This window comes from Miniopterus schreibersii (genome assembly GCF_964146895.1).
Source record: "Miniopterus schreibersii genome assembly, chromosome: 9".
NCBI classification, from domain to species: domain Eukaryota; kingdom Metazoa; phylum Chordata; class Mammalia; order Chiroptera; family Miniopteridae; genus Miniopterus; species Miniopterus schreibersii.
Genome location: NC_138118.1, coordinates 48982654 through 49126832, shown reverse-complemented (window position 1 = coordinate 49126832; position 144179 = coordinate 48982654). Strand labels below are relative to the sequence as shown.

At 36.4% G+C, this 144179-nt stretch overlaps 1 protein-coding gene across 1 annotated transcript; it reads right to left on the bottom strand.

Moving 5' to 3' along the window:
* Window positions 1–27756: 27756 nt before the first annotated feature.
* Window positions 27757–105684, bottom strand: GNAI1 (G protein subunit alpha i1). The gene is made up of 9 exons (XM_081146432.1): window positions 105478–105684; window positions 105230–105394; window positions 57129–57171; window positions 56890–57031; window positions 47169–47326; window positions 43281–43409; window positions 37407–37536; window positions 36152–36305; window positions 27757–29805 (listed from the first exon to the last, which is right to left on the bottom strand). Exons 2-9 carry the CDS (start codon window positions 105345–105347, stop codon window positions 29615–29617), a joined length of 1065 nt encoding a protein of 354 aa, XP_081002558.1. The 5' UTR covers window positions 105348–105394; window positions 105478–105684; the 3' UTR covers window positions 27757–29614.
* Between the last annotated feature and the right edge of the window lie 38495 nt (window positions 105685–144179).

The following is a 144179-nucleotide window of genomic DNA, read 5'->3' as shown; positions in this document are numbered from 1 at the left end:
CATGGAGGCTAAATAGTATGTTATTAAACAATGAATGGGTTACCAAGAAGATCAAGAAAGAAATCAAAAACTTTCTGGAAACAAATGAAAATGAACACATAACAACCAAAAATCTATGGGACACAGGAAAAGCAGTCCTAAGAGGGAAGTTCATAGTACTATAGGCCTTCCTCAAAAAGCAAGAAAAATTTTTAGTAAACTATCTAACCCTAAAACTTGAAGAATTAAGAAGCTCCCCTGTGAAGCAGTATGAACCAGGACTTTTGTTTGCTGGGAGTTTTTTTGTTACTGCTTCAATTTTATCAACTGTTATTAACCTATTCGGGTTTTCTGATCCTTCTTGATTCAGTTTTACATTATCTCACTCATATGTGGAATCTAATAAACAAAATAGACTAAGGAACAAAATAGACCCAGAGACATAGAAGCATGAAACAGACTGATGAATCTCAATGGGAAGGGGCAGGGAGGGAGTGAAGGAGTGGGTGGGAGAGATTAATCAAAGAACATATATGCTATATGCATAACCCATGGACACAGATAATAGTGTGGTGAAGGCCTGGGAGGGGGGAGAGAGGGTGGAGGGGATCAACAATAAAGATAAATTTTTAAAAATCTGCTAGAACTGATAATTCAGTAAAGTATCAGGATACAAAATTAATTTCCAGAAATTGGTTGCATTTTTATATACCAGTAATGAAATATCAGAAAGGGGAACTAAGAAAACAATCCAACTTACAATTGCACCAAAAAGAAAATACCTAGGATTAAATTTAACCAAGGAGGTAAAAGAACTGTACTCAGAAAGCTGTGAGACACTGAAGAAATAAATCAAACAAGTTACAAGCAAATGGAAGTATATACCATGTTCATAGGTAGAAAGAATTAATATCATTAAAATGACCATACTACCCAAAGCAATATATAGATTCAACTTAATCCTGTCAAAATACCAACACTGGGGGGAGAAACAAGATGGCAGTGTAGGTAACAGCTGCACCCACCGCTTCCCACAATCACATTAAAATTACAACTAAAATACAGAACAGCCATTATTCAGAACCTCCTGAAAATCGGCTGAACAGAAGCCCTACAACCAGGGTACTGAAGAAGCACTGAGGCCAGTAGGAGAGGCAGAGACGTGGATGGATCAGGGCTGAATTGTGGAGACTCAGGTGCAGGCCCATACCCAGTGCCGCAGTTTAAACCTAGGAGGGATATCTTGGCGGTGGAGGTTTCCCGGAAGAGTGAGGGGTCCCAGCCCCAAATCAGCCCCCAAACCCAGGGCTCCAGGGCTGGAAAGAGAAGTCCCCAAAACTTTGGGCTGTGAAAACCAGTAGGGACTGTCTCTGAGGGACGCGGAGAGTGCGGGAGTCCCAGGCAGCTCCTCTTAAAGGGTCCATGCATGAACTCAGATGCGCTCCCTCTGAGCCTCAGCACTGGGCAGCAGCTTGAAAGGAACCTGAGATACTTGGGGAGGAACTAACCTGCCTGAAATTGGGGCAAGAGGTGGAGGGGCAGCTTTCTCCCAGACAGAAGGGCTGGCAGAGGCCATTGCTCCTTTGGCGAGGCCTCCTTGCACAGAGCCAGCAGGCAGGCACCATATTTGAATCTCTAGCACCTAAATCACACCTTTGGCCCCATCCTGGTGATTTCCTGAGACTCCTCCCTTCCCTACTTGCAAACTCATCCAAGCCATTTCCAGTGGCTTTTCTATGTAAGTGGCCACTCGAGCCTTATGTTTAGGACTTTCCTAAAATCCCTCAGACAAGCAGTAGTTTTCCTCACATGGCTTGATAATTGGCCCCAGGCCTGGCACTAGTGGCAGCCTGCATTGGTTCATAGCTTGGCCTCTCCTGGGCAACACCAAGCCCAGCACAAGTAGCAGCCAACTATGGTTTGGCGCTGGTACAGGCTGACTTTGCACCTCCCGAGAGGCCCCAGAGACAGTGCACCTGGTGGTGAAATTCAACCACGCTGGTTTACAACCCTATCACATCCATGAGTGAAACACTTAAGTGGTGGACTTGGTGAACACCAAAGCTCCACTGAAGTAAATCCTGTTCCATAGGGATGTCTCCAGCATAGCAGCTCTTTGGCTATAGTTGCAGCTGGTCCTCACAGCCGATTGGCCTGGGGGTCAATTCCTCCCAGTGATCCCAACAGCAACCAAGGCTCAACTACAACAGGACAGAGCACACAGCCCACACAGGGGAGCACCTAGAAGGCCCAGCTCAGGTGACTGGGGAGGCTGAGCCACTGGACCCTACAGGACACCTACTACACAAAGCCACTCTACAAACTCCAGGAAACATAGCAGCTCTACCTAATACATAGAAACAAACACCTGGAAGCAGCTAAAATGTGGAGACAAAGAAACATGCCACAAAGGAAAGAACATTAGAAATCTCCAGAAAAGGAGCTAAATGAAATAGAACCAAGCAAGCTACCAGATACAGAGTTCAGAATTATGGTTATAAGGATGCTCAAGGATATTATTAAGACTATTAAGAAAACAAGTGAGACCAGTGATGACATAATAAAGTACCAATCAGAAATGAAGGCTACATAAACTGAAATGAAGAATAATTTACAGGGAATCAACAGTAGAGTAGAGGATGCTAAGATTCAAATCAGCAATTTGGAATATGAGGAAACAAAAAACACCCAATGAGAAGAGCGAAAAGAAAAAAGAATCCAGAAATATGAAGATAGTATAAGGAGCCTCTGGGACAACTTCCTGAGTCCCAACTTTCGTATTATCAGGGTGTCAAAAAAGGAAGAAAGAGAGCAAGAAATTGAAAACTTATTTGAAAAAATAATTACAGAAAACTTCCTATCTGGGGAAAGAAATAAACTTACAAGTCCAGGAAGCACAGAGAGTGCCAAACAAGAGGTACCCAAAGAGGCCCAAAGCAAGACTCATCAAAATTAAAATGCCAAAGGTTAAAGACAAAGAGAGAATCTTAAAAGCAGCAGGAGAAAAGCAGTTAGTTACCTACAAGGGAGCCCCCATATGACTGTCAGCTGATTTCTCAACAGAAAATTTGCAGGGCAGGAGTGACAAGAAATATTCAAAGTTATGAAAAACAAGAATCTACACCAAGATTGCTCTTCCCAGCAAAGCTATCATTTAGAACTGAAGGTCAGACAGATAAAGAGCTTCTCAGACAAGGAAAAGCTAAAGGAGTTCATCACCGCCAGACCGGTAGTACATGAAACGTTGAAGGGTCTTCTCTTAGAACAAACTAATGAACAAAAGAATCTGATGAACCAAATAGATCCAAAGACATTGACACATGCAACAGACGATCATATTTCAGAGAAAAGAGGGAAGGGGGCGGAGGGTGGAAAAAGATTAACCAAAGAAGTTATAGGCATATATGCATAACCCATGGACACAGTCAATAAAGGGGTGAATGCCTGGGGAGGGGTGGGAGCGAGGTGGAGGGGGTCAATTGGGGGGGAAAAAATGGGATGCCTATAATACTTTCAACAATAAAGATAAATTAAAAATAAAAAAATATATTTTCCTTCTTCAAATAGCACAATATATAAAAGAACTTAAGTACCTGAAGAGCCATTCAAAACTGCATCATCTTCTGAAATGAATTCTATTCCTAGCTTTTCTCAGTTTTCAATATAAGCTTTCCATAGGAGGACCTTGTAATAATCATGTGCTCCACCTTTAATTTCTACCTAATAAAAAATTAAAAAACAAAAAAACAAACAAACAAAAATTCCAATGCTGTATTTTACAGAACTAGAACAAATACTCCAAAAATTTATATGAAACTACAAGAAAACCTGAATAGCTGCAGCAATATTGAGAAAGAAGAGGAAAGTTGGGGGTATCACACTATCCGATATCAAACTGTCCTACAAGGCCATAGTAATCAAATAAGCATGATTACTTGTATATAAACAGACATATATATCAATGAAAAAGAATAGAGAACTCAGAAATAAACCCATATCTATATGGTCAATTGATACTTGACAAAATAGGCAAGAATATACAATGTGATAAAGACAGTCTAGCCAATAAATGGAGCTGGGAAAATTGGACAGACAAATTCCAACAAAAAAAAAAAAAAGAAAGAAAAGAAATTTGACCACCTCCTTACACCTTATACAAGAATAAACCCAAAATGAATTAAAGACTTAAATGTAAAACTTGAAACCATAAAAATCCCAGGAAAAACATAAGTAGTAAAATTTCAGACTTTTTTCATAACAATATTTTTTTTAAATATATTTCCTTGGGCAAGGGAAACAAAAGAAAAAATAAACAAATAGGATTACATCAAACTAAAAAGTTTTAGCTCAGCAAAGGAAACCATCAACAAAATGAAAAGACAACCCACTGAATGGGAGAACATATTTGCCAATGATAGATCTGATAAGGGGTTAATAACCAGAATTTATAAAGAACTTTTGAGCTCAACATAAAAAAATGAACAATCCAATTTAAAAAATGGTCAGAGGACCTGAATGGACACATCTCCAAACAGGACATACAGAAGGCCAAAAGACATATGAAAAGTGTTCAATATCATTAATTGTCAGAGAAATGCAAATTAAAACCACAATAAAATATCACCTCACACCTGTCAAAATGGCTGTCATCAATAAATCCACAAATGACAAATGTTGGCAAGGATGCAGAGGCAAGGGAACACTTGTACACTGTTGGTGGGAATGCAGATTGGTGCAGCCACTATGGAAAACAGTGTGGAGTTTCCTCAAAAGGTTTAAAATGGACCCTCCTTATGTTCCAGTAATTTCACTTCTGGGATTTATCCAAAGAAACCCCAAACACTAATTTGAGAGAATATATGCACCCCCTACGTTCATTGCAGTGTTATTTACAATAGCCAAGCTATGGAAGCAACCAAAGTGTCTATCTATAGATGAGTGGATAAAAAAGTGATGGTACATATATACAATGGAATATTATTTAGCCATAAAAAAAAAAAAACTTACCATTTGCAACAGCAGCGAAATAAGTAATTCAGAGAAAGAAAAATACCATAAGATTTTCCTTATATGTGGAATCTAAAGAACAAAATAAGTAAACAAAATTCAAACAAACTCAGAGAGAGCTGGTGGTTGCCAGAGGGGAGAGGGGGTTTGGGGTGCTGGTTGAAAGAAGTGAAGGGATTGAGAAGGACAAATTGGTAGTTACAAAATAGTCACCAGGAAATAAGTAAAGCATGGAAAATACAGTCAAAATATTGTGATAACTGTTTATGGTTCCTGTTGGGATACTGGAAATATTGTGCAGAACACTATGTAAAGTATATGATTGTGTAACCACCAAACTGTACACCAGAAACCAATACATAATAAAAAATAAAGGAACCAAATTGACCAACAGTGGGAAGAAAGATGACTTGTTCTTGAAGACAGGCATGTAAGGTCAAAATATGAATTTTAGATAGACAGGAACAGTTTTACCAGGTGGAAAAGAAACAATTTGGTAATATGTAACGCACTTGCAATGTCAGAAAAAAATGAGTATTATACTTCAACTTAAAAAAAAAAATGAATCATCAAGAGAAGCACTTGAGACAGTTGGTAAGCTGTCAAATATATTTTTAGCAATAACTCTTTAAAATCATTCCATAAATCCAAATATGGAGGCAGTCATACTCTATAATTTTTTTTACAAAACATACTATACTAAAAAATTCAACTTGCTTTACTCTTTGTTCAACAAATTAGAACACGTTGAAGTATAATCTAAAGTATGTTAAACATAATATATTTATATATAAAATTTTAAATTTCATCTGTCAAGAGCACATCTAGTCAACCTTGTTTATCATTATTTATTATGTATTTTTCTCTCTATTTTAAAAAGATTTACTTTAAAACCTTTTTCCATTTTCAGTTATTTTTAGATAATGAAGATTTTGTAAACTGGTATTTTCCTAGTTTAAACATACATTGAAGTTTAGCTCTATTTTCTCAGTAAATGAGTTCTTAATTCTGGTTTTAGCTGATTTAGCCATGTGCCTCAGATTGTTAAAATATTGAATCTTTAATAGGATGGTATTGACTCCAAGTACTATGCTCTTGGCGCATAAACAATTAAAAACAATGAGTCTCTGTGATGGGCTGAATAATGGCTCCCCCAAAATTTCTATGTTCTAGTCCCTGGAACCAGTGGATACCATTACATGGTAAAGGAAAATTTGCAGATATGATTATGCTAAGAGTCTTAGAATGGGGGAGAATACCCTGGTTAATCATAAGACTCCTTTATAAAAGGGAGGTAGGAAGATCAGAACATTTATAGAAAATGTAATGGTGAAAGCTGAGGTCAGAGAGAAGAGGTTAGGCTGCAGGTTTTGAAAATGCAGGAAGGGGCCACGAGGCAAGAAATTTAAGCAGCCTCCAGAAGCTGGAAAAGGCAAGGAAATACATTCTACCCTAGAGCCTCCAGATGGCATGCAGTCCTGTGGACCCATTTTAGTCTTCTGACCTCCAGAATTGTAGGAGAATATACTTGTATTGCTGTAAGTCACTCTAATTCTGTGGTAATGTGTTACAACAAGAGGAAACCAATAGTCTTATTTGGATTTTTCTATTTTCTGTTCTGCTGAAAACTCAAGGAAAACTTGGCTTTCCCCCAATCCAGTTTCCTTTTAAGAGGATCATGGCGAGCAACAGAAACATACCTTTCTTACCATTCCTTTTATGGGTCAGTTCAAAAGTCTTCTTTTGCAAGACCTTAAGTCCATCCCTGGCCTCTCATATGAAGTTGCTCTTATTAAAGGGACCATAGGTCAATTCTAAAAGTGCAATGGGATGACATTAATAATTAAGCTAGGAAGACTGAGGTAAAATGGATCTATGCTAGGATAGATGGTCACATTACTTATATTCCCTCTGCAGTATTCATTTTGTTTTTCTTTTGAATTACAATTCAATACTTGTCAGTCTCCCATAAATCCTTCCTTCTCCTGCCAGAAGTAAAAGAAATTTTCCTCTTTGTCTCTATTCTCCATCATCATTACCCTCATCGTCATCATCATCATGATTGCCATCACTCTCATGACCATTATAATAGCTAAAACTTCCATTTTACTGTGTGTTGGGTACATTGTATACACATTATGTGTAACAACTGATTTAATCCTTACAACAACTATAGTAAAATAGCACTAAAGTTATCATTTTATAGAGAAATTATTGAGGTGTGGAGGCTAAATAACCTGCTCTGGTTCACACAATGGGAGTTGGCAGGACTAGAATCCAGTTTCAGTCAGTTCTGCTTCTTTGTCACTATTGCACCCCCAAATAGAACTTTTCACAGAGAAGGCATAAGTGGTCATTTGAAAAATTAAGGACACCTAGGTTCACACACTTACACCCCTAATTCTAAGTATTAATGGAAAAAGGCTTTTAAGAAGTAAACAATAATCTCAATATAATAATTTGTGTTCTACTTAGACCTATGGCAAATTAAAAACAAACAAAAACAGCTATCCACAAAATATGTTGTCTCTGGTCTTTTAAGACCTAAATTAAAATTATTAGATTTGAATTGGGGAAATAAGAGTTATTAGAAGGAAATAAGCATTTTTACTTATTTTATTTTTAGTTTTATTGAGGTATGTATATAATTGACATACAGCACTGTATAAGTTTCAGGTGTAGAGCATAATGATTTAGTTTACACACACTGTGAAATTATTATTACAATAAGTTTAGATAACAACCATCATCTTATATTGAAATAAAAAAACAAAAAAGGGAAAAAAATATTTCCTGTGATGAGAACTCTTAGGATCTATGCACTTAACAACTCTCAAATATACCACACAGCAGTGTTAACTATAGTTACGTTGCACATTATGACACTAGTATTTATTTATCTTGTAACTGGAAGTTTATACTTTTTGACCACCTTCATCTAATTCCCCCTCCCCACAAACCAACCTCTGGTAACAATAAATGTAATCTTTTTTCTATAAGATTAGTTGGTTCTCTTTGTTTGTTTTTGTGTTTAGATTTTACATGTAAGTGCAATCATACAGTATTTGTCTTAATCTTTCTAACTTTTTCACTTATCATAATAGACCTTAAGCTCCATCTATATTGTTGCAATTTGCAAATGGCAGGGTTTCCTTCTTTTTTATGACTAGATAATATTTAATATTCAGCATATATATATATATATATACACACACACACATGTATACACATATATTTTCACACATACATTTTCTTTATTCATCCAGCAATGGGCACTTAAGTTGCTTTCATGTCTTGGATATTATAAATATTGCTGCTATGAACATGGGAGTGAAAATATCTCTTCCACCTAGTAACTTCATTTCATTCAGATATATTCTAGAACTAGAATTGCTAGATCATATGGTAGTTCAGTTTTAAGTTTTTGAGGAATCTCCATACTGTTTTCCATAGTAGCTGTATCAACTAATATTCCAACCAACAATGTACAAGGTTTCTCTTTTCTCCACATCCTTGCCAGCATTTGTCTTTTGTCTTTTGATAAAAAACATTCCAACTGGAATTAGGCAATATCTTACTGTGGATTTTTTGGTGTTGTTTTGTTTTGTTTTTGTCTTTTCTTTATGTTTAGTGGTGTTAAGCATCTTTTTATGCACATGTTGGTCATTCTGTATCTTATTTGAAAAAATATCTACTCAGGTCCTTTGCCCATTTTTTTAATTGAATAGTTTAGTTTTTTGCTATTGAGTTGCATGAGTTCTTTATATAATTTCGATATTAAACTTTTATCAGATGTATGGTTTGCAAATAGTTCTTTTTTCTGTTCCGTAGGTTGTCTTTTCATTTTGTCGATTGTTTCTCTTGCTGTGCAGAAACTTTTTAGTTTCATGTAGTTCCACTTATTTTATATTTTGTTGTTTATCCATTTATGTAAAGACTTACTATTGCCTATTTCTTGATTGTTTTCTAATTGTTTTGTAGATTGCTTCTTATTTCTTATCCTGCTGTCTTTTTTTATTTTGGTATCAGTATGCTTTGACTACTTTATCATGCTCTTTTTTTTTTTTTTAATATATCTTTATTGATTTCAGAGAGAGGAAAGGAGGAGAGAGATAGAAACATCAATGATGAGAGAGTCATCGATCAGCCGCCCCCTGCACGCTCCCAACTGGGGATCGAGCCCACAACCCAGGCATGTACCCCAACTGGGAATTGAACCCCAATCGCCTGGATCCTAGGTAGACACTCAACTTCTGAGCCACACCCAGCCGGGCTTTATCATGTCCTTTTCTGTAATTACTACACGTTTTTCCCTTGAGTCTTAAATAAAATATCTTAAAAATATAATACCCTATTGTAAACTAACAATTTAACTTCTATAGTGTTCCTAAACTTTATACTTTTTTCTTCCCCCCTTAAATTTTAGATTATTGCTGTTACAATTTATATATATTATTATACTTTATCCAGTAACAGATTATTGTAGCTATGGTTATTTTTACTATTTTTGTTTTTTAACTTTTATACTAGAGTTTTAAGTGAATCATATACCACCATTACCATATTGGAGGACCTAGCTTTGACTCCATATTTATTATTACCTGTGAGTTTACAGTACCTTCTTATGTTTTAATGATGTTAATTAGAGTCCTTTTATTTCCATTCAAAAACCCTTCCTTTAGCATTTCTTGTTAGGCAGCTTCAGTGATGATGAACTCCCTCAGATTTTGCTTGTTAAGGAAAGTCTTTATCCCTTCTTCATTTTTGAAAAATGGATTTGCTGGATATAGAATTCTTAGTTGCAGTTTGTTTCTTGCAATATTTTGAACATGTCATTCCATTCTCTACTAGGCTAAAAAGTTTCTGCCTAGAAATCCACCTGTAGTCTTATGGGGATTCTCTTATGAATAACTTCTCTCTTTTCTGCACTCTAAATTCTTTCTTTTTCTTGACTTTTAACAACTTAGTTATACTATGTCTTGGTGTAACCCTATTCAGGTTCAATCTATTTGGGGTTCTTTGGGCCTCATAGATCTAGATACCCTTTTCTTTCCCCAGGTTTGGGATACTATCAGCCATTATTGCTTCAAATATACTTTTGCCTCTTTCTCTTTCTTATTTTGGAATTCCCATAATGTAGATATGATTTTGGTTTTGGTTTTGTTATGTCCCACAAATCCTATAGCGTTTTTTCATGCTTTTCCATTCTTGTTTTTTTTTTTTCTTTTTGCTCTTCTAACTGGGTAATTTCCAACATCCTGCCTTTGAGGTCACAGACTTTCTTCTAATCAAGTCTGCTTTCGAAGCTCTCTTCAGCCCAGTCAATGTATTTTTATTTTTCAACTCTAGGATTTCTGTGTTTGTTTGTTGATGGTTTCTATTTCTTTGTTAAACTTCTCATCTCATCATGAATGTTTTCTTAATTTTGTTTAGTTGTGTCTTTTTGTAGTTTACTAAACTTCTTTAAGAACATTATTCTGAATTCTCTGACGGTTCATAAATCTCTCTCTCTTTAGTGACAGCTATTGGAGCTTTATTAATTTTGGGGGGGTTGTGTTATGTTTATCTGATTTTTTGGTGATCTTTGATTCCTTACATTAGTATCTGTACATATGAGTTAGTGACCTTCCCACCAGAGGAACTGTAGACTCATGGGAGGCCTCTCAGCATGGCAGTGCAGTTGGTGTATAGCGGCTCCTACTACCTTTCTAACAGTTTGTCTTGGTCTCTGTGGTTCAGGGGGATGCTTCAGCATCATCTTCATGTTCTAGGATTTTCTCAGTGGTGTCTTTTCCATAAGTAGTTGTTAATTGTTCTTCTTGTGCAAAAGAGCATAGTCAGGTATGACCTATGTCACCATCTTGGTCACATCACTCTTGCATTTTTAATTTTTTAAATTAGGGATTAACCATGGTGTTTATAATGGGCTGGTAGCTCTATTTTCCTTAATAGGTCAAATGCTTGCCAAATGTCTTTTACAATAACTAAACATAAAGGGCATTTTTGTCAAAGGCTTAGGGAAAAGAGGGAAAACATTTAGTTAGAGAATATGGAACATTTATATGGCTTATAAGATAAACTCTTTTGCCAAATTTGAGACAAGTCATGTTGAGAAGGACCCCTGGGCTGGGGCTGCCAGCTAAGTGTGTGAAGTCTTCTGCTGCTTAATAAACAGAATAACTATTGATTTTGATTATGGGCACATTTATGCCAAGAAAAACACAGGCCTAAAAGATAAATTTTGAGTTTAAGAAATTAGGTAGCACAATTAGTGCTGCTTCTTCTTTATGAAAAAGTACTGCTCCAATGTGAACCATGATGTATTTAAGTAAAGGTAAGTGCATTCTACTGAGCTAGTGATATGAGGGTTACAAACAGGTAAAATCACCAGAATGAAGATAGGACTTGTATTAGTATAAGCATGAGGATTTCATTAAAAAAAAAATAAAAATTGATTCCTTCAAACACTAGATGATTTGATATAAAAATATAGATATAAATTTATGTGAATCTTAATGCCTTTATGGGACACATAGTCATTTAAACAAATGATAACTAAGTTGATATAAAACCTAGTCTTTTCTTCTTCTTAACTGTCAGGGTAACTAATAATTTAGGCTCTTCCAAACATAAGAAATAAATTAGATATATTTCTAAAATGTGTCTTGATGCCTGGCCGGGCATGGCTCAGAGGGTGAGCATCGACCTAGGATCCAGGCGATCAGGGTTCAATTCCCGGTCAGTGCACATGCTCGGGTTGCGGGCTCCATCCCCACTCAGAGGCGTGCAGGAAGAAGTCGATCAATGACTCTCTCATCAATGATGTTTCTATCTCTCTCTCTCTCCCTCTCCTTTCCTCTCTCTGAAATCAATAAAAATATATTTAAAAAAATAATAATAAAATAAAATAAAATGTGTCTTGATAATTGCAACTAATTACAAATGAAGTTATAAACATATTTCAATACAGTCAACCTTTATTTGGCACACATTGTGCCAAGCAGAAGACTGTCATATTTCTCATGAAAAAAAAAAAATGTATACTCTCATGAGAAGTATAGCTAAAATATGCACATTAAAAATAACTTTTTCAGATTATAATATTAAATAAATGAACTCAAATCCTGAGGGAAGTTTGAGAATCTAGAAAGCTTAAATTTTACAGATAAACAGATGTGATTTTATTGAAACATAAAAACAGATGTGTCTTCTTTCTTTATGAAAAACCAGAATATAAATCTAAGGCTTTGGAATATTTGATATCCTGTCCTGACTTCAGTCCTGCAGAATGTAAAATTCCTGTCCTCCTCCACAGTGCCAGGGAGCTACTCTTTCTGAAAAAGTTTGGAAGCTTTTTAATGCATGGCTGTGCTCAGCCAGTCCTGTGGGAGGTATGGAGGAAGAAAGGAATTTGGCTGGGGGAACAGAAACATATTAAAAAACAAAACAACACAGTGACAACATAAAACAAAAAAAAAAACAACTAATCTTGTGATTTGGCTAAACAACTCTAAAGAGTTGGGTTAGTAATTTTCTAGTACCCTTATGGATCTACTCTTACTCTATGCATTGGAACTAAAAATAAAGATAGAGCTAATTAAAAACCTAAGTTTTAGAGTATGTATTTTAAAAAGTATATTGCTCTCTTTAATTACAGCTGACATATTTGAAGTGTGAATGAAATAGCCCTTTACCCTCCACAGTAAAGACCATATTACATCAAACCAAAGTATAGCTTTTTAGAATTGGAATAGTCTTCAAATATTTATTTTTCAAAAAATTTTTTTCTTTTTCTAAGTTTTTTGATTAATCTCTCCCCACCCATTCCCTATCCCCACCTTTCCTCTAAGATTCCTCAGTCTGTTCCATGCTTCTATGTTTCTGGATCCATTTTGTTCATCAGTTTATTTTTTTATTATATTCTACATATAAGTGAGATCATGTGGTACTTACCTTCCTCTGACTGGCTTATTTCATTTAGCATAATACTCTCCAGTTCCCTCCATGCTATCCCAAAAGATAGGAGATCCTTCTTTTTTACAGTTGCACAGTATTCAATGGTGTAAATGTAACACAGCCTTTTTATCCACTCATCTACTGATGGGCACTTGGGCTGTTTCCAGATCTTAGCTATTGTAAATTGTGCTGCTATGAACACAGAGGTGCATAAGTACTTTTTGATTGGTGTTTCAGGTTTCTTGGGCTATATTCCTAGAAGTGGGATCACTGGGTCAAATGGCAGTTCAATTTTTAATCTTTTGATGAAAGTCTATACTGCTTTTCATAGTGGCTGCACCAGTCTGCATTCCCACCAGCAGTGCACTAGGGTGCCCTTTTCTCCACACCCTCACCAGCATTCATTGTTCATTGATTTGTTGATGGTAGCCATTCTGACAGGTGTGAGGTGATACCTCATTGTGGTTTTAATTTGCATCTCTCTGATGCTTAGTGACTTTGAGCATTTTTTCATATGTCTCTTGGCCATCTCCATGTCAGATTTGGAGAAGCGTCTATTTAGGCCCATTGCCCATTTTTTAATTGGATTATCTTCCTTTGTTAAGTTGTATGAATTCCTTATATATTTTGGATATTAACCCTTTATCAGATGTGTCGTTGGCAAATATGTTCTCCCATACAGTGGGCTCCCTTTTCATTTTGCTGATGGTTTCTTTTGCTATGCGGAAGCTTTTTATTTTGATGCAGTCCCATTTGTTTATTTTCTCCTTAGTTTCTCTTGCCCTAGGAGATGTGTCGGCAAACATATTGCTGCAAGAGATGTCTGAAGTTTTGCTGCCTATGTTTTCTTCTAAGATTTTTATGGTTTCATGTCTTATATTAAGTTTTTTATCCATTTTGAGTTTATTTTTGTGTATGGTGTAAGTTGTGGGTCTAGTTCCATTTTTTTACATGTACCTGTACACTTTTCCCAACACCGTTTATTGAAGAGACTTTCTTTACTCCATTATATGTCCTTGCCTCCTTTGTCAAATATTCATTGATCATAATGGCAAGGGTCAATTTTTGGGTTTCTGTTTTGTTCTGTTCCACTGATCTATATGTCTGTTCTTGTGCCAGTACCAGGCTGTTTTGATTACAGTGACTTTGTAGTATAACTTGATATCTGGTATTGTGGTGTCTCCAACTTTGTTCTTCTTTCTCATGATTGCTGTGGCTATTCGGGGTCCTTTTTGTTTCTCTATAAATTTTTGAAGTGTTTTTTCTAGATCTGTGAAATATGCTGTTGGTATTTTAATAGAGATTACATTGAATTTATAGATCGCTTTAGGTAGTATAAACATTTTAATGATACTAATCTTCCAATCCATGAACATGGTATATTTTCCCATTTGTTTATATCTATTTCTTTTTTCAGTGTGCTATAGTTTTCTGAGTATAGGTCTTTTACATCTCTGGTTAAGTTTATTCCTAGGTATCTTATTTTTTTAGTTCCAGTGGTAAATGGGATTGTTTTTATAGTTTCTGTTTCTGAGAGTTCATTATTGGTGTATAAAAATGCCATCATTTTCTGGGTGTTAATTTTGTATCCTGTTACTTGCCAAATTCATTTATTAAATCTAGTAGTTTTTTGGTGGAGTCTTTAGGATTTTCAATGTACAATATCATGTCATCTGCAAATAATGACTGTTTTGTTTCCTCCTTTCCAATTTGGATGACTTTTATGTTTCTTCTTGTTTGATAACTATGACTAGAACTTCCAGTACTATGTTGAATAAGAGTGGAGAAAGTGGACACTCCTATATTGTTCTTGTTCTTAGGGGAAATGCTTTTAGTTTTACCCATTGAGTATGATGTTGGCTGTAAGTTTGTCATATATGGCCTTTATTATGTTGAAGTATGATCCCTCTATTCCCACTTTGCTGAGAGTTTTTATCAAAAATGGGTGTTGGATTTTATCAAATACTCTTTCTGCTTCTATTGATATAATCATGTGATTTTTTGTCTTTCAATTTGTTCATGTAATGTATCACTTTTCTTGATTTGTGAATTTTGTACCAGCTTTGCATCTCTGGAATAAATTCCATTTGGTCATGGTGTATGATATTTTTAATATATTGCTGGATCTGATTTCCTAATATTTTGTTGAAGATTTCAGCATCTATGTTCATCAGGAATATTGGCCTGTAATTCTCTTTCTCTGTTGTGTCTTTATCTCGTATTGAAATTGGGCTAATGCTGGCCTTGTAAAAAGAGCTTGGACGTGTTCCTTCCTCTTGAATTTTTTGGAATAGTTTGAAGAAGGTAAGCTTTAGTTCTTCTTTGAATGTTTAGTAAAGATTCCCTGTGAAGGGATCCGAGCCATGGCGTTTGTGTGCTGGGGGCCCTTTGATTGCTGCTTCAACTTCATTGGCAGTTATCAGCTTATTCAGGTTTTCTAACTCTTCCTGATTGAGTTTTGGAAGGTTGTATTTTTCTAGGAACTTGTCCATTTCATCCAGGTTGTCCAGCTTGGTGGTGTATAGTTGTTCATAGTATTTTCTTACTATCCTTTGTATTTCTGTTGTGTCAGTTGTTATTTCACCTATTTCGTTTCTGATTTTGAGTCCTCTCTCTTTGTTTCTTGATGAGTCTGGCTAAAGGTTCATTAGTCTTGTTTATCTTTTCAAAGAACCTGCTCTTGGTTTCACTGATCTTTTGTATTTTTTTAGTCTCTATGTGATTTATTTCTGCTCTGATCTTTATTATTTCCTTCCTTCTGCTTACTCTGGGCTTTTCTTGTTCTCTTTCTAAGTTTTTAAGTTGTAGGGTTAGAGAGTCCATTAGAAGTTTTTCTTGTTTTTTGAGGTAGGCTTGTAGTGCTATGAACTTTCTTCTCAGGACTGCTTTCATTGTGTCCCATAGATTTGGAGTTGTTATGTGATCATTTTCATTTGTTTCCAGGAATTTTTTTTATTTCTTTCTAAATCTCTTTGGTAACCCATTCATTGTTTAAAAACATGCTATTTAGCCTCCATGTGTTTGAATGTTTTTTAGTGTTTTTATTGTGGTTGATATCTAATTCAATGCTATTGTGCTCTAAGAAGATGCTTGATATGATTTCAATCTTCTTGAACTTGTAAAGACTTGTTTTGTGTCCTAACATGTGGTCTATCTTTGAGCTTTTACATATGCACTTGAGAAGAAAGTATATTCTGCAGCTTTGGGGTGGAATGTTTTGTGTCAATTAAATTAAATCCATCTGAATTAGTGTGTCATTTAGGGTCACTGTTTCCTTGCTGATTTTTTGTCTGGAAGACCTATCCAGTGAAGTCAGTTGGGTGTTAAAGTACCCTAGTATGACTACTAGGGTTGTCAATCTCTCCCTTAAAGTACTCTAGAAGTTTTTATAAATTTAAGTGCTCCTATATTAGGTGCATATATGTTTATCAGGGTTACATCCTCTTGTTGGATCCATCCATTTAGTATTATGTAATGATCTTTCTTGTCTCTCTTTATAGTCTTCATTTTGAAGTCTATTTTGTCCAATATGAGTATTGCTACCCCAACTTTTTTTCATTTCCGTTTGCATGGAAATTTTTTTTCCATCCCTTCACTTTCATCCTGCGTGAGTCTTTTGTTCTGAGGTGGGTCTCTTGTAGATAACATATATTTGGGTCATGTTTTCTTATCCATTCAGCTACCTTGTGTCATTTTATTGGGGGCATTTAATCCATTTACATTTAAGGCTATTATTCATAGACACTTATCTATTGCCATTTTAATTCTTTATACTTATCTTTTTCTCTCTATATTATAGCAGTTCCTTTAACATTTTCTGTAATGCTGGTTTGGTGGTGATAAACTCCTTTAACCTTTTTTTGTCAGGGAAGCTCTTTATATCACCATCTATCTTGAATGATAATCTTGCTGGATAGAGTAGTCATGGTTTCAAATCCTTGTTTTGTATTACCTTGAATACTGCGTGCCATTCCTTTCTGGCCTGTAGAGTTTCTGATGAGAAGTCAGATGACAGCTCCTTTGTAAGTAACAGATTGCATTTTTCTAGCTTCCTTTAATATTCTCTCTTTGTCTTGAATTCTTGGCATTTTAATTATTATGTGTCTGGTCCTGGGCCTCTTTAGAGTCTTCTTGCTTGGGGGTCTCTGTGCCCCCTGAACTTGTGTGACTTTTTCCTTGACCAAGTTAGTTAAGTTTCCTGCCATTATTTCTTCAAACAGATTCTCTAATCCTTGCTTATTTTTTACCTCCTCTGGCACTCATATAATGGAAATATTATACATTTCATATTGTCCCACAGCTGCCTTAGACTGTCCTCCTGTTTTTTAATTGTTTTTTTCTTTTTGGGTCTCTGATTGAGTGATTTTTTTCTACCCTGTCTTCTAATTTTTGATCTGATCTTTGGCTTCCTCTAATCTGCTCTTTATTCCTTCCAATGTATTCTTTATTTCTGCTATGTCATTTTTAATTTCCTTCTTAGTTTCCATATCTTTTCATGCTGTTGATCATGCTTACAGTCAGTATTCTGAACTCTATATCTGATAGATTGCTTATCTCCATTTCATTTAGCTCTTTTTCTGGAGACTTCTCATGTTCTCTCATTGGGGCTTGTTTTTTGGTCTCCCCATTTTGGCTGCCTATTTGGATTTGTTTCTATGTATTAGGTAGATCTGCTAGGACTCCCAGTCTCTTTGGAGGGTCTCTCATGAAAGCCAATGTCAGACACTGTTTGTGACTTGCCTTGAGTACCCTGTTGGGAGCTATCAGCAACCCTAGACTTTAGGTTTTCTCTGCTTGGGCTGGGTGCATTTGGACAGGACCAAAATGCACACCAAAGTCTGCTTTTCCAAGGCCTGGGTCCAGAATCAGATCAGGCAAAGGCTCAAAGTACTCTGAGGCCTGCCTCTGCCTATAGGCTGATTCTCTTAATGAGCCTCAGGCTGTAGAAACTCCTCTGGGTAGGGCAAAGGTTTTTCAGCAGGGTGATGCAATTGTTTCCCCCCCGCTGGCAAAACCCACAATTGTCCCCATAAGAAAGATGTCCTCCACAGTCTGGGGGAACATCTTGGCACAGGAATCCAGATGGCTGCCTTCCAATCTCACTCTGCAGAGCCCAGAACCCTAGGTTCTCCCCACATAGCTCCAGTCCACTCTGCCCTCCCTCTGCCAGAGCCCAAGGTGAGTGGCTGCACATGAAACTTTGTGCATTGGCTCTTTAAGAAGGTGCCTGTAGTCTCTCCCTATCAGACAGAAACCCAGCTGCTTTTCACAGCCAGATGTTATGTGGGTACCTTTCTCAGTTCTGGTGCTCTTAGCTGGGAAGCCCAGCCTGGGGTTTAGACCCCAGAGTCCTCAGTGGGAACCCCCCACAGCTGAGCTATCCCTCTGGACCTTCAGCTGCTGCTGTGGGAGCCCAGCCAGCCCTCTCGTGTTCTCTCTTCCTACCTGTCTCTATGTGATCTCCACTTTTCCTCCTTGGTTATGAAGGTGCTCTCCAATTCATCATCCTTTGGTTATTCAGGATGGTTTTTCTAAATTTTAGTTGTAATTCCAGTTTGGTCCAGGGAGAGTGTCAGTGTAGCTTCCACTCAGTACACAGCCATCTTGGATCTCCTCAAATATTTATTTTATTATTTTATTTTTTTATCTTCACCTGAGGATATTTTTACTGATTTTAGAGAGAGGAAGGGAGAGAGAGAGAGAGAGAAAGAGAGAGGTAGAGAAAGAGACATCAATGTGAGAGAAATATCCAACGAACACCCCCTTTGCATCCTGACCAGAGGGGTATGTTCTCTGACTGGAAATCATCTGACAACCTTTCGGTGTATGGGATGATGCTCCAGCCAAGCAGCCTGGTCAGGGAGACACAGGTGGAGTTTTAAAGATATATTTAATTTAACATAGTAAATCCAAAATATTAGTTTAACATATAGTGCAATTTTTTTCATATAAATTTTTGAATTCCTGTGTGCATTTTGCACTAGCAGCTCATCTCTATCTGGACTAGCTACATTTCAAGTGCTCCATAGTCACATAGAGGTGGCTGCTGTGTTAGCTCAGCTCTAGTGTTTGTAAGACAGTGGGTTAACACACACAGGCTTCTTTACTGCACGATTTTTCATAGGTGTTGACATGCTAATATACACCAGGCACACTTATTAACATCAGCTTAGGCAGCATCATTTGCAATCTGCTGAGCTACACCATGTGGCACTCATAGGTAAGACTTCTTTAAGCCACTGGATTTTGAAGACATGGCTAACAAATTATTTATAGCCACGAGCTAAGCAGTAAACATTATACCAGATACTTAACGTTACTGAATTTGTTTCTTCCTCTGAAAAAAACAAAAAAAAACTTTTACTGATATCTAGATAAAAGCATTAGTAAAGCACCATGAGAAGGGCCTAGGACACAGTAGGTGCTTAGTAAATGTATTACGTATGCATTTTCTCTACATGTTTATGATATTAGAAGGGACATATTATCTGTAATATATTTGAAAGTACATGTGAGTTTATGGTTTTGAATGGTAAATTTTAGTAAAATTTTTCAAGGGACTGAATTTAGAACTATGTTGTCTTATTTATTATTTTTAAAAAAATGTTTTTATTGACTTTAGAGAGAGAGAAAGGAAAAGGGAGAGAGAAACATCAGTGTTGAGAGAATTGAGCCCCCAACTCGGGTATGTGCCCTTAATGGGAATCGAACTGGAGACCTTTTGATGCATAGGACAACACTCAACCGAGCCACACCAGCGAGGGCAGAACTACATTGTTTTCAACCTGCACATATAAGCCTTAGGTGGAGGAGATATGAGGTAGGGGTCTCAGAAAGAGGAAAGGAAGAATGGGCACTTTATACTGTCTTTAAGCTTTCCTGCCCATCTATAGCCAGAAAAACTCTTCAATTATTAAACTGTAGATGAACTTCCCTTTCGGGGGGGGGGGGGGGAGCACAGTTAAAATTAATTGGTAACCTACTATAATAGGGAATTCAAGAATGGAATGAAATGTATGCCTAAGCCTGTAAAACTTTCTATTTATTAGAGGTTGATTGCCTTGTGATTCAGGTTGCTCTGAGAAATGGTCCCTTATTTTGACAGGTACTTACGTTTGTTAAAGAAAGGAAAACTATATCATACTCCAGTGAGAACTGCAAAAAGAGTCTTGCATAAATAAGGTAAATGAGATAAGATAAAAGAATTTTTCCTGGGACGAGCCACATTCTGCAAGTTGCAATTTAGAACTATTTATTTTTTTGTTTAAATGAGAACATTTTTATTCATAGAAAAATAGAATTTTAAAGCTGAAACTCAGACATACTTCTTCCATTTATATTTTTATTAAGATAAAATTGACATATTAGTTTTACCTATACAACATAAAAATTTGGCATTTGTATATATTTTTAAAATGATCAGCAGACTAAGTCTATTTAAAATCCATCACCATACAGTTACAAAAATTTTTATTCCTATGATGAGGGCTTTTACAATTTACTCTCTTAACAACTTTCAAATATGTTATGCAGTCTTATTAACTATAGTCACCATGCTATACATTGCATTCCCAGGACTTATTTTATAAATGGAAGTTTGTACTTTTTGACTACCTTCACCCATTTTGCCCAATCCCCACCCCCCACCTCTGGAAACCACATTTGTTCTCTTTATGAGCTTGTCATTTTTATTTTTTTTTAAGATTCCATGTATAAGTGAGATCATATGGTATTTGTCTTTCTCTGTCTGACTTACTTAGCATAATGCCCTCAAGGTCCATCTGTGTTGTTGCAAAGGGAAGGATTTCCTTCTTTCATATGGCTGAATAATATTCACATGTACATATACATATACATATATCACGTTTTCTTTATCCATTTATTCACCAGTAGACACTTAGGTTGCTTCCATGTTTTGGCCTTGATAATGCTAAATAATGCTGCAATGAACATGAGGGTGTAGATGCTTTTTCCACATAGTGTTTTTGTTTCCTGCAGATATATTCACAAGTGGAATTACTGGATCATATGTAGTTCAATTTAAAATTTTTTGAGGAACTACCATATTGTTTTTTGTGGTAGCTACACCAATTTACATTCCCACCAACAGTGCACAAGAGATTCCTTTTCTCTACATCTTCGCCAACACTTGTTACTTGTCTTTTTTATAATTGCCATTTTCATAGATGTGAAGTGATAGCTTACTGTGGTTTTAATTTGCATTTCCCTGATGATTAGTGATGTTGAGCACCTTTTCATCACCCTGTTGGCCATCTGTATGTCTTTAGAAAAATTCAGATCTTCTGCCCATTTTGAAATCACATTGTGTGACTTTTTGTTGTTTGTTGCTGTTTTGTTATGGAGTTGTGTGAGTTCTTAATATATTTTGGATATTTACCCCTTAGCAGATATACAGTTTACAAATATTTTCTCCTATTATTACAAATATTTTCTCCTAATATTACAAATATTTTCTCCTTTTTCATTTTGTTGATGATTTCTTTTGCTGTGCAGAAACCTTTTAGTTTGATGTAATCCTACTTGTTATTTTTGCTTTTGTTGCTTCTGGTGTCAAATACAAAAAATCATCATGAAGGCTGCTGTCAAGGAGCTTACTGCCTATGTTTTCTTCTAGGAGTTTTATGGTCTCATGTTAAAATCTTTAATTCAATTTAAATTAATTTTTGTGTATCATGTGTATCAGCTTGTGTATCAGTTTCATTCTTTTGCATGTGGCTATTCAGTTTTTTCAACAGCACTTATTAAAGATTAATTGTATATTCTTGGCTCATTTGTCATAAATTAATTGACCATATATGCACTGGTTTATTTCTGGGCTCTTTGCTCTTTTCCATTGATATATGTGTCTGTTTTTATGCCATTACTACACTGTTTTGAATGCTGTAGCTTTGTAATATAGTTTAAAATCCAGGAGCATGATGCCTACAGTTTTGTTCTTATTTCTCAAGATTGCTTTGGTTATTCAGGGTGTTTTGTGGTTTCATATAAATTTTAAGATAGTTTGTTCCATGTCTGTGAAAAATTCCATTCATATTTTTTTTAATCCTCACTCGAGGATATTTTTTCCATTGATTTTTTTTCTTTAGAGTTGAAGGGAAGGAGGAGGAAAGGAGGGAGGGAGGGAGAGAGAAAGAGAGAAACATTGATGTGAGAGAGACACATCCATTGGCTGCCTCCCACTCGAGCCCCAACCTGGGTACATGACCCTGACTGGGAACTGAACCTGTGACCACCCGTCAGTCCGTGGGCTGAGTAAAACTGGCCAGGGCTCCATTGGAATTTTGATAGGGAAGGTATTGAGTCTGCAGATTGCTTTTGTTACTATGGAAATTTTAACAATATTAATTTTTCTAATACATGAGCACAAAATATGTAGTTGTAAATGGTGTCATGGGAGGAGGTGAGGTCAGGATATTCCTATGTTGCCATCTTGAACTGGAACCTAGTACTATTTAATTTCATAAAAATTAAAGCCAATGTTGTCTGGATATAACTTTGACTTCACTCCTTTTTGATTTTCAAAAGTAAGAAAAGGGTCAAAACTCTAATTTTATGACAGAACAGGAAAAGTTCATTTCCCTGACACTAGTAGAGCCAAACACTAAACACAGAGAATGCAGTGGAGAAATATTGGCTATTTTATTGTGAACGGTAACACTCAGGAGAACAGGAAGCTAATGCTCAAAAGCCTGAACTCTCCAATGGCATGTAGATTACAGATTATATGGGGCAAAAGCACAAGATACTGTGGGTTAGGGGGTTAGGGAGTTAGGGGTCATGCCAGGAGCTGATTGGCCAGAGGTGAGGTAAGGGTAATAAATCATTTCTTCAGGTCTTGAGGACAGTTCAGATGTTGGTTCCAGATCCCTGTCTGGTTTCATGGGAAAGTAGCCAGGGGGTCATTTCACTTTTGGGCTCAGGAGCTTAAATATAATTTAGGTGAAGATGTTATCTTTAGCCTACCCGGAGGTCCAGACCTTGTGATCATTAGTTGGGTCTGTGCTACGGTCTTCTGTTGCCTGGGGGTTGCTAATCGATTATCTGGGAGAAAGGCTAGGTCTCTCTGAGAAAGAGAGAAGTAATTTCTAGAGCTAGGATTTAAAGCTAAATTTAATTGAAGTCATAAGGACCTTAGGTTTCATTAGTGTAAAGTTTTCACAGAAAATAATTAAAATTCAAGAATGTGTTAGAAAATTCCAGGTAATAGCCAATCTTCACAATGGCTTATATTTCAAGACTAGCTTTACACTGAAATTGTACAAACATCTGTCAATTTGGTAAAAATAAACTGCAAAAATAAACTGTAGATCTAATTTTTAAAGTCCTGGTAAGATAGAGAATACATATATAGTGTGTTTGTGCAGGAATAAAAATAATTTTAAAAATCCTTTCATGAATACTGCAATGGAAAAGGGATTTTTTTTTGGTCTTGATTCTTAGGTTCTCAAGAGTCCTACTTCAAGTACTTCCTTTGGATGAAGCACTGTGCAACTGAGGAGGAAATAGCACCTTCTTTTACTAAAAGTGACACTCTCACCTGCTAAAATAGCAGTTAAAATCTGCTTAGATCTTCTGTGCATGCTCTGCTTGTCATATTTTTAATCAATTACAGTGCACTCTTTGTTTAAAGAACTACTTGCAATGGCAGTGTTCCGTTCACTTTGCTGGTATGGAGACCCAGGAAGATGGCCAGTAAACAAAGAAGCTGGAAATATTTGAACTTATTTCTAGTATTTGAGAAGATTTATCATATGGTAGGACTGCCCCAGTCCAGACTTCCTCAGTCCTGGTCTGCATGATTGCAGCAAATTCATACTTGTGCATATTTGGGTGTTTCTGGACTTGTTGAAATGTGTTTCATAACTTTTAGAGTAACTAAAAAATTGAAGTAATAAAAGTCACAACAGACACCAAAGTAATGAGTTATGGATTACGAGAAAAATGCCCAGGAAAAAGGCCAATGGAGTTGTGAAATATAAAACTCTTGATATAAAGGCATTTTAAATAGAAAGTTAGGCTTTTGAAAAGAAACTGCAAGAGAAAATTTCCAAAACTAACTTTAAAATGACATAAATCTCCCATATTTTTAGTTACATTAAAATAACTTAGAAGTGTCCTGAAGTTGATTAAAGAGATGCATTTTTCCCCTCCATCATATTTTCCTGTATCAGTATCAATGTGAGACACGCAGAAGCTTCAACTACAAATTATAACAGATATTTTGTTTCATCTAAAACTCAAAACAACTACTGTTTAAGCCTGATTATGACTAAAGGCACCCCCAAAATTAAGTAGTCTTTATAATAAAATAATAGTAAAAGTTATTACCATACCGCATGCCAGGCTCACTTCTAATTGCTTAACATGCATTGAAAACTTATTAAATACTAACAAAAGCCATTAAGATTAATGGTCTGATTATCTATTCCCTAGTTTTTCAGATGATAAAAAGGAGGCAGAGCAAGATTAAACAATTTGCCAGGGGTTACCCAATTAATAAGAGATTAGAGCCAGAATTTGAATCCAGATTAGACACCAGGGCCAAGGCCACCACTGCTATTTTCTACTTCTTTCTGAAATAACACACTAATGACAACACAAATATCTGTAATATTGATTACATTAGTCATTAAGTACATTTACACAAGTCATGTGTAAATGTACATTGTGGTTCTACAGACAATAAATAATGTGAAAGTGTTCATAATAGTTTGTCCCTTAAGTAGCTTCAAATCTAAAGGATGTTAAGATAACATCAATAGCTTTGAAATAGGCTATTAGAGGTATATGCATTTTTTAAGTTTTTATTTTTCTACTTGAGATATAATTTATGTATACCATTATTAGTTTCAGGTGAACATGATGATTCAATATTTGTATATATTGCAAAATGATCATCACAGTTAACATATATCACCTAGTTAACATATATCAGCATACATGGTTATGGAATTTTTTTTCACGTGATAAGGACTTTTAAAATTTACTCTCCTAGAAATGTTCAAATATACAATACAGTATTATCTGTGGTCAACATGCTGTACATTACATCCCTGTGACTTGTTTTATAACTGGATATTTGTACCTTTTGACTACATTTATCTACTTTGCCCTTACCCACTCATTATCCATCAGTGGGCACTTCGGTTGTTTATATGTCTTGGTTACAAATAATGCTGCAACGAACATGGGGATGCTGGTATTTCTTCCACAGAGTTTTGTTTTTTTCTGTATATATTTCCAGAAGTGGAATTACTGGATCATACGGTCATTCAATTTAAAAATTTTAAAGGAGTCTTTATACTGTTTTCCATAATGGCTGCACCAATTTTCATTTCCACCAACAGTGCACAAGGATTCCCTTTCTCCACATTTTCCTCAACACTTACTTTTGATAACAGCCATTCTAAAAAATATGAGGTGATAGTTCATTGTGGTTTTCATTTACATTCCCTTGATGATTAGTGATGTTGATCCAGATGATTAGTGATCTTCTCACGAACCTGTTGGCGTATATAGATCTTTGAAAAAATGTCTATTCAGATCCTCTGCCCACTTTAAAATCTCATTTTTTGTTGTTGAGTTTTATGAATTCTTTATATATATTTGGATATTAACCCCTTAGCAGATGTCTGGTTTGCAAATAGTTTCTCCCATTCTGCATGTTGCCTGTTCATTTTTTTGATGGTTTCCTTTTCTGTGGTCTTTTAGTTTGATGTAGCCTGGTTATTTCTGCTTTTGGTGCCTTTGCTTTTGATGTTATTCCAAAATCTCATCACCAAGACTGATGTCAAGGACCTTACCACCAACGTTTTCTTCTAGGAGTTTTATCGTTTCAGGTCTTATGTCTTATGTTGAAGTTTTTAATCTAATTTTTAATCCTGAGTTAATTTTTGTGTATGATGTACCATAGTGGTCCAGTTTTCTAACAACATTTATTGAAGAGGAATTCCTTTCCCCGTTTTATATTGTTGGCTCCTTTGTCACAAACTAATTGAACAATATGTGTAGGTTTATTTCTGGGCTCTCTATTCTGTTCCATTGATGTGTCTGATTTTATGTCACTATCATACTGTTTTGATTATTAAGGCCTTGCAGTATAGTTTGAAATCAGGGAGTTTGATACCTCTAGTTTGTTCTATCTTATTTTTACAGTTGACACTGACATAATGTGGGGGTTTGGGATACTGATTCCCCCCACACCCTGTGCAAATATCTACATAAAAATTTTTACTACTCAAAAACTTAATGACTGAATTCCTACTGATGACCAGAAGCCTTACTGGTAACATAAACCGTCAATTAACCCACATTTTGGAGGTTATTTATGCATTATACTACATTCTTACAAGAAAGAAAATGATATTAAGGAAATTATAAGAGAAAATACTTGCAGTATTTATTGAAAAAAATCCATATATTAATGGACATGTGTTCAAGGTTAACTGTAATCTAAAATAAAGTATGGTTCAGATAAACTGAGAAGGTAGGAGTGGGGATAAATGACTACACATTTGGGATTAAGGTAGCCTTCTTTGGAGTTCTCTGACAGACATGAATTCACAAGTCATAGGTTTGAAACCTTGATCTGATCCTGCTCCAGTTAATTATCCCCTCTGAGCCTTTTTTGATCTCACAGTTGTTTTCCAGTGAGAACATACACATTTTAGTCAGGACTTTTCAGTAAGAAATTGGACCTAAATAATGACATCAAGCATAAAAGTTTTTTAGACTGGTACTGAAATTATGGCAATTTTAGAAGCCAGAATAGCTTTAGGAACCTTAGGAATGGGAATGTGGACTGATATTGGTTCTGTTTGGGTCACTTACCCAGTGACAAAGGCATAGAACTGGTCAGGCCTGAGCCTATGGCCAGGAAGATGAGAACTGTGATTGGCAGCCTTACCATTCAGTTGCTCAAAGGACAGAGGCCAGCTGCATCTAAAAAAAGTATCACAAACAAAAGTGCTAATAAATACAAACAATAACATTAATAGCTATGAATGCGCACTTTCTCCTATGCTCTAGGCATTGTTTCAAGCATCTCTCAGGTAGTTCCATGTAGTATGTTTGGAGAAAAGTCCCGGCTATGCACAAAGCACTACTAGGATGTAGTGTGGGAGAGGACTGGGGATGTAGGCTCAGATGATGAAGAGCCTTGAATGGAGGCTAATGCAGGTTAATGCACAGAAGATACACAGCCAGTTCCACATTAGGGTAACTAACCTGGATTGGAGAAGGGAGACATGGGAGGTAAGGAATTTCATTAAGAAGCCATTTCAAGTGAAAGTTAAGCAAGGACCTGAACTCAGTAGGTGGCCATGGGGATGGAAAGGAAAAATGAAACAAACATCCCCTCCCCCAACACACATGTGAGGCAGTGGAAAAGTAGAACTGGAAGAAATGGTTGCTGAACAGAGAGGAAGTTGAGGGCTAATTAGAGTTCCCAGCAGCTAAAGAAAGTTCACAGTGAGGGGTTAAATGAATGATGGTACTGAGTAGTTACAATGGCAGAGTCAGTGGGTGAGAACTAGTTTAAAGGGAGAATTTGATTTTGGGCGTACCGCATTGGAGCAGGCAGTGAATCCTCAGAAGGAGGGAGCAGGCAGGCAATTCCAAATGTGACGCCATGTCTCATTAGAAGTCCTGGGGCCGAGAAAGTCGACCTTCTAGAACAGATGAAGTTGCAAGAAGACAGCAACGATAAAGAAGAAATGAACACAGTACACACTGACACTTCAATCCTACTGCACAAATATCTGTTCAGCCAACAGATTTATAAAATTTTAAAAATTTAAATTTATTAAGATTTATTAGTACAATTACACAGAGTAAAGTTCAGGAATTCATCAATTATGATCACCAATATGTGCTTCTTTGTGGCTTTTTATACTGTATTTCTCATGATTCAAATTTATTCAGTATAGTTGAATTTCATACATAGCTTCACAATATGGATATTACAGGTCTACCATCAGTAAAATTAATGAAAACATATCTTTCATGAAAGGCACATAAAGAATCTAAACCAACACATTTAAGGAATTTTGATAATTTTGAATTTCTTTACATTACAAAGAAAAACAAATCCCCAAGATGAAACAGATATAAATGCAGTTTGTGTTTAACCCCCCACACACGTACACATATTTCAACAAATACACTTCAAAAAAATTCAACAAAATGACAGTACATGACTAAACTCAGAAACTACTTACCCACGAAGCTTACTGAAAGGCTAACTCTTTCAAAATGAGTGACAAAGGCAAACAGGGTGGGGAATGAGGTTCATTTTGATGAAACAAGGTCACAAGATACATCATGAATAATCAAAAGAAAAATTACTCTATTGAAGTTCAACATCTAGCTGATATGTAACACTTATTTGAGCGTACGTACAATCACTGACTTTATTAAATACTATTACTCATTTTCTAAGTGTAATTGCCTGTTTCATTCTCAGAAATAATAGTACAGTTTAAAAAAAAATAATATAAACTCAAGCAAGTGGAGGAAATTTGAATATTCTAAGGGAAAAAGTAATTTTAATAAAGTATGATAATTAAATTAAACTAGTTACACATATGAATTAAAAGCCTGACTGATGCCACCAGCAGAATGTTTAAAGATCTTTCCTGTTACCTTCCAAACAAGGAGCTCTCATATATGCTGGGTACAAGGGGTTTCCCACGGGAAATACACAAATGAATGTCTCAAAATTCATTATGCTGACATATTTTTTATCCTAAAATGCTCTCATCATCTACCTAAACTTAGTTATAAATAAAAAGGTAATTATTTAAAGTGTATAAAAATTAATCTGGCATCATTTTTAAGGCAATGCCTGAATATCATCCAAATATTAAAATTCAAAGTGAAAACAAATGAACTAAAAATTAAGTATTTATAAGTCTAAGATAGTAAAATATGAAATTTTAGTTTTTCCAACCAAATCTAATGTAGAATAAGATCAGCATGCAATTTAAAAGAAAAAATAAAACGCATACGATGTTTAAATAATTGATCCAAAGGTAGATATATTCATCCTCTTTAAGAACATTTCAACAAAGCGTTAAATTTAAAGAACAAACCATGTTATTAAAATAGTCTGTGCAATGTTTGTACAAATAAGATTTTTATGATTACAAGATAAGGGTTGCAATTTTTCCTAATATTAATTACTGTACTTAAAAAATTAGAGAGCATGAACATAAATAAAGCGGTTTAAAACTGGCAAACATGGTAATAGTCTGATATTGAGTAGAAAGTACTTAATATTTCTGTTATTTCCAAAGCGATCACACTAGAATTGTAAGTTGCGACTCTTAAAACCTAAAAGTAATGTGGAAAACCAAAGTTATAAATACATGTATACATACATTTGCATATTTACACTTACACAGAAATCATTAATACACTAGAGCCGAGCTTTAACACTGCCCTTAGTTTCACACTGCAGGGTCACCTTTCACATTTAAGAAAGGTCCTTTTTTTACTTTCAGTTAAAAAAACAAAACAGAACAACTTTGGTCAAGTCCAGACGTGTTTGCTGTATACTACATTCTGTGTTGCTGCAAGGCTCTAGTCTAGAGAGATCCACATATAAGTACTCATTTGGTTTGAAAATGCATTTAACCATTCACTGCAAAACTTAGAAGAGACCACAATCTTTTAGATTATTTTTTATGATGACATCTGTTACGGCATCAAAAACAAACTGCACATTCTTAGTATCTGTGGCACATGTGAAGTGGGTGTATATTTCCTTTGTGTCCTTTCTTTTATTGAGGTCTTCAAACTGACACTGAATATATGCAGCTGCCTCTTCGTATGTGTTTGAGCCTGAGACGGGAAGGAAAAGAAAAGAAGGTGAAAAGTTAAAATGAGTAGATAGCTAAGAAAAACGACCTTAAATTTTGAAATCATTTTCATACATTTAAACTATTTGGGCTCCATAACTTCACTTTTCCTTATAGAATAACAGAAACTATTTCTTCTAAATGAACAATACCCAATGTTAACTAACTTTTCATAACTGTGTAAGTTACCCTTAAGAAAAACAAAACCCCAAACCAAATATATGGTTTTACACATTCCATATGGCTTTTGTTCCTGTTTCAATCTCCAAACGCCAGATCCTTCATTTTTCTTATTCCTTGAACTCTATAACCCAACACGGAACCACACAGTTCCCTGATGGTGGCATGCCAGGTCAGTAACAGCCTAGTGGCTGGTCAAGGAATGCTGGCTGAATGCTGATCAGTATTTTTATTCCCTTTCTTATATACATAGTAATGAGCATTTCTCACTGATTTTTCTTTATTAAAAAATTGTACAAGGGTCTACAATGCGGTTTATGGCTATGAGATTATAAAAGAGTGAATGACATGCTGCTGCTTTCAGGTAACCAACTGAAGACTTCAAGTCCAAACACTCCAGAAATTGTTTGGCAGTATCTAAAGATAGTCACGCACAGACTCTGTGACCCAGTAATTCAGTTTCTAGATGTGCCCTTGACATCAATATATATATATATGTTCACCGGAAAACATATAAAGACTCTTAACAGCAGAACTTCTAGTTTAGGAAACAACCCAGCTAATAAGTTCTGGTATACTCATAAAACAAGCTGCCTTACAGTAATGAGAAATGAGAATGAAAGTACTACTGCTACACACAATAACATGGATGAGATCCAGAAACAGTTAATCAAGTAAAGCCAGATACAAAAATATTATATGCTGTGATTCAACTGATGTTTAGACAACCATCAAAATTAATCAGTGAGGATGTTATAATAATGGTTAGAGAGAGCATGTGTGTGTGTGTGGGGGGGGTCATGATGGGGCTTCTGGGGACCTGGAAATGTACCCCTTGACCTGAATGATAAAAACATCAGTATTTACACTTTTAAAAATTGAGTGAGTTTCACGTTAAGTGTTGAGTGTGTATTTTTATATGTACTTATATAATACTTGAATCAAATGCTCATTTGAAAATCATTCTTAAATCTCTCTCTTGCAGTAACACCACATTATTTGCCTGGCTTTCAAGGTCCTTTAATATCCAGCCTGCTCAGAGGCTCTCCATTCTGAGATCCTCTCCTCCACATTTCAGGCTCACCTCATGGCATGAGAACCCAAAATGCAAACTGACACCTGTGTTACTGCAGTGGCCTCTCCTCTAATTAGTTCAGCAGTGTTGCCATTCCTTGGTTACTGTAAATATGCTGTAATGAATATGGTCAAGCATTTGTCTTTCTGAGCTGGTATTTTGTTTTCTTCAGATGAATACACAGAGGTGGAACTGCTGAATCATGTGATACTTATGTTTTTAATTTTGGGGGAACATCTATACTGCTTTCCATAGTGGAGGCACTAATTTCCATTCCCACCAACAGTGCACAATGATTCCCTTTTCTCCATATCCTTGCCAACACTTGTTATTTCTTGGCTTTTTGATAACTGCCATTCTAACAGGTATGAAACAATAGCTCATGGTTGTTTTGATTTGCATTTCCCTGATGGTTAGTGATGCTGAGCACCTTTTCATGGACCTGTTGGCCACCTGTATGTCTTCTTTGGAAAAATGTCTATTCAGGTCCTCTGCCCATTTTTTAATTGTTGGGTTATTTTTGTTTGTTTTGTTTTTGCTACTGAGTTCTATGAATTCTTTATATACTTTGGATATTAACCCCTTATCAGATAAATGGTTTGCAAATAGTCTCTCCCATCCTGTATGTTGCTTTTTCATTTTGTTGATTGTTTCCTTTGCTGTGCAGAAGCCTTTTAGTGTGATATAGTCCTGCTTGTTATTTTTGCTTTTGTTGCCTTTGCTTTTGATGTCATCTCAAAAAATCATCACTAAGACTGATGTCAAGGAGCTTACCACCTGTTTCCTTCTAGGAGTTTTGTGTTTTCAGGACTTATGTTCATGTCTTTCATCTATTTTGACTGAGTTTTTGTGTATGGTGTAAGATAGTGCTCTAGTTTTCTTTTGCATGTGGCTGTCCAGTTTTCCAATGCCATTTATTGAAGAAACTGTCCTTTCCTTGTTGTATATTCTTGGCTCCTCTGTTGCAAATTAATTGACTATGTATGTGTGGGTTTATTTGTGGGCTCTGTATTCTGTTCCCTTGATCCACGTATCTGTTTTAGGCCAATACCATACTGTTTTGATTATTGTAACTTAGTAATATGGTTTGAAATAAGGGAGCATTATGCCTCCAGCTGTGTTCTTCTTTCTCAAGACAAATTTAACTATTCTAAGACTCTTGTGGTTCCTTACAAGTTTTAGGGTTGTTTATTCTCTTTCTCTGAAAAATTCCATTGGAATTTTGATAGAATTGCATTGAATCTCTAGACTACTTTGGGTAGGACGAACATTTTAACAATATTCCATTTATTTGTGTCTACTTCCATTTATTTGTGTCTACTTCAGTTTCTTTCATCAGCATCTTACAGTTTGCAGTGTATAACTCTTTTACCAACTTGGTTAAATTTTTTCTCAAGTAGTTTGTTCTTTTTGATGCAACCGTAAATAGGGCTGTTTTCTTGATTTCTTTGATAGTTCATTACTAGTATAGAAATGCAACAGATTTTTATATATTAATTTTATACCCTGAAATTTTAATGAATTGCTTATTAGTTCTAATAGTTTTATAGTGGAGTCTTTATGGTTTTCTGTATAACATAGCATGTCATCTGCAAATAATGAGTTTTTCTTCTTTTCCAATTTGAATGCCTTTTACTTCTTTTTCTTGCCTAATTCCTCTGCCTTGGACTTCCAATATTATGTTGAATAAAAGTAGCGAGAGTTGGATTCCTTGTCTTGTTCCTGATCTTAGAGAAAAAGCTGTTAGCTCTTTGGCACTGAATATGATGTTAGCTATGGACCTGTCATATATGGCCTATGTTATGATAAAGTGCATTCCCTCCATACTCACTTTGTTGAAGAGTTTTTATATAACTGATGAATTCTGTCATGTTTTTCTGCATTTGATTTTTGTCTTTCCTCTGGTGAAGGTGGCACACCACACTGATTGGTGTGCAGATGTTAAACCACCTTTGCACCTCTGGAATAAATCCTATTTGATCATGGTCTATGACCCTTTCATTGAATTTGATTTGCTGATATTCTGTTAAGAACTTCTGCATGTGAATTCATCAGAGGTATCGACCCATAATTTTCCTTTCTGTGGTGTTCTTGTCTGGTTTCGGTGTGAAGGTGCTGCCTCCTGAGTGAGGAAAGGCCCCGTCCTCATCTATTGTGGAAAAGCTGGAGAAGAACTTGTGTCAATTATTCTTCAAGTGTTTGGGAGAAGTCACCGGTGAGGCCATCTGGTCATGGGGTTTTGTGTGTTGGGACGTTTTTAATTCCTGATACAATCTTACTGGTAATTCATCTGTCCAGATGTTCTATTTCTTCATGATTCAGTCTTGTTAGGCAGTATGTTTGTAGGAATTTATCCATTTTTTCTAGATTGTCAAAATACATTTTAACTCTTTTAAGTTGCTAGTTGACAACCATATACTTCTACAAATAATTTTTTTTTAATTAAATTATAATAAGGTTGGTGTTCTGAATTTCTAAAGTAATAACAGTGTCTTCCCCTAGAAGGTAATTCAACCACTATATTAAAAATACGGGGTGGGACAAAAGTAGGTTTACAGTTGTTCATATGGAAAATAATACAATAATTAATAAATAATAATACAAGAATAAACTGTGTTTCACATACTCACAACTGTAAACCTACTTTTGCCACACCCTGTATATTTTGGGAAAATAGCTTGCACTGAGTGCCTAGCTCAATTTTCTGTATATATTCCAGGTAGGAAGTTATACTACCTAATCCAAAGAGCAACATAATATATGAATGAATGTGTAGGGACATTCCTCAATCTGATTTTAAGTCTTATGAAAAGAATGGTAAGAATGGGGGTCTGAGTGAGAATGTAACAGATATTTTCTAACATGTGACAGAACTGTTCTAAACAAAGCCAAGTGTAGATGATAACCTGTTTTAAGAATGAAAAATCAGGAGGTCAATGATATAATTCAAAGGGAGATAGAGATCTGAGAAAAACAAAATACACTGAGTTTAGTTTGAGTTTCAGGTGCTAAAAAACAAGTACATGTTCAACAAGTAGTTGGAAATGCAAGCCTGAGGCTCCAGAGAGAAATTACAGTTAACAACAGAATTTAACATGATGAGAATAAATATGACTATGAAAGGATAGAGTGCTACAAGATTATAGGACTGCAGCTGGAATGTGGTGAACTGCCAACATACAGATAAAAAGAAGAGGGTAAGATAGACACAGATAGAGGTAGGAAATAAACTGAGAGTCTAAAAGCTACATAGGGTTCTTCTTTAAAAAGCAATAGTCATAGGAATTAAGAGTTGAGGTTGAAGCCAGAGGCAACTGAGTCAATAATTAGGGTATGCAGTGAAGATTAAATTATTCTATTAACACTAGGAATGTGAAGGAATTATGTGATACTCTCTTTATTCAAAAATTCTGAGATTAGGGATTCTTATTAACTTGACAACATAAGGGAAATTCTTGTACACACTGTATACTTGGCAAAGAAAGAGCTAACAAGTATCTTCCTTGCTGCTCTGAAATCCCTGCAAGTATGTGATATCTATGGATTCATTTGGGTACTGTAGTAATAACAATACAAAATGGCTACTTCATAATAGAAAATGACCAAAAAAAAAAGAAAGACAGACAGATGAAAGTAAGGGCAAAAGTAAGCCACGTTGATTCTGGATAGCTTCCATCCTGGAATTAGTACTACAAATAATGTTATTCCTAATAAGCACTAAGTGTTTTTGAATAAGGTAACTTAGGGTACTATGACTTTCAAAACGAAAACAAAAGTTTTAAGCAACTGTGAAATTACTTTGAATTGAAATACAACTTTGCAGTATACAAAAAAGGGCTGTAATGATTAGTGTGCTTATATTTATTGAAGACTCCTCCAACCTCTGATTCCAATGAGGATTTAATTAAAGTTACTCTGGTGGTTAATGATGCGATAGACTTAGGTCTGGATTTGGACTCTGTTACTTCATTAAGCCCTGGGAAGTAAGAGTACTGATACCACAGGGTTGTTTTAACATTACCTGTAAAAAGGCAGTAAACGCTTACCGTACAATTTACTCAATACAAGACTGACTAAATTTTTGTTTATAACCAAGTAACTTCTTGAGAATTATTTTAAAACAGGAAGAAGAGAGTGAGGGTAATTTGTATAAATTAGCTAAATTAACCAAACTTCAGAAAATTTCAATTCAGAGATCCCATAAACCAGTGGTAGCCAAACTGTTTTTAAGACACAGAGTTCTCCTTATTAAAATAAAATCTTATTCAGATGAAAGCTAAGTCACTCTGCTTTAATGAGCAAGAACTTGTTTGGGGGTGGGGGATCTATATTTCCCTTCTTGCATCCACTTTCAACAGCAGCAGTCCAGGAGGTGTTATAAAAATTAAAATGAAATCATAACCAATGTTTCAGCCCACTTCTGATTTTAAAGAAGGGATACTGAGACCCAGGTAAATGAACTGCTTGGTTCAAGATCAAAGAGCTAATTATAGAAAAGCTAGGGCTATACTTCAGGTCTCCTTTTCTCACTGCAGACCATTTTCCATAGTAGTAAAAAAAGTACCATTAATAGTCTCATTACCAAAGTGTGGATTTCCTGTAAAACATCCCCTGACTCCTGAGTTGTTAACTAACTTACAAATTCCTTCTTCACTTTTCCCCTTACATTTATTGTTCATGTTACTTCATAGTAGCATGCTGCACTACTGTTTGTCAGAGTACATGTGTCTTTGAAATTAAAAAAGGAGCAAGATATATCTTATTTATTGAGCATCATGCAATACCTGACACAAGATCTGTTAACTAGATGAAGAAATAAATACAGAAAATGTATGAAGATGTGAAGTCATCACAGAAAATTATTTAACACCTTTTCTACAAAATGAATGTTATTTCCAATAATCTAATCGACACCTCAAGTAATTACTTGTGCTTGAATGTAGCTCAATAAATAATTTCTCTTAAAGGTAAAAATTACTACGCAGAGGGATTCAAATCAACTGAAATCTCGCCTTAGGGAAACTTTCAGTTGGAAATATATGACCTGACAAGTTATTGATAGAAAGTAAAATACCTGCATATTCTGGATAGCATATAGTGAGAGGGCTCTTTTTGATTTTTTCTTCGAAGAGATCCTTCTTGTTTAGAAAAAGTATAATAGATGTTTCTGTAAACCATTTGTTGTTACATATGCTGTCGAATAACTTCATGCTTTCATGCATTCGATTCTATGGTAGAAAAGATACAATCAGTTTGCTCTAATGGCATGGATTTTGAGACATATTACTTTTAAAAAATAACAAATTATAACAAAATAGAGCTTAGCTGAAAAGCAGACAACATACTACAAAAATACATTTCTGGCATTTAAGAACAAGCACCCTTTGATTTCTGGCGAGATGAGTGTCTGTGTCACTCACTGCTTTTGGCATTCACCCAGTACTGAGTACCCACTATGTGTCACTGTGCCTGGGAGCGTCCCGCCACAGGACCTTGCAATCTAGGGATGCCAAATGTAAACATTTGAAAAGATCTCATTATCACAGAAGTAAATGAAGTTTCCATTAAGAGATAAGCAGAGCTTTTTAAAGATTAGTAAATTAAACTGAATAGCTGAAACACAACTAGCCCAACACCCTAAATGTAAAGGTATGCTTGTGAAGGGAACCTCTATTCCTGTTTGCTGCCTCCCAGTACCTGTGGTCTCAAAAAGGGCATTGATGTACTTTACTGCGCTGAAATAAGGGAAACGAGTAATGAGGTGCGATGCACCCACTGCACTGTAACTGCGAACACCTGACTTAAAAAACAGAAAAGTGACATTTCTATCTTTTTTTCCAGTTTGTACTAACTTAATTTTAAATGAAAGAGTTTTAAATTTCTACTTAAAAACATTTCCCCCAGATTAATGGTATATTGAAATACATCTGAAAATTACACAGCAGTGCAAAGTATAACATGAAACAAAGATTACTGAGCTGGAGCTGGCAGAAGTAATAAGCTAAGAAAAACAAAACTTGGACTATTATGAAATGAACTTTATTTTCATTCACTATGTAGACACTATCAGATATAGGAAAATGCATAGTTCAGCACACAGGACTGAGGTGAGATTAACTCTGTCTTTTTCTTTTTTCAGGATCCATCTGTGCCTCTTTAATATAGTTCCCATTTAGTATGGACACAGAAAAGTTAGAGAAAAGAGCCCAAACTTTCAAATAATTTAGACATTAGCAAGACTTCCTCAAAAAATTTTCTTAGAAAAATTCCTGGCAACATCTTCAGCTTTTCATACTTCATGCTCAATCTTTAAAAGTGGTTGTACTTGCCATTTCTTCATCTTCAGCTAGAACCAGGTCATAGTCACTCAGTGCCACACAGAAAATGATGGCAGTGACTCCTTCAAAGCAATGGATCCATTTCTTCCGCTCAGACCTCTGTCCTCCCACATCAAACATCCTGAGAGAGAAAAATAATGAGTATCACATAAATGTCTAACAGCTCCGAGTTCTACAATATCAACAAAAATTGCAGAGATAATGTGGGATGGGAAGAAAGGAAAAAGACTTTATGGGATGAAAATAATGTTAGAAATTGTTTTTCACAAGTGGAAAAAAGTATGATTTTTAAAAATTTTTGAAAGAGAGGGTATCTTGAAACAAAACCAAAAAACCCCAAAATACCTTCAAAAATAACATATTAACATATAAGAACACTTAGAACAGAACATTAAAACAAATACATATGAATGGACTGCACATACGAAGATACTAAACATTTACATGAAGTCACTAGGAAATGCAGAGAGAACAGAGTAAATTCAATATGCCAATGTCACGAAACACTAGACCAAAGGACATGGTCCTCTATTCCCACTACAAAATGTTTTCTCTCAGAGGCAATAAGCAGGACTTTGACGTGAAGGAGAAACCATTCCTGGTCAGAAAAAGCTGAGAAAGCAAGGCATATTTAGAGTGGGGTCAACAGGTTGCCTTAATAAAGAAAAACCAGGGTATAAAAGAAAATGTGAGATACACTATGAGATAAATGGGTAGCCCTAACGAATAGTCTTAAAATTTAGAGTGAAAAAAACAAATTTTACACAACAATAGACCACTGTAGGTAAGTGTTCAGGGTAGCAATACAATTAAGCAGTATAAAGACAATGATTCTTTCCTCTTTTTCTTGTAAGAATTTATTAAGCAAAAGCTGGAATGCACATAGGATATGTTATGCAACCTAGCAATAACCGCTTATATAATGGAAACACTATGCAAAATGGTACATTTTTAAAGGTTCCATTTATCTAGATGGTGAACTAATTAAAAGAGTCCCTATTTAAATTCTCAGGCAGCAAAAAGAATTTTCCCTGCAGAGCAGTATTGGCCTATAAACCAAATCTGAGTACATCAACTAGTATTGTTACTTTTATCATCATTTAAATGGCCTTCATTCTATTGGTTTAGCTAGTAAATCGTTAAGTTTAAGAATGCTATATAAAAATGACTCTATGATAAATGAAAATAGGTAAGACACAGAAAGGACAGCTGGTAATAAAACTCAAATGAGAACAAAATAAAATATTAAAATGGTCATACATTTGTTAAATTTCCAAGGAACACAATCTGAAAATAACTTTACCAAAAAGATAATATATTTTAGATAACTTCTTTGATCAAATGTCACACATTTCCTGACCACTCAATATATAATAACAACCATCCCACATTTTCCCTCTGTGATGGTTGATTTTGTGTCAATTTGGCTAGACTATCATAGTAGTTATTTAATCAAACATGAATCTAGGTGCTGCTGTGTAGGTATTTGATAGTTGTGTTAATATCTGTAATCAGTTGACTTGTAGAAAAGAAGATTATCCTTGATAATGTGGGCAGACTTCATCCAATCAGTTGAAAGACCTTAAGAGCAAAAACCGAGTTTTCCCAGAGGGAAAAGAAATTCTGCCTCAAGGCTGCAACATCAGTTTCTGTCAGAGCCTGATGTATTCATAGCCTACAAATGTTGGACTTGTCAGCCCCACAGTCATGCAAACCAATTCCTTGAAATAAACAGAATCTACTGGTTCTGTTTCTCTGAAGAACCCTGACTGATACAAATTTTAGTGCCCAGAGTGGGGTGCTGTTATATCCAACCTAAAAATGTGAAAGTGGCTTTGGAACTTGGTAATATAGGTAGAGGCTGGAAGGATCCTGAGTTACTTGACAAAGCAAATCCTGATTGCCTTGAAAAGATGGCTGGCTGGAAACATGGACATTAAAGGTGATTTTTTAGTAAGACAGATGGAAGTGAAGAGGATGGTAGAAAAACTTCTATCTTAGAGAATTTATATATCATCATGAACACAAGGTTGAGAGCTATATAAATGTTAAATATACTTTTGATGAGTCTCAGAAGGAAATGAGAAACATGCTATTGGACAATGTAGAAAAGGCAATTATTTTTTTTAAGTAGCAAAAATTTTGCTTAACTGTGTTCTAGTGCTGGGTGTAAGGTAGAACTTGTAAGAGATGAACTAGACATTTAACTGAGGCAATTTCCAAGCAAAATGTGCAAGGTATGGCCTTGTTTCTCCTTGCTGCTATAGTAACTTGCAAGAGGAAAGAGATAAACTGAAAAATGAATGGTTAAGCAAAGAGGAACCAGACACACACAGGGAAGAAGGCCATGTGACAAAGGCCAAAAATTGGAATGATGTGGCTACAAGCCAAAGAATACCAAGAATTACCACCAATAACCAGAAGCTAGAAAGAGGCAAGAGAGGTTTCTTTCCTAGAGTCTCCAGAAGGAGAAAAGCCCTGCTGGTATGCTTTCAAAGGTCTAGCCCTCCAGAACTCTGAAAGAATAAATTTCTGGTGTTTAGGCCACCTAGTTTGTGGTAATTTGTTACAGCAGCCCTGGGAAACTAATACACTAATAACCTGCTTTATTTTTCACTATGGCAATTATGATTCCCTGACTATTAAATATTTATATCACTCCCTAACAATGTAATTTTGTTTGTTTTGGTAACTTTGTATCTCCTACACTGGACACAGACAAGTACTTCACAAATTATTTGTTGAATAAATAAGTGAACTGTGTCTATAGACTATTTTAAAACAGTTTCAAATAATAATAGACTAGCTTTACCATGTTAAAGATCCAGATCTTCCAGTTATACTGTAGGAATGTTAAATATAAAAGAGCTATAACTTGATAAGAAGGCAATCTTATAACAGAAGAAATCTCTTAAATTTATTTAAATGAGAAATGAATGAGGGTCACTCATGTACTGGTCACAAACAAAGATCCTTTAATCTAAGCCAGTGCCTCTCAAACTTTAGTGCACAGAAGAATCACCAGGTGGATGAAATCAATGCTGCTGATCCAAGGATCATGCTTTCAAAGTCACTGGTCTAATTCTTAAGCCAAGGAGAAAATGACTAAGAACTGATACTACAAATGATAGGATTGCGCATAGAGCATTAGACATTGTTTCATACATACATTAGAATTACCTTCAAATTCTAAACTGCTATTTAAAAAAAATAATCAAAAACAGAACAAAGTTATAGTATGTTCTTCATATGAAAAGATGAGACTTCTGACTAGTGTTGAATAGGGACTGAATCTGAGGGTTTTTTTAGGTGTGGGGAAGTGAAGGGGATCCTGGAGATCCTGAGATGTGCTTGCCGACTTCTCAGAACGTGACCAAGACTGACTGGTGCAGAGCTAGTGGACCATATATGGATATCAACCCTCTAAATATGTCATTGCATTCCAAAAACTATTACACATTCATATTACTATAAAAAATAAATAGAAATCTGTCTTACAATGGTCATTTTATAATAGAAGGGATGCTTTAATTCTGTATTTGACAAAAATATCATACTAACATAAACCCGTTGACTCTTTAAAGCAAAATAATCCATGTATGCCTAGTCACAGAGGTGATAAGATGAATTCTTAAAGAATAATGTCTTAGTGCTTCATTTTGAATTTAATTCCAATCATACCACAAAATAAGTGAAATTTAAATTTTACACCTGTTAAAATCAGACAATGAATTACAACACAAAACACAGAAAATGATAAGCACACTCAAGAGTTCCCAGTAGAATTATTGTAAGTACAGTTCAGCCCTCATTCTTCCGAGGCTCATTTAACATATGGGAAGCAAATCTGGAACCATATGTTAGCAATGATAGCTATTTAAAAGAATTTTAAGATCCAAAGTAAGACAAAGTTTATCTGAAATTCTTGACAACCCTATGTTTAAGTCAGCAAGTGAAAACAGTAACTAAATACACCCTGTGACATTCTGCCTCACCTGAGGAGACTAAATAGAGCAACATACATGGACTTCCAGGGAGGATCATGATAAGAAACAAATGAATCCCAGGACTTGCCTGACACAGAAATGACAAGTGCGAAACTCAGGCAGGCAGAGGAAAGTGTGGTCTGGAAGTGAGTGTTTCAGGTGACTCTAACTGGACTGGAAGTGAATTCTAGAGTTAGACTGCCTCAAGTACCACTGCCATTTCCCACTATTTATAGGGCTCTCACTCTACATCTCCTTGTTTCGTTTTCAAGCCTCTGACAACAGGCAAGACGGTCGCACTCTCTGTGAGAATCTTAACCAAGTTTGCCCATTTCCCTAATGGAGGCCTACGTCTAGAATCCTTATTTGCTAACACAAAACCCACTCATTTTCTCCTTGAGCTACATGGTTCGAATAAAACCACTACCTGAACATAATTTAAGTTTGCTACAGAATATGGTCTTTAAATTGAGATAAAAAGCAAAAGAATAAAAACCTAAAGTGTACTAGGTTTTAAAAACAAACTTTAAAGCCTCATTCTAACAGTGAGCTTCCTTATAATTTAAATTATTTCATAATATTAAGATAAATATGACAACAGTTCTCAGATAAGACCTATCAAATTATTTAAAATAACATTTTAAAATTCCTGAGTTTGGTAATTTAATGTTCTAGAAGTAGTAAGCAGACCAAAAGAAGGTAAACGGTTTTAATAAAAGATAATGACAACAAAAAATGTCCCCTGACAGCTTAAAAATAGGAGAACAGAAAAAAAAAATTAAAGCAGATGCAAAACCGTATGATGTGTTAAAGCACAGTTACAAGGTCAGACAAACTAATCATGATCTGTATCTCTAAGAAGCAGGGCAATGTTTGTTTTTTTGGAGGGAAGCTACTATGGAAAGTTGAAATTAAATTTTTGTTTTCTAGAAAACTCAATTATATGAACCACTGAATGTGGGATAAATTAGTGACAAATGATAACAAATGTATTTAAAATACTGAAGGAGGGAATCAAAGGTATAGTTGCATATATTTAACTGTGCTTTCCCACAACTGCTGTCAGCTTCTTTAGGAGGCGAGCTGATGATTATTTGTTTTGTTTATCTTGACTTGGAACCTCTTTATAAGATGCTTTCAAAAATTCTGCTTTATCATCATTACTGTTTCAGATCAGTAGAGTCAACTGAGGCTAAGTCCAGCAGTTTTTGACATATTTTGAAAATCATTATTGGTAAAAGAAAAACATAGTTCTGTAAATTTGAATGCAATGTTTACCTGAACTTCCCTGAGCCTGGTTCATTATATAATGAGCAAACTAGAAAAAAGGAATTCCAAGATACCTCCATTTCTAAAGGCCACTACAATTCAGTGCTTCCCTGCTCAGACCTCAGTATGTTAATAATCAGTACACTCTAAATTAAATAAAAATTTTCATCACATCAGTTTGCATGAATAAAAATTTTCATGAAAAAATTTTAAAAGGTACTCTTCTTTTGTAATATTTCCATAAACATACATCCTACCAACAAAACTCTTTCTTCCTAAAAATGGATGACAGAACTTCCTCAAAATACACAGTATTAGAGCAGTATTTCCTATTTAGAAATAAAAGCCAAAAACCATTTTTATTTAAATCACTGTGAAAAATAGAGGCAAGAGGAATTTGCATAGCTATTTGTTCTCAACTAAACATATAAATAGTCCTAAGAATGTTTCTTGCCCTCTTTCATCCAAAATATCTTTCGTCCAATCATCTGAGAAATTTTAAAAATAATTTCTGAATGAATTTTTTTAAACTCTTATAATTATACCTTTTTTCCTAAACAATGTGCTTTAATATACTAATTTATAAACCATACGCTTTGAAGCTACTCACTTAAAGTGAAGATCTTTAAAAGTAAAGTGGGTTTCAACAATTCCTGTGGTTTTCACTCGTGTTCTGAGAACATCTTGTTGAGTTGGGATGTAATTTGGCTGTGCTATTCTGTCCAAGTCATTCAAATAGCTGAAAACATAAACAAGAAAACAACATGCTAATAGTTAATATAGCCAATAAAGATCATCTAAATCAAAGAGCAAGAAATTTTGATACATGCAATATTCCAAATTACTGGGAGTTTTTACATTTCTGTGTAATGATGTAATACAACCAATTTAAGTTTATATCTTACACAACTTCCACTGAAATCAGTCTTTATACTTCTCTAGCCAGAAAACTCTTCTAACATTTTTTAAATGTTATGTACTTAATTTCTGAAGGACAGTAATTAGTAATTCTCCTTGCTCGGAAAGAAAAAGAGACTAATAATTACTTTTTAAAAACACCCAAAATAACTGTGCACCATATGTTTGTTTCTTAAAATTTTTTATTTCACTTTTTTTGATGCAGCACTAGTGTTTATGTTCCAGGTATTATTCTTTTGTTGAGGATTTAGAAAGTTACTTTTTGAGAAGACAGTGAGGAATACCTCCAGCCAAAGACTGAATTTGATGTTGTTTCTTTTCAACCTGCCTTTAGTTACACATAGGAAAACACTACACATGACGCTTTACTCTGAATTTTACTGGCCTTCTAAATCAATATATATATATATTTTAAAATATATCTTTATTGATTTCAGAGAGAGGAAAGAAGAGGGAGAGAAAGAGATAGAAACATCAATGATGAGAGAGTCATTGATCAAGCCGGCAACCTGGGCATGTGCCCTGACAGGGAATCGAACCCTGATCGCCTGGATCCCAGGTCGACGCTCAACCGCTGAGCCACACCCGGCCGGGCTAAATCAATATTCTAATTTCACTTCTTACTAATTTTAATCACTCATTCAACACTCTGTCAATAATGACAAATCTGTTGCGATATCAAAACGTGTTTGTGTCATACAATGCAATTACTTTGTGTAATTTGTGTTGAATTATATAGTCCATATTATTATTGCAAGTCCATGTAAGCAGAGATCAATGTGAACCCGAGTAAAGAAGGATAGTGAGGGGTATGACTAGAAACCTGAAGGATGGGACAGAAACAAGGAATGACATTCACATCAGGACAAGCAGTAAAACAGTATGGAGGCAGGAATAGTCACATCTTGTTTCCTAGACAGCAAGGTCACTAATAGGCTACGCACAACGTAAAATGAGAATCTGGAATTAGTCTTCAGCTGAATGTGGAGAGTATCCCTGTAGTGCTCTGCAATTACAAGGGCAGAATGTGAAAGACAATTTAGAAGATAAATTTAGGTAGAGAGGCACCGACTTTTGCAACTTTAATTGATGTTTTCCTCTAAAACGCTTCCTTAGTCATTTAGAATGGGGTCTTGCAAACAAAAGAGCTCAATAAATATTTGATTCATTGGGGATGGAGCTGGAAAACCATCCAAACACTGAATTAGTGACCAAAAAGTGTTTTAGACAGTTAGGTACTTGTATCTGATGTTGATATACACAGAGATATAACAGCTTAAGTTATCTGTATTGTACTTAATTTAAAAGATCTTATCTTTTATGGCATTAATGATAATCCCCCAGTACTTTATCTGTACTACATGTTATACACAATATTATACATACAAATGTTATACCTTCTTGTAAAAAAATATGTTTTAATAAACTAAACAGGACATGGCAAGATTTTATTAACTGTCCCTATAAAATACGGAGCTATTCTTATTTAAAATGTGCTCTGATTACTCAAATACATTTATTTGCTTAAAGCTGCTAGAATTCTAATACTCTAAAAATACTGCACATTTATATTTCAATAGGACAAAAAATATAGGCATTGTGAAAAATTCCAATTGTTTTAAACACTCAGAAATTTAAAGTATAAATTGGCGGTTAGTCTTAATGGGCAACTTGGCAGCATCCCCCCCATCTCCAGTCAAGAACTCAGAAAAATGCCCTGTAATCACTATGAAGAAAATGATTTCTATGACCTCCTTCGTTTTTGAAAAATGGCTTCATTATTGCCATTTCAGGGTCAGAACTACCAGTAATGAAATAATGGGAGCCAAAGCAATGTATTTTTCTCCATGCATGTCTAAGCACTGTACACAAGAGTGTGTCCTGGTGAAAAGACTGAAAGGTCCAAGAAGTCCCCCCCACATGGGTAAACATATTTCAATCTATTGTCCCCCTTAATTACTGAAATAGCTCCTCCTGCTGGGCTCAGCTCGAGCAGTCTTTTCACCTTAACAGTGTGATTCCCAGTTAGATTTTTCTGAAAGTACTGGTGGTGCTAAAGCAAATTATTATGGCCTAAGAGTTGTGTTCTTGCTCTAAGTAATTTTCTTTTTATTTCTCTGCTATCCTCTGTAAGTTAGGTTTATTCATTCATTCATTACGAAACAAAGGCATATTGAGTGGTGACTGTATCAGGCTATGGAGATAGAATGTTGGGCAAAAACAGACTTCATTGAATTGACAGTGTAGTGGCAGAGATAGAAAATAACCAAATAGTCTTCATACAAGTATAAATCAAATGAATTCAAAATAAATGTGAATCTGTGAGTGCAAAAAAAGAAAATATATCGTATCATGAGTACATTAAACAGGGAGGCAAGGACCTACTCAGTGAGTTAAAGAATATTTATTTCCTAGTAGAAGTGACACCAGTTTGAGAGATGGGCTACATATTCCATAAGATATGTTACATATGCAAATATAAACTGCATATGTAATAATATATGTGGTTTATATACTTATAAAATATTAAAAATACAGATTAAGAAATACAGTGTTATAAAAATGCTAAGGGTTATACAGTAAGTAGCATGTGTTATTTATTCATTCACACTAAATAATTCATGTAACACACAACTGAGTACTCTGATGTGCAATAAATGACATGCTATACAATAAGCAAAGCCATGTTTTTCATTGTGGCAAAGTGTGTGCATTTATCCAGATCTTCTAATACCAGTCATTTTCAATCTAACCTCACTTGTGTCCCTAAGAGCCTGTAGCTGTCAAGAAAATGGAACCAACTTGGAAAGTCAGTGCACGGCACATTTTAAGACCAACTAATACTACTCATATCATATCTGGCATTTTTGAGTATGTATGCCAATTATGTAAATAAATACTTGATTTTTTATTCTATGTAGATCACCAAGCAGAATGCTCCCCGCTTAGGCTTTATCACAACTTGCTTTACAAACTTTCTGGGCCACCATCTGGAAAACCAGGGCAGACTTTTCTTCCAAAAACCTACTTCAGTATCTGTAAGCAATGTCTAATGCAACAGGGCACAACGTACAATTGACAATCTTCAAGTGTAGAGTTATTTTACTCAGTGAGAAAATATCTTGGAATCACCTTGAAAAGGATGCATGTCATTCAGGTGCCTGTCACTGGGCAAGTAACTCTTCTTGGGCACCATTAGTATAATGAAAAGAACCCAAATCAATTACCTTCCCCTTTGGCTAGTCCCAGGCAAAGTAGAGATACACCCATATTCAGAATGTACTTCGGGAAGTTCCAATTACTTTCTTGGAAATAATACTGGAAACAGTCCCATTCTACATGTTTCAATTAGAGTTACATAAGCATGAGTCTCCTGAGACCCTTTGAACACAAAAGAACTGACAACACTGCTATCTACAAACACACAAAAAGGACAGGAAGTTTTTAAACATTGTCATTCTGAATATTCAGAGTTGTACAAGAATGTGTCAGCCAATTCTGCAATAAAACTGACTTGGAGGTGTATTTGATTTGCAAGCAATTATTCATGGTAGTTTAGTTCTGAAGTTAAGCTACTTACTATGCTGCAGAATCATTAAGCTGGTACTCTCGGGATCTGTTGAAACAGGCTTGTACACCACTATCTTTCCACAATCTCTTTATAACGCCAGCAAGTTCTGCAGTCATGAAACCTTCTTCAGCAGCTCCAGCAAGCACAAAGAGTTGACGGGCATCATCCTGAACATTCAAAAAAAAAAGTAAAATGGACATTTTACAGATAAAAAGTACAAAGGGGGCATTATAGATGACAAAAGTGCAACGGCGAATTTCCTTTCTGTTTTTATTGGTATCACAACTTTTATTTCTCTAAAGCATCACTTTAAAAAGTTGGCTCACACAAAAGAGCATAGTCTTGACTCATGAGTCTATGTCTTGTGGTTTTTGTGATACTATCAAAGCACCAGGGAGCTGGAAGAATGGCTACACTTATAGCTTATGCGGGGACATTAACCAACTATCTACAGATGGAAGAAATTTACTAGAAGAAGAATGTATGTCTTGCCACTCCCTCCCAAAAATGTGTCTAAGAAATACATGAACATTATTTCTTAGAGATTATTTTAAGATAGGCTCTAATTAAATGTTATCTTTCTGATATTCTTTAAAGAAGCAAAATACGTTCAGAGAAGAGAGACATCAATGTGGAATAAGCAAGAATAATTCCACAGAAAGATCTGAGATTTTCAGAAGACTTTACATCACATGATGCCACTTATATGCGGAATCTAAAGATCTTAATAAGCTGATGAACAGAATAGATTCAGTGACATCGAAGCATGAATCAAACTGACATATCTCAGAGGGAAGGTGGGGGTGGGTGGCTGGGGAGAGATTAACCAAAAAATTTATATGTATATATACATAACCCATGGACAAAGACAATTGTGTGGTGAGGGACTAGGGAGGAGGGTGGGTAGGAAATAAAGGGGTCAATGGGGAGAAAAGGGGATATCTGTAATATTTTGAATAAAAAAAAAGGTGTGTATAGTACTCTTTCTTATCTAGTTTTACCTCTGCAGTTTCAGTTACCCATGGTCAACTAAGGCCCGAAAATATTAAATTTCTCCATCCATTGACATCATGGCTCCACAATCCAGGATCACCTGAAGTAGATGATCCTCCTTCTGAAATATCATCAGAAGGTCAGTAGTAGCCTAACGCTACATCACTGTGCCTACGTGATTCATCTCACTTCATCTCAGCACACAGGCATTTTATCATCTCACATCATCACAAGAAAGGTGAGTACAGTACAGTAAGATTTTGAGAGGTAGGAGAGACAGGCCACATTCACATAACTTTAATTACAGTATATTGTTATAATTATTCTATTTTGTTATTATTGTTGTCAATCTCTTCCTGTGCCTAATTTATAAATTTATAAACTTTATGTCACATATGTATGTATAGAAAAAATATAGTATATATATATATATATATATATATATATATATATATATATATATATATATATAGGGTTTGATGCTATTCGTGATTTCAAGTATCCACTGGGGGTCTTGGAACATACCCCGCAAATACTGTACAATTAAATAAATGGGCCAGGAGGTAGGAGCAGATGTTTGCTAATGCAGGTATAGGAAACAAAATAAGCACAGCTTTGGAATAGAAATAATCATGATGTATAGAGAAGACAACATGCAAAAAAATTTAAATAAAGGAATATTATATATAAAGTTAATTAAATTTTCTTAAGTTTTGAGATTACAAATATGTACAGTTATTCTTCATTCACAGGTAATCAACCATGCTAGGCCAGTGCTGTCCAAAAGAAATATAATGTGAGCTGCTGATAAAATTCTAAGTTTTCTAACAGTCACATTTCAAAATGTGATAAAAGGTGAAATTAATTTGACAATGGTTTTTTAACCAATATATAAAATATCACTTCAACATGTTATCTATATAAAATTATTAATGAGACATTTCATACTCTTTTTTATACATATCTAGTCTTCAAAACCTGGTGTTTATTTTATACAGACAGCAAATCTCAATTCAAACTAGACACTTTTCAGATAAGTGCTGGGTGACAACTATAGTCTTTAGGCTTTAAGAGTTAATCTAAAAATAGGGGAGATCTTCACAGAGATGCTCTTTAGCCTAAGACTTGTAGCTTTATGTTAACTGGGTGGATAATCCCTAATTTTTCTCAAGGGGCATTTTTTCAAAGCACTGTCGTAGATGTTTATAAAGTAATGGCACACATCATGAAAAGGTGTACAGAGGAGAAGCATTTGATAACATGGGCTAGCAGAGGGTACAGCTAACAATATAAATTCATTCTGCTGCCAATTTGTGAAACAATTTCAGATGGAACCATCATGAAAAATAATTAAGTCTCTCAGCATGGAATTATTAGTCAAGCATATGTCTCCCTTTTTAGTAAATCACAAGAGAAATGCATTCAAGCAAGTAACACATGTACAATATCCCTAATAAACCCCAACATCACATGGTTTCAAGTCATTCTTAGCACTATTTACTAATTCCAGTAAACAACTATTCGCTTTTCCTAATAATTACCTATACATGAGAAATTTCTAAATCTGGTCATTTTTATTAATACGCAAACATAATTTTCTCCATTTTAGAGAAGTACTTTTCACTTAAGTTTTAAATGAGCTTTCATTATGACATGTTTATTCAATTGCAATACATTTTCTTGATAGAAAAGACTAATACCCTCTGATATGGGTTATAAACTCACATTCTCTTCACTCTTTCTAGGGAGAAGCCTGAAGACAGGAGAAACTTTGGAAGCTATATTTATGAAATATATTCTCTGTAACACTCAAAAAATGTCTCTTCTTCATAAAATGTAAGTAGTCTCTCCCATGAAAAACTAATTGGAATATTCATTTCCATGTCATTAGCAGGACATTCATATATTTGGAGATGAGCATTAAGGTAATAAATTTAAGCAGGAAGGTACTTTAGAAATTATTCTACATAATTTTTGATTTTGTATAAAAAGAACTCAAGACACAGAGAGGTTAAGCAACTTATTTAAAGTTCCACATCTAATTAGTCACCCGATCACACATATTAGTCAAGAATTAGTAACTAGCCATGAACTAAGACAGGATAAATTTCAAAACTGCAGAATAATAACAATGATCCTATCTTGCCATGGAATGAGGTCTTTTCAAGATTCATGTAAAACAATGTTACTTAGAAGTATTTATAAAGATAAATAAGAGTGGCATGTACCAAAACAGTGTGACATAGGGATTACTGAAGTAAATATTGGGATTATTGAAGTAAAGGCTAGGACTTAATCAGGAGGGCTAGAGGTTAGGAAAGCTGTTTAAAGGAACTCATTTGTGATGTTAAAAAGAAATGTTATTTGCCAGGCAACTGTGAGTAGCAAGGAAAATCCTTGGATGTAGCCACGTTACTGTTTTCAAAATTACTAAGACCTAAGTGAAAATAAGATGGTTTAGAAGCTGTACATTCCAGTTCATATAAAGGCATGCTGTGATAACCCAGGGAAGAGATCTAAGATGCTAGCATGTCCAGAGACATAATATGGCCTCTTTTCCCACTGAGAGTCAGGGAACACTTGACATACTGTATTTACTTACTGACAGCACATTTCATTTGAAGCTGTCACCTACTTTATGAGAATTCAGAAAAGTCTGCCTGGAATGGGGAAAAGAGACTTTGAGGGATCATGATGGCTGTCCTCTGACATGTTAAGTAAGGATCATTAAAGGTAAGAAAGAGCCAATTTTATGTTTAGAAACAGAGCAGAAAAAGGAGAATTCTTAGGGCAAAAGACATCAGATTTCAATTCCATAAGAAGAACTTTTTAACAATCAAAGCTATCCAAAGCAAAGGAGGGAAGTGAGAGATTGCAATTTTTAAGCACAGGCTAAATGATTCTTTACTGTGACATAGCAGACAGATTTATGAATGAGATTAGAGTTTAAATAGAAAACGCAAGAAAGCACTTCTAGAACACAAACTAAAAACTATAGTAAGAGTCTTAAAAATAGTGGCACCCCTGAATTTTTGGTCACAAGGATAATATATTGATGTCATGACTGATATATGTACGGAAATCTTTTGTTTTAATGGTTGAGCTCAATCATTTCATTAATAACTTTGCCAACAAATCTGCACAGCATATATGAAAACTACTTATATATTTAACCTACCACAATTCTATAGCATATAATAACTCCTACAATGTGAAGACAGCTACACTGCTTTCATCAAAGTTAGTGTACTCTTAAGGAAATCTTGAGAACTTTAGTGGAGTCATCATTTCATGGTGGCAATCCCACACATTAAAGAATTGCTTTGAATAAGAAATACATAAATGTAAAACATTTTTCTCTAAAAACTCAAATGTAATCAAAGTAAAAATAACTGAGGCAAGGAAATAGGAAGTCATTTATCTTTTTTCCTACAGCACTGCTTAAAAGGGGTGAAAAGCCTAAAACTAAAATAATGAAAATTAATTTTAACTAAATTTCAGATAGCAAAAATTCTAACTAAACTGCAGTGTGCATGAGCTTCATTATGTCAGGAAGGGAGATTACAACAAATGTGTTACTCAAATACAGCTTTTATGCATATATTAATGAATCTTATAAATGTTTTTATTTCAAGTTAATAACATAAGAAATTCTGAAGTGTTCTTTATATGAACACTAGAACCTGTTGTTAAAACACATACAGAAATGTGCTATTCGATACATGAATTGGAGGAAATAGAAAAATACTGTGCTGGAGGCAAATATTGTATTTCAAATGAAGGTTAATATCACTTTGCCACATACATCAATCAGTATTTTTCACAATCAAAAACAATATAATCCTGTATCATCTTAGTTCTCAAACACAAACCAGAATACAACACCAAACACTCACCTGGAAAAATAACAAGTAGAAATAACTAGGAACATTTTGAAAAAGAGTACTGGGGAAGGAGGGCTAAAATTATCAGATGCTAAAAGCCTGCAGTGTGTAGAATAGTTTGGTATTAATGCAGATCAACAGGAAAACGATCCTAAATCTGACTTTATTATATGATAAAGCTGACAAGGCAAATTAGTAGGAAAGAATATGAATGTTCAAAAAACATAAATAAGTAATTAGTCATCTGAAGAAAAGAATTAATATAGATCCTTACTCCATACATACAACAAAATAAGTTTCAGAGGGACTAAAGAACAAACACAAGAAACAACGTTAAAATTTACTCCCCTAAAGTACTTTTAAAATAGCATGAATAGTTGGTAAATCTTTGGTTGAGAGATTTTCTAAAGTTAACAAAATGGAAGAAATCATAAAGGAAGATTTTAAAATGAACACTATAGATTTAAGGCAAACAAAATGGGAGAGAATATATAGATTAGTGGGCAAAGGGTAAATACATACGTACGTACAAACAAGCAAGTAGGTAACTGAAACTCCAACAGGTAAATGAATAAGGAATTAAATAGACCACTAACATAGAGAAACAAAAATATAGTCAATAAAGATATGGAAAACTATACAATTGTACTAAAAGTTGAAAATGTAAATTAAAATAAAATTTACTAATAAATTATCCAGTATTTTTTAAATGTAACACTCCTTTTAAATTTTGGCTAGAGTGCTAAGAAAAGGTCTCCTCCTAAACTGCTGCTAGGAAGGTAAATTGATACAACCTTTCTCAAAAGCAATCTGCAAAATCTGACAGACAGGCATAAAGTAACTAAAGGAATAAATTACAAAATCAAGGGAACGGAAAACTAGCCACTATACAGGAGCAAGCTGAGGCACCGGGAAAATGGGAGCTTGTTTAAGTCAATCCCAGGCAACATTTTCTGCTCCTTATAGCCTAAATTATTCCAAGTAAGACTTGTCAAACTATCTGTGATGAAGACCAGATAGTCTGTTTTGATTTATTTTCTTTTGTTTCCAAACTACTTCAGAACTAATAAAATTTAAATAACAAAGTATAAACCCATTTTCTTAAACTATCAGAGTTAACATATAAATTACTCTACCAATGCTAGAAATCTGTCTAAATGCTTACTCTTAATTTCTCATCTTGTGCTTATGGACAAAAACTGGTCCATGGACCATACTTTGAGCAACACTGTTTTAAGCAATGCAGGGTCTTGGACATGCTAATACACCTATAGATAATGCTTCCCTAGCTTCATATTATTAGAAACAACAATCTAACTTATCAATACATTATCATCCAGAGACTAAAGACACTAATACAAAATTTGATAGCTCTAAGCCATCTTTAAAAACAATTTTGCTTCCTCTCATTTTAAATAACTAATGTGCAATATGCTTTGCAAATCTATGACTGCCAAATATGAAGCAAAACACAGCAAATAAGTCAGCATCTCTTAAAATTTTAATTTTTTTTAGACAGTCCTCACCCAATTAACCTACATATTAAGATGTAATTCTAATCAAGGTACCAACAGGCTTTATGTTTGTTTTGTCTCAAAAGGGATATGGGGAAGCTGATTCTCAAGCTCAGAAATACAGAATAACCTTCATATTTTGGTAAAAGAACAATGGGATGCAAGCTCTTACCGTACCACATATGAAGCAACTGAAACTAAAATAATGTGATTCTGACAATAATAATAATAGTGGTTTAATAATTATAAATAACCACAACAGCAGCAATAAACACTGACTGAGCATCTAGTGTGACCAAGGCATGTGGTAAAAACTTGATCTTCACTATGTCATTCCTCTTGACAATCTTCCGAGGTAGATGCTATTATTATTTCCATTTTATTATGATGAAACAAACTTATAGAGATTAAGTAATTTAGTAAGTGACTGATCTGGGAAAGAAAACATATTAATGGGAAAAAGCAATGGAGCCCAGAAACACACCCAATTTAATGCTAACGGTCACATTTTCAAGTCACTAAGAAATAGAGTATTTAAGAAATGGTTATAAGGCAAGAGATAATCAGATTATAAAATATACTTAGATCCCACGATTGGACCTACCAAGAGCACAGATAACATTTCCAGGCAGGTGAAGACAGAAATCTAAAGAAATAAAACTAAACATTCTAGAAAAATAAGACTATAGTTTCAAAAATTTTTAAGGTGAAGAATATCAGTCTAACAAGACACAACACAGAAGTCAGAATCTATTGCAAAAAAATTAATAGTTCTGTGACGAGAATAATAACACTGTCTCAGGTAAGTAAAAGAAACATATTGAGAAAAATATTTGCAAAATATAAAAAGGGTTATTATCCCCGATATTTAAAGAGAAACAATATGAATAGGACAAGTAATTTAACAGAACTGAGTCAAGACTATTAAGATTTCATAGAAGAAATACAAAAAAAAAAAAAGATTCCTCACCTAACTAAAAAATCAAGAAAATTAAAACTAAAAATGAAAAAGAGAAATATTTTTCACTCATGAGATATTAAAAATTAAAATGTTGATAATATCTAAGTCGGTGAGACTGTGATAAACACTGATGCACAATTTCTAGAAAAGACTCTTCACATTACATTTCTTCTGAAAGCAAATCTGTGGCACCTATCAAAATTAAATATCTGGTCATCCTTCAACCCAAGGATAAATACTTCAGAAATAGAAACACATTCACCCTTTGAATATATTGTTTCTTATTTGTGGAATGCTTTTTCCCTTTTTCATCTAGAAAACTCTCACACGTGTTTCATCACCAAGCTCCAATGTCTCTTCCTCATGCCCAGGCCATGTTTAATTCATCTCTGTATTTCTTAGCACAATTCCAAGAGCCTCACCATATTTGAAAGCTTATGTAGAGGCAGGTCAATAGAAGACAAGAGTAGACTGATCAAAACCAAAGTGGGAGGAGGAATACATCTGCATGAAGTAGTTCATAACAACGGCCCTCCTAAACAGCACAGGCTGGAGATAAACAGTTACTATGGCATAGCCAGTCTAAAAGGAGTAAAGCTTGTGGTGAGAGCAGTCACTCCCAGTCAGTCCTGAACAAAGTCCAAGTTATATGCTGCTGTTGTTTTCTAAAAAGCAGAAAATGGCAACATTCTTTGAGAAAATAAGAAACAAAAAGACTTCATAAAAAACTGCTTGCATTGACCCTTCATTACCTCCTAGAGGCTACAAAACCTTTCTAATTGCATGTAAGATATGAATGCAGAATTCTACATATGTGAATTTGATAAAAGGTTTAAATTACCATAACTTGAATTAGTATAAAGTACAATTTACATAAATTCTTTGACTTTTATCTAAGGGTGGTTCCCTTCTGTGTAAGTCTAAGAGCTCAGAAAGCATTTGCTGTATGAATAAATGATAAAAGTTACAGACTGAATGGACAGTAGATAAGGCAAAAAAAAGTCTGGATATGATCAAATCTTGTTTCAGAAATGAAAATTTAAAAGAATGTTATGAATTATTATTAAAAATGATCTTGAAATCTACTTGAAAATATTAATTCATTACACTAAGCTTTTAAATCTTTGGTTAAAAGAAAAAGCTTAGAAAATTAATATGGCCCAGTAACCTATAAAGAAAAGCTATGGTAACATAAAATAAAAACACAGGTTTACTTTATAGATTTATCTAATGTATATTTTCTAAAGTTGCTGTCATTCATTTTTTTCTTATTAAGCATGAATTGAACCTCTATGTAAAAACTAAATAAATAAATAAAATAAAATCGAGCAGACATTAAGAAGACAAAAAGAAAAAGTATGGCCTCCATACAAAAAAAATCTTCATAGTATGAGCAGGGAGGTGGCGCACACACACATATTGAGTACATAAAAATACAAAGGAACTATAAAAAAGTGGTAGTAGCAATAATAATAATAATACATCTGCTTTGTACAAAAAAACTTACAAAATTAAGCTGAAGGTTCAGTTAAAGGTTTCTGGGAAGGTAAAGTTTTATACCAGGTATTAAAAAAATATATTGGTCAAGAAAAAAACTACACATAAAAAAATAAAACTTGAAATAAACAGACTAAGCAAGCAAACAGGGGGATGGGTGAAAAGAAGAAAAGGAAAGTGTCACATGGGTTAGGCCAAAGCTGCTTCCAATCAAACCGAAATAAGTTACTGGGCCAAATAAGGAAGCAGAAGCATAGTGCCTAGGTTACTACCAATTTGTGGCAATCTTTCTATAATGTAATCTCCTGGGTTCCAGTTTCTTTACTGATAAAATAAAGGAGAGGAACTAGCTTGTCTCCTAAGGTCCTTGTCCTTACCTCTACATTCTGATACGTGTTTCCTAATAGCCAGTATTTTCAGATTCCAAAGACATGCAACCTTTTATTGTTTTCAGTATATGAGATTAGATTTCTTTTTAGTCTGGGCATGGATACAAATAATTAGATCATTTCAGCATTCCAAATTATAGAAACAAATTTTGAAGAGTGCCAGCGTAGGCAGCTTACTAAACTCAGGAGTAATGACTCAAAATTGTGACGGAGACAGGGAGGAGCCCAGTGTCACATGATATACAGAAAATATTGCAATGGCTAGTGAATGGTCCATGTCATCTGATAAGAATATTCTATCTATAAAGGGAAGATTACACACTGTATATTCTTATTTCACTCATTTCTAAAGCTTCTAACTTCACTCAGCAGCCTTCAATTCCTTTTACAAAATGGTCCTGGGGTAGCTGATAACTGTTTTGTGTTGTGGTGTGGTCATGCACGTTACTGTTTTCACTCGTCAGGTCTGCTCCGAGGAACTTCACAACTTACCGCCCGAGCTGAGTCACCGAAGTCTATCTTCAACCTTCCCATGGCTCTAATGATAGCAATAATGGACTGAATGGTGTTACTGTAGACCACTGCCTTGTACTGTTTACATTCTTCTTCCGAATAACCAGCTTCGTGGATAATTCTAAGGAGACAGAAGGAAAAAGAAAACACTTACTTCCTCTGGTAGAAGGGTCCATTTCAACACAAAAATACAAATTTAAAGTTTTAAATCTACTTACTTCATTTGCTTCACAATTGTACTTTTCCCAGATTCACCAGCACCTGAAAAAGGTAAAATAGTACAGAATAAGGGATTTCTAACTTCATCATGCCTATCCAACTCCGAACACACACTTTATTTCTCTTTCTGTCTCTTATAGTTGAATTGTTTTATATCAAAACTATCTTTGTTGTTTTCCAAACACCTAAGACAAGTTCTCAAAAATAAATCCCATCTGTTTATTACTTCATAATGCTTAAATTCAGTAAGTAAATACTTAAATTCAAATAAAACTGAAAAACATGCTTTCACTGTTTTCTGTGTACATTCTCCAAAGCATTAAAAATTTCAACCTTCTATAATGTAAAGCACTATAAATTAGTTTTATTCAAGATGTTGAGCTCCCCATTAAAAGATGTTTTACTGTCTGGCCAATAATCATAAATTAAACTTTGACTCTTATGATGTAGATGGCAGTGATGCCAAATAGCCACATAAAAATAATTTTAAAATATTATACAATAAAACAGCCAAGTTTCATGCAATATATGTTCTACCACCATTATTAAACAGTTGACACAATGCCAAAATGAGGAGGCAATGGTATACGCAGGACAGAAATGTCTCCCCCTGGTTTTCTATCTTGCTTGTCACCTAAGTGGCAAGGGTTCCTTAAACCCATTCTAAACCTCTCCTTCACTCTCTACATATGCAGGGTCTCTGCACAATTTGAGTCCTACCAGTATGCCATCCTAACATGAAAATATCACTAATGAAATGGCCATTATAAAATAGAGCCTTCTCATCCTTCACACTTAACAGGAGCTGCTCTCTTTACATAAATTAGATCAATTATTTGTCAGGCTCATCCTGATTGGTAGATATTGAGAACATTTACGTATAGCACACAAAACCATAAGATATCACAAGTCTATTGTTTAGCTCAGTGATTTTCAACCGGTGTGTGCCGCAAGAATTTTTAAAACGCAATACCTGCCTATTTAGTCAGGGCACTGAACTCTTTTCCCTTAAATTGTCAAAAAAAAAGACAACAGCCAGCACAATAGCCATCCAGTGTGAATGAATCAAAATTATACCTATTTTTTGATCAGACTGGCAAAAAAATATATTTTTGGTGTGCCACAGAATTTTAGAAATTAGTTTATGTGCACCATGAGATGAAACAGGTTGAAAATACTGGGTTAGCTTCCCACTGTCTTTGCCAGAGCTACATATCATGAACATATTTATTGCTGTTTGAAAGACAGGGTGCAGGATTTTCATTATCTGGGATATATTCCCATTTTCCCAGCCATTCCTACAGTGCTTTATTGCTCCCAGCATTACTAAACACAAAGTACACTTGCAAGAACACCTACTGCTGATCACGTCACAACTCTTCAAACAGTTTCCCTTGACAAAATATAATTTGCTCTACTTCCTCTTGATACCCTGGTGATCCTCTATCAATTATTTGTCAGGCTCATCACACTTATCTCCATCAACCTTTCCTGATCCTTCCCCATGTGATCCCTGTTTCCTCTCACTTTGCACATATTTCTATTTGAATTCTCAGCAGATAACTTGCATTAGACACACAATCAACCAGAAATGTACCTGAATTTATTTAAGCTATTTATGACTGATAAGATTAGATGGCGAACTTCTGGGCTTCATTCTCTTTGCCCTTTCCCCCCCCTCCAGCTACATACAGACATACATACCCAAATCATCAGAGGAATCTGAGAACAGGTCATAGTTAAATGTCCTATCTGAAATTCTGGAGGGAAAATACTGCTTAAATTTTACTTGTGATTTGATATTTTTAAAAAAATGTTCCTACGATATCAACACATTAAATAGAAAAGTAGGAGCTGAATAAACAATGAGGGCATTCTTCATTTATGGACAGCTTTGACTCTTTCAAGGCATCTGCCAATAAAAATGATTCCAAGATAAACAACCCATTATTTACTAATTAACAACAGTGTACTTGGCTGTGAAAAAAGCACAATTGTAAGCATTATGGCTCACACGTTTCTCTAATTCAAGAGGTCTACCCAAATCGCACACCTAGGCAGTTTCTAGTAGGGATATCTTCAAAAAGGCCCTGTGGGTTTCTAGGGTACTGTAAATTGAGTCAGCAGCCATGTGTGATGATGGCAGAGTCTAGATCCCACTGTCCATACACAACAGTGATTCCATAGGCACAGTGAGCTTTAATGAACAGCCAGCCACCCATGGTCCTCTCTCTCAGTGAAACAACTCAACAACTGAAAGGCCTAGAGAACGGCTTACTGCATGACATAAACTTGTGAGGTCTGAGAGCCACACAAAGGGGAAAATCAGAAATAGTAAAGGACATAATTATCACCAATTAAACTATGTATAACAGATAACACTTTTTAAATCTTAATGAGAAAAAACCCCCAAGATTTTTCCTGGTGTTAGACATTATCTTTAAATTCTAATTTGCTTCATATCTCTTAAAAAATAACTGGTGGCATGAGACATTTAGCTTACTTTGCAATGAGCATCTAAGGCTTGTGGTTCAAAAAATCCTGATATCTGTTTAACATTCAAGTATGGGGATGGCTTTCGTATTAATTGAATTTCTAACTAAATCCTTGCTAGTCACAAGTACTCTTTGTGGAATACATATCCCAGAGGCAGACGTGCTGAAAAAAACATCTTTCAAAGCTTAGCAATTTGTATAATTAGTTTTCAATTCTCACTTCTATGCGGAGCCCTAGTAGGAAAATTACAAATGCTGCACAGTCACAGTTCCAACATTCCAAATGGTGATATTCTTTGCACACAGCATAGAAGATGGAGTTAAAGGCTGTTCTCAAGTCAGCACAGTCATGTTTGAGAGACTGGCAGAAAGCAATATTGTAAAAAAAACAACAAAAAACAAAACTCAAAGATAGTGGAGGGGCAGGGAAAGGAGAAAGGATACATGTTCCTAACAATACTCAGCTAGGCAGCTACTGCTTTGTACCAAAATAGAGAGACGGGTTTGAAAGGATAGGAGCACCCTTCTTTCAAGAAGAAACAAGGACTATGTAGCATGTATTGGTCGGGAAAGTTCAAAGTGTGTGACCAATGCAGACACCAGGCCAGGCTGGTCAAGGTGACTATGTGGCCTATAAAGTAACTGTCAACAAGGTGGTGGGTCACTGTGAAACGAGTGAGACTTTGAATAGTAGGGAGAATGTAATTCCCAAAGAGCCAAGAATGTGTGCCATGTGGTCATGGTAGGCCTGTAACTATAAAGGCAAAGGTGAGATCACTAAGAGGGTTCCTCAGGTTTCTCTCTAAGGAGGAAGTGACTGATGGAAAAGCACATCTCTGAGAGCAAATACTGAGCACAGTGGGTACATAAAGTGGGGCTCAGCATCTGATAAGGCACCATGGAGATGGTGGACGGGCGGAGGAGCATTCCACAGGAACACAGGGAACTCATCTGCACACAGGGGCCAGTCGGCCTAGGGAGGGGAAACCCATCAAGTTTGGACAAGGGTGAGGGGGACTGAAAACAAATCAAGATATAAGTAAAAGAACCCTTGGCTAGATTTGAATTCTCTGAACAGAATTATGTAACTTATCACTATAAAAATGATAATCAAACTGTAGGTGCCCCTGATTTTGTTGAGGAACAATAAAGAAAATTTAAAATTTTAACTGTTAGTTAAAAAAACACAAAAAACTTATGACCTCAGAAGACAAATACTTTTCCCCCCCAAGAAGATTCTTTATCCAATTCTCTGCTTAGGGTCATCTTTGTATCATTTATTTCCTGGCTTCAGGGTTATAAGCTGCTCAACATCACACACTGTCCAGCAGCAATTAAAATGCTGATTTAGTCACATTATCTTATGGTGAATTCCTGACACCACTAATCTAACTTAAGAAATCCTACTTTTTATTACAATTTAGTTTTAATTGGGTTAAATTCAAATACAGATGCATTTAAAGTCACTTTATCATAGTACTACTATGGGATTAACAAAATCAAGGTCCTTATATTTAAGATAGAAGAAAATAAAGTGAGAGTAAGGGCAAATATAAATTTAAAATAAGAGGCTTAATTATCCCTATTTAAAGAAACCTATTTCCCTCCCCTCCTTTTTCTTAGAGTCATTTCTTTGAAATGTAAACATCAAGAGAGGAGATGTTGCCCCACCTCCCAGTTTCTGTGGCAGGGTAGGATCCTAACTTGGGTGGGTACCTGCTCCAAGCTGCAAAACTATGTCCTGTCATAAAGATATGAAAGTTGATTTCTCTTCTGGATAAGGCCAATTAGCTAACACAGATGGTCTCCCCAATTAACAGGTAAATTTAGTATGAACTATAAGGTGTGGCATAAGGTGCTGTCAAGCCTTTTACTTAACGACTAGTTACTGTTTATCTTGAAAACAGGAATGTAATAGGTTGCATCACCTTCCCCACATAAGGGGATGAGATTCCTTTGTCTCTGAAACCTTTAGTGAGCTGCCTGAGATGCACACCACACTCTGGCTCAATGCTTATTCAATAATAAAAGTGTTTTCTTTCTCTACTACTTTTGTGAAAAGAATTCCTGGGTTGGGAGAAGATTTTGTTTCTAATTATAATTCCCCAACAGGGGTAAGAATCTAAAAATATTTCTTATTTAACTATAAGAAGCTCTGAACTTATAGTTAAATGAATATACAGGGTGGGGCAAAAATAGGTTTATAGTTTTGAGTAGGCGAAACACATAGTTTATTCTTGTTTTATTATTTATTACTGTATTTTCCAGATGAACAACTGTAAACCTACTTTTGCTCCACCAAGTATTATTTACTAGTCATAAATCATAAATAACTGAGCAAATAACATGACAGTAAACAAACCTGAGTTTTAGACAAAGAATTTATGGTTCCCTAATGAAGGAAAACATTCTTCACCTGTGTGGCTTTAAATTATTTTCACAAATTCATGTAACTATCATCGGGAGCAAAATTCCTTATGTTTATAGGGTGTATGTAAACTATAAAACAAAATAATCTTATAAGTTTATGAGTATATATTTATAGGATATATCTGGGGTTCTGGGAGGTAAAAATAATCTGATACTGTAAATACCAGAATCTATACCCTCTAAATTACCCACTCACTCCAATCCTAACTCCCGATAAATCAGCTACCATACCCAGCCATTTATGCCTGAGCTATGTATCATACTATCAGATAGAACAAAACTGTATCTACACACAAGGCTACTCTACAAAGATAGGACAAAACAAAGAATTGTGGGCTCTTTCCTGGCAGCCCGAAGAGACTATATCAGCTAGCTGAACTGAGAAATCCATGTTTCTACAGGTCAAGTCTACAGATTCACAAGGTGAGGGTGAGGAAGGACAGCGGACTGAAGGCCACAAGCATAGTCTTGGGGGTCTACAACTTTTCTGCAAGAATTTTTAATTCATTGTTTTTATTTGTATAATGATAAGTATATGAATCACTTAAATGAATCCATATGGCTGAAGAGAGCCATACAATTTCAGGGTCTATGTTTGAATTTGTGTTTACAGGTGCCTAAGACACCTGTATATAAAACTTACAAAATAATCACTTTGGATATGGTGATTCCTCCCCACCTCCCAAGAAAGGAATGATATCTACGCACCAATCAGATACCTTCCATGGCCTTTTGCGTGAACGGTATCAAGCAAAATCACAGCACTAAAAGAATGATGTGAAATCTGGCCCACAGAAGCTGTTTTCCATGACCACATCATGGAAAATGCCATTTAAGGAAGGAGCCAAAACAGAGAGAAGCAGCACTGAGAGAAAGCTAGGTTGAGAAGTCATACTTAGGGAAAACATTACAATTTACCATCCAAAATGGAACACTTTTGAGAGTTAGAGGGAGTCCAAGCATAAACCAGACTGACCTGGACAAAGCAGGAAATAGATCACTCTTCATAATTGAAGACAACTTCACCCTGATTTCTAAGCTATGAGTGCCAGTTGTAAGTTTGCTGTCTGTAAAGAGTTTGGACTAACCCTGTGCCAAGTAGTATTACTTTAATTATCTTGAGCTAATGAGGGAAAAACAAAGGAGGTTAATGATGCATTTGAGCCAAGTGACGGTCAAATGATAATTACTGTCTGCTTTGAAAAGGAAAGTTATAGAAATTTAGATAGAGAAAAAAATGTAGAAAATCAGTCATTATATAGCCCACTGTAAAAGAAGTATGCTAAATCCAAAAACAATCATTTTGTAAGTATAATTTACTGTAGCTAATATATCATTACCTATTATATTAATCTTAATTTTATATTTAAATTTATATATTTTATATATAGTTACATATACATGGTGGGGGAAAAGTATGTTTACAACTGTTTATATGGAAATTAATACAATAATAAAAGTACAAGAATAAACCGTGTTTCACATACCAACTGTAAACCTACTTTTGCCCCACCCTGTATATACAAACTTTTTCAACTTTTCCTATGTTGACTTGTAATTTTCCATGGGTATTTCTCACATTTCTGAACATGTGTGAGCAGAGGCAATGACTGTCTTTGTCCTCAATCATCTTTTCAAGGATGTTTCAATAGAGAACAAACAGTCCTGAAAGACAGAGAGGATGTCTCCCTCATAAAGCAGAGAGAGGGCAGGTATGTACCCTCTGGGACAAAGGTCAGGGAGGCTTACTACACATTATGAAAAAATTAATTGAAGACCCTAAAGTTCAGGGTTCCTCTACTGCAACATTACCCACTGCGTGCACAGCCATCACCTGGGCTCTCTTTATCTTGCCCTTAGGGAATTGGGGCTGATTCTCTAGCAACTGCAAGTGTAATAAAGTTCTTTTTGTCTCTGAACCAGAAATCTCACTTCCTCTGCTAGCAACCATGAAACTGTTGTAGGCTAACTTGTTAGCTTGTAAGTAGGGTAAAGCTTCAGACACTAAACAGTTCTTAACATGCTGTCCTGCTCAATTTATAATTAATTCCCAAATTTCTGGTGACTAAAGACACTTCCAGCCATTATTTCTATTTCTTCCCCCAAATGGCAGCTCAAATAGGTTTGTCCAATAAATCCAAAGAAAAAGAACCGTGGTTCTCAAAGTATGATCTAAGGACCAGCAGTATCAGCAACACTTAAAAAATGTATACTCTCAGGCCCCACCCAGAACTTACTGAATAAGAAACACTGGGAGTGGGGCCCAGCAACTGAGCTTTAACAATCCCTCCAACTGATTCTGATGCAAGTTTGATAACAGAACCATTGAGGTACAAGAAAAGTCAACTCTTATTTCTTGATTAGTGATTACAATAATTATAATCACTTAGCTGTTGATTAGCTATAAAAAATATATTGCTGTCATAAAATAATTATATTTCCCTCCTCTCCCCAAAAAAGTGAGACAAGTAACATTATATTCCATTTCTACAAGTAGCTTATTAAAAGGCAGTGGAACTGTCATACCTACTTCTGCATTTAATATGGTGCGACATATTACTTTGGTTGAAGTATATGAAGAAAATACATTTTCATATAATTACGTAGTGAGGATACGGAAGAAGACATCAACAGCATTTACGGATAACTGTGGATAGCCTCCTTTAATTCTATACCAAAATTTGAAAAGGGTAGCTTAGCCCGGCTGGGCGTGGCTCAGCGGTTGAGCATCGACCTAGGATCCAGGCAATCGGGGTTCGATTCCCTGTCAGGGCACATGCCCAGGTTGCGGGCTAGGCAGCCGATCAATGACTCTCTCATCATTGATGTTTCTATCTCTCTCTTCCCCTCCTTTCCTCTCTCTGAAATCAATAAAGATATTAAAAAAAAAAAAAAAAAAGGAAAAGGAAAAGGGTAGCTTAAAGTCTGGTTATATGCATTACTATGAACTTTTCACTTTCACACTTTAAAATCCATTGGTCTCTCTTGTACTTGGAATGGATTTTTGACCCATGTCTGATATGGATATTAGTTTACTGAGTTATGCAGAATTGAATGTTGACATAATTTCAATATACAAAAAACTACCTTTTAATATTGCCCATAATTTCCTCAGAACAAGCCGAAGGTCTTGGGAGGATGTCAAGCTCCCAGTGGTAGAAAATGCAGCCATGGGTTATCCCTCTCCTGATCTTTCATATGAGATGGAAAACAGATGTGCCTACGGTCTTGTTGCAGCAGTGCCCAGGGGATGGTGAGACAATGAGAAGGTAGAACTTGGGTGCCTGAATGCACCTGTGAGGCAGAGCACCCAGCAGTATTTAGCCTTAGATCTGTTATATGGGAGAAATAAGCAGCTATCTTCTTTAGGCCACAGTCAGGTTAGATTTCTTTGACACAGAGCTTGGCCTTTATGCTGACATTTTAAAAAATGTTGCCTAGGTTTAAGTATACAAATATATAAATATAGAGAAATAGAAAGAAAACAAACTAAAAACTGCCAAAACCTACAATTGTTTTTAAAAATCACCATAAATAAAATTGAAAGGCAAACTACAGAAGAGAAAATATTAGTAATTAATGAGTATCAAAGTGTAGACTTCTTTAATTCATAATTAACATTAATTGACAAGAAAAATATCAATGTTCTAAACAGCAAAAGACACAAAGATAATTTATAGAGAAAAAACAACCATATATAGTATTTTAAACTATAAATACAGTTGTCACTTGGTATCCATGGAGGATTGGTTTCAGGACTCCACCTCAGACACCAAAATCTGAAGATGCTCAATTCCCCCATATAAAATGGCACAGTATTTCCAAGCGACCTATATTTGCATACAGGCTGCAGCAGGGTGTGCCTACACATCACTTCATTCACATGGATTCAGCATAGTGCTCAGTGCATGCATGGCAAATTCAAGTCTTGCTCTCTGGAACTTTCTGGGATTCTTAAAAAAAATTTCAAGTATTTGATCCACAGTTGACCGAATTCATGAATGTGAAACCTGCATATATGAAGGACTGACTATATACATATATACTCATGCAAAAAAAAGTATGAAACATATTGAAAAGAATGTTTATATCTGAGTGATGTAATTTTATTCCTCAAACATTTTTGTAATTTCCAAATTTTTTTCATTCTACATAAATTTCATTCAAAATTATATAATTTATTTAGAAAACTTTGATCATATCTCCCCCATGATTAAACTTGAATAAAATCATCTTTAATCTTGTTTGCTTCAACCCATGTTCCCATCTCATTACTCATGCACATACATCTCATATTCTAATCACAGCAAATTACTTTTACTCCCAAAAGTTTCATGATCATTCTTGCCTCATTCCTCCCTCTTACTTTCTTCCAAGTGGAGCCCCTTATCAACATGGGCACTGAAAAGGACCATGCCATGTTTAGGCAGGAGGGGCTTCTGGGGTTCAGCTTTCCCAAACAAGGTAGCCCTAATTTTCAGGGAGTATGGAAACCGATTTGACAAACACTGTGCCTGCTACTCAGCCCAATATAGCAGGTGGAACCACCACCAAGACCATAACCCTAAAGAGACTTAGGTAGTAAGAGATTCCGAGGTCTGCACTTAGGAGCAGCTCAAGCAGGCTTGTTCTAAGCAAGTCATGAGTTATAGTACCACAGACATCAACTGTGAGGCCAGGAGCACCCAGGTGAGAGCCATCACCTCCAAGACCTGAGGAGGCAGAGAGCATCAAATTTAAGGAACTAGACTCTGTCATTGCTATAATGAGTCCAAATAAGTCATTCTTCCCTCCCTTCTACCCTCCCACTGTCCCTTGCACCAATTAGGAGAACAGCAGTAGGGAAGGATTGCAAATGATGAAACACTTTTATCTGAACACCACATAAATGTCCTGTTTAAATGATGATACTGGACTAAGGCTTTAGCAATGTTTTAATTTAGAACATTTTGTAATTTTCCCTACTAATCAGCAGGAAGGAGCTCAGCAGGAGGTAGGTTAATTTTAGGCTAAATTTAAAAAAATAGAGTGAATTAACTCTTGTAACCCTCACTGTTAATACATAAGCAATGGTTTCTAAGCATATTTAGAAAGAGACATGGACACTATACTTTCCTTATCAAACATCCCAAATTTTGCATACTATCTCTATCGCCTGCTCTGAGGAATTATCAAACCAGACTTGGATGACTATGTGTTTCAGACCTGATGTTATTCACTCACCGCTTTAAACATTTCCTTTCAGTAAGTAATCCAGTGCACATGCAGGAAATCTCACTTAACTTCATCGACTGATTCTGTGACTTTAAATGAAATGACATATAACGAAACCAATTTTACCACAGGCTAATTGATATAAACAAGAGTTCCTATGGCATCTCATCAACATCATAACAAAATGACTCTGAAGGAAACGGCACTATTCGAGGAACCGCTGTACTACCATCTCCTTTTTCTACCTTCACCAACTCACATTAAATCAATTCCATGCGATGTCATGATGTTGGCATGTATACATGTACCCTGAAGTTTTAATTAGGATTCTGGTTCAGGCAACAGAAGTGACTGAAACGAGAGAATGCAAGCCACCTCTCGCACACAGCAGTCCAAGTGTGAGCAGTTCAGGGCTCACGGTCAGCTTGATAACTACAGAAATCCAAGCTCCTTTTATCTTGTGGCTCTGCCATCTTCATGACATGGCTTCCAACTCAGGTGAAGATATCTATTCGTGATCCCACCTGCACGTGAACCCTGCAGTCAGTGGGAAAAAGAGTAAGTTGGGGAAGTAGAGGAATGTGCTTTCCCTTTAAGGGTACAACCCAAAAGCTGTAACCATCATTTCCACTCATATCGCCATGACCAAAATCTAGCCTCCTGGCCTCACTTGGCTACCAATAAAGCCTGGAAATATAGTCACTAGCTGTGTGACTCTGTGTCCTCAAAATAGATATCAAGGGACTCCGGACATGAGGGTATAACCAGAAGTCTCTGCTGTAACACATAAGCCTATTCTTTTCTTTCCCTTGTTATCTGTTCCACCTTTAGGTTAGAAAACTTTTTTAATAAATGAAATATTATGCCGATCAATATAGACAAAATGAAAGAGTTGGGCTTGTGTTTTGTTTTTTATTTATTTATTTTTGTCTTCCTCCTAAAAACTAAGTTGTATGCCTTGGAAAGACTCAATAAAGCAAGCTGCTAAAAAAGGCTATTGAACCCAGCAGGGCGTGGTTCAGCGGTTAAACGTCGACCTAGGATCCAGGTGATCACGGTTCGATTCCCAGTCAGGGAACATGCCTGGTTGTGGGCTTGATCAATGACTCTCTCCTCATTGATGTCTCTCTCTCTCTCTCCCTCTCCTTTCCTCTCTCTGAAATCAATAAAGATATATTTTTTTAAAAAAAGGCTATTGAATTAGATAAATGTGAGACACTGTTAAATAGAGAAGGGAACGTTTTTAAATTTTAGAAGAATTCTTTATTCATATTCATTTGCAGGTTATCTTTAAATTCTCGCTTGAAAAAAATAGAAACTGGAAAAAAGGAGTCCATTTTGAACATGCAAAAAATACAACTCTGGACAAGTGAATCATACTTAAAAAAAAAGAGGCCATGATCCTGTATCAAAAGATTGCTGAATAAAAGTATACTCATATATTTTCAACTAAAAGAAAATATTCAAGGTATGTTTGCAATTTTTCTTTTAGCATCTCCCCTTAAGACAGATAGTTTTTGACAGATAAATTCTGATCCCATCAGTACAGAGGATACTTCCCCCAGCATGTCAGCATATTAAAAACATTTTCAACCTCCCAATTTTTATACTCCTCCCAAAACTATGTTTCCAAAATGCTTAAATGTGTATCAAGTCTTTATTGCAAACGTTTCAGCATGGCATTCCAAGGATTCTAGGATTTGGACACAAATGCCTTTTATCTCATCTCTTTTACATACCTGCAACCGTTCTCTAGCCACATAAGTCTTCAAAATTATCTATCTAATCCATACAGCCAGAATTCTAGCATTTTTGTGTCAACAATTGTATAAGGTAATCAAGTCAAAGTTAAGTAAGGCATGGGTCCTAATTCTAGGAAGTAGTATCCAAAAATGTAAGGAGGCAGTCAAGAAAATGAACAATCACAGCATTTTTTCTTTCATTCAAAAAAATATATATAAAGTAGCGACTGTACAACAAGCACAAAACTACACACTGAGGACAGAGTAAGTGGGAGTAAGAGTTGTGGTCCCACAACTCTGGTCTCATGAGGGGGAGGTACAGGTGGCAGGAAACACTTCAGATTGGGTGGAAAGGAAGTAATTAATACATGCAGTTTACTTAAAATAGCAACACTTGCTACTAATATACCTTAAAAAAGTAATGTATCTAGTAATTCACTGGAAGAACCAAATTAATGAAAAAGGAGAAAGTAACAGTAAAATGTTACAGAAAAGTTAAATACACACAAAAAAGGTGTACAACTACATACAGCTCCAATGTTCAAGAACTACAGCCCTATTACACTTTCCATTGGTCCACTAACATCTGAAATACCCTTTTTAAGCACTCTTCTAGGAAGTACAATAAGCAATGGGATTATGTCCAGGAAAGTGGCATACTTCGTTTGAAGAAAGGCTGTGGACGGGAGGAATATTAATGAAAGAAAAAGACTAGCCCAAAAAGGATGTCTAATAAATAGCTGAAGAGCCCTCACATGGAAAGAGAGGTTATACCGTATCACACTCAAGGGTGAATTAAGATCAATAACAAATTACACAGAAGGAAATCACACTCAGTAAAAGGAAAAATCTATTAGTAACCTGATGCCAGAATCTATAAAACATCATCACCTGACAATAAGACTGTTATTCCCCCCAGTCCTCTATTGTAGCAGGCATATATATAGTTCTGCTAGATGTCATTTTACATCAAGGTCTAAGTTAAAAAGAAATGGGGCAACTCCCCATTTCCCATAGTTAACACTACTTTACATACAATTAACATTTTGTTAAGGGTAGATCTCACATTAGGTGTTCTTACAAGTAATAAGGGGGTTTAGATAAAGGAGGGGAGTGGGAGGAAAGGAAGAGAGGAAATGGAGCTAACACAAAACTCTAGATTATGCTAATAAAAAATCATTCAACTACTTGTACTATCCTGATTCACACAGCTGTGTTAAAATTTGGTTTTCTATAAAGAATAATGAAAAACTACACTTAATTCATACATTCTGCCCATAGGCAGTTTCTGCACAGGATCAAAGTCCCATGAAGGTCAATATGAGACAGACCTTTCACTGTTTTTCTCATCAGCTCTCTTCATCAAACAAGAGTGAGTCCAAAAATGATAACTAATGGGCAGTTTTAACTAAATCCCTGCATTTCTTCATGCAAATTTACACATAGAGACCAAAAGGTTATTAAAGAAGGGGAGGGTGAGTAAATATCTAGTGAATATATTTCACAAGGAAATAGGAAATTATTTATTTTAAAATGAAGATAAATAACGCACCAAATCCCTCATAATTGGCTAGGACATGATAAAATAGGTTGGCAAGTATTGGCACACTAATCAGAAAAGTTTTATGTAAGTACAGAGGCTTCACATCATGAGTTATTTAAAAATTTAATTTGATGAACCACAAGAGGAGGAATTATTTGGTACTAATTTGAGAACACTTTACTTTCTAGTTAAACCAGTTGCTCTACTACTATGGAACCAAAACAGTAAACGTCTTCAATGTCACCTGCATTTTCTTTTTTCACACTGTCTTTAGTAAAGCCCTACTACGCTTACTATAAGATGTGCCAATTTCAGTGATGTTAAATGTTAAATAAAACATATGTCCCCTTGATTCATCCTCACTAATGGATCTAAATACCAGGATAGGGCTTCCATTAAGGATTTCGTATTATATACTTAAGTTTTAAGAGTTAAAAAGACTTAATAAGCATGAAAAGCAACTCAACATGTGTAATCATTCAGGAAATACAAATCAAAACAAGATGCTATACACACCTACTAGGATGGCTAGAATTAAAAACTCAGATAATAAGGTTCCTTTTGGGGTAAAGAAAATGTTCTAAAATTGATTATTTGTAATGGCTGCACTATAGTATGAATATATTTAAAAACACTGAATTGTACACTTTAAATGGGCAAATTGTACAGGTGGTGAGTTACATCTCAATAAAAATGTTTTGAAAAGTAAATAAAAATTTAATAATTAAAAGGTATTTAACTATGAAATTTTATTTTTTAATTTTTTAAATTTATTTTTATTGATTTCAGAGAAAGGAAGAGAGATGGAGAGAGAGAAACATCAATGATGAGAGAGTCACTGATTCGCTGCTTCCTGCATGCCCCCTGCCAGGAATTAAGCCCTGCCGGGGAATGGAACCTCCATCTCCTAGATCACAGGTGGATGATCAGCCACTGAGCCGCACAGGCTGGACTATATAACATTTAAAAAGCCTAATTACATTTACTTCCTTCGATGAAATCATCCTGAAACTTTGTGGCTAACACTTGGTTCCTTGCTCAGTTAAGACCAAATCTTTTCCAAGTGTAACTTTTTCCTTCTACCTCCCCTACTATTGTGTAGCATTTCTGACTGCACAGTTTGCTGAAAACCAGTGATTTTATCTAAAACAGAAGTCCAACGAGTTTACAGCAGACAGGTGGTGTTATGAGATAATAATATATTTCTACTACTTTAGTGGGATTCTAGTACCAGCAAAATATTCCCTCAGGAGAAAATTCTAGCCTGTAGGTCTTCAGACTTACAAGAGTTAAAGGCTTTCAGCCATTCACACAATCATTTTAGACTTCATAAAAGAGAGCCAAGAGGGCTACTGCTAAGGCAAGTGGATGGAAAAAGCCACCCCAAATGCCAGATATAGGACATGGTCTCTTCCTAACATTGTCATCTCTCAAGTAGTGATTCTTGCTCCCTATTTTAAACCCAGGAATGTTTTTAAAGATAAAAAAATATTATTTTTTAAATTCTGACAAAACAATGAAAATAAAATTTAAAAAATCAGGTAAAGAACTACGGAAAGAGGATAGTGAGAAAACTATTACTTAAAATAGATAAGATGAAACCAATAAACCAATACAGAATAAAAATAGAATAAGCAATAACAAAAAAAAAATAAAGCACAAGAACTGGCAACAGAGGAAATATACAAACCTACAAACATAAAAAATAGTCAATCTCACTAATCATAAAAAAGTAATGAGACATTTTTAGCCAAATCAGTATGATAAATTGTAAGAATGGTGTGGGAGTGTGAGTACACTGACATACTGTTACTAAGAACAGGACTGTTAACAACCTCTCAGAGGGCAACAGACAATATATTTCAAAAGTCTTGAACAACACCCTAAATCCAAAAACTATGATTTTGTTTAATAGTAAAAAAAAAAAAAAAAAATTATGATTTTTAACAGTAAAATAATTTATGATATAGCCATATGAATATATTTTATATAAGCATTACAACTGTGATGACTCTGCATGAATCAACATAGAAAAATGTACAGGACACATTATGTAAAAAAAGCAGGCTGTAAGTGCATAGACAAATTATATACATACATATATAAACACTCATATATATGTGTGTGTGTGTGTGTGTGTGTGTATATATATATATATATATGAATATACACATATACAATCAATCAGTATCTGGAAGAATATACACCAAGTTGTTTCTATTCCTTGAGGTTAGGATTATGAGTGTTTTTCATTTTCTAATTATATATATATATTTGGTAAGTTACTCCTTTTATAATAACCAAATATTTTGTAATAAAAGTAATCTTACAATGGAAACCAAGTAAATAAAATATCAAGTGCAAAAAGAGGTACGCTATAAGATGATTAAAAAATAAGAAAGATTTAAAAAAGAGGAAAAAGCTAATTGAAAAAAATTTTTAAAAATAAAATGTGCACATACTTAAGAATGCTGTAAAAGACAAATTAGAAAATAAAAAACCTAGTAAATTAATATCCACATGCAAAGGAAAGAGGTTGGACCCTTACCTTATATCATATACAGAAATTAATTCAAAATGCATCAAAGGTCTAAACATAAGGAATAAAGCTATGAAACCCTTAGAAGAAAACACAAGGGAAAAGCTTTGTGGCAGGCTGCAGGCTAGCTAGAGGCTGCATGCTCTTCCTCCCAGCCAGGGAACAAATTTACAGCTAAACTACAGTGCAATCAACTTGAAAAAACAAGTGAAATGAAGCTGAGTGGAAATATTATACCTAGGGAGTACTGAAGAAGCTACATGGAGACTGGTAAGTGCAGCAGAGTAGCAGAAAGGCAGCACCCGTGGAGCAGGTGCGGCTGCTGAGAGGTCCGAAGAATATCATTGTTGCAAAGCTCCTTCCCTCTGGGAATGTGGGGGTCTCAATGCCATGCAGGGATCCCAAACCCTAAGCAGCAGAGACTGGAAGAAGAGCTTGGGTAGCATCAGGCAGAGGGAGGAGATTCTGTCTGCCTGGGAGACTCAGACCCCACCTTCCTAGTGAAGAAGAACTATTGCTAGCAGTCCCAGCCTCAGAAGTTCTTTCCAGGCTCCAGGCTCCAACTGCTGGGGAGGCTGTGCTGCCATGTTTGGGTGCAGTGGAGGTGTCTGTGGGTTGCACCCAGCAGTGACTTTGAGGGACATTCTACTTTCCTGAAAGGCATTGTGCAGAGCCCCAGTCAGTGAATAAACTGTTTGCCTTGGGGAAAGGGGGAAGGTTTCTCCCACATTGAACACATGGTTAGAATACCCCCCCCCCCCCACCTGTGGAGACTGCTGGCCTGCCTCATGCTTCTGGATTGGCAACATGGAGGAGCATTTCGAGTCTGGGATTTTGGGCCCACACTGTGGTGTTCAGAGCCTGAACGGAGCTAGGAATTTCAGCCCCTGCTTTGCTGAGACCATCCACACAGAGTAATCAGAGTCCTGTACAGGGCTGATTTTCTACCCCTTCCTGCTCTGTTTGGTGGCAGCTCAAAGGTGCTGGTGCCACACAAAGATTGGATTTTTGGACTGTATCCCTTGGGGAGGCTTCTGTTGGAAAGACAGATGGGTGAGTGCTGAGCTCTATGACTGCATTGTGGGGAGGCTGATATGAATATCCTCCAAGTTCCACCAGGCAGCCCTGGGAGGAGAGGTAGACCCCTTCTCCCCACGCTCCTGCAGGCTACAGGTCTCACTCCCAACAATACACTGTTTGGATCAGCTCTGTGAAATCCTGGATACCCCTGCTGGGCAGAGTTTTATGGGGGACAGGAGTGCAGCCCAGAGTGGGACATTCAAAGTGCAGACCCTCAGAGACTCTTATCTGGGACCTGGAGGAATTGCTTAGACCCTTCCTGTGAGCTGGGACAGCAACATCCTCAACTGAAGTGTCTTTTGATTGATCCTCCTGAACCCAGAGCAACTGAACCCGTTCCAGCAGAGGAGACTGCAGGCTGTACCCAATCTGAATCTGCAGCAGGCCACCTTAGGGAGAACTAGAGTTGGAGTCTCTGATAGAGATTGAGGAGTTTGACTTTGAAGCAAAGACCTTTGACTGTTTAATCCTTGAGCAGGAGGCCTGCAGCTTGAGTTAGGCTAGCCCGAGTTCATTCTACAGACTCTCTTGGGAAGGCTCTGGAGGAAGACCAAACAACCTGAAGGAGTCTGGGTCTGACCACAAATCTGCTATAAGCTAAAAGAAACTGACACATTTACAAAGATTGTTCCCTTCCTTACACACACCGGTCTAGCAGACACAGAAACAAATAGTAAACAGAGTGGTTCCTACACACAGGCAGCCCAAGGCTAATTACACAGAACATCTGACAGCAATCTGCAGCTGAAACCCACACAAAAGAATCTAGAACCAATGCAACCAGTAGTGAGCCTCAGACAACATCAGAGCTTGACCCAACTAGACATACAAATGGCACACCCAAAGGTGGACCATAGCAGGCTCTAGACCCTTCTGGGAACTACCTCACCTTGGGGGACAGCCCCTGTACAGTGTCTCATACATGGTGATGGTTTACCTCAATAGACACTCAGCTTGAAGGATTAACGACTGTGCCACTGTGCCCATCAAGAAACCTCAAGACTGCACCTGCACAGCAGTTTGCATGCCAGGGGTGGGGTTGAGCCTCAAAGTTAGCCTGCTTGAGCATAAATTCTACTCAGAAAAGGATAGGATTTCCTACCTATCAGAAATCAAGACCCAATTACAACAGGAGGGCCCACACAACCTGCACAAGAGACACTCCTAGAGCACATTACTCAGGAGATGAAGGAGACTGCACCACTCTGTCCCACAGGTACCTACTACAGAAGGCCACCAGACCAAACTGGGATTCATAGCAGTCCTATCTCATACATAGAAACAAACACAGAGACAGCCAAAATAAGGAGACAAAGAAACAGGCCCCAAATGAAAGAACAGAAGAAATCTCCAGAAAAAGACCTAAATGAAATGGAGGCAAGAAATTTATCAGATAGAGTTCAAAGTAATGGTTATAAGGATGCTCAAGGAATTTAGTGAGAACAGCAGCATGAAGGAGGATACAGAAACAATGAAAAAGAATCAATCAGAAATGGAAAATGCCACATCTGAAATACAGAATACACTAGAAGGAACAGCCAGTAGGCTGGATGAAGCAGAGGACTGAATCAGTGAATTAGAAGACAAAATAGAAAATATCACTCAATCAGAGCAGCAAAAAGAAAAAAATAGTTAAAAAGCAGGATAGTTGAAGGGAAGTTTGGGACATGAAACGTAACAACATCCACATCACAGGGGTAACATAAGGAGAAGAAAGCGAGTAAGGGCTAGAGAACCTACTTGAAGAAATAATGACAGAAAAACTTCCCTAGCCTGGTGAAGGAAAATGTCACACAAGTTCAGGAAGCAGAGAGAGTCCCAATCAGGATGAACATAAAGAAGCCCACACCAAGACACATCATAATTAAAATGGCCAAGATTAAAGAAAAAGAATCTTAAAGGCAGCAAGAAAGAAATGGTCAGTTACGCACAAGGGAGTTCCCACAAGGGTGTCAGCTCATTTCTTGAAAGAAACACTTCAGGCCAAAAGGGACTGGCATGAAGTAGTATTCAAAGTAATGAAAAGCAAGAACCTGCAACCATGGCTGCTCTATCCAGCTAGGCTATCATTTAAAATTGAATGCAAAATAGTTTCCCAGACAAAAGAAGATAAAAGGAGTTCAGTACCACCAAACTAGCACTCTAAGAAATGCTAAAAGGACTGCTTTAAGAAGAAGAAACAGAGAGGAACATAGGCATAAGGAAAAAAATGACAATAACCAAGTACCTATCAATAATAACCTTACATGTAAATGGATTAAATGATCTAATAAAAAAGTCATAGGGTAGCCGAATGGGTAAGAAAACATGGTATATGTATATGCTGTCTACAAGACAACCACTTCATATAAAAAGACTCACACAGACTGAAAGGGAAGGAATAGAAAAAAATATTCCATGCAATGGAAAAGAAAAAAAAAGCTTGGGTAGCAATATTTATATCTGACAAGAGAGACTTCAAAACAAAGGCCATAAAAGAGACAAAGAAGGTCACTACATAATACTAAAGGGATTGCTCCAACAAGAGGATATAATCCTAATAAACACATATGTACCCAATATAGTAGCACCTAAATATATTTTTTAAAAAATTTTGGTGGACTTGAAGGGAGAGATCGACAGCAATACAGTCATAGTAGGGGGCTTTAACACCCCACTGTCAGCAATGGATAGATCTTCCAGACAAAAAAAATTAACAAGGAAACAGTGGCCTTAAACCACACACTAGACCAGATGGATTTAACTGGTATTTACAGAACATTTCATTCCAAAGCAGCAGAATATACATTCTTCTCAAGTGCACATGGAACATTCTCAAAGACAGACCACATGTTAGGACACAAAATAAGTCTTAAAAAATTCAAGAAGATTGAAATCATATCAAGCATCTTCTCAGATCACAATGGCATAAAACTAGAAATCAACCAAGTCAAAAAAGCACGAAAACACTCAAACACATGGAGGCTAAATAGCATGTTATTAAACAATAAATGGGTTACCAACTAGATTAAAGAAAAAATAAAAAGTTACCTGGAAACAAACAAAAATGAACACACAACCACCCAAAATCTATGGGACACAGTGAAAGCAGTCCTGAGAGGGAGGTTCATAGCATTACAGACCTACCTCAAGAAACAAGAAAAATCCCTAGTAAACAATCTAACTCTATACCTGAAAAAACTAGAAAGAGAATAGAAAAGTCCACAGTAAGCAGAAGGAAGGAAATAATAAAGATGAGAGCGGAAATAAATGGCACAGAATCTTAAAAAAAACAAATAGAAAGATCAATGAAACCAAGAGTTGGGTCTATGAAAAGATCAACAACAACAAGATTGATGAACCAAGAAACAAAAAGAGAGGACCCATATAAATAAAATCAGAAACGAAAGAGGCGAAGTAACAACTGACATCACAGAAATACAAGGGATTGTAAGAAAATATTATGAACTATATGGCAACAAACGGTGACAACCTGGGCAAAATGGAAAAATTCCTAGAAACATAATCTTCAAAAACTGAATCAGGAAGAAGCAGAACACCTGAATACACCAACAGCCAATAAAATCGAAGCAGTAATAAAAAGAAAAAAAATCCCAGCAAGCAAAAGTCCTGGACCAGATGGCTTCACAGGCAAATTTTACCAAACATTCAAGGAAAAACTAACACCTATCTTCCTCAAACTATTCCAGATAATTCATGAGGAGGGAAGACTTCCAAGCTCTTTTTACAAAGCCAACATTATCCTAATATCCAAATCAGAGAAAGATACAACAAAGAAAATTACAGGCCAATGTTCTTGATGAACACAGATGCTAAAACCCTCAAGAAAATATTATCAAATTGGATCCAGCAACACATTACAAAAATCATACTCCATGATCAAGTAGGATTTATTCTGGGGATGCAAGGTTGGTACAATATTCTAAAATCAATAAGTGTGATACATTACATAAACAAAACAAAAGATAAAGATCACAATCACATCAATAGATGCAGGAAAAGAATTCCATAAAATCCAGCACCCCTTTATGGTTAAAAACTCTCAGCAAAGTGGGAATAGAGGGCTCATATCTCAGCATAATAAGGGCAATATATGTAAAGCCTGCATCCAATATCATACTCAGTGGGCAGAAATTAAAAGGATTTCCCTTAAGATCAGGAACAAGACAAGGATGGCCACTTTCACCACTCTTACTCAACACAGTACTGGATGTCCACCAGTCACAGGTATGGAATAACAAATATCATCCTTACATTAGTTGTAAGGGTGGACAAGGGTCAACTTCAAGTTTCTTTCCAACTCCAAAACATCTATGAAACTACCAATGGTTCCCAGGACTTTAGGTAATGTAACACCCCAGTAAACAGCAATCCATTAACACACTCACTTGTCACTGGTTGTTTACAATGATGTCATCACCTTATCAGGCAACATGATGCCCCAGGTGATATACCCCAATGATGAAGACAAACCTGTCATGACAAATTTTACAGACCTTGTCAATTTATAAATCTGAAGACTAAAAAGGAAAAAGCACCTGAAACTTGTTTGGAAGACTATAGCAAATCACTTTTTAAGAACCACAGATACATACTTTATAAAGCATTATGTATAGAAAAAGATCCATCTCCATCCCCAACCAATGACATTAGGATTGGTTGGCAGGAGTGGGGGTGGAGGGGGTAGTGTATGAAACTGGAAAAAACTTTTTAAATTTATATATAAGTATGTATAACTGTCAAAACTCCATGTAGTTTAAAAGAACTAAAATTAAATTATAATATATAGAGTCGAAACAAAATTAGAATGAGAATTCAATGAGTAATAATAAAGTCGACCTAGAATACTAAATTAATATCAATATGCAAATATTCACAATGGGATTATCTGTGAGTTCTTCACTTCCTCCAACAGTGCTCTACACACAATCATTTATAGTCAAGCAAATGCAAAATGTACTTCTACTACTAACTCTATGGTTATAAGAACAATGTATCAATTCATTTTACACAAAGAAAAATTATCTAAATAGCACTCTCCCTTTAAATACTTTGGAAGATGGTTTTCCCAAATGAGCAAGTTATTATCCAGTTCTACTTAATGAAAGATTTGCATTTCTATGATCACAATTACTTGTTTCTACCTAATGTCTCCTCCTGCATAAGCATGAGAGTTCCTGCCAGAGCAAGAGTTGAATATTTTCATTCTTACCTTCCCCATACCCAGCATAATGTCTAGTGAGCAATAATCAGCACTACATCTGTTTTTGTTAATGCATAAAAGTTACCTTTACAGTTTTTACTATGTGGCAAGCACCATGCCAAGCATTTCACATTCATTTTTCATCAATCTTAAGCATTGTGCCATTGCTATGTTATATAATAAATGGAAAAACTGAGGCTTACCGAAGATTAAACAAACTGCCCAAGGTCACACTATTTGTAATCAAAGATCCAGGATTCAAAGGTTTTATATTAGTTTACGTTCTCTGTCTTTAATCTTCAGTAAATTACAAAGTGATAAAGGTCAAAGGGGATCACAATGTTGAAATGGTGCAGTAACTGTTATGGAGGTAATTTTACATATTTACTTTAAATTTTGATTATATCAATGATTTTATTTCCAAATCAGAAAAAAATTAGATATGAAATTCTCAAATAGCATTTGTTCTTTTGTGATAGATTGTATGACCTGCTTAACAGTACTCTACTTTTTTAAAAGTACTATAATGAAAAATACCTGCAGTTATAGAATAATTTAGCTAAAAGAACTAACTAGTAATAAAATATTTGAAAGAGAAAGTAAAAATAAATACATGGCATATTCAATTTCACAACAGACAGAAAAAAAACCCTCTCAAAGCAAGTAGAAAAATAATAGTCATTAAAAATAATTTACCAAGTATCTCCTGCCATTAAAATTACTAAAATATTATATGAAGAATTTGTTTTATATAAACTAAAGTTTTTATTTTTATATAGACTAGTACACTGAACTGTGTAGTCACTTTTCCATTAGCAGATTCATTATGTTAACAGCACTTTAAATGAAAAGACTAAGAATGACTCTAATGCAACAGACCTGTAGATGTGAGGTGAGATTTGTGAAAAGACAGAATCATTCAGCAAGAAAGGACTTCTAAAAGTCATCTAATGCTTCTGTTAGCCTTTTGGGAGCACTAAAAGACTACATACGCCATTGCTGACAGATGAAAATCTGTTATTTTTAGGCTTTAGAGGGGAAGAAAAAAAATCCAACTTCCTTTAAAAAGTCATTCCAGAGACAAATAATATTTAGAATCATAAAGTTCCTATTTATACTCAATATAAATCCTCAAAGAGTCCAGCTTAAATCCATTTCCTCTTGTTTGGTCTTTGTGGAATGTGCAAAAACAGTTGACCATTACAATACACTACCACATATAAAGTCTTCAGTTTTCTTTTTTGGGGGGGACAAATATGCCCTCTTTAGCTTTTCTCATAGGCTTTATTTTCTAACCTTTTATAAACCCTTTTCTCTGATATATCTCCATTACTCTTATAAGACCAAGTGAAGAACTGTAAACCAGCTCTCACTGTCTTCATTCTTGCTTCTCCCATTGCTGGTATTTTTGTACAGTCATCCAATGAAAGCTCAGAAATCATGGCAAATGTTAGAGAAGAGATGGCCAAGGAAGAATGGGAAAATTAAGTAAGCTTAAAGTCAATTTCTGACAATTTTGAAGAGAACTCATTACAAGGTAAACCATGAGCACTCAGAAGTCACTGGCATGAGGAAGTAGCATACATTCACTAAAAAGGGTCAGTCTGGCGTTGAAAAGACTATTAGAGAAAAAGGCATGACTATACCTGAGACCTAGAGCAGCTTAATTTCAGCAAGGCTTTAACAATATGTCCCATAGCATTCCTGTGCTCAATACGAGAACATAATGCTAGACTCTAGTTCATTTAAGTGGGTTTGTATCTGGTATCTAGTTAAAGAATGTTGATTAACAAATTACTATCAGTGTGTGAATAATGTGCTACAAAATGCATACTTTAATTATGAGGTAGGCAAAGGACAGAAAGAAAACCACTACCTCTAAATATCTCAAAATTCAGCAACAATGGGCTAGAACACATTATCTTCACATGTTAAAATGGATGTAAAAAAGTAACACATCTCTGAGATCCATACATAAAATGATCTCAAAGATGTGTTACTGATTTGCGCTAAGTAGTCACATAATGAATTTCAGTGAAACAGAATTAAAGTGCCAAGAGTGAAGAGTCTGCTAAAGACAAAACAGTGATGGAGAATCTACCCTAAACAGACCCTAATACTGGAGGACATGTAGAGTTCAATCAAGGTCTAAGTACTGGCTACTGTGCAAATATATTTGGGTTCCGCAAACAGGTACTGGGCGACCCACGGAAGGGCTACTAGGATGCTAAGGTACCTGGGGGTAATGTGATAAAGATGATTACAGAACTAAAATTATTTAGCTTAAATAAAAGAGTGAGGGATTCTAGGGTAGGGACCATTCCTTACTTAAATATCTAAAACCCTTTCAGATGCTCTATAAAAGAGAACTGACACATACACTGTCAGAGGGAACTGAATATCAGGACCACAGAGACAAATATAAGCAAGTGGTGTCAGCCTCCCTTGGGTAGTCTCAGCAGGTAAGCTCCGAGTCTCCCGTGACGCTATAGTCAGTACTTTGCCAAAATCCCTAAAATAAATCCAGCTTTACGAATTATTTGTTTTTAATTTAATAAAGATTTTTGGGAAGACAAGGAGTAAGTCTTACATCACACCATGCAGACCAGAAACCAACACACATCCAATCTTCCTTCCCTGAATGTCACCCCAACTCTCTTTCATTCTCTTCCCACATGTTGTCTCAAAAAACATCAACTATGCTCAGCCACACTAAATCCTAGGATGTAGCTGAATAAGGACCGTTCATTATTTCTCCCAGGTATCTTAAATATTCCTCCCCCAACCTCTAGGAGCTGTTCACAGTATTCCTTCAACCCAAAAAGGGTTTCTTTCTAGGAGGAGAGATTTCCCCACTGCTATTAAAATGGTAGCTCCAAGAGGAAAACCTCTTTGAAAACATGAAAATGAAGAGAATTCTGCTGATTTTGCTTGTGCATCACCAACTCTGGAAGATATCACCCAGTTCTTTTCCCAGCATACAAGTGTGTAGTGTAAGAAGAGCATCAGTTTCCTCAGATATAAAATGAGTATAATGATACAAAAACTTCCTCAGCAAGTTGCTGTAGGATTTAATAAAATACCTTAAAGAGTCAGGCAAACTACCTGGCACATTAGCAGACACTCAATAACTATTAATAAAATAAGATATTTACAGATCCCTTAGGACACTGCCTGGCAAATGCTAAGCACTGATAAGTATCTGTTGATAAATAAAACAATTAAGTTCCTTTCCACTGACTTTCAACCATGCTCTACAATTCCATGATCCAGTAGGAATGTTGCAGGGATAATTGCAGCTTTCTGAATTGAGGGTAGACAAAGGGAAATCAAAAATCTTTTGGACTCAATTTCCTATCAGTCTAGATTGAGAGTATTTTGGATTTGGAGTTCATATTTTATCTTATTGATTTCAGAGAGAAGAAAGGAGAGGGAGAGAGAAACATCAATGATGAGAGAAAGTCATTGATCGGCTGCCTCCTGAATGCCCCCTACTAGGGATCAAGCCTGTAACTTGGGCCTCTGCCCTGACTGGAATAAAAACGTGATCTCCTGGTTCATAGGTCATAGCTCAATCACTGAGCCATGCCTGAGGGCAGGCAGGAGCTCACACTTTAGAAACAAACATAACCTGTCTCAACAAATAGTAACATTACAGATTAACTTATATTTTTAAATTTAATTTAATAAGAACCAGAGAGTTTATATTGCAGAACCATAATGCACTTCTAAAAACTTATGACATTTAAAGAAATTCTTTCTTGTTGACACAAACATAATTAAGGAGCGGAAAATTTCACAAGCATGCCCAGTGGTAAATAGTTGACATTCTTAAACTCTCATTCTCTAAATCAATGTCTTCTAACAGATTTCTCTTTTATCACCAAAGCTGTACACAATTAACTTCTCAAAAAATACTGTTGCTTAAAATCTAATTTCCTTCTCAACATAAACTGATCTCCAACTAAGTAAATGTGTGCCATCATAATGTAGACACAGTCTCTCCCAACACTCATGTACCTGATCACTAAAACAATACTGAACAAGGATGTGAGAATCAAATAAAGAAACAATGCACAGTACTCTATAAACTGCAAAGTACTACATATGAATGAGGTTCTTGCAAACTGTATCCCTGGAACAATAATACTATGAAGAATGCCAACAGGTGTTCTGTGAATACCAGACTACGTAGTGTAATAAGGTGTGTACTATACTTTCTTTTTGAGTGCACGAAATGTACATTAGCATATTAAAGATTCAAAAATATCCTACAGTAAAAAGTCTATTAACTTTAATTCGGCACTTCTTAGATGTAATTAACTGGGGAGACGTTTTACTTGATTTATGGAAATTCAATATTCTGGAGAAAACTAGAAGATATACTACACAATATCACAATATCAACTATTATGTTAGCTATCAAAATACTTTTTCTGAAAAACAGTATCAATAAATGGAAAGGATATAAAAATATATATCCTGCATTCCTTAGGAAATATCCAAATTGTTTTACCAAGATAGCATCTTTTAAGAGATTTTTCACATTGCTCTAAAAAATATAGTGTGTTATAACAATTTAAGGTGAATTATTATTATTTTTCTTAAAAGTATTAACTGGTAAAATAATTCCAGATAATACATTGGCAAATAACTTGAAGTCTTTGATTTGCAAATGGGTATAACAAGAATTTATTTTTAAACTGTAATGAAAATCTCTGAAGGCCACCACCAAATGGGGCTGGAAGTTGTCTGATTAATCTCCAAACTGACTTGTACTGAGCTTCTCCTGGACACTTATTCCATGATGGGGAAACCAGAGTAAATCCCACTTAATGCAAACAACCTGTCTAACATACAAAGTTGAGCACAGATTTTGTCTTAGAGAATAACTTTTTTAACCTGAAAAATTCTTAAAAGATCACCTAAGTTCATTTCTCTCACTTTTCTTAATAATCAAACTGAGGTCGAGAGAACTACAGAGAGGTTGGGCTTTGTGCACTGTTGTGTTTTAATCTACACCCTGCTGACTGTCACATGCTCACATCTCGTGCAAATAATTCTAACGTTTCCCCCCAACATGTAAGAAAAATTGTCTGCAGTGAGCTAATCTAAAAGAAGGGCTATCTATTTTTTGTAAAAGTCACTTGTGAGATGTTGGTGGGATCATTTAAAAGAGAAGCAATCACCTTCCAGAGAGGCTGCAAGGAAATGAACTGCAATAGAGCTGCCTCTAAGCACAGATCCGTGAAGCAAAGTAATAGAAGGGACTCATTTATTTACTCACAGTTAATGAGTGATCCAACCAACTTAGGGAGGTCAACATTAGCTATCACGTAATGAGCATCTAGCATGTGCCCAGCACTTGACACATATCTAATCCCCACAACAATCCCCATGAGACAGATGTTTTCTGCCAATTTCACAGGTGAGGAGATTCAGTTCCCCAGGAATTGAGAAATGTGCCATGGTCATCCCACCAAACTGAATTTGGCCTGCTGGAAGACCAAAATATTTTAGCACAGAAAAGTGAAACAGAAAATCTACCCAGAGATAACCCCAACTAAAGATTCATGGCTATCCAAATAGGAAATGAAGCATATTTCAAAATGTCAGCAGTTACACTGAAAAAGAAGACAGTAAATAGAAATGTTTCAAGTGTCTGCCGTGGACCACCCCAAGTATTATTGCTTGAATGTGAGCTGTGGTTATCTAGAATTTAGGCTTTTCTAGGCATTAGAAGACATTTTAAAGAAATAGGGGATGAGGAGGAGTCAGTCCACATACTCTGGCTCAAAAACAAAGGACCAACCACAGAGCTATGGTTCTTAGCATGGTGTCACTCAGCCAAGCCCATCTGGACTCATGCCGAAATAGGGCACAAGGGCACTGCAATAAGCAAGCAAAACCTAAAAAGAACTGTTTCTTAAAAGTCTCTGTGGGATTGTGAGAGCACAAGGCACAGAAGACTTGGTGAGGCTGTGAAACAGACAACAAACTCAGTATGTGCACCAGCAGTTCCAGCATATCTGCCATGAGCAGTGAGAAGTGGCAGAAGCTAGGCCACCTGACTTCAGCTTTGGAACACATCACCACTGTGAGCCACAGCAAGAGTGGAGGAAAATGATGGAATCCATGTGGAAACCAAGAGCAAAGACAGCTGAAAGATTCTCCCTGACAAATCACAAGATGGACTGGGAAAAATTTGAAAGAAATTTCCTGAGGCTGACAAGAGCAGCTTGATGCACACTGAGAAAAGTGTTTCACCATTTGCAATGTGACTTTATTTAAAGGTCACATTCTTTGGTAAAGAAAAATGTGATTAAATATCTAGGAACATTCTTAAATATGAGCATACTGATTAAGCATGAAAACACCTCGCTAAGAGTTTTAGAAACAGAAAAAAATATTTCATTTCAGTATTCAAAAGTCCTCCTTTAGAATAAACGTACTTATATACTTGAGGTTTGTTTCCCTTACAGAAGGGATACCTTAAATCTGTCACCACTAGATCTGGGGACCAAGAATTTCTCTCTCCTTGTTTTCTTTCACTTCTTCCAAGAGAATACATGGTACGTAATAAGCACACAATAAGTGCTTACTGAATACAACATATTTATTCAAGACAGGGGGAAGTTTGGGAGAATTATGCAAATAACCATGGCATCCTCCACAACAAAGGCCTACTCCAACAGCTCTTTCTTTTTTTATGTCCCCAAGAAGACAGGCATATTTGCCTGCTCATATGTACATTAGCTTTCTAATAGTCTGCTCAGTGACACACTGAATTTTTTTCTTAAACATCTTTATAGAATGCCATTGCTACTTAAAATTTCAAAACCTCAATTATAATCACTGATCTTTAATAATAAAGACACCAGCCTACTCACTGACTTTGACACCTTAATAACTAAGAGAGCAAAGTCTTGAAACTAGACTACATAAAATATATTTAAAGGAGGTAAGCACATAGGAGTTTTTGTTTAAGCATGATGAAATTGTTTGAGAATAAAAACAGAACCCCAATACCCTTAAAACCAAATTCTGAAATTGCTAAAGCCTTACAGACCGGGCACACCCCCCAAAAAATCATTTTTATGTTTTATAGATGTATTGTCTGATAGAAACATAGAATTAGAAGTTATCTCAAATTGATAATACTATCAAAGAAAATTTTGTTTCCTTTTTAAAAACAATTAAATTATGATTAAAATATCCAAAAAACAAAATAATTCCTGCATTTGTTTAATATCAACTCTAAATGGTTTGTCCTTACTCATTTAAGGAGACTCTATTAAAAGCATTACACTTTTCCTTCTACCAAGAAAAGCTCAACAATTCAAAAGTTGCATAATCCCATTTAGGGAGTCAATAATTTTGAAAATTCTCTGCACTTTAGTTGAAATACAACATTTATAGACAATCCACTTAAAAATGAACACAAGGCAAAAACTGAACAAAGAATAACCAATGTATCATTTCACTTTTTCCATAACATGTAAAAGAAATTTTTGCTGCGGTCATATTTCTCATTAAAGGTGAAATTATATTTTATTTAAAAAACCTACTTAAAAATTATATCTGTAACCTAGCAAATTGTAAATCTAAGTCTGTCATAATTAGACCCCCACATATAATTATGGAGCACAGCCCAGAAAGCTATTTCTGAGGCCAAAAGCTCTAGTTACAATCATCGAAATCTTTCTAAGTCCTTGCAACTTGGAGAAAATACCACTTTCAAGAGCTATTTATAGTTTTCTCTTAATGTAAATATAACCGTCGTTTGCTTTAACTATAAATAAAGCAAACCTAAAAGTGATTTAATAATTGAGCTGTGTTATTTGTCAACCATGAACCTAAATAAAGTTATTTCAGTAAAGAATATAAATTATGGTAGAAACTTATCTATCTAAGTATCCAAATAAAAAACAAAATCCCAAATAATTCCAGTCTGTAATTAATGTATATGCAAGAGTTCACAGCATCGGGTTCTGTCACCCTATCCCTGCCATTCTTTTCAGGGCAAACTCCCAAGGGTTTGGGGAAGATTAGGGCTTTATGTCAAAGTCCCGTGCACCAAGTTCAATCCTATCTTACAATAACTGCACCCAATACAAAATTCACCCTATCTGCACAGAGGCTTAAAAATACATCCTTAACAAAATATTCACAATTCAGAACTCAAAAGACATTATAACTATAAAAATAACAATTAAAATAAAGGTGTGCCCCTCTACTTCTTTCTTAAAAATATCAGTCTAGTGAGTATATAAACCTGATTTCCTCTATGGGGCTTACGTAAGTTGAGTTACCTAAATATTTCTAGAAATTATACTAAAGGAAATAAAATAGAAGTCACAAAAATTAAGATTAAGAAAGCTAGACAATCTTCTAAATGCAAAAAAGAAATGTATTACTTTCAGTTCACTAACTCTTTTTTTCCGTTCTCCTTCCTGGCGGTGGCACAATATTTGAGCATTTTAGATGGAACAAGCATCCTATCCCAGGCACCCAGGCACCTCTGACCTGTTTATTATCTATCTCACTGTTCTTTTCATGTAATATCAGAGCAAAATAATCCCCAAAACATTCCTAATTAACCTGCAGAAATGAAAATGGCTTCAATTCCAATTCAATAATTAGATATCAGTGTTCAAATATATTTATTAAGTCATTAGCAAAATATAAGCATTAACTACAGCTTACCAATTTTTAAGATAATACATTTTTTTAACCAAAACTTTAACCCATCGTTGTAAAGCCATACATTGGGCCCATATAAGAAAATTAATTCAAAGTTAAAATGAATACTTTTATTCTTCTTGATACATTAGACATGATAGGCTTGATTAATCTGCCCTCGTTATCATGTCAGTTATCATGTAGGGCCAGCTGGTAATCATCATGCAGGGCCAACTTGTCAATGACAGGGACATTTTTACATTGTGGCATATTCTTTAAAATTTATTATTTTAATTACCATGGCTAATGAGAAAGCCATTGATGCAGAAAAAAAGTCTTTCTAAAATATAACAGTCCACATTTTTTCTTTGGTAAATAGAGTCTAGTAAGTATAATTAACTCTTTCTTCAAAGATTTAGGGCATTTAATTACATCAGTTTTTAAAAAAAAAATAATGAATTTCTTTTTTTCCATTTGAAATACTTTAGCCCTAGATATAGAAGATATGAGATGAGAATGAATCTATACTAACCCCAAATTATATATCTTGAAGTTGGTTTCTCTTACTCTGTTTTTAAACAAATAAAACACTGACACTATTTTAATGTATATATATGATTTTGTCTCCCCTTTAAAAAATCCAGTTAAAATACTTGATTATGTGTATCAGTTAACATTGGTGTTTTAAGTTACAGTTATTAATTGTTTCAACATAAGATATAATTCTTAATTAATTTATTCAACCAATATTTACTGAATGTCTGCTGTTTACCAGGCCCTGTTACCCTAATAGGGGAAAAATACCCTTTAATTTCACTCATGCAAAAGCCAAATGAAATAACATAAGGATAGACACTTACTTTAGATCCAAGCATAAGAAACTAATGACAGGCAGTATACCAGGGTTCAGAACCTGGAATTAGGAGACGAGATATAAAAGATCCAGCCTGGTCACTTACTAGTTGTATATCCTTGAGCAAATAACATGAGATTAATATTGCCTACCTTAGTTCTAGAAAATTTATGTAAATAGGACCCATGAAAAAGAAATAGGAGAGGTAATAAAAGGAGAAAGAACATAAATATAAAAGTAGAGAAATCGACTCAAAATAAACAGATTGACCTAATATTCTTGCTTGTGCTCATGAGTAACCCAAGGGCTGAATAGTTAACAGCTCTGGACTTGAAACTGTCTCTCTGTGTAGTTTCAAATTCCACCCCTAGCATCTATCCTTCCTATAAATGATGTTTCCTTTTGCTTCATTTTGCCACTAAACTTCCTGAGGGCAGGATCCACATTTGATGCATGTTGGATCCACACACTTGGCACAGCCCGTAGCACATAGTAGCTAATTTAATATGCATTTAGGTCCAGAGATATTTTTTCCACATATAAAATGAGGCTACTTGGTGGGAACATTAGTGAGCCCTATGATTCATGCTATCACAGATTATGCTTCAATGACACATTTATTCCAATGAAGGTGGGAACACCACAGGAATGAGGATTTTGCAATAATTCAATTAGAGAAAAAGGAGGAGAGAATTGAGACATCTACGGCATTTGGTCGCATAAGCATGCCAAATGCAGAAGGAGTCTATACCTGATTCATACTACAATCAGTATGGAACAAGTAATGTTAATGAGAACTATACAGTTTATAATTTTTTGGCTTTGTGGTTGCTAACGAGTAAGAAACATGCTTTTTACATCTAATTATGTTTGCACAATTATATACATTTAAATGATATTGCAATATATTTAAATCAATACTAGAAACCTATAAAAATTGTTTACTCGTTATTAAGGATCCACTTATTACTCAATTTTGATAAAAAATTGTCCCAAACTCTGCTCATGAACTTACATGGGGAGGACTGGAAACAAAAGAGAAACGACATGAGCAAGCGTATCAAGGTAGAAAAGCGAGGAAATACTCAGAGGCACCAGGAGTCAGTCATGGCAACTACGGGAAGGCAGGGCGAGAGTCAAACCACAGAGGCTCTTGAATGCCATGCTAGCAAACAGTGTGACACTTTGTAAACAATGGGAACTACTAAGATTTCTGAGCTGTTACTGATACGATCAAAGCTGGATGAAAGCTATCCTTCAGAGGCCTAATTTAGAATGAAGAGCAGAAAGTGTGGGTGGAAAGACAAGCAGGAGGCATTACAACAGGCTGTGTGAAAACCGAAGAGAGACGATGGGCAGGGCGAGCAAGATGAGGAAACAAGGCTGGGAAAATAACCGGACGTGAGAGCGCAGCAACAGATCCCAAATGGACACGAATCCGCCTACAACAACAAAACTATCGCTTACTTATGAAATCAGTCATACAAAAATATCCAGAAAACAGAGAATAAACATCGTGTGCCCAGCACCCTGGTTCAGAATTAAAACAATAAGTACCCTGATACCCTCCCCCTCATCCACTTCTCTCCCTTCTCAGAAATAACCAGCACTTTGAATTTGATGTTTGCCCTCCTCATGCATTTCTTCCCACTTCTGCTATGCATGTCTGTACCTATAGACATCTGGTATAGTTTTCGAGATTTCTGTAGTTTTATATGAATGTGTCATAGAGCGCATCATTCCGCAAAACACATATTTAATTTAACGTTGTCACAGATTTAGCCTGCGTTCACCTCCGTATATTTCATTTTTAATATGTACTCTCATTTATTCATTCATTCCTGCTCATTTATTAACTCCTGATGATTAGTGATTTAGGTATTTCCTAATTTTGCTATTACTAGCAATATTGCAGGAAACATTTTTCTTAGCGTAAGTGCAACACTTTCTCTAGGAGTTGGCACCTATGAGTGGGATTACTGGGTCCAAGGGAGGTGTATCTTTACTAAATACGGAAAAAACATTACCCAAAATGGTTCTACCAACTGATATTTCCACCAATATTGTATTAAAGTTGCGCTGGTCAAAATCTGGATTGTCTAATTCCGATTTGTGTGAAATGATACTGCATTTTAATTTGCATTTCCATGATAATAGGTGGTATATGTATGCTTTCTGCCCCACTTGTCATGATGCACAGATCATTAATGTTAACATGAATTAATCAATCTTGTCTTTTATCGTTTACTTTTTTTTTCTGGTTTAAGAAAGTCTTCTCTACTTCTGATGAAAAAGTTCTTAGGTTGCATGTAAATTAAGTGAATATAAAAATATAATTTGTTAAAATCAGTGAAGGCAGAGTTATATGAACAATTTAAACAATTCTAAATATTCTTGAAGTAAAACAAGTGATGTATGTCAAAAAGTAACAAGATCAAGAAGCACACAGGTGAGGAAAATATATACAAGTAGGCAAAGTATTACAGGACAGGTTCTATAATGGACCAGACTAACATTTTTAGAAGAGAAAATCTTTATATTACCGCTTAGCAAATCAAAGATTGCAGATTAGAATAACAATGTGAAGTCATTTTTGCCCATAAATTTAGTACAGATAATTACGAACACTCAATACTAATGAGGGTGAGGAGAAACAGTGGCAGCCTCATATACCATCTGTCCTGGTAGAAAATGAACACTTGGGGAAAGCAATCTACCTGTGCACATCATAAGCCTTAAAACATTTCAAACCTTTTATCCCAGTAATTTAAGGAAATAATGGAATACAAGCAGTGATATATGCATAAAATATGATCATCACAGCATTATTTTGGATTATAAAACTGGAAGATCTCAATTTTCAACATCAGTGTGATTAAATAAATTACGACAAATCTATAAAGTGGATTATTATGTAGTCACTAAACTTGAGATTCGCAGAAAATGTTTAATGATAGGTAAACATTTAAGCCACAAAAGGGCAGTTACATACATATACAGTATCACATCAATTATTCAAAATGTACAGAGAAAGGAAACTTACTCAAAGATTTATTTTTCCAAACGTCCAAAGTGCACACATAATACTTTATAACTAGAGAATCAACATTTGAAAATATTTAAATATTAGAAAAAAGAGAACAATGCCTATATTTTATTCCTATAATAAACTAATGCTGCATGTAACTAAGGACATTCAAGTCACACTGAGATATTAGTACTATCTTGTGTATCAGTCTCAAGACTGAACAACACAAAACCTATGAGACAATGAACATAATAAATCATCATATATGTCAGGAATAGTTTAATGAACAGTTATTTCTTTGTTGTTTAAAAGGCAATAAATTATTTTCTGACACTGGATATATAAAGGATTTGGAAGCAGCACTATATATTCTTTTTCTTATTTTTTTTAACAGTCTCACAGCCCTTTCCTTGGCTTTTCTGAGGAGCAAGCTCAGTGACCCAAACTACTCTCCAACCACAGCTTCCCAAACCAGAGAGGAGTGAGTACTTGATCTAAAGGTAGCCCAACCTTCACCTGCCGAAGGCCTAGGACTCCATAGCTTGGGCAAAAGTTGAGACAGGCAGATTAGATTTGTCTGATTTTGGAAAACTAATTAAGCAGTTGAGGCAGTGAGTGGTGTGAGCCTAACTGAGCTTAAAATTCATGAAGTGAGGAAACAAGAAGACTGGACAGAAATCACTGCAGCAATACCGTGCAGCTTCAGAGACAAAGGCACCAGCCTTGGTTCTCGACCCACCAGCTTCCCCCGCCTCACGTTTCCTTTGAGCCATGTGTGTAACCACACCTCCCCTTGGCTAGAGCGAGCTTGAGGAGCATCTCTTCCTGATACGGAAAGAGCCCTCCCTAAAACCAGAAGTGTTCTTCACATACTTAGCATTATTTTCTGTATCTATCAGCACAGATGCCAATTTATTATTATAAGAGAATGATATATAAAAATTAAATATAAAATTAGAGAAACAGATACTTAGAATGGAAGGAAAAGAGTGTGAATATTTTATGCCCAGGAAAGTTACAAAATGTGTCACTGATAAAGTCTCTATTCTGAAGCTGCAACAGTAGATTGCATTAAAATATGAAACAACCTTGGATCTGTATTACATAATCCACTATTAGGAGAAGAAATGTTTTCAGAAGATTACTTTAATAACAGAAATGCTCTGACTGAATGCTTGAATTTTCTAACATTTTTTTATTTTTCTTTAAATAACATTTGCTCACTAATGAATAAAAACATCCACACACACCTAAATATATAAGTAAAAATTTACACACGTCTATGAATTATAAAGCATAAGTCTTGCTGACTGATTCTCCAAAGGTAGCCACTATTAAGAGTCGGTTAAGAGTTTCATATTTTTCAGAATCACTGTTTTTATACTAGTTACTCTTATATTAAAGTTTAAGTTATTTCAGATGTGACTGTGAAAACTACAATAGACCCCATTTCTTGGCTGATAAGTTTTCAGGATATTAGTTCTGAAATATTAAGCATCACCATGTGCACAGTTTAAATTACTGTGCAGCTCATTACTTATTCTTTGCTCTGAACGTTTTTGAATAGCTTTTGGCAAAAAGGAATAAAATTCAACCTGACATACAAAAATACAATCATCCAAAACAAAGTTAAAATGATGTACTACAAAGGCATACCAAGACAAATGGGAGAGAGAAGAAACCCACTTTTTATACTTAAACTTAGAACTGAACAAGCCAAAATAACCATATTGTTTTCATCTAATGGTTATATGCTTAAAGAAAATTTTTTCTACTTTAATTACTATCAGCTTCCCAAAGATTGTTCCATTCCCAGATACCTAGATAATGTAGACCATAGTACTGGCATTCTACAAATATTTGTTGAATGAATGTATGCATGCTTCATAAAAACCAGATGTCACAACTAATGTAAAGTAAGCCCAAGCAGCAAATGATACTACAATGAAAGCAGAAGTTACAGAACATTTATGCTATATTCAATCACAAAATATTTCGTATTTTGTGGGCACTTGTCAGTAAATATTAATGTAAAGGATAGTTTTCTAAGATCAGAATTCCCTTTAAAGGCAATGAAAATTGTTGTATATGTATATAGATTAGGAGAACTGAGATTATATAAAAATAGCATGATGAATTATTTCAAGCCCAATGACTATAAACTTTCTCAGAATTTGCAATCACTTTTTATTTACTTCTGACAAAGGAATTTCATTATGAACATTACCAGATGAAAAAGTTCATAAAATCATTATTATAAGGTCACATTCAACCTAACTGAATAATCATGTCATCAAAAGAAATTTGCTTTAAAAATTCTTGCTAAATACACAGAACGGTCATTATCACTAATTACAGCTTTTGATCACTCTCCAGGAAGCACATGTTTCCATGCAAGATCACATCAAATACTGTTTCTCAAAATGCACTATAAAGCAAGGCTCCAGGTTAACATTAGAAGTTTATATAACACTGTGATAGGTGTTATATATGCATGTGTACATAAATGTGAATGTGTAAAACATAATGAGTGCTTACTTTGTGCAAGACACTGCTTTAAATACATTACTGAAACAGTTATGAGAGCCTTCATGAATGTAGCAAAGATGGAATAAGTCTTGAAAATTGCTCATAAAATGGAAAAAATGGACAAGATCCAGGAGGATCTCTATGACTCCAGGAATTTAGCTTCTTAAAGTATGAACTGGTTTGTGGGCCGTCAGTAAAGGAGTCCCTGAGAGCTTCTGAGAGATGGAGAACCTCAGGCCCCCTCAGACCTACTGAATGAGAACCTGCATTTTAAAAGACTCCAGCTTATCTACGTATATTAAAGTTTAAGAAGAGCTGCTTTAGGAAAGGAAGGTGAGCACATACAGAGCATTAAGAACATACAATGAGGATAATTGTGACAAAAACCTAACTTCAGAGCAGGAATGTAAAGACAACAGAGAATGTAATGCAAGGAATATTCTGAAAAGTATTAATGTGTTTTCTACCTTTTACATTAACGTGAATGGGAGAAGCCACAGACAGGGTGCATTAGTGCTGTACAGACAGAAATGGGTAAGTACAACTGGCTTACTTTCTAGGTATCCCACAGTTTACAGGCAGACACAGGGCAATCAGGTACCTACTAGAAACTCAGAAGGGAGATGATACGGGGGGAGGGAGTCACCACTATCTCCCCTCTTTGTGCCAACGTTTCAGAGGTGCTTGGTATGTCAGAGAAGATGAAGAGATTGCTAAAGGCAGGGGAGCCTATTTGGGATCCTCAGAGAAGGCAGCAAACGCATCTAAGTAGCCTGGTGGAGCAGTGTAGGTAAGCAGAGGGAACACAGAGCCCACCTCTTCCCAGTACCTTGGCACCACTGCAGAATAGATGCAACATATAATTTCCCACATACTTGAGGTGACAGGAAAAGGCAGAGCACTCAAGATAGCTACACACTGGTTCTGCAGCAAAGGGCTGCCCGGGAAAAACAGAGATTGAGAGGTGTGCAGCATCCACGAGAGGCAAAGGAGGGTTAAGACAGTAAGAGAGATGATCCTGATTGTGACCAAAATGAGATACAATGGACCAAAAACGATATTCACACTTAAGCAGTGGGTGCCTACAGACAAGAATCAAGCTGGCCACCAGGAACAAGGGTGTGATGGAAGTCAATGAGGATGCCCAGAACAGTACTGGGAGACCATCCCCACCACACACACACACACACACACACACACACACACACCCATCCTAAACAGAGACCACATTTAAGAAGGGCATGAACAGTTTTGCTTGGATTTTATTAATTTTAATGCTGGGTACGACATGAGAATGTTTACGAACCAGGACACAGGAGTCTTTTAAAGAAGTATGAAGATGGCAGAGAGAATCAGGGTAGATGGAAAGATCCTGGAGGCAAGAGAGGATGAATGAGTAGAGCAAGTGCAGGGGGCGGGCCTTGAATTAAGGAGCACCATCTCATCAGTTCTGAGAGCTTTACTGACCAGCATTAGAACTTTTTAGAAACACAACACATCTCCTACATACATTTCCTGATCTGGTTGCTGATGACATTGATGTGTTCAGTTTGTGAAAACTCAGTGGATCAATTTTAAATTGAATATAAATAAATGTAATTCTTGAATTATATCACCTTAGAAACACCAGTAAGAAGGCAGGTTTTTTCTAACTCCTATTATATTATATTGCTCTTAAGTGCAGTTTACTTAGAGGTTCCATGCCTCTTAAATACCAGGAAAAGCTGTCAAATAAAAGGCATGTGCCCAACGAAGAAAAAATATGTAGATTAGATAAGTAAATTATTGAAAAATATTCTGAACTGTTCCTTAGAAAGGCAAGGTAAACAGAAGGAATTCTAGGTAATTCAAGGCTAAGTCTTAAGGGACTCCTTTGAAAAATTATTAAAAGTCACAAGTACTATCACAGATTCAGTCTTTTGTTGTTTGTATATCAAAGTTACTACCACTTTTCAAGAGATGCTGCTTCTCTCCTAAAAGTAAATTCATGGTCATTCTGGAGTTTTATTAGGAATCTCTTTGAATCATCAGTACAGGGAATTTCAAAAATGTTTTAAAATTTGTAGAAAGTAATCATAAATCCCTCTGAGAAATGGCGCATTCATTTGGATCAACTCAAACAATGTTTCATAATTTACACTAACAGCTTTGTTTTCCAAAAAAAAGTTTGCATAAAATTATTGCATTTATTTAAAATGGGCAATAAAACATAGAGAAAACTACTTTTAAATCACCTGTAAAGTTTTGCAATTACTTAAAATTCACTCCCTATAGAATTCTTAACATAGCACAGATATTTACCTGCTCTATACCCAGTGGGGAGACTGCTAATAGAAATCCAAGTCCCACAAGGAAATTATGGTGGGATCAGAAATTAGTAATTAAGACTGATTTTATATTTCTTGAAGCGTTTGCTATGTAACACATGCTTTGCTAAGAAAAGCCAACAAAAGGATGTCCATGACCATAAATGGATCAAACTGTAAGGAGATAGAAAGGGAGGGCTGACCCCAAAGAGTCTCTGAAGTATTTATAATAACAGCTGGTATTTATTAAGAACTTATGTGCATGTCCTGTTTCTAAGCACGTTAGATGGATTAGCTTACTTTCCCCCCCCAGTACATTACCTGACATTTATTTTAAAAAAACAGGCTTAAAGAACTGGAATAACTTGCCCAGAGTCTCAAGCAAAACATTTTACTGCCAGAGTTCTGGGTCAACTGCCTTTCCCTATCTAGTTTCCTTACAGAGCTAAATAAATCTTCGAGGGATAAAATTCCTTATACATAGTGTAAGAAAGCTAAATTCAAAGATGACATGTATAACTCCTCAACTATAAATTACCGTACAATACAGAGCTTAAGGCCAAACAGAATCGAAAAGTAAGCTCAGAAATACATTAAGGAAATGGACAGATTTATGACCACACTAGTTTCTGAAAGGCATGCTACCTCCACCCTCACTCCACAAGATCAGCAACTAAGACCTCAATCCTAAAGTGCACCTTCCTAGTATCCACGGTAATATCATTTCTTTCCTATTTGCCATTATGAGGGATTATTTTTATGCATATGTTTTATTTCCCTAAGTAGATTATAAATTCTCTTAAAAATGTGGTAATCTACGGCATAACTTGACACCAAAGATATAGAACACACTTCACAAATGCCATCAATGGTAACTCTTTTCATATGAGGAAAAGCAAGACATAAAGAACAGACTATGGTAAGCTTCTGAGCACTATGCTGGCTCCTAAAAGCCAAAGTTACATCATCCCACGTGGCAGATGTGACTGTGAGTATATTTAATGCCTAACTGTATGCATTTTAAAAAATCAATCAAGCCCTGGCCTGTGTGGCTCAGTTGGGTGGAGTACTGTGCCATACACCAAAAGGTGGCAGGTTCAATTCCTGTCAGGGCACATACCCAGGCTACAGGTTTGATCCCCGGTTGGGGTGCATGTGGGAGGCAACCAATCTATGTTTCTCTCTCACATCAATGTTTAAACTCTCTCCCTCCCTTTCTCCCCCCTCTCTAAAATCAATTAAAAATATTTAAAATTTAAAAAAGAAAGCAGTCAAATAACAAGTGAGGTAGCAATACAACAATCCTGTTGAAAACAGTGTCCAGAATATTCAAATGAAAAAAATCACATTTCACCTTACCATTTAATTTACCAAGAGTCACAATATTTTTCTCATCAAGCAGTAAGAATTTGGCCCTGAAATTAATTTCATTTCTTAGAACTGTGTTAGGAATAATGTTGTAGGCTTTAGTTACTCTAACCAGCAAGATATAAGAGAGATAATGGGGATGTGTTGGGTCCAATTTCACTAAAATTACTCAAGGCACAAAGGTTTTCCCTTTAAAGAACTACTAGTCAAAATTAACATTCTATCACTGAAGCTGTCATTAATTTAATCTATATTTATGAAAGGAATACTATGTACCACTCCATTAGGTGATAAACAAGTTGGACAGATTCATGCTCTGATGTTGCCAACCCCATAGACATGCCAGACAATAAAAATGCACATGAGGATTTCAAAATGGTGTAATTATGAAGGGAGAGGAAGGAAGACTAATTTAGACTGGATGATCAGGAAAAACTTCATTGAGGAGGAAGCAAACAAAGAAAAGTCTTATTCTTTCACACCACCTGTCAAGTGAAACATCATGGGTGCAATATGAAGCACCAGAAACTGGTAATTCCGCTCTTACTATGACAGTCACACAAATTACGAAGGATTGAAGAATATAAAAGTACAGTCATTATGTATTCCCTAAAGTTATACATGAGGTATTAGTAAGGATATCTGGAAGTGCAGTGCTTCTGTAACAAACATACAAACTGTAAAAATGGCTTTAGAATTAGGCTGAGGACCGTGATAGAAAACGCCTAGAGAGCCCTGACACACACTCTTAGAGATATAGACATTAGCATCTCTCCTAGTGAGGCTCAGAGGAAGTGAGCAACAGGGTAAACATACTTGATCTTAAAGAATAGCCAAGTTGTTTTGAACAGACAGAATATGGATACATATATGAACTTTAAATGTGCTCCTGGTGAGAACTTGCATGGAAAAAAGGAATATGGGATTAGAAACTAGGGGAAAGAGGATCCTTGTATTCAGTGGCAGCAATCTTAAGTGAATTACATCCTGCAGTTGTGGGGAACAGAACTTCCAAGCTATGAACTTGGATATTTAAATGAGATTTCCAGGAAAACTGTAGATGGTGCAACCTGTTTTTTCTTGCTGGTTTTAGTAAAATGGGAGAGGAAAAAGATTAATTAAGGAAGAACAAAATAAAAGAATTGTGTAATATCACTGTAATTCTACAGGCAAGAAACAGGCTGATATTTAAAATGACTCAGGGACAAACGTGCTACCTTTCATTATAAAGAAAGAATGACTCCCAGGGCGGAGTCCAGGGCCCACAAAGAGGAGCAGATCCACTGAGGATTATCCCAAGCCTTGAAACCTAATGTAGTTTGGAAAGTGCGTGGGACTGATGACTCCTTTTTTTCTTTCTACTTTCTCTCCTTTTGAATAGGAATGTCTATAACTTATGTCCTCTACCAGTCCCACCATTATAGTCTAGAAGCAAATATTGTGTTTTCTAGTTTCATAGGGTCACAGATAAAAAGGAATTTTGTCCCAGTATGGATTATACCCAGAATCTCACCCATAACTGAGTGAAATCATGAGATCTGGATGAGACTTTGCATGTTGACATGATGCTAAATTGAGATTTATGGAGATGTTGAAACACGGTAAATGCATTTTGCATTCTCAGGATAGACATGATCTTTGGGAACCAGAAGGGTAGACTGTGGTTGGCAGAATAATAGCCCCCAAAGATTCCCAGGTGCCAATCCCTGGAACCTGTTACATTAACACGGCAAAAGGAACTTTGCACATGTAATTAGAAATAAGGATCCTGAGATGAGACTGTTATCCTGGGTTATCTGGGTGGGCCCAACGTTATCACAGGTTCCTTATCAGTGAGTGAGGAAGGAGGGAGAGTGAGGCTACATGAGAAAGGCTCCATCAGCCACTGCTGGCTTTGAAGATGCAGAAAGGAGCCATGAGCCAATGAGAGCTCACAGCCTCTAGATAGAGGCTGGAAAAGGCAAAGGAATGGATTCTCCTCTAGAACTCCGGAAGAAAATAAAGCCTTCTGACATCCTGATTTTAACCCTGTGAAACTCATTCTGGACTTTTGGCCTCCAGAAATGTAAAATTAATAAATTTGGCATTGTTTTAAGCCACTAAGTTTATAGTAATGAACATTCATGTTTAAATTATTTTTGCCCTATTTCTGTTAACATTCTTAATTAGTATTTAACAAGTTATGACAGAAAGCAGCCTAAGCACTACAAAATTAGGTGCAACTGACCTTACTTCATATGGCTCAAATGCCATCTGGGATCTGAGCTTTACCAATGTCACACTCGGGGAAGTCACGCATTGGGTAACTGCATTTCAGAACATGTGACCAAGAAATATGTGACCTAGAAATGTGATAAATTCATTCAGGTCCTCCCATGTGAATCTGTGGAATCTTGGATTTTCCAAAGCAGAGAGATGTATAACAAACTAAAAATTAAGACTGTGATTGAAAATTCAATTTTTCTTTCAAAAAATTTAGAGCAATCTTTTTCAGGTTTAAATAATATCTCTCACTAAATCCTATAAGACAGGTATTATATTTCCTAATATCTTCCACCAAAACCTGTAACATACTCATTATAGTTCTTCTCATTGATAAATTTATCAAAACTTGTGCTCTTTATGATGAAAAGAGGCAAAAAAATAAAGATTAGAAAATTAGATTTATCGTAACAAAAAAATGTTTTTTAAGGGATAGCACTCCAACTGTAACAAAGTAGACCTTCCTACAAGAAATATCCACTCTTATTTTTTTTAATCTATCAAATAATGTAATGACTGTTAAAGGTCTTATAAATACAGATAAAATTTCTTAAACCAAACAATTTGTTTTCAGATACCATACACTATTTTGTTCATCAAATACCATTACTACTCCTTTTTTGTTTACATTGTTTGGGCAGTTATTTATTCCCATGGACAATGGAAATGGAAAAGTATAAAGTTAATATTCTAGGTAAATCCTAATCCCACAAAAGATATTAATTTAAAACAATTAAGAAATAATTATGCACATGACAAAGTAAATGGGTTGTTAGGGACATAGGATGACTTACTAAGATTCTGCCCCTGAAGTGCTCACACTAGGGGGGCAAACACACAGGGCATAAGGCTAATAACCAACACTAGGAACCAGAATGGCAATATGCTTAACCATATGCCAACCGTTTCTGTTTGGAGGGGGAGAGTGCCCTGAAGAGTGTAAGGACAGAGGGAAGCCAGGACTAGAAGAAAGTTTTTATTCTGCAAGTAACAGAGAAGTCAACAAACATTTCTGAGCAAGGAATTTGCATGGTGCCTATGGTAGGAACAAGAGCTAGAAGCAAAGACCAGAAGCAGGAAAGCCAACTTGGAATTAATTAGGCTGCCAGAGGCAGAGGAGAACTTGAAGTATAAATGTGAGAATGAAAAACAGAAAATGCAGAAAAATCAACCTTTGTAAAACACACTTTAATACCACCTGTGGCTTCTGTCAAAGTAATTGCTAACTGCTAACACAAGGCAGGTGAGTGAGCAAGAAGCCCATAACCATGTTGAAATACCAGGTCCACTTATTCAAGGAAACAAGCTTTCTGACATCTAAGATCCTGAGCCAATTCCAAGGAAATAGCTAAAGCAATGCAAAATCCAAAAGTTCTGCAATACCAGAATTTCTCAACTAAGGAAGCCATAGGGCAAGTTTAAAGGGAGCAAAAAGGATTAATGATGCAGCTTCTCAAACAGCTGGTTGATGGTAGCAATGGAAAAATATTCACCAAGCAGAATATATCTAATCCCTCATCTCATTTTCACTCCACCTATAATATTTAAACCAAGCTAAAGAAGGAGATAAGGGTGTGGATTTTTATTTGTTTTTGTTGTTGTTAGGATGAGTGGAGTGCAGGGAAGGATAATGAGGTGCAGTGAAAGAGAAAAAACACACCAAAGCTTTAGAGTGAAATAACATACGGAAGAAAAATTAACTCTTATATAATCTAACCCCTTATTTAATAAGTATCCGTATATACAATATAGCCTTATTGAAACAACAGTCTAGGCCTAGTGATACTGCCCTTAGAAGCATGACAAGCTGTAACATCCTCAAAGATATAACAATAAAAACAAGTTTTCCCTGAGACAATTAGCCATATATAATGGAAAGAAAACTCTCCTTATTGAAATAGGTTTAACTTATTTCAGTAGTGTTATTCTAATACCAAAGTCTGAAAACTAAACTTAAACCCAAACCCTGCTAATTCCCTTTAGGTCAACTTATTACACTAGGCCCCTTCTTTTTTAAGGCCTAATTCAATTTTCCTAATAAGGATAGTGAAATGCCTCTGATTTAAAAAACAAAAATTATAACAGACACTCAGTACCAAAATCTTTGCACTAACATTGTGCATCTCATACCTGAATCTTTCAACCCAGATGTCTGAATACACAATACATGTCCTAAGAAAAAATACAATGTAACAAAATATTTAATATACTGTTTTGTTTTTATTTTTAATACACTGTTTTAGATGTACTTTGGAGGCTTTCTGCCTTATATTAAAAAAATCATTTGATGAGAAAAACAAATTAACTGAAGAGGAAGAAGACCTAATGTAAATGGAATTGAAATTGCTTATAGGTTACCTAGAAACCACTCTATATTTTTAGTTGATTCAATTGCTGTGCTTTATAGGGAAGGATTTCGCTGAGCTGCTTACAAGCTTTAAACATAAAAAAAAACACCAAAAACCCAAAGGTCAACACTTCACTGCTACAGTCAAATTAGGGGGGAATATTTTCAAACATTCCAAGAACTAATATTTATGAAATAAGTAAGCCACCATTCTGTTTACAGGAAACCAGGGTGCTGGAATTCTGGGCAAAAAGGGGAGAGTGGGAGTAAGACGGAAGGGAGGGAGGGGACGGGAGGGGAGGGGAGGGGAGGGGAGGGGAGGGGAGGGGACGGAGGGGAAGGGGAGGGGGAAGCGGGAGAGGGAGAGGGAGGGGAAAGCGCTGGGCCAACAAGACAATTCAACAAAAAGATGTAGGGAAAAGCAAAAGACTAAAGCTAGAAAAGATAGCTGAAGGAATTCAGTTACTAAAGATTTTTAAAAATCACTTCAAAATCTTTCTAACATTACTGTTACAGAGGAAATAAATCCCTAATTTCTTTCAAAATCGTGACTCTGCTACAACCTTTCTCATGATTCTCACTATAGTTGGCTGTAGAGATGCAACTTTTGGTTCCACATTACATATTCAACTATATTTAATTGTTAATCTAGAACAGTGGTTCTATGCCAGAGGTTAATTTTTGCCCAGAGGGGACATATGGTGCTATCTGGAGACATTGTCAGGGGTCACAGGTTGAGGGGGCTGATGGTGGCATCTAATGGGGCAGAGGCCAAAGATGCTGCTAAACAAACTACAAAGCACAAGACAGCCTGCAAAACAAAGAATTATCCTGCACAAAATGCCAATAGTGCTAAGGTTGAGAAACACTGATTTCTTCTGAATGCAAGCAAAAACCAACTCCGTGGACCTTCATCCTAGGCATCTCTCTCTAACAGACATCTAATTAAAGTATAAAACTACACCAGAGGACTCATTTTCAGTGAAACGTGGTGGATGGATGGCGCAAACAAAAACCAACAGTACACTGAAACAGTATTTATCAGAGCTGGAGAGCAGAAATGCAGAAAAACAACTTTTCAATCCTTTTGTTTCCTTTTTGTGTCAAGCACATTCAAGTCATAAAAGGAGCACGTACATGTTTCCACATCAAGGTGTTTCTCTTCTATGCTCAATTCACTAAAAATATGCTGACCTTGGCAAAATAAAATATTTCTCATTAATGTAAAAACTTTGGTAAACAGTATTAACTGACAAACATTTACGTTGGGGGCGAGGGTAAAGAAGGACACTCAGGTCTTTAAAATTCAAAGTTATTTCACAGTTTGCTTGCAAAATGACTCAGATCATTATTACTTTTAGTCATGCCAAGTTTGCTGCTTCTAAGACTATAAGTAAAGAAGAAGAAAAACACCCTTTTTCCTGCAGTCGTTAAACCAAAGAAATAGCTTACTGAAAACAGGTTTGTGGAATATTTTTTATTATAACCTAAAAATAAAAGCAATCTCTGGGAGTACAAATGATTCTGAGAAATCTTTCACCTACTGGGTGTGGGGGAAAAACAAGCAAACAAAAGAAAGCCCTAACTCAGATGTATCCCGCAGTCAAAACCCTCGCTTACTCTTTTTATGTTATCTCCCTTGAAACAACCGGAAAAGACCTCCACACTGCGTTTCCCCAGAACGGTATCAAGAACAAATAACAGCCTCGGCGCTGTACCTGGCAAATCTCATTCATCACAAACCCGGCCGCGGAGGGGAACCCAGCTGTCCAGCGAGGCCCTTCCGTGCCTTCACATGGGCTTTCACTGCTCGAGCATCTTACTGGAGCCAACGTTTCCCAACTTTGGAGGTTTCCACGGCCCCACAGTAATAAAAATCAAGCATCCAGCGTAGCCGACTTCCTTACGCGGACACAACCAGGTAAATACAATCAGCGCTCCTTTAACACTGAGTCGCCATAGGAAGTTAAAAGGAAAGATGCACGTCAATCCCAGGGGGCCCCACAAATGGTGCACTGATTTCACAAACGTGGCACTCTCGACATGGGGACACCACCACCGCGACACCGACACCTTGTAAGAAGGCGTTCGGGGTGGAGGGTGGAGGGCCTTTTATTTTCTTGTCACGAATTCCTTTCCATCTTTATAAAGCTGAGCTAACTTCAAAGGAAAGGGGCTCCTCCTGATCGGCTCCCCGCGGGGTCCTCACCGAGGGACCCGAGTCAAGTGAAGCTCCGGCCCCGCCGCCGGCGCGTTCTCACCCGCCGACGAGGGCGGGGACGACCGGCAGAGGGGCACCCGCCCCGGCTCCGCGCGGCACCGGACCAGCCCTCGCTCGGAAGCCATCCCGACCCGCCTGCGGCCGCTGCGCGCGTCCCCCGCGGGTCTCCGCACGCCGAGCGGCCCGGGCGCCCCCCGCGCCCGCACCGCGGCCCGACCCCGGCTCCCCGCCCGCCCCCCGCCCGGCCCGGCCCCTCACCGAGCAGCAGCAGCTTGACCTCGCGCGCCGCCTTCTCGCCATCCTCGCGGAGGTTCCGGTCTATCATCTTACTCCGCTCCACCGCCGCCTTGTCCTCGGCGCTCAGCGTACAGCCCATTGTGCCCGGAGCGAGAGCTCGCCGCCGCTCCCTCCAAGTCCGCCGCGCTGTCTCGAAACACAGGTGAATTTTACGCCTGGGCGCGGGCGCTCGAAGCCCTCGCGTCGCCGGCCACACCACCCCCACCCACCTCCTGAACGGAAAGAGGAAGGCGAAGGAGCGAGCGGCGCCGCGCGGCTCTCCCCACGGCCGGGCTCCGCGCCGCCGTGCCCGAGCGCCCGAAAGTCCGCGGCTCCGAGGCTCTGGGAACAGCAACTGCCGCCCTCTCGCCCACCCGCGGCCGCGCAGCAGCCTCCAGGAGCCCGGGGAGCTCGGCGTCCGCGCGCCGCCGCGGCCCCGCCTCCGCCCGCCCCTCCCGCGCCGCGGGACCACTCCCAGAGCGCGCGCCCGCGCACGTGCCCTCGGACAGCTCCCTCTCCGCCCCGCGCGCGCCCGCGCCGCCGCTGACCTCGGAGCCACGCAGCCCGCGAGGACCCGCCACTCCCGCAACGCCCTTTGGCAGCGCCCCCGGAGCCCCAAACTGGCCAGCGAGCTCCCCTTTCCGGCTCCCTGCGCGGGAGTGGGATAATTTCCTGCCCTTTTCTCACACCCAGGTATCTGTGCGGACCTGCCTGCCCCGTTGGGGTGCGGGTGGGAGAGTTGCCAAAGTTGGGAGCCGGTCCTGGGCGTTTGAGCATGCCCAGCTCGGGCGCCTCGCGAAGGTTTTTGAAATGGAAAACCCCTGTCCTCTGGCCTTTAGGACTGTGGGAAATAAGCGGCGCTGGGAAGGGAATGGAGCCTTGTCAAAAGCAGAGAGAGATCATGGGGAACAGAAAAGTCTGGGGGGTAGGAAATCAACTTTCCTCCTTCCCTCCCTCCCTCCCTCCCTTCCTTCCTTCCTTCCTTCCCTCCCTCCCTCCTTCCTTCCCTCCCTCCTTCCTTCCCTCCCCTCCTTCCCTCCCCTCCTTCCCTCCCCTTCCTTCCTTCCTTCCTTCCTTCCTTCCTTCCTTCCTTCCTTCCTTCCTTCCTTCCTTCCTTCCTTCCTTCCATCCATCCATTCTTTCATCCTGCCCTCCTTCCATCCTATTTTCATAAGCAGAGAACATTTTGAGGGATTTTCTCATAGCCTTAGAAAATATGAGACAAGGAATCAAAGAGTATATTTTTAAATGACAAGAGAAATAAAACACACCCATGCAAACAAATCTCCACGCCATAACTGCCCTCCTCTGGGGCGGCATGTAAGCTTCCAAGCCAAGTTTTGAACCAATATTTATGACCATGTTAGTAAATCATAAGCCACTGAGCATGTCATTCCTTTTTTCAGGCCTTAGTTTCTGTCCCCATGAAATGAGATGGAGTTGGTCCACACTATCCTGATCTGAGGGAGATAAGCTCCTGGGCAGCAGAGGTATTTCACCCAATAGCAAATGAAGAAGTTTAAGTTTAAGGTCTGGTCTCTGCAGGTCGGTTGCACTACACCTTTACCTTGTAATCAGCAGGAAATGATTGTTGAAGATGGGGCTGGTAGTAAAGAAAGACATTTTCTTTGATGTATTAAAAATTAGGAAATTCTCTTTGGCTTACATCTGGACATCTTATTTTCTAAAAACTATAAAAACTGGACTTGAGTTTCCCATGGAGGTAAGTAAGGCTGAGCTGATGCTACAGGCAGAATAGTGTTATTTAGAGTGAGTCACTTAAACCAGGCCTGTGGCTAGCAGAGATTGCAAGTTTCCTCCTTATTGGATGTTTCCTTTCCTGTTCTCCTACATTAGTCACACCTGCTGGCCTCTAGAGATGCAGTTTCAAGAACTACCACAACTTTTTCTGTGCTCAGAAAGGAGCAAGCCTTAAATAGTACGCAATCACCTTCTACTCTCTTTGTATTTCATGGGACTGTAAATGTTGGTGTTCATCAGAAGCTCTGGTATTAAAATTGATGGAGTGAACCCTCAACATAGTGTTTGTGTGTATTATCCATTTTGGATTATCTGTTACTGTGCATCTTTCTATGAGCTTCAGGCCATATAGAGTGCGGGACCAACAATTGCAGGAAAAGAGGAAGCAGCCATGACTGAGTACTAGTGGAAATGTCTACAAAACGTGTTTTAGAGGAAAGAAGGCATAACATATTACCCTTCTTTCATTTGAAAAGCTTGTCAAGTAGGTGAGAAGTGAAAATATAATACATGGGTAAAGAAGAAATGAAAATTAACTTTTATGAAGCTAAATTTCTGAGATGATGCAGAGTAATGGAGTCATCAGTATGGGGGGAAATTCTAAAGGAAAAAAGTTTCAAAAAAACTTCTGAAGGAAGCCATGACTGGGCATTGGTGGGGAGTTTCAAGAGGTATGTATTGGTCAGCGTGCACTGCCATAACAAAATACCATAGGTTGGGTGGCTTAAGCAACAGGAATTTGTCTCTCACAGTTCTGGAGGCTGGGAAGCCCAAGGTCAAAGTACTAACCCATTCAGTTCCCAGGTGAGTACTGTCCTTCTGGCTTGCAGATTGCCCCCTTCTTCTTGTGCCTTCACATGTAGTTAGAGCTCTGTCCTAGTTTCTCATCCTCTTATTCTAAGGACACTAATCTCATGATGGGGGACCTTCATGACCTCATCCAAACCTAATTACCCCCCAAAGGCCCCACCTCCAAATACCATCTTAATAGGGTTAGGGCTTCGACATGTGAATTTGGCTGGGGACACAAACATTCAGTCCATAGCAGGGTATATTGTGTTTAAGAGGAAAAACCAGCTGTGAGGGTTAAAATTCACAGTATATTTTGGAGAAAGCAATTGTTTTATCATTGAAATGTAGTTTGCCTTTGAAGAATGACAGAAAGTATAGGACAAAGTTGGAAGATAGCTTTGAATACTAAGGGGGAGAGTTGGACTTTATACAATGGGTGCTAAATGTTCCTTGCATTCTCCTGAGTAGGGTAATAGGTATTTTAAAAAAATCTCTTACCCAACAAAACAAATGAGTTACCAGCAAGTGGATTATATTAGCAACCCAGATATGAGGTGGTAAGAGTCATTCAAATTAATAATTTACATAATTATGATGTTGTAAAATGTGATTCAACAACCCTGTCAAGAAGGTGGAGCAGGTATTATTCACTCATCTGTTTTGTAGAGAGTGAAATTGAAATCCAGAGGTTAAAGAAATCTACTTCAGAGTACTGTTAATTCCCTTCTGGACATCATATTTTTTAAGCAACTATATTGAGGTATAACTCACATACCATATAATTTATTTATTTAAAGTGTACAATTCAATGGCTTTTAGTATATTTAGAGTTGTGCAAACATCATGACAATCAATTGTAGAACTTGTTCATCACCCCTAAAAGGAAACCCATACCTTATAGCTATTATCCTCCAATCTTTCCACACCCCCAGGCCCTGAATCCTAGGCAACCACTAATCTACTTTGTGTCTGTGTGGATTTGCCCATTTTAGACATTTTATATAAAAGGAAACATATAGTATGTGGTCTTTTGTGACTGGCTTCTTTCATTTAGCATATGTTTTCAAGGTTCATGTGTAGCATGTATCAATACTTCATTTTCTTTTATTGCTGAATAATACTGAGCATCATGTTGAGGCAGGATAGTAAGAAGCTAGGAAAATTCCTGGGCAAGTGGAATGGGGAAACTGAGACAAGATAATTAAACAAGGCCAAACAATTTGAACAACTCTCAGCCAACAAGTGACTCACAAGACCTTATCTTCCCCAACCAAGAACACTTGAGAGCAAATGGTTTATACCTCTCTTCCCTAATCAGAGAATACTTGATTTAAATCACCCTAGTCAGGGAGATAGAGAACAGAGACCCAATAATACCATTTGTGCCAGCTAAACCCAATGATGAGGAAGTAAGAGGAACAAATAACAAAAACCCTATTGGAGCCAGATAGACCCAAAATAAAAATAAAACAGTAACGGAGACCAAAGAATAATCCTCAACTCACCTATACACTCATTTTCATGCATCAGCATATTAAAAAATGTACCTGGAAAGCTGATTATAGTCTGCTGAAATGCTTCCCTAAGATTCTCACCCCAGAGGAGAGAGAAAACCCTCAAGACAAAGGATATCAGTGTGGACTCCATCTAGAGCACGCCGATGCGCCTTCTTGGGCATGAACTTTTTACTTCCTCCTAAACTCTAAGAGTCCCCACAAGACTTGCTACCAGGGGAGCAGCAGGCAGCAGCAGCTCCTCCCAGGCTTACACCCTGATCCTGTCTCCAAGGCCTCCTTTTTCTCTGACTTTCCAGTGAGTTAACAGCAGCCCCGCCTTGGCTCACTTCTTTCACTGTGATTATTACTTCCCAGTGAGCTAACAGCAGGCGTGCCTTGGCTCACTTCTTTCATATACTGTTCCTAGGGAGCCAAAGCAGAGCACTGCCTAAACTCTCTCCTGTTGCTTCTTCTGACCTAAGTCCTTCCTTTGTTTCACTGTCCCCAGCTTTAATAAGCATATGTACTGTTAAAATCACCTAGACTTGTGTTGTGAAATCTTTCCTGCATGAAGTCAAGAACCCACACACTACAGGCTGGCCTGAGGCAGACCTGCTCTGGGCCCAGTCCCCATCTGGTAACAATATGTTAGAGCATTAGGACATATGTTAAAGGACAAATTGGGACATGTTCTGAGAGCACCCAGGTCTTAAAGTAGCTCCAAACAAGTGTCAGAAGGAATAACTGAACATACTGGGGACATTTACTATAGGAATAAGGGAAGATACAAAGTGATATGACAGCTATTTCCAAATGATTGAAGAGAGATCATAAATCAGAGGGAATACACATTTTCTATTTGGATTCAAGATGGTAGATTTGGAAGTATTGGAAAAAACATATAGCAAACAAATGTTACCTTGATGTGAGGAAAAACGATGTACAAATCCACCCAAAGGAAATGGGGAATCTCAGAAATGCATTTATTCTTGGCTCAGATATAAAAATCTAAGACTAGATGATTGCATATTGGAAAAAAAAATCTAGAGATAGATGAACTTTTAGAATCCCTTCCAACCTTGAGATTCTGTGTTATTCAGAAGTCAACGGTTTAGTGTCAGAACTAAGATTAAAATTCAGAAATTCCTTCTGGCCTTCAGATGATTCCCTACTCATCCTTCATCAGACAAATAAGCATAAGTAGGAAAGGAGAGTGTATCTGAGATGTGTTGGCTTACTGTGTTGATGGAACCATAGAAGAAGATAGAATCGGGACAACCTCACACACACACACACACACACACACACACACACACACACACATACTCACACACAAAGAAAAAGATATTAGAAGGATAGTATGTATTTTTGGCTGGCTAAGTTGGGAGCAGATTTGGCAGGCAAGTGCATACGTCTCCATTATCTATGTTGATGTTTTTGCCTTGTAAATAAGAAGGAGAGGGTTTGGTTTGGGGAGAGCCTAGGAATAATTAGGTTAATAGAGGGCCTAGTATGGCATCTGTACCATTCTATAGTTATAGATATAAGGGCCCAAACCAAAACCATTTTGCAAGATTCTAGGATTCCATTGAATTATTACTGAGAGACTTCATAAGACAAGCAGCACTCTGAGTGTGCAGCTCTCTGAGTGGGACAGAGATAATGTAGAGGCCATTGTCTCTGCATGGAAAATGCCACCACTCAGGCACCATAGCATTGATGGACTGAAAGCACCTAGAGACAGAACTTTGGGCATGGACATTTGTATCATCCCAGTGGGCATCGATGTTTCTCACATTAATGTTTCTCTCTCTCTTTCTCACATAGATCTTTCTCTCTTTTTCTCTCTCTCGCTTTCTCCCTTCCCTTGTCTCTGAAAAGCAATGGAAAAAATATTCTCAGGTGAGGATTAAAAAAAAAAAAGTCTCATGAAGATAATGGAACACACTGTTTTTCAAGAGAGTGCACCAGGTCAGGTCTTCTGTAAAGCAGATAGATACCAAGACAGAATTAGAAATTATACATGCAAGAGACTTTATAGGGGGAAGTGCTTGTGAATGATCAAGAAGAGAGGGGAGCAGGAGGACATGGGGAGAACCTTCAAATGGGATGCAGCTCTGATACCTGGGGATGGAGAGAAAGAAAGAGGAAAGATTGGGTATGAAAAGACTCAGACTGTGGTGCAACTCAAAGAAAATCTTGTCCAGGCAGATAGGGATCCCTTCTCCAACCCCCTAGATATCTGCTAATTAGAGGACTCTTGCCTTGAGCAGAAATAGCCTGGGTTTGATACCCCCACCTTGCTCAGTCATGGGCTCTGAGCAGCCTCGGAAGAGTAGAGCCTCAGGCCTATGTGTGAACACTCAGTGGATCTAAAGGTGAGGAAGTTGGAGGCAATTAGTCAACTATACCCCCTAAAAGGTGATCTGAGAGATACACCTTCATGGCCCTAATCTGAGTCATACACCTCACCACAACAGGCAGTTTCTCTAAGGGAAGAATTGGGTACTTTCAGGGAGATCATTCTGTGGAAGAGAAGCTTTTGAGCTGAAAACTGGAGGATAAGAAGCAGCCAGATTAGGGGGAAGAGGATTCCAAACTCTCTCACTGGCAAAGTGCAAGTGCAAAGTCCCTGGGGAAGAACTGAGGTTGGCTTAATCAAGGTGCCCCAAGGTTAGTTTGACTGAAGCCTTAGAGTGAAGATGAGAGGGGGTAGTGACACCATTGCAATTACCTGGTTATATAGAAAAAGAGCAAAGGGAAGGCCAGATATAGGCATGTTCCCTGCAGAACACTAGGGGAAGGCGACTGGACAAAGGGAAGATAGACACCTACCCAATAAAGTTGGAGTGACAGGGAAGATACTTGCCTGTCAGTCACTCCAGGGGACAGAGAGGGTTGGCCTGAAGGGGAGTGGCCACTGCTAGAGCATAAAGATTTGGAATACTTAATTCCCTAAACAAAGAAACTCCTCTCTTATACTCTTGATTCCTCTTGGCGCACTTGGCTCATGGTTCATGCTTGACTTTCTGGCATTCTCATGTGTGGCCCATGGCCATGCACACCCCTGAACATAATGGATTAATGGACTGCAACTAGCTTGATGTTGTATTTAACCTGTCTCCAACGTAGAAGGGAATCTTGGATACTGTCTTTACTTGTGGCTTTATTGAAACCCCAGCTACACTTGTATGACTGGACAAAGGGAAATGGGACTTTAGAAACACAGGGATTTAATTCCACACAAATGAAAATCACTTGTTCTCCTGTGAGAGTCTCAGAAAATTCTTTTTCTCAGGATATCATAAGAACTCCACACACAGCAGCACCCAGTGGGAAAGAGGACCCCCCATTTATTCCAATAACAGTAGGAGATAAAAGAGATGAGGGCTGCAAGGTAGGTAGGAGCCAGATCCCCCAGAGCTGTGCAGACTATGCTACAGTAGTTAAAATTTATTCTAAATTGAAATTTGTCTCAGTTTCTTCCTGAAAACTGGATGTATCAGTAGAAGCATTGTGACAATTGAATATCATTATGCATAACACAATTCCTGGCATATTGTGTGCTCATAATATATTTTTGTAACTTCTATCTGCCTTGTCTTTTCATGGTTCTCAAATTTCCTACCTTTGAGAATAAGCTGAAGAATGAGGACATACCTTTTTTTCCTCTCCCATATTTGTTTGGCTCCCAAAATTTCCTAAATGCTGTTCTAATAAGGATCGAGCAAACCTTAGGTCGAACCTGGATCATAGGCTGGCTTCTCAGGGAAAGAGCTACCTCGCTTTATTAAAGTCTGTGTGTTTCTTTACTACATTGGATTTAAAAATAGCTATATTGACACCTCCCCCTCTGTCTGTGCTCCCTGCTGGCTCAGCTGTTTTTCTTTCACTGTAGCTCTCTGTTTAGGCTGTGAAACTGACATTTGTGTCTCTTGTTCAGCTCAGCAGGAACTGCAACAGCAGGATTGATTGATCCAGAACTGGGGGTGGCAGCCAGGCCAATGGGATTCAGAGAAGCCCTGAGTGCTTTCCTGTGTTAGTTACAGTTATTGGCAATATTCTTCTGAATAATGGTAGTAATGAGTTCAGCAAGCATTTGTTGGCTATCAAGACCTTATTAGGCTATGTATGGATTAGGGGATAAAAGGAGCAAAATATGTTTTATATTACTTTCTTAAGAACTCTTTGTAAGAGTCCAAGGTCATTGAATGGGAAAAAAATTACATATGAGGAGCTTTAAGACATGAAATTGTCTGGATTTTCCATATACCCAACCACAGCAGCATGCAAAATGGAGGGTCAGTCAGTCAAATGCTACAGATCAGATCCTTAGTCTCCTGTGAGAAAAGTGACTGGGGTAAAATATATGCACTGGGAGAAAATATTTGTTCTCCTGTCACTGTGCCTCGTCTATCCCTGCCTCATTCCAAGCATATTGGTACTCTCCCCCTAACACTCAGAGAAAGAAATTAAATAATTCAGTAGTGCAGAGACCTAGGCATGAAATGGGTTCCAGTACATTGATTTCCTCTTCAAGGCAGGGTCCCGGGGTCCATGCTCTCCTTGCGTGTCCTGCTTCTAATTTCCGTGGGATAAGCAGCTGCAGGCAGGGCCTCTGCAGTTTCTCTCTACCATTTGATGCACCAGGGTGGGTAAATGGGCTCCAGGCCTGCCTACAGCACACTGTTTTCACCAGCAAGCCTGAGCATGTTGGCCCACAGATTTTTAATATGTGTTCATTGAGAGTTGCTGCTTAACTCTCACACTGCAGCCACGAGTTCCTTCTCACCCTTTTATACATCTCTTCTTCGGATGTCAAGATGCACAGCTACTGACAGAGCAGTGCTCTGATTCACAGAGCACTCCTGTACCTTTCTAAACAGGTCTTTGGGAACTCCTGAATGACAAAGAGTACTTGATCGGCAGGGCACTTTCCAAGCATTTCTTGATCCTGGAAAGTAAAATTTTAAATAATTATCAAAGCTTTGCATTTATCTTTTAACATTTCTCAAAGCAGAGATGGACAATTGATCTATACTAAGGTGAACATTAACAATTGCTTTTTCAACAACAAAAAGTTTATTCTAAGTAAAGTAGCTGAACAGTCCAGCTTCCATAAGATTATTGAGACTCCTTTATAACATAAAGTGGCTGACTGAAGGACATTTTGGGTAGCACAGGAAAACACTGAAAAGGAAAATGTAGCAATGGAAATACTGTGATTGCAATGTGGTTAGTGTTCATTTTGATAGTGATTTTATTCTCCTGAATTTATATACAAGTATAAATGTAGGTAGGGTTGTTGTTGGTTATAATGGGGATATAATTCACGTATAAAATTCACCATTTTAAAGTGTACAATTCAATGGTTTTTAATATAGTCACAAGATTGTACAACCATTACCACCAATTCCAAGACATTTTTGTCACTCCAAAAAAGAAACCCCATATCCTTGAGCAGTCACTGCCACTCCAGCCTTTGTTGACTACTAATCTACTTCCTGTAGTTATGGACTTGCCTATTCTAATCATTTCATATAAATGGAATAATGTAATATATGGCCTTTCATTTAGTCTGGCTTCTTTAACTTAGTATTACATTTTCAAGTTTCATCCATATTGTAACCTGTGTCAGTACTTTTTTAATTGCTGAATAGTGTTATTCCATTTTATGGATATGCCAAATTTTGTATTTCCATTCATCAGTAGGTGGATGTTTGGGTTGTTTCCACTTTGGAGCTGTTGTGAATAGTGCTGATATGAACATTCATGTGCAAGTATTTGTATGAATACCTGTTTTTATCTTAGGTGGGCATATACCTAGGAATATAATTGCTGGGTCACGTGGTAACTCTACGTGTAGCTTTTTTGAAGTACTTCCAGGCTGTTTTCAAAAGAGGCTGCACCACTACATTCCAGCCAGTGTATGAGGGTTGATGTAGTTAGTTCTAGATCCTTAACTACTCAGTTCTGCTGCTGAAACCAGATCAGACGTTGTGTGACACAGCAATTTCAAAGAGTACAAAAAAAAAAATCAAGAACACTGTGAACTGCATGGTCCTCCATTATAATTTAGTCTTTTTCTCTCACAGTTTTAAGACTTACTTTGATGAAACTATTTTTACTCATAAGCAAAGTGCTATTACCTATCATATTGTTGGTCACAACGTAGGAATTCAACAAATACAGAGTTTGGCAAAAGTAGGTTTACAGTTATGAGTACACAAAACAGATTTTATTCTTGTATTATTATTTATTATTTTTCCACATGAACAACTGTAAACCTAATTTTGCCTACCCCTGTATCTTTTAAGTGAATGGATAAATGAATAAAAGGTAATCTTAATCTTAGTGGTTCCAGTAAAAGCATTTCATTAAAAGAAATGTCTTGATTCTTGCCACAAGGTTTGCTACCACTGTTATGTTACTGTCATAACAGCTGAAGGAGGTAAAATAAATTTGATGCAGTAACATGAGCCCAGCAGCGAGGAGACATATAGGCTTTAGTTCTGCTCTGAGACCAATTTGCTGTAAGACCTTGGGTAAATGATTATGTTCACTTTCCTCATCTATCAAACAGCAATGATATGTTTTAATTACATGACAAGTTGTTGGGCGGCTCACAGGAAAGAATGCATTTATAACTGAGTCAGCTGCTGCCTCCCTGCCCTTGAGATCCTGGGTGGTGTGTGCTCTGCCTCTGCTACTGCTTTCCTACATAATTCCTTTGTTCTCTACTGAATCAGTCCAGACATACTCAATTTACTCTCTCTCTCTCTCTCTCATCTCACTCATGAAATGTCCACACAGTGGACATACAACCCAAATTACTCAGAAACAACTAAAAATTACACATTGGTTATTTTATTTTTTCTTCTTAAATTTTTGTTTTTGGGGGGAAGAGTGTTCTGGGAGTATCCTACCACCAGGGAGATTTTACAAGTTCTTTATTCCATGCAGCTTTGATGCACAGCATTTCTTGGTCTCTTTTCAAGTCTACTTTTTTCTTTTTCCTCTCCAATCCTCTTAGGAGCAAAAACCAATGCCTTTCATTTTCTGAATCAGAACACCCTTAAGCACTCTCTTGTTTGTGGCACCCATATCCTCAAGATCTCACTTCTCTTTCAAACAGCTTGCCAAGATGTTTTCCCCTCTCAATTGCAACAATTCCATCCCTCAGAGAAATTCTGTTTCTACCTGTTCAGATAATATTTTATTTTTTTATTATTTATGTGTGAAAGTGCTTTGGAGAATTAAGGAGAGTAGTGGATATTTAAGGGATTTTATATTCAAAAACTCCATTTCTTGGGAGGAAAAAATGATCTCTTTTTCCAATCAATTGAAAATAGCAGTATTCACCAAGCAGCCTTTTTGTTTATCTTGTTCTTGATCATTGATCACAATACAGGACTAAGGGTAGGCACATAATTCAAACACAACCAGATCCCCTGCAAATTGGTAGTTGGAAATGGAAGAGATATCAGTGTTTTTAGGTAGCTGGATCTATAAAATATATGCTCTAGATCCATGGGGAGCCACATTTTCATTCAAGGAGAAGCAGAAGAAATCGATCTTTAGTTTTTTTTTTAAAAATGCGTCAACAGAGAACAAATAGAAAAGAGAGGAGAAGTTACTGGTTCTAGCCATTCCAAGTCCTTGATGTGCTTCAGGTTTAAGATACCGGGAGATACTTTTATATTTTTTTTAATGCAATCATTTCTTCACCTTTTGCCCCTACCCCCCTTAAGCTACTTTGAGTAGATTATTATTGCTTGCAATCATAGGATTCCTAATAAAAGGAACATTTACAAAATGAAGACTTGTTGTTATTACTATTAAAATTTGTCTAAGCTTTCAGAAATACCTTTTTGTTTTCAAAATGTATTATGGTTTAGCTAATTTGATTCTCACGACAACCCTCTGACGTAGGTAGTGTAAGATTAATTGTTCCCATGTCACACATAAGGAAATTGACTTTCAGAGAGATTAATTGACGTACCCTTGGTAAAATATTCAGTAACTGGCAGAGCCAGAAAGAGAGGACAGAGCTTCTAGGTACTGCTTCTAGGATACTACAGAAACGATGTGGAGAGGAGTGGGTTCTAACTGAATTTCCAAAGTATTTATGTAAATGGTGTAACTGTTAGAAATCTAACAATGTTTAGATTCACTTGTTATCCATTTAAATTGTTTGAAATTGTAGTAAAATTTTAATGTGGAACATAGAAGGCAAACCCTTGGTGAGTAGATGAACAAACAAAGAGAAAGATTCAATTATACTGCTGTTAACTAAGAAAGTCATATGATTTTATTTGTAAAGTAGCATAACTGGTTCAAATTTTAAAAGGCTTTTTTCTAACAATGGCTAAATACGGTATTTAGCCTTTATTTCCATGCAATATAAAATATTTCTTCTGTATTCATAATTTTCTCCATATTAAACTTGAAACTTGCTAAGAACCTAACAGTGGCCTGATAACACTGAAATGTGTAATTCACACAGTACTGAAACACTGAGCACACAGTGTACTCAAAACACTTGGGAAAGCAAGAGAGCCCTAGTCTGTTCATTTTCCCTAAACTGAAGTGTATTTTAAATTCTCTGGAGACAACATTGTTACAGATTCTGGACACCTGGAGTGAATCTAACACGGTGCAGCACAGACAGGCCTCCCTGAACTGTTCTAGGAAGAATTCCATTTCACATTCCTTTGCAAATCCTTGGGGCTGGCCTAGATTGGTAACCATCAGAACAGAGATAACACAGCTTTCTCAGGAGGGCTGGTCCTGGTTACCTGTCCATGTAGACTCTTTGTCTTCTGAGATTGTATTCAGGGTATCTTCTCAGAGAGGCAAAAATGACAGATATAGGCCAGAGCTTTCAGCCCTTATACCCATGACCTTGTATTCTGTTTTTTAAATAGCAGTATTTCATTTATAAAATTATAAAAGTGTTCTCAGAGAGGTGAAATATAACATATTGTTCCAGAAAATTGGAACTGTCTTAAATATAATTTAAAAAATATTTTAGTTGTTGATAGAAATCTTTGTTATTTACTTCCTCTCTGAATAAACAGAAGGTATAAAACATATTAGATTTCTTCTTTATTATCCTGGAAACATTCTTCTTTTACAACAATATGTGTGGAAGTTGGGTCAAGTTATTTGGATCAAATGTCTTTTGACAGCTCCGATGCCCCTAATTTTAGCCACTTCTGTCTTCTGTTTGCCAGTGCTTCCATTGTTATTGAAAACTCTTCATTCCACTACTTGTGACTGATTCTCCATCCACACAATAATCCACTGTTGTTTTTGTTTTTCATTATTCTTATTACTTAAATTATTTTCTAAAAATTTTCTTAGGCCTTCTCTAATTATTTTAAAATTTAGCAAACAATTGGCCTTTATAAACATCCCTTACAAATACAAATATCCCTTAATGTGTTTCCCCTAGTGTTTCATGTAAAAGTGAAAATTTAGAAACCATCTAAAAGTTCAGTAATAAAGAATATATCTAATATTCTTCAGAGTGAAATACTGATCATTCGAAAACGCTAAATATAGATCTGTATTTACTAAATTTAAATGATGTTTGTATAATATCACTAAGACAGAAAGTAGTTTATAAAAGATTATGATTTATAAGAAACCTATATATGGAAAGATGGCAGCAGACTGAGTGGAAGCTATACTGTCACTGCCCCGGGACCAAACTGGAATTACAACTAAAATATAGAAAAACCATCCTGAATAATCAGCTGCAATTGAAGACTACCTGGAAAGCACCCTCATAACCAAAGATGAAAAGTGGAGACCGCATTGAGACTGGTAGGAAGTGCTGAGGCCAGAGGGCTAAGGTTGGGCTCCCACAGGCAGCAGCTGAAGGTCCAGAGGGATATCTCAGCTGTGGGGGGTTCCCATTGAGGACTCTGGGGTCTAAATGCCAGGCTGGGCTTCCCAGCCAAGGGCACCAGAATTGAGAAAGGTGCCCACATAACAAATGGCTGTGAAAAGCAGCAGGGTTGCGGTCTGCCAGGGAGAGATGGCTGGAACTGCAGGCACCCTCTTAAAGGGCCAATGCACAAAGTCTCGTGTGCAGCCACTCACCTTGGGCTCCAGTAGAGGTAGGGCAGAGGGGACTGGAGCTGTGTGAGGAGAATCTTGGGTTATGGGCTCTGGAGATTGAGATGAGAAGGCACCTGTCTGGATTCCTCTGCTAAGTTATTCCCCCATGCTGCAGAGGATATCTTTCTCAGACAGACAATTTGCTGCTTCTGCCTGGTGGGGTGGGGTGGGGAACAATTGCCCCACCCTGTTAGAAAACCTCTTGCCCTACCCAGAGGAGTTTCTACAGCCTGAGGTTATTAAGAGAATAAGATTAATCAGCCTGCAGGCAGAGGCAGACCTCAGAGTGCTTTGAGCTTTTTCCTGATATGCTTCTGGACCCAGGCCTTGGAAAAGCAGACTTTGGTATGCATCTTGGTCCTGTCCAACTGCATCCAGCCCCAGCAGAGGAGACTTCAGGCCAAGGGTTGTTGATAGCTCCAAACAGGGTAGTCAGGGCCAGGCACAAACTATGTCTGACATTGGCCTACACCAGAGACTCTCCAAAAGGACTGAGAGTCCTAGCAGATCTACCTAATACATAGAAACAAGCCCAAACAGACAGCCAAAATGTGGAGACAAAAAAACAAGCCCCAAATGAAAGAACAAGAGAAGTCTCCAGAAGAAGGTCTAAATTAAACGGAGATAAACAATCTATCAGATATGGAGTTCAGAATACTGATTGTAAGGATGCTCAACAGCATGAAAAAAGATATGGAAGCTATGAAGGAAATTAAGAAGACATAGCAGAAATAAAGAATACATTGAAAGGAATAAAAAGCAGATTAGAGGAAGCTGAGGATCAGATCGGTGAATTAGAAGATAGGAAAAAAATCATTCAGTCAGAGATCCAAAAAGAAAAAACAATTAAAAAACAGGAGGACAGCCTAATGGAGCTGTGGGACAACATAAAATGTAACAATATTTGCATTATAGGAGTTCCAGAAGAAGTTGAATGTAAGCAGAGGTTAGAGAACCTGTTTGAAGAAATAATGGCAGAAAACTTCCCTAACCTGGTCAAGGAAAAAGTCACACAAGTTCAGGAGGTACAGAATCCCAAACAAGAAGAATCCAAAGAGGCCCATGCCTAGACACATTATAATTAAAATGCCAAAAATTCAAGACAAAGAGAATCTTAAAGGCAACGAGAAAAGCAATCTGTTACCTACAAAGGAGCTCCTATAAGGCTGTCAGCTGACTTCTCATCAGAAACTCTATAGGCCAGGAGGGAATGCCATGAAGTATTCAAGGTGATACAAAACAAGAATCTGAAACCAAGACTACTCTATCCAGCAAGACTATCAATCAAGATAGATGGTGAAATAAAGAGCTTCCCAGACAAAAAAAGACTGAGGAGTTTATCACCACCAAACCAGCATTACAGGAAATGTTAAAGGAATTGCTATAATTAGAAGTAGAAATAGAGAGAGAAACATAGGTATAAAGAATTAAAATGGCAATAGATAAGTATCTATGAATAATAACCTTAAATGTAAATGGATTAAATGCTCGGATAAAAAGACATAAGGCAGCTGAATGGATACGAAAGCATGGCCCAAATATTTGCTGTCTACAAGAGACCCACCTCAGAACAAAAGACTCACACAGGATGAGAGTGAAGGGATGGATAAAATTTTTCCGTGGAAATGGAAAGAAAAGCCGGGGTAGCAGTACTCATATTGGACAAAATAGATTTCAAAATGAAGACAGTAATGAGAGACAAGAAAGGTCATTACATGATACTAAAGGGATCAATCCAACAAGAGGATATAACCCTGATAAACATATATGCACCCAATATAGGAGCACCTAAATTTACAAAAAACTTCTTGAGCACTGAGTAGATAAAAGAGCTATGGTACATTTACACCATGGCATACTCTACAGCTGTAAAAAAGAAGGATCTCTTATTCTTTGGGACAGCATGGAGGGAGCTGGAGAGTATTATGCTAAGCAAAATAAGCCAGTCAGAGAAAGACAAATACCACATGATCTCACTAATATGTGGAACATAATAAAATAAACTGATGAACAAAATAGATTCAGAGACATAGAAGCATGGAACAGACTGAGGGATCTCAGAGGGAAAGTGGGGGAGGGGGAATGGATGGGGAGAGATTACTCGAATTCATATGTTTATAAGCATAATCCATGGACACAGACATTAGTGTGGGGAAGGCCTGGGGCAGGGGTGGATGCGGGGTGGAGGGGATTAATGGGGGAAAAAAGGGATCATCTGTAATACTTTCAACAATAAAGATAAATTTAAAAAAAAACACCTATATATGTGTATGTATATATTTAAATTTATATGTGTAGGTTTAGAAGTGCTTTTCAATAGAAATTTAGTTTACATAATTTAAATAAATTTAAATAGAAATTTAAATTATATAAGGCACTTATGTAATTTAAATTTTCTGACAGTCACTTTAGAAAAAATAAAAATAAATAGAATATGTTTTAAAATATATTTTTTATTTAACCCATTACATCCAAAATATCATTTCAACATATAATGCATAAAAAGGTATTACTAAGGCCTTTTGCATTTTTTATACTATGTCCTTAAAATCCAGTATATGTTTTATATCTACAGTACATCTGAACTCATACATTATATTTTCAATAAAGCAAAATGTGGTCATACCAAAAATAAAGTGGTGTTTGAAAAAAATGCTTTATACTGCTTTAGTTTTAATTTTAATTTCATTAAAAATGAATAAGTAAATAAGTAAACTAAAAATTCAGTTTCTCACTTGCATTAGTCACAAGTGCTCAATAACCTTATGTAGCTCTCCATGGGAAAAAACCCTGAAAATTATGTAATAAAATTTAATTGAGGTTTTATTCAGTTGATGAAACAGCAGGTAATCTTAGATTTTTTTTTCTTATATATATATTTGCTAAGATTTCTCCAATTATATACACATTTCTTTGTAACTTTTTACAAAATGGAAAAAAGTGCCCTTCTGAACTTACTATATTTGTTTTATTATTATTCTCTCAGCTGTGCTGTTGCTCCATGTCTTCTTGGATTATTTATATAGTTGACTTTGAAAAACATGGGTTTGAACTGCGTGGGTCCTTTATTATGCAGATTATTTTCAATAAATACTATAAATGTATTTTCTCCTCTTTATGATTTTCTTAACACTGTCTTTTCTGTAGCTTACTGTATTGTAAAAATAAAGTATATAATACATACAACACACAAAATATGTGTTAATCAACTGTTATCAGTAAGTAGCCTGCTTCTGGTTCAACAGCAGACTATTAGTGTTTTGAGGGAGTCAAAAGTTATACATGAATTTTCAACTATACGGGATGTCAGCACTCCCAACCACTGCATTGTTCAAAGGTCAACTGTATTTTCTGATTATTTTAGACAGTTGAGGATACTGGATCACTTAGTTTGGGTTAGATTGTGATGCCAACCAATTCTACAATCCTTGACCTTTTTCATATAAAAAAATATACTCTATAAATATTCTATTCATTTAATCATATATTTATTCATCAACTACCTATTATCAATACAGTGCCAACACTGGCCTAGGCCTAAAAAAAACAAAACTGATTCAGAGAGACAATGTCTGTGTTCTCCAGAAGCTTCCATTCAAATGGATATTCAAATGGATAGTGAACAAGAAACCAAACAGAATGAGTAATGAGTGTAGAAGAGAGAGCGAGACCATAAAGTGTAGTAGGTAGAGGCCACTTTAAATGGTATGGGGGAGGGGGTATTTATTCAAAAAGGAGACATTTGAGCTGAGAGATAAATGATGAGAATGAGCCAGGTAAAGTGTAGGGGTGGACGAAAGATAATTTCAAGCAAAGAAAGGTAACACGGATACTGGAAGAGCAGTATGGAGATCAGGTGGCCGATGCATGGACTGTGAGCAAGAGGTGACATGGAGGACCTGTGTTTGCCCAGGTAAACAGGAGCTTGATCATAGATGCAAGGGGGAGCAATTAGAGGACAATTAACAGAGAAGTGATGTGATATTTTAAGAGATCACTCTTGCCACAATTTGGGGAAAGGGAGAACTGTTCATGAGAGCAGGGATTTTAATTAAGAAGTTTTGGTACCCTGGCCAGTGTGGCTCAGTTTTTTGGGCATCACCCCTTGCCTGGAAAGGTTACCTGTTCTATTGCAGGTCAGGGCACATGCTTGTGCTGCAGGCTCAGTCCCCGGCAGGGGGTGTGCAGGAGGGAGCCAATCAATGTTTTGCTCTCACATTGATGTTTCTCTCTCTCCTTCTCCTTTCCTCAGTCTCAAAAAATCAATAAAAATATTTTTTTAAAAAGAAGTTTTTGCAATATTTTAGGAAACACAGGAAGAGAAAACAGCAGATGCAGTTCAGAATTAGAACTGACATCTTTTAGATAAATTCATAGAAATAATTTTAAATTAGACCCTAAGACTTGATAATCAATTGGATGTCAGGGATGATGGTGTGGAACAGGGAGAAATCAGCATGATTTTTAGTTCAGTTTTTTTGTGTGTGTTTTTTGTTTGTTTTTTTTTTACTTGAGTAACAGGTAGAGTCATTGCATAAGATGGGAAAACAGGGAGAGAAGTAGGTTAGTGGAAAACATCATCAGCTACCTTTTGAACATTTCCATTCAGATAGGCAGGTGAGCATGAGTTAGAATTCAAGAGTTAGAATCCAGACCTAGGAATAGGTCTGATAGCGGGAAAGAGATCTGTGATGAGAGAGCACAGGAATGCTATCTAGAGCTACGGGAAAGAGAAGATAACCTAGGAAGATGTGGATAATAAACAGGGGGAGACAAAAAATCTTGGGGCAGAAGTAGAGCGATGAACTGGATTGAAGATGAGTTTGAGGAGATAGGTGGGAGAAAAGCCCGAAACTATTAGTTAGGTCAAGGAATCCAGGAGGGAAGATTTCCAGAAGACCAGCATTGCCAAAGTGTTGAACACTGTCAAGAGACCAAGTAGGTTGAACAGAAAATTTCCTGTTGTAATTGGCAATCCTGAAAGTTGGTGATCTTGGAAAGGACAGAGTCGGTGGAAAGGGGAATAAAGTCAAATAGGTGTAGTCTGATGGAGGAATTGGAGATATGAAATTGGAGAGAGTAAGCAAAGCAAGTAAATAAAGGGCATTTGTTAGGGAGAGGAGCAGAAAAATAGGACAGTAACTAGAGGAGATGACAGGTTAGGGAGGGATTTAAAAATGGAAGCACTGTAGTAGAGAATATCTATGTGCTGATGGAATTATTCCAGTAGAGGAAAGGCCTGGTGGTGAAGAGGCGAAGACGTTGAGGAGGTAGGAGAGAGGAGGCTTGACTGAGGAAGCGAAGTCCTTGGCAAGGCAAGAGGGATGCAACCCAGCGCATATGAGAATAGATGGGATAGGACAATTATTTCCTCCGTACAAGTAGGAGTGCAGAGAAAATGAACAGGTTTGCTGCTGGGACTGTGAGGGAATTCCCTTGCAGTCACTTTTCTCAGTGAACAATGAGCTGGGGTGTGCATTGGCTGAGAGTTAAAGACTAGGGGACGGGGAGACAAGTATAAGAACAGTGTGGTGACAGTTAGCCTAGCTGGAATGGGGAAGGGGACCTTCTATCCAGAAGCGGAATGGGATGTTTTCATTGTATTTTAATGTTATAACAAATGGGCTACTTTTCATGACATGAAAGATAAGTGCTTCAAGTAATATGACTGACATATTTTGAAAAGTTCTGGAAAGTAAGGCCCTATGTAAATTTTAGAATTAGCTTTCTAATAATGGTAAGAATCTAACTCATTTTGTTTCCATTTAGTTCATTTATTTTTCTTTTCCATTTTTAATGATCTGGCAGCACTTGGTTATTTACAGTTACTGACACCCAGCCATACTAAATATCTATGTTCAATAAATAGTGATGTTTAAAGAGAATTCCTCACATATAATGAGAGGTTTTAGAATTATCATGTACGCTCACAAATTCAGACATTATATTGTTGAAAGATTCTACATCACATTTTCCACAAGGATTTTTCAAAACATACACATGCACACACATAAATATTTCTTTTCAAATGTTCAAATAAGATAAGTTAAACTATAAAATAATATAAGGTCTCAAAAGGCAGAAATCACAAAAATATAGATTTTAGTAACCATAGTAAGGTTACATAAAGACCCTAATGTGTACTAAAGCAATATCTAGTGTTGTACTAAATATATGAGATGAATAAATTTAACCAGGTTAAAATTTAAAATAGTCTTTTTCTAACCCTTTAAAATGCCAAATTGCCCCAGCTTTATATGTTTTTCTATACATTTCCAACTGGGATATTATATGCGCTGTGATTTCAGTACATGTATGTGTGTGTATGTTTGTACAGGACAAAACAAAGTGTTATTTTTTATGATTTTATGTAATAAACTTTTTTATTATTTTATGTAATAAAAAGTCAATAGAGAATGAAAAATGTATTATTTTTAATTCCCTAGTACACTGAATTTCAATGGCTTTTTTGTTTAGTTGAATTATGCATTATGTTTACTAGGTAAATAAAATTACAGAATTACCTTTGTATTGTCTTACTGGAATCTTAATCTATTTGTCTGGGCTTCACACAAAATTAACACGCAACAATAGTGTTTTTCTTTCTTGTTTATTAACTTGTTACTACTGTATAACCATTTTCCTGACAGATGATAACAGAAGCTGGAAATATAAAGAGTAGATATTACAAATGCATCCCTGATTATTTTAATATAAATATTAATACTTCGATAAAAATGAACAATTTTAGACAAATGCTAAGTAAGTGTAAATGAGAGCTGTTCCAGCCAAACTGGGACACACACACACACACACACACACACACACACACACACACACGCGCGCGCGCACACACACTTTGGAGCAGTTGGCTCCTAAATGAATTGACCCTCCCTCAATCCATTCTTCCTTCCATTCCAAGCATTTCTCCAAAAGAAAGAAAAGAAGAAAAGGAAAAGTCAGAAAGGCAAAGAGCAATAACATGTCTCTTGTACTGATCAGATAAAAATTTGCTCTGGCCCTGGCCAGGTAGCTCAGTTGGTTGGAGCATCTTCCTGATACACCAAGGTTGTGAGTTTGATCCCCAGTCATGGCATATACACAGTCAACCAATGAATGCATAAATAAATGGAACAACAAATCTCTCCCTCTCTCTCTCCCCCTCTCCCCCTTCTTCTGCCTCTAAAAATTAATAAAAATAAAAAAAAGTTTCTTTTTTAAATTTACTCTGAACCCAGAAAATCACATATCTATTCTGTGGGTTTAGTATATTCTTATGGTAAAAAGTTATGTATTAGTTTTTTAGGGTTGGTAGCAGCAGCCATTATGATCATCCATCTAATGTCTGTAGCTCACAATAACTTTCTGATTATAATATTGCTTCCCACACATATTTGCCCCAGGAAGAGAATGTGCTGATCAGCAAACATGAATATCCTTTCTTTTTGCTAATATAATTCTTATTTTAAAATAACAAATTGCTTTTCTGGTTCTATATACAGTCAAACAAAAACACTTAATATCTCCCTTTTGGATATTGCCCTACATACAGGGTGTCCCAAAAAACATATACACACTTTAACAGCTGAATCTATTACAGTTTGAAAATGAAATGTATTTTAATAAACACTGCCTTTATAATTATTCAAAGTGTGTATACATTTTTTGGGACATCCTGTATTTTTCTGTTACAGTGTATTCCAGAGAGAATAGTTTTTGTCTCTAATGTAGCATCAATTCATTCATTCAACAAATCTTTATAGTAGACTTGATATGTAAAGGAAGAAAACCTAGTAATACAGTTAGTCATTTGTCAAAGTAGAACCAAGTCCTGTGTACTTTTTACTCTAAGTTCTTTTGATTTTGAAATCATTTTAAGTCATGCAGATAAACTGAATAGCATGCTCAATCACTTGACTACTTAAGGATTTTTACATGTGGTTCAGTGATATATTGAATATTGTTGAAATTATGGTTTAAAATGATAAAGAAATTTAACCAGAAAAACATATCACTAATAATCACTTGATAGATTTTTTATTTTCTTTTACATTTCCAACCTAGAGTATTATGCAAATAAAATGTCTTATTTCCACCCAATGCTGGACTCTGCCTATTTGTTTAAAATGACTTGCTCAATGGCCAATTGTAATACATTCATTCTAAAAGAAAACCCAAGATGTGAAAAACTAAAGTTGAATATAGCTTTATATTTCTTTGGAATTTATTTTCTTTCCACACCACCTAGGACTTTGAAAGCTGCCAGCACACTAGGTTTTTAATCCCTTGAGTATGTCTGCTCAAATTCTAATGTGCATACAAGACACATGAGGAACTTGTTAAATGAAATTATGATTCAGCAAGTCTGGGGTGGTGGTTGAGATTCTCCATTTCTGACATGCTTCCTGGCAATGTGAATATTGCTGATCCAGGGGCCACATTATGTAATAAGACCCTAGAAGACAGACCAAGATACTAATAACCTCTAATGTTTTATAAAGAGAATTCTTACAAATAAAAACATGCAAACTGAGATAAAAAATCTTGGTAATATATAAATTGATGTGTCCTTAGGATCCAAGCAGTGGGCCAAACATTGCCTGGGAGGCAAACCATGGAAATTAGTGTTTTGGTTTAAAAACTGAGTTTACCTAAAATTACTGCAAACTGGTAAATTAATCATGCTGTGTATTGTAAGAAATTTAGGTATGTACAACTGTGCTCATCAGTGTACGTGATAAAATTATAACTTAATCTAAGTTTCTTAACTGCAAACACAAAACTCAGCTTGCCTACCATGCTTGTGGAAATTTTCTTGAACATGGAAAACAGTCAAGATTCTAGAACAATAGCATTATTAATCTCCGATGTGTGTGCTCTTCTTCTATTACAAACCCATTACTATTAATACTTGTTACTTTTCCCTTTCGTTTAGCTATTATATATTTAAAAGAAAATTTCTATTGTGCAACAGAAATGTTTTAAAAATGTTTTGTTTTTTAAAAAAATTTATCAAATCTAATATAAAAGTACAAAATATAAAATGTCATGAATGTAATGTTTTATTACCAATTATTTTAAGTACGAATGATCTCTCATACCACATACTGCTTCTACCTCTCAATAAACCTTCAAATGCCTTGGTATTGCCTTGCCATATTAAGAAAAGGGGCATGTAAAAAATGCAGTTATTCTACTTCTATGGTAATCAGAAACCTCAATTTCTATCTGAGTTTTGAGTTAAAGCAGTCATATTTACATGAGCACAATAAACGTTTTTAAGTGTGACTGAGATCATTTCCATAATTCTATATTTTTTATCTTTCTTAGTCTTCTAACCTCATGTTGTGCTATAATTTGCAAAAAGAAAATTCATTCAAAAATAAAAACCCTTGGTAGAACATGTAAAAACCAAAAAGACAGGCACCACATTTAATGTGGCTTTGCTCTTTCATCATTAACCCAATGGGCAGGAAGAAAAGCATCTCAAGGTAGTTCATCATAAGGGCTGGTTTGATCAGGTTGCTGGAAACAGACATGGTTTGCATCCACCTTCAGACTGGCTCATACCAAGTACTGTGTGATTTCACTGGAAATGGAACCAGCTACAAGTAGCTATGAACCTGCGCTGACTATAGAAATTGCACCTGCGCCAGGACTCTTCCTTTTGCCTAGAAAATTCCTATAAACATGATGATAAAAGCAGAGAGAAATGTCACAAATATTAACAGAAATACTAAAATACAGTACTTTTAATTTTTTCCCTTCAATTTATGCACTTCACAAATATCTCTATGTAATTGTTTTTCCAAACAAGAGTCTCATTCTGTGTCTCTTGGCATTCTAGCAAACATTGGTGTCATGCTCAATTATGAATGTGTTCACTTAATTGAGAGGATTGAATAAATTATATGTTGAGCTGAGGAAAGCACTTTCTTTTCCAAATAAGCAGACTGACATAAAATACTTCATTAAGACACTTATCTATATTTTACTGATTTGATTTGTATCAGGAACTTTTAGCTTATGTACAGGAGCTACATACTTACTACTTACCATTTTCCTCCCTAAAATAAGGCAATGCTACCAGATGAAGTCAAATAAAATTTCCATGCAGCTTTTTCTTACACCCTGAAAAGCAAGCACTTAGGCAAATAAAGCAAAAGTGGGCCTCATAAGCCACATCCTCAGTGGATGTCTTTTAGAGGAAGCACGTGTTTTGTTTTTTTCTTTAAATCGAAACAGGATACTTAGAGCCTTCAAAGATAAAATAGCAGAACCTACCACTCTCTTAGCGTCTGAAACCACAGTCTGTACCTGTCATTTATTGTTTTGTAAAGAACTAAAAATAAAAGATTGATGGGCTGTGTGAAATCCATAGCTTCTGTTAATGGCCTACTAAGAAGCCACGTGCTTAGGACACTTGATGTTACTCAATGATTTTCTCTCCATGTTGTTTTAGAGAGCTCTTAGAGCACTTGTTTATTTGGTCTCCTCCCTCCCCATTTTGACTTTGAAGTAAAATAATTTTAGCTTATTAAACTTACTTTATTTCTATAAATACACTCAGCACATGATTTTGCTTTCTAACTTCACAAAAAAATCAAAGTTTTCAACTTCCGGTGACTCCCCTCTTAACTGGCTGAAAACAAAGCTACACCCACGTCAGTTATTTTTCTCTTCTAGTCTCAGGGACTGTGTTTATGTTCCCAGCTAATGCTAATATATGTTGTTGTCTGGATTTTAGTGCCCTACCCTGCTCAAGAAAATATCTTTACTAATTATCTTTTTTTCTGTCTACCTATTATCTATCATCTATCTATTTCCCTATTTTAACTCTCCATACTGTCTCTACCTGCTTTCTTTTCACCTGCTTTCTTTTCCTCTCACCTGCTTTCTTTTCAGACTCTTTCCTTTCTGGATATAAACACTCCTAGTCTCTTGTTCCAAAAATAGTATCTAACTGCCCCTCTCTTTCCTTCCTTTGGAAACCAAACTTCTTGATAAAGCAGCACACCCTGCACTCTATTTTCTCACCTCTCATTCAATTATGAGCCCACTGTGGTGCTGACAGAACTCCTTGAGGCAACAAAGATGTCAAAACTCCCTCCACACACAAGTTTCCAACCAGTATTTTGCTTGGAGCCTGTGGCGTTTGATAGAGTTGACTCTTTCTTTGTTGAATGCATCCCTTTCTTGATTTATTTTTGTTTGTTTGTTTCTACATATTCTTCTATCTTTCTCTAGTCTTGAGCCAAAAATATTTAAATAAAATTGTAAGTGGAGCTGAACAAATATAAAAGAAAAATGAACGCCAATCTGATTGTACAGAAAAAAGCATCAGACTGCCCACATCCTAAAATTATATATGAAAAGCAGTTATTCCCGACAGTTCTAATTAGCTAAATATATAAAACTATAATTGTGTATTCAGTTATCAGTGTAGGAAAAACTGCTTTGTTCTCTGCACTTATCACTGGGTGCACTTATCACTGACGACCTAGGCAGGAGAAACTACTGAGTAGGAATGGACAACGCTGCCTTCAACTTTGTGTGATTATAGGGAATAGATATTACATTCCGCACTGTCTGGGTTTTCTGTGTCTCAAAAAAGGAGGTTTAAAAGATACTACTAATCTGAGGCAAGCCTTTAAAAAATGACTTAAACTTTCTGCTTCTGCTAAATTATTCATCTTAATGGGGAAAGACGTATTAATTTCCTAGGGCTGCTGTAACAAAGTACCAAAAATTGGGTGATTTAAAAGAACACATTTATTCTTTCCCAGTTCTGAAGGGTAGACGTTTGAAATCAAGGGGCCAGCAGGGTCATACTTCCTCTGAAGGCTCTAGGGAAGAATCCTTCCTACTCTTCTAGCTTCCGGTAGTTGCCAGCCATCCTTGGTGGCCCCCCGGCTCTTCCATGCAGTGCTCCAATTTCTGCCTCTGTCTTTACATCTCTTCTTTTGTGTGTGTATCTCTCAGAGTAAATTTTCCTCTTCTTATGGGGACACCAGCCATATTGAATTTAGGGCCAACCTTAATCCAGTATGACCTCATCTTAAATTGATTACATCCACAAACCCCATTTCTAAATAAGGCCTCATTCACAGACTCTAAAAGGACATAACATGACTGTAAATTGTGTGTCTTCAAGAATCACCCTTGATATTGCTAAGTGCGATTTGAAAAAAAATAATATTAGGTTCTTCTCTGGCTTCTTTCCTTCCCTTCTTTCCCTCCCTCCCTCCCTCCCTCCCTCCCTCCCTCCCTCCCTCCCTCCCTCCCTCCCTCCCTCCCTCCCTCCCTCCCTCCCTCCCTCCCTCCCTTCCTTCTTTCTTTCTTTTCTTTCTTTTTCCTTTCTTTTTTCAAAACTGATATTGTTAACTTATCAGTCGAAGTAAAATAATTTTGCCTTTCAAGGCCTTTACCTGCAGTGACTACTGCTGTTCACTTTTCCTAGTTGCTTCTAAGAAGGGGAGGCAACTTCAGGAGAGCCAGGGAAGGAGCATGCACATCTGCCAGTCCTTGAAGTGGCTGTGAAAGGACACAAAGAGTCTGCCTCCTTCCCAAAAGAATGGTAGCCCTCTTTACATGGTTGCGTGTGTGTGTGTGCATGTGTGTGTGTGTGTCATGTATAATTACTTTAGCTCATTCACATTTTCCCTCTTGTTTGTTTGTGGGTTTTTTTGTTCTGTCTCTTTAAATTGTTCTCTCCACTGTGTTTTACTTCACTCGTCTGATTCTGACATCCTAGCTCTGGTCTGAACCTCGCTGGACTTTGCTAACTTTGGGCACAAACTTGCAGTAACCAGTTTAGACAAAGAAGGCAAGGACCTTCTTTGCTGATCTCTCTCACCCCTGCACAACTTAGCTCCTGCAACATTTTCAACTACTGGGCAATATTTATAATATCCAGTAGGGTCAAATGTTATCCCTTCCAGGCTATATGCTTCCAGCCTACACCTTTCCCTAGTTCTGTGCAGTCATTAAAAGTCCTCCATATTCATACTGTGTGGTGAAGGAGCTGCTGGGATAACCAGATGTTCATAATAAGATATGCTCTGAAGCTATATCAAACAAACAGGTCAGAGAGGATGTTTTTAAAAGAATGTTAAAGGTCATTTGAAAGAAAGGGAAGCAAAGGTATGTATGGTCAAATTGGTCCTCAGGTTTGCATGTTTAGTCATTCCACAGAATTAATGTATATCTACTCTATGACAAAGTTATAACTGTATCAGGTTACTCAGAGGTTATTAGAATCTTTGGAAATTATTTCATATGAATCACCAGAGATAAAATACAATGTAAAAGTTTTAATTTGCACTTTTTGGAAATATTATCTCCTTCAATCTAGGCCATAGCTTGGGGAGGCAAGTAACACCCAAATGGTGAAAAACAGTCCAATCAGTGGAATCAATCATGGGAAAACAGATAACATACCCAGATCTCCCTCACATTCTAACTTATTAAGAAGTAAAGCTGCTAGACATTCAATTTAAGAGGGCTCATCAGGAATTTTCATGCTATTCGGATAAATGACAGCATTGCAACAGATCATCACTTTGGCAAGATTACATTGTTTCTATGTACATAATAGAAAGATTCGTGGTAAAGAGTGCTCAGTGATGTCATCAAACTAATATATCTCAATTTAGCTATTTCTGTTAGTTATAGAAACTGTGTGGGTTGTATGAAGATACAATGACAGAATCAACACACTATTTATTTTTTATAGACTCCATGAAATTAATATCCTTATGCTATGGCATTATTATTTTGAATATTTAAAAAAATTAAATTAGTTGTCAAATAATCCTATGATAGCTTCATAGTCAACGTCAGTTTTGGGAAACCTTTTAGTCACTTAAGAAGTACTTGATAGATATCTTAGATTGGGGTGTTAGTTGATGTGGTAGGTAGCTTGCAAGGTGACTGCCAGTGATCTCTGCCTCCTCATATCTGAGCCACTGTGCAATCGCCTACCCTTGATTGTGGGCTGGACTTAATGACACACATCTAATGATTAAAATATGAAAGAAATAATGCTATGTCACTTCTGGGACTTGGTTATAAATAGACTGTGACTTCTTTCTTGGGTGCCCAATCTCTCTCTCACATTACTCACTCTCAGGGAAGCAAGTTACCATATTATGTGCAATACTATGGAGAGGCCTAAATAGTGAGAAATTGAAGTCTCTGGCAAACAGGCGGAAAGAAATTGCAGCTTGCAAACAACATGTAAATGAACATGGAAGTGGATCCTTCGTCCCCCTTTGAGTTTTAAGGTGACTGCAGCCCTGGCTGACAGATTAACTGTAACTCCTGTGAGAGAAACTGTGCCAGGACCACCCAGTGAATCCACAAAAACTGAGATAATAATAAATATTTGTTATTTTTAATCTGCTAAATTTTGTGGTAATATGTCATTAACAATAGGTAAAGAGTACCATGATCTCGATTATACGTGGACTCTAAAGAACTTAATAAACTGATGAACAGAATAGATTCAATGACATGGAAGCATAGATGAGACTGACGAATGTCAGAGGGATGGAGGAGGGTGGGTGGGTGGAGGAGGAGAGAGTAACCAAAGAATTTATATGCATATATGCACAACCCAAGGACACGGTCAATGGTGGGGAGAGGGACTGGGGAGGGGGAGGGGACGGGGTGGAACGGGTCATTGGGGAGAAAAAGGGACATCTGTAATATTTTAAACAAAAATAAAATTTAAAAATAAAAAATAAAGAGTACCTTGTGCTATGACATTATCTTGACTATTTAAAAATTATTAGATGATAGCTTATTAAACAGTTGTTTAATAAGGTTATAGCTTATTAGTCAACATTAGTTGCTGTAATTACCTTGTTAGAAATGGATAACCCTTAGTCTATTTAAAGGGATACTTTAAAAATATCTTGGACTCGAGTTATTTGGAAAATATAAAAAGTCATTTATTTACAACTTTCCACTAAACTTTTATAGGTATTGAAATACTATGTTATAAACCTTGGGGAACAAATAGCCCTTAAAACTCAGCATATAAATAAGAAAAGGGTCTTCTGTGTTGGATACCAATGGGTTGGTTACTTCTGAAGTTAATCTGTCCTCATTAGTTTTGATGTTGGTCCCAATTTATATCCAATTTGAGGTCAATGCCAATTGATGGATTAAAGAGAGTTGCTTTAAAGAAATTTTCTTACATTAACTTATATGTCATCGCATTCATAACTATCTGTAAGCAATTATGTTGGAAAAGAAGGTATTTTGGAACCAAGCAATATGCCACAGTATAAATATGCTTATGCAGCCATTTTATTACATATATTCCAATTACTTAAGTTTTCAGTTCATAAATCCCCTGATTATTGATCAATGATGGTTCAGTTCTAATAGCCAACATTTATATTGATAAAGTAAATTTTTGCTTTATCATTTCTTTCAAATATTGTGTTGCTTTCATTTCAGTGTGGGTTTGACGAGTCACAGGCAAAGAAATACGCTCATTTTAGAACTATAATATGCCAATACTGTATCTCAATTCAATATGTTACATTAATATATATACATATATATACACGTGTGTGTGTGTGTATATATATATATATATATATATAATGTTAGAGATGAATTATATCATTTAATGAGTTTTTTCACAGAACAGTGGCACCTAGTGGTGTATAATAATCCTCCTTCAAGCTATTTCTAACTTGTCTGCTATTAGTTTGAATCTGGAATTAGTTGCATACAGCTAGTTCAATTGCTAGTTTGGTTTACTAGGATATGCTGCTTTATAGATTCAGACTTTTGCAATGTTAAATTGATCTTTTATTTAGCAGTTGTGTGCTTATCATAATGTACACAGTGCTATTCTTAGTAGAGAAGTTATTCTAATATAGATCTTTATATGTAGATGGTGCTAATGACTTACTGCTATTAAAATAAATTACTTTTGAAAAATTAAACAAAAGTCTACCTTAGAACAAGTGGCTATAAAAAGAGATTCACCTTTGGAATTTGCTTTTTTATGTCTATAGCAGAAAATTGTAATGAAAGCTATTTTATTACCACTTAGTATTAATATTAAATGAATATTTTTTATCTATTGCCTAATAGTTTGTAAACCTGACCATACCATATTCATGTTTTGAACTTTCTAAAATGCTGTTAATTAGAGGAAAGAAGTTGACCATATCTTTTTCTTATTATGACCAGGTATAGTGTGTACCAATTTATCTAGAAAAGGCAAATAAAATACTTTTTTCTTAAATCCTCACCCAACGATATATTTATTGATTTTAGAAAGAGAGGAAGGGAGAGGAGAGAGAGAAACGTCAATGTGAGAGAGAAACATCTATGTGTTGCCTCCCGCACAAGCCCCAGCTGGGAATCGAACCTGCAATCTTTTGGTGTACACGATGATGCTCCGACCAACTGAGCCATCCACCCAGGGCAATAATTCTTTTATATGTAAATAAATTGTAACAATAGAATATGTTTTTCTATCTGAGTGATACTTTTTAATATATCTATCTGCAAAATGTAGCCAACAAGAGAATGTAAAATTGCTTTTAAATACAAGAATTTCACTTTTATTTGAGAATGTTCTCTTTACTCATATGAACATTACATGTGAAACTATCACATAGTTTATCTGGTTTATCACATAGACAGATCTCATCATCACTATGCTCTAACTCTAAAAATAATTTTAAACAATTCTGAGTGGAAATAAAGTCAGAGGTGTGTTGATGGCAGTTATTAATTTAAACAAATTTATATTTACATCTAGTTTTACACTTACTGTATAAAACCAGGAGGGGCTCTCTAATATTCTCTTTCTTGATATGGAGGCAGGTTATATTTGGTGTAAATTAACTGAGATCTATACTTATGATTTGTATGTGCATATTATATGTAACATTCATATTACATATAGATAAAATTTACATTAAAAACTAGGGGAGGCAAAAAATAATTATATTTTAGAAAATATTTTTAATTAACTTTTTTTATTAAAGTATAGTTGACATACAACATTATATTAGTTTCAGGTGTGTAACATAATAATTCAACATTAATACACTTTATGAGGTGATCATCACAATAATTCTAGTAACTGTCACTGTACAAAGTTATTATATTATTTCCTATATTCCCTATGCTGTCCATTACATATTTATGTGACTTATTTATCCCTGTGAATTATTTATCTTGACATTGTAAGCACCATTTGAAATTTTCATATCTAATTAAAAACATTTTTAATTGAAAGAATTATTGCAGTCTCTTTTAAAAATTAATATCAATTTTTCCCTATCATTATAATTTAAGCATACTTATTATTTATTTTTATACTTTCCTTATAGGTAATAACTCAATTATTTATATAGAAAATAACTTGTAGTTGTTTTAACATTAACCTATCTCTATAATTTAGAATTACTCATTTGGTTAACACCAGATTGTAATCAGTTTGAGGTTTTAAATTACTTAAGTAGGTGCATTTATTCTTGATGTAATTTTAAGGCAAGTAACATTACTACTCAGTAGTAACTACAATAAAATTTAATGCCAAAACAAGTTTTCCAACAGTGATGTTTTATTTGTAAATCTGTGTAGATCTCACAACTCACTTACATAAAAATAATTTGTTCAGTTTGGACCAAAAATAGAAACTGAAATGAAAGTATCCTTGCTGCAGGAGTTCAAACTGAAAACCCTATGAGGAAAAATATCACTTTATGATTACATATTAAAAAGTCATATGAAAAGGTGCTCCACAATTCTAACCATTGGAGAAATGCAAATCAAATTCCCACCTGTCAGAATGACTACTATCAAAAAGTCAACAATAACAAGTGTTGGCGAAGATGTGGAGAAAAGGGAGCCCTTGCGCATTACAGAGGAATGGTCTTTCTTCAAGCATACAGGCTCCTTCTTGACTTGTCCTTTGCACAGGTCCATGCAAAGAACGTCACACTCCCAAAAGAACCAGGGACTTGTTTGTTATGAATGAGCAAGCTTTCTTTTCTTTATTTCATGCAGTTATTATTTTCAACTGAAAAAGTCTAGAAAGTTGGGCAGCAGCTCTCTTCTGTTCCCATTCCTTAGAGATTTTTATTATGATTGTAGGAATGCGCACTGCAATGAAATTATGATTTAGTGAAAATTCAGATTATCTTTTAGAATTTATTATACCAGGATTTATTATAAGTTCAATGAGTTTTGACTAAACTTTTAATGTTGCTTCAATTTTCACTTTTGAACTTGATATTAGGCACCCATCATATACTAGTCACCAGGCCACAACTGAGATACACTCAAGGGACTCGCAGTCTAATGAGAGAGATTACACTTTAAAAGATAGTATCATTTCCCCTATGACATGATGGAGAAATGTACAAGAGTGTTTGGGGGTAGAGAGGTAAGATAGGTAATTCAATATGAGATGTTTCATGTAAACCTGTAACAATGGTTTCACACTATATTCTGCCCCAGCTCATTTGGAGAATGCAACATGTTTTCTTTCTATGGCAATGGCTTTGTATTACAGTGATTCTCAGTTAAGTGTGTGGGATGGTTGTGTCATCCCATAGGCAATGATTCAGAATATTGAAATGGGGAGGGGGCATAGACAGTTGGAAAAGCTTCCATCTCTCAGATGAGTAGTCTCTATTCTGGAGACAGTTTTTTCTCACCCTGTTAGAATACTGCATTGTAGGATAAGTAATTTTAGTTAGAATTGGGAAAGTGAATTTTGGGGAAATGGTTTGGGGGAAAAATAGGGAAAGCTGAGGTGGGGTGCACAGACTGGGAGTGGGCTTTGGCAAGAGCTGAGATGGGAGAAATAGGCAGAGACTAGAATATAATATGCCTTAAATTGCATGGTAAGAAGGTTTGGATTTACTTTTCTGAATGTTATCAGAAACTATTATAATTTAAAAGCAATGGCATAATATAATTAGGCATACATTTTCAAAAGCACATTCTGGTCATAGAGTAAAGGCTAAATTGGAGAACGTTTGATCGGAAATTGGAAGACTAGTTGAAGAAGTTGCCAATCCAAGCAAGCAACAATGAAGGACTAGTCTAAAGCAGTGGTAGTAGAGATGGAAAAGAAGGGATGGATTTGAAAACATATAGGAAGGAGATTGAGGTTATGGTGAAAGGCAGGGCAAATTACAACTTTTTTGAAGGTCTACTGTATATTTTATGGTAGGTACCCTTATATATGTTAACATTTACTTACTCCCACAAATCTTAGAGTTCAGTGCTGCCCCATTGAGAGAAACTTGAAGGTCAAAAACTATTTTTTACATGTCAAAGATTACCAATTAAATAGTGGAAGAGCTAGACTTACGCTTGGTTGTTTGGGCTTCAAAACACATGCTTTTCCCATATCATAATTCCTCCAAAATTATAAGAATAATAATAGGACAATCAGATTTCTGGCTTGACCAGTTAGATAAAGAAAAAGACCATTAATTAAAGTATGAAATATTGGATGGAGGTAAGAGATGATGTGTGAAGTGCTGCATGTGGTGAGTTTGAAGTACTTGTGACTTATCCAGTTAGATATATACAGAAGGCATTTGGACATGCAGCTCCAAAGACCAAAAGATACACACTTGGGATGTAGATATATAGTGAGAGTCATTCATTTCAGGTTTTGATAGGGAATGGAATGATAAGAGAAGAGGGCCTATACAGAAATTTGGAGAATAACAATCTTGGACAGAGGCAAAATAACCCACAAAGGAGACCAAGGCTAATAAAAGAGAAAGGCAATCAAAACAAACAAATTATTTTCACAATTAGTAAGAGATCATAAAGTTTCAGGAGGAATTAATTGTTCATAGGAAAAAGAGTGGCAATACATTCAAAAACAGTAAGGATTGATATACTTTCCTTGGCATTGGAAATTAGGTCATCAGAGGCCCTGGTGAGAAGCAGTTTGCTGGAATGGTAGAGGCCAAAAAGAATATTGGAATTCATTAGTAAACACAGCATGGAGCACAATGAATAACATAGGTATGAGGTGTCTTTATGTATATCACAGTAGGGCTACTCATCAGAGGTCATGTTTCCTTAACACTTAACTAAATATATTGAAGAGACCAGAAATTAAAAAAGATAGATATCCAATAGCAAAATGGTCAAGGAACAAGAACTGACAATTCACAAAGGAAGAAATAAGAATTTAAAGTTAAGGAAACCATGCGTAATTATATTGGTAAGCGAAATATTGCAAACTATGAATTTTTCATTGTTGACAAACAAAAATAACCCCACACTGGGATGCAAATTAGTTTAACTTCCCTGGCAGGCAGTTGAACACTATTTTTGGTAATGTAAATTTCCAAATATAAATTTACATTGATTCAGATATTTAATTTTTAGGAATTTTTAAAAAATATAAACATACGGCCCGGCCGGGCGTGGCTCGGCTGTTGAGCGTTGACTTAGGATCCAGGCGATTGGGGTTCGATTCCTGGTCAGGGCACATGCCCAGGTTGTGGGCTTGATCAATGACTCTCTCATCATTGATGTTTCTATCTCTCTCTCTCCTTCTCCTTTCCTCTCTCTGAAATCAATAAAGATATATTAAAAAAAAAAAACTTAAAAAAAAAATAAAATATATATATATATATATATATATATAAATAAACATATGGCTCGGCTAGCATGGCTCAGTGGTTGAGCGTCGACCCATGAACCAGGAGATCACTGTTTGATTCCCAGTAAGGGCACATGCCTCAATTTTGGGCTCAGCCCCCAGTAGGGGGCGTGCAGGAGGCAGCTGATCAATGACTTATCATTGATGTTTTTCTCTTCCTCTCTCTGAAATCAATAAAAATATATTTAAAAAAAAAAAAAATATATATATATATATATATATATATATATATATATATATATATAAACATGTACACATAGATGTGAACAAATATCTAAATGTGAACAAGTATTTAGCCATGAGAGTTTAGCTATTATATGCTACTTATAATAGCAAAACTGCTATAATTAGAATATGACATTTTTTTGTTGTTGTTGTTGTTGTTTTTAATCCTCACCTGAGGATATTTTTTCCATTGATTTTTGGAGAGAGTGGAAAGGAGAGAGAGAGAGAGAGAAACACTGACATGAGAGAGACACATCAATTAGTTGCCTCCCATATGAGCCCTGACTGGGGTCAGGGAGCAAACCTGCAACTGAGGTACATGCCCTTTACAAGGAACCAAACCTGAGACCCATTGGTCTGTAGGACAATGCTCTAAAAACTGAGCCAAACCGGCCAGGGCAGAATATAACTTTTACATGCTAATAATGTTGATTATTGATGCTGATAAGTTATTTCTGATTTTATAGTGTTAATACATTAATGGACCTAGTCATTGATCTTCAATGGCTGCTAACTTCAGAAAAAGACAATCCAATATTACAGCACAACCATACTATCTAAGAAATATTGCCAAAATATGGAACCTGAATTTGAGCAAAATTCTAGCTCTAAGAAACTATTTCTAGGAAATACAGTTGACAGAGGAACATGTTAAATGGCACCCATGATGATGCAATCAGCAAAATGCAGGACATAAGAAATACTATAGATTCACTGACCTATTTTTTCATTTTATTTTTCCAACAAATAAATTGCAAGGGTATAAAAAGAGAGATGAAGAGAAATCTGATCAGGGAGACTTTTTGACCATTTGCAGTGTATGGATCTTATTTGGATGCTGAGTTGAACAATTTGGAGACAGAGGAAAAAAGAGAAAGGGGAAGGGAGGGAGGGAGAGGGAGAGAGAGAGAGAATGAATTTTAAAAATTTAAGTACTACTTGGATATCTGATATTTGAAGATCAGAAATAATTATGTTAAATTTTTTGAAGTGTGATAATGGTATTGTGGTCATGTTTTTAAAAAGTGCTTATTTTTTAAAGGGAGAGTGGGGATTGGGTGAGGGCACAGATGAAGTAAGACTGACCATGAGTTGATAATTGTTAAAATCTGGGTCATGGGTGATCCATTATACCAATTTTGCTTAAAAAAAAAAAAAATAACCCTTAATGTTTAACAATTTGATTAAATAATTTATGGTATATCTATGAGATAAAACAATATTCAGCCACTAAAATGTTCTTTATATTATATATTATGTAGAATGTTTAAAAATATTCAGGCATCCAAAATGTTCATAAAATATTAATAAATATAAAAAGGTTACAAAGCAGCATGCAGAGAATTTTCCCATTTAAATGCATACAATGAAAATAAAGACTCCCAAATTAGCATTAATTATCTCTGGGGGGGGGGGGGAGTTTGGTTGTGAAGGGAAAGTCATATAGAGGGAAATATAGGGTCATGGGGCATTTCATATTTTTAGATAAGAGAACCTTAAATATTACTTTACTTAGAGTTAATTTTTACCAAGGACTTACTATTTATCAGACATTATGCTAGCCCTTTACAAACTTATGAAGTATCTATGAGATGACTATTCTCATTTTTAAAAGAGGCTAAGTAAAGTACAGAAAGTTTAAGACACTTGCTTAAATTAACTAGCTAGAAAGCAAGCCAGGATTCAAACCCAGGGAGTTTGACTCAAGAACCTTCATACCTAACCACTTCCTCTTGAGGGAAAGTCAGAAAAGTCCTAGAGGGAAAAATAAAAATAGATGGAGTGAAATCTGAGTGCACGGAAAACGAGGAGCCCAACCCAGAGCAGAAGTGGAGAGTTATTTCTGTAGTTGAGGGAAGGGAGAAGCAGATGTTTGTCAAGTGGGGGTTTCTATCTGAGTAGAAAAAAAATTTTTTTGCACATAAAAATTTTAATGTAAATGTATAATTTTTTCAAAAGTTTAATTTTTTAAATTTTATTTATCTAATATACCATCTTTTTCCTTTTGTAGAAACTATACTTCTATATAATAAATATTGATTATTTCTATTCTGGAAATAGAAATCATTTGATTGATCTGTCTTTTCATGTACAATACCACACTCTATTAGTTACTGTTTTATTTTGCACTCTGATCTCCATAAACCAAATATTAAGCATCTACTCTGTGTTTGGCATAATGTTTAAATATTCAGGGTGGATGAGATGTATAGGCATCATCCCAAGCCCTCATGATGCTCATGAAATAAAGGGATCAGCAAAAGTTTTCCATGAATAGTTAGTATATATTTTATGATTTGCGAGCCACTCTGAGTCTGTTGCTAGTACTCAACTCTGCTATTGTAGCTGGAATTGTACAAATAATGTACTATAAATGAAGAGCTTGGCTGTGTTCTGATACAAATTTATTTACAAAAACAGGCAATGGGCTGGATTTTGCCAGATAGCTGTCATTGCGAACCCCAGTTCTAGGCTGGCAATGCAGCTCTCTGGGTGACCAACTGTGAAGTAATAGTAAAAAAAATATTTTGGAAGTGACAATGGAAATTTAAGTGACTACATTTTGTTCTTACATGGCTCTAGATCGATGGTATTTGGGATTAAGGTAGAGTGACATGCATTTTTGTTTGCCCAAACAGTTCAAGTTTATGTCTGTTTTGCTGGCATAATAAACAGAGACTCACTCCTCTTTTTTTTTTAAGTGTTCCAGTTAGGACACTAGGCTGTATGGTTATCCTAAGTTTAGGAGCTAAAACAATTATCTCCCTCAGTAGAAAATGAAATCAGATCTCAGGGCAAAAGTATGGCAGGAAGATATAAAGAAGTTTCTTTTTTGGAGGTTTTCCAGAGGGCATATTTGAAAGGGGTGGGAAGGAGGAGAAGTAGAATTCTTATTTAATGATGTCTTAGTCAGTTTGGGCAGTTCTAACAAGTCCCACAGACAGAGTGACTTATAAACAACAGAAATTTATTTCTCACAGTTCTAGGGGTTGGAAGTACAAGAACAGAGCACCAGTGTGGTCAGGTTCTGGTGAGAGCCCTCTTTTGGGTTGCAAATGGCCAACTTCTCACTGTGACCTCGCATCGAGGAAGGATCCAGAGCTATCTCTAGGGCCTCTTCTTATAACGGCACTAATTCCATTCCTGAGGGCTCCACCCTCATGACCTAATTTCCTCCCCACAGCCCGACCTCCAAGTACCATCATATTGGGGATTCGCTTTCTACATACAAATTTTGGGGAGGACACAAACATTTAATCCATAGCAAATGGTGTGTATTGAAAAGGAAGGAAATAGGTGGAAGACAGGAAGTAAAGACGCAGGAAGAGTAAAACAACAAGAGTTTGGGAAGGAAACGAAAGATGCACTGAGTTCTTTGATCCATGTTACAAATGACAGTGATAACTTGTGTCTTCTGTTAAAAAAAAAATTAAAAAAAAATCTAGCCTAAATACTTAGGCTTATTCTTACTGTTAGTCAAAGCAAGTGTTCTTCAGGCAAAATTTCATAGCGGAAGTAATAATCTAATGAAAGAGTCTATTCTCAAAATAGTTACATTCATATTTGCTAAATGTAGTTGGTTTTTAGAAAACAGCTAGAGTTGAGATACACATTTAAATTCAGAATGTTTATCCATTCCAGATATTTAAAGCTACATACATTGTAAGTGTTTCCCGTTGCTTTTAATGACCAACATTTTCTCTCTACCTGCTTGCCTCCTTTTTGCCTGCAAGATCAAATATCTCCTCCGTAACATTTATCTCTAATTCCCTCAGGCAAGATTAGTCACTCTATCTTTTGTACTCCCTTATGATATACTGCATTCATGCATATACTTGGAGACAGATTG

Bases quoted from the DNA above. Each gene is read 5' to 3' on its own strand.
- GNAI1 (XM_081146432.1), bottom strand. From the start codon at position 105,347: ATGGGCTGTACGCTGAGCGCCGAGGACAAGGCGGCGGTGGAGCGGAGT. The intron at 57,172-105,229 runs GTGAGGGGCCGG...TACCTTTTTCAG, and splicing joins GGTCAAGCTGCTGCTGCTCG to GTGCTGGTGAATCTGGGAAA. The intron at 57,032-57,128 runs GTAAGTAGATTT...CTGTCTCCTTAG, and splicing joins ACAATTGTGAAGCAAATGAA to AATTATCCACGAAGCTGGTT.